This window comes from Drosophila bipectinata, chromosome 3R, assembly GCF_030179905.1.
Source record: "Drosophila bipectinata strain 14024-0381.07 chromosome 3R, DbipHiC1v2, whole genome shotgun sequence".
NCBI lineage: Eukaryota > Metazoa > Arthropoda > Insecta > Diptera > Drosophilidae > Drosophila > Drosophila bipectinata.
The window spans coordinates 26,134,969-26,266,787 of record NC_091739.1 but is presented as its reverse complement, the minus strand read 5'-3'; the positions used below and the strand labels follow the sequence as shown (position 1 = coordinate 26,266,787).

Genomic DNA, 131,819 nt, shown 5'->3' with positions numbered 1-131,819 from the left:
TCGTTGTCTGTCTGCCACGCAAGAGAGAGGCAAGTGCCAGGGCGGGGGATATCAGAACCACCGGAAAATATAATCCTGTTGCCCCATACTACTGCTACCTTTTGTGGCTTACCGATTTTCTCTTACTCTTTTTTTTTTTGCTAGAATTTAATTAATTTTTGTTAAGGATTTACCTTAATTATTTCAAAACTATTCTCTGAATATTTGTATTTTTCCAAAAACCACCTCTACTTATTCCTACTCTCACAGTAGTGGTCTTTTGTGGCATGTAGTGCGCCAAAGTAGTAACTTTAGTGTCAGTTGCATTTAAATTGAAACTCGAGTGCCTCGACAGGGGGAATCTCCTTCTGTGGCATGCCCCTCCAGTCAGAATTCCCGTATTCTGTTCCATCGGTGGCATCGGTTCTGTCGACAGTTTGAGTTAATTTCACAATGTTCCCGCCTTTGCCTTACACTCTTTGTGGCAAAGACAGTGTGGGTCATAAGGATAGCGTTGTTTTATATTAAATATTGAAAATATTAAGTTCTAAGCAGCTGGGTATAATAATAACTGACTAAGTGGTTAGTTTAATCCCCCAGTTAGTTTCAACTTTCCTAAAGTTGCGCAACGCACCTTTGTATCTTTGTATCTGGTATCTGACATGCATCCCAGGGTTGTTCCTTTCCGATCCCTTTTTATGGTTCTCCTCCAACTACCATACTTTACGAAAAATTTAAAGTTGAGCAACGTGGAGTAAAAGTTGGACCCTTGACTCGGTTGCTCCCATTGTCGGAGTTGGAGATGGAGTCGGAGTCGGAATTGCTGTATGACTTTAACGCGCTCCACTGAAAGATACAAATTGTTATGCAAAATGGTGAAAAGTTTCATTCGTTGCCTTCCATTCCCGTTGCTTTTTATGCAAAAAAATAAGAAAAAAAGTAAAGTTAAATAAAAAGCACGATACGTTTTTTGATTTATTTTCATTTTATGTTGATCTGCTTTTTGCAGCCGTCGTCGATGTCTGCGCTTTTATTTAATTTCGCTTCCTTCACAGTTCCCCCCCTATGTTCAACTTCATGGTGGTGCCTCAGCCGGCATGTCATCCTCCTGGATCCTCTCTCCTTTATGAACCGACAACAAAACAATGCACAATGCGATCTTTATCAGGCCTGGCCAGCAAAACTGTTGAGACTCATTGTACAATATGTTATTTATGTTGTTTAATATTCCCCTACATGTCGCGATATCTCATCTCAGCAGTAGACCTTTATTAATCGGTTGTATAACTTGAACTCTTCTCGTTCCAGGTATGTTTATTCTCCGATGACATTTATGTTGACAATTGACTTTACTCTCCCCCGGTGTAAGTAAATGGGTTTCAGATCTATGAGTGATGGTTCATAAAATAAAAGGCCAAACGATGACGGAGCTGGTTTCAAAATCTTAAAATAATGAAACCTTAAAAAGATTGCCAAAGGAAGGGAGCAACAAATTACTCTCTGAATACCAAATAACCCTTAATCGAAAGTTAACTAAAAGGCTCTTATCCCTAATTTGAATTTAAGCCCACACTTGGCCATTCTGTTCCCTTTCTTCAAATTTAATGACCATCAGAGGCAATCTTTTTCTTTTTTTTTTTTTTACAAAAAACCTAAAAAAAATGGCTCGGCTAAGCCTCGGGGCATTGAAATATAAACGCCCTAAACCTTGAGAAGTCTGACTCGATGGCACGTTTAATGCCCCCCCGATACAAGTCAGACACCTATATGTATATATAAGACTTCTAACGTCTATAATTACTAAGCAAATACACGCACCGATACAGAGATACGCCGCTAATACAGATACAGATACAAACGGTCACGAACATGGGGCTCTAACTCTGCTTCGGTCAATAGTCAGAGAGCTTGTTAATTATGCCGTCTAACCAACGAAATTATGACAAATTCATGTGGCCAAGTAGACGTTTTGGACAAAGAATGGAGTAAAGAAAAAAGAGTCAAATAAGTTCAAATAGTCCGCCCATTTAAATAAACAAAAAAAAAAAGTACAAAAAATGAGAGAAGAAGAGCCACAGCCCCGAAAAAAACACATTCTATGGCAAACATTGCCCCAAACTGAGCACAGAAGGGGGAAAAAATAATGAAATGAAATAAAAGCGTGAGCCATTTGAGACTTATGATGGGTTCATGGTCAAAACAACCTGAGTTCGTTAAAACAATAAAAAAAGGCGAAAAAATTGGCAGGGAGAGATACAAAAAGAACAGAAACAAATGTACAATATTTGGGTAACTCATGGTATTAAATAGTTTGGGTAGAATAGAGAGGTACAACATTAGAGAATTACGATGGCTATGATGGGAAATATTTTTAAACTATATATGTTAAATTCAAATAAATGAAAAAATAGGTTTATAGTATAGGTAGATAGTAGAGGGGATAATACGAAAATACGTATACTTGATTCTTACTCCTGCTAAAAGTACTCCTATGTATCTTTAAAAAAGTTAAGCGTGTATCTGAACAGCTGAAGCTGAATCTGAAACTGAAACTCTCTCCTTTTTACTTCTGGCGGATGTCGACAAAATTCAGCTCGTGTCTGCCCATAAATTATGCTACGAATGGGCTGATTCTGTTGCCCGGGTGTTGTTCTCCCTTGCTAGTATTATTATTTTTATTTTTATTATTATTTTTTCATTTGAACAACTTCTAGGTTGTTGTCGCGAGGAGGCCTTCACCTCTTCCGTTTGAAGCGTGTGTGCACACCTTGAAAATAGCTCCCAAGGTTGCTAGTAGCTAGTGGCTTGTAGAATGATTGCTTTGTCCCTGTCGCTCTTTCAGGCGTTTTTTCCTGCCCCATGCTTCATGCCTCGTGCCTCATGCCCCACCATGGTTGTGACTTCCTTCGATTGGAGATGTGCGAGTATTATTTCCCATCGCCTTCCTGCCTTGTGTAGAAGAAGTTTAAGTACTTGCCTTGCTCAACTTGTTCTTTTGAGCCCGTTCTAGTCCGATTTGGTGACAAGAGCCGGTTGTTGGCCTGTGACGTCAGAAATGCCGGTACCGGATTCCGGTCTTTCCAAGCAAATTAAAATGCAAATTCATAGGCCCTTCCTGCGAGTGATTTAAATAATCGAAACTATTGTGTAAAAGTACTAATATCTTGAGAGGGTAGACCATAAAAAATAATAGGTTTTTGAGGAGCTTGAGGGAGCCTTTAAACTTGCTTCCAAAAAAAAAGCCTTTAAATGCCGGTGATGATCCACTTTTGGCAGCTGGTCTCGTAGTTTATGAACCTCGTAATTCGCAGCTCCTTGGACTGGACTGGAGTGGAGTGTGAGTGGAGTGTGGAGCATTCATTCCTCATCAGCCTTCAGAGCACGCAAAAGAAGAAGTACCGAAAATTATGCCAGACATTAATGAACGTTAAATTACCGCCACTGAAGCCGCCGATGCCGATGCCGATGCCGCTCTCTTTATTATGTGACGACGACCGACCGACCGACCGATCTGTGGTTTTGGAGCCCAAAACGAAGCCTCTCAGGCCTCTGTGTCTCTGTGTGTATCTGTATCTTTGACCCACTTCGGGGCAGTTGTAAAAATTCAATAACAGAAACGGAAAATTAACTGAAAACAGCACTCGAAAGCTACAAGAAGAAATACAAAAAATAAAACATTGATAAGACACCCAAAAGAAGTACAATATACACGGGGTGGGGTGTTGGGGTTCGAGGTTCGAGTAATTTTTTTTTTTCTCGGTAGAGGGAAGTAGAAACCAAGGCTGCTCGGCACGATTTCTACAGCTGCGAACGAAACTTATTTCGCTGCTGTGCTGTTTTATTTTTTTTTCCACCACTTGGGTTGCCCTTCGACTGCACCGGCAGACAGAAATCCAAGGAGGAGTCCAAAGCCAGCCCTCGGAGAAACACGCACACACACCTTGCACCCATTTCCATGCCATTTCCATTTACGTGGCCAGCTAAATGGAACGTGAGCGGAGTGGAGCGTTGACAGTAACAGCAGCAGCATAGCTTGGAATTGGGATTGGGATTGGATCGGATGGGGTGTCCAATTTACACAAGAAAATTATACGGATCATTATCGGGGAAGATATTCCATGAAAGTAATGTTTCAGAAACAAAAAATAGAAAGAAAACAAAAGACTAGGTATTTTTAAAGTAAAAAATTAAAATAGAATTTTAATTAAAATTAATTTATTAAATTAAAATATAAATTAATATAAATAAATTTTAATAATATTAGTTAGTACTTTTATTGCAAAACCTTTCAAGTCTAAAGCTCGTTATTTTCTCCAGTGGATTTATGTTTTGGGTTAAGGTCTAGAGAGGTTTGAATGGTCGGAGGAAGAGCTCGGCTCTGAGCTCCGGAGTGCGTGCGTACGTGATGCAATCAAAATGTTATTAATAACGCAATAAAGTAACCATAATTTGGATCATTAAAATGCACACATTTGGCACTACGTGAGACAAACGACTCTCCAAAAAAAAGGTCTAAAATCCACTAACAGAAACTACTTTACAGAAAAAAGGGGTGAAGATAAAAGTACTTAAAAATTTAAACTTCTTGGAGATTATCTAAAAGAAACTATTACTGATATTACTATTACCGACTGATAAGATACTCTGATAAGATATTTATTAAAAGATATTTTTACCATCTGTGTATGTATTTTTAATAAAGGATATTTTATCTTAAGATTTTTCATCCAAAAGTTAAGATACTTCAAGGTAGATTTAGCTACTAACTAGGATAGTCCTTTTAGCTTTACCTTTTGATGTTCCTTTTAGGACTATTAAGATACTCTGGTATGATACTTATTTCAAGACATTTTCAATATCTAAATATTTTACCATCTTATAAATAATATTTCATCTAAAGATTCTATATCTTAAAATTGAAATACCTTTTGGAAAGAGTATCAACAGCCTTTTGGCAGTCATGTTCAAGTTTACGACTCTGAGTTGGCGCCATGGCTCTACAGTAGTAGACTGCCTGCGTGAACTAAACCCACTGGCCACGCCCACCACACGCCTACTTATATGAAAGTTTGTCTACCTCAACAGCTTATAGTATTCCCACTCGAACTAATCCGTGAGTGTGTCTACGAAGTGTTGCAAAGTTATAAAGTTTTAGGAAGATTATAGTTAAGTTTATCTCGAAGGCATTAGATAAAAATTGACTGATTGATTGTTTTTTTTTGGCATTTAAGATACTAGATACTTAAAACTAATTATCTAAGATGTATTAAATCTCTTCAAAGACAGATAGTACATTCCATTGCAGAATGCAAATCGCAAATGTGGGAAAATTCAGCCATGTTCTTCTTCCATTTAACGACCAGTTTTCCAGCCTCCTCCTCAGGCCTCTGCTGCTGCTCATCAATTACGATCACATTCTGTGTCTTGGCCACTTTTGGCCAATTCAAATGCAACTTTCCCATAAGCCAGCCAGCCCCCATCCCAGTTGGATGGATGCTCCACAAAAATTTCACCTCACAGATACACACACTTGGAAATGGCCACACTTGGAGGAAAAATGTGGCAAAAATAAAAGTAACATCTTCCCATAAAAAGGCGAGCAAAACTATGGTGGTTGGGGGGCAAGGAGAGGGGCATTGGTTGGCAAACCAAATCAATATTGATTCTGGCCCTAAAGTCTTTTGGCCATTTGGCTTTGGATATTGGCTGGGAGCGAACGATAAGCTGACACAATAACAAACTTTGTTGCTGCCAAGAAAGGCAGGAAAACGATTTCAGCTTCTGGCCATGGTTGTGCAAGGCAGTGGTGTGGCTTAAAGGGGGGCTCTAACTAGAAAATCGAAAAAAAACTATTAAAATAAGATATAGAAATACTTACTAGATAATAATAATAGTTTTTAGATTTTAACTTTTTTTAAATAATATTTTTTTTAACCCCCCTAGTAGTTAGTAGCTACCTCCCTTTATACAGAATCTTATGTCGGAAAAGCTCTTGCCATTAGGCACCTTTGCAAATCCCCTTGTGGAAAACACACACATGAGGATGCTTGGTGTATCTATGAGATACTTATTTTCCGTCTCTCTTTCTCCCTCTCTCTCAGTCGTTTTTTGGGTACAAAGAAAGCGTCGTCAGGCTGGCGGCCAGCCGATAGGCAGCCAGCGGCGTATTGTTTCAGCTCATAAACTATTACATAAAAAATTGAAAGCAAAGAGCGGGACGGGGCGAAGGTGGCAGTAAGGTAACAAGAAATTTGTTCAAAGGAGAAATCATTAAAGACAAAGTAGACAGAGATGGCAGCATGGCGGGGGGAGGCGGGAAAACTCGCGGTAGTGAGTGAAAATTGGAGAAAAGGAGACAAAAGCTAAGTGAATGGTTCGACTGCAGTTCGATGCACTTGGAAAAATATTAGTCATAATTATGTTAAGGAAAATTTTTTTTTAAAAGATATCTAATTTCTTAAAAAGTGGCTTTATTTCAACCTAAATATTTAACATTATTACTCTTAAAAATATTATTTCAAGTGTTTTTTTTTTTTTTTTTTTACAAAAAAAGAAGGGGCTATGGGGGAAATCGTTATGCGGTGATATGCTCAGGCGATATCACCAAACCAAGACACCAACAAAGCTCAATTGAGCCCGAGTTATGTTTATGACAGTTGTCAGTTGTTGTTGTAGCTGCTGCTTTCCATTTTTTTTAATATATATAGAGATATATAGCTATATAGCCATACTAGAGTGTGTGTTTGTGAAGCAAAATGCAAATTTGTGCAGCGATGCGTTTTGCGAGCGTTTAAACTCGCGCGTGAAAGTCGCCCGAGACAGAGCCAAACTCCGACTTAATAATAGATAGTCATAGTCATAGCCCCTCTCCTGTCACTCCAAGACTACATGGATAATGATGATGATGATGGTGATGGGGATTAGGTTGGCGTTGATCGCTTTTAAAACAGTTCAGAGTTGGAAACCAGGAAGCTGAAAAACTTAATCATAAAATAGAGATTAAAGATTAGAAGGGGATTGAGATCAACATTCATGGGATACGAGACTAAACTAAGGATGTTAACTACAAGAACTAATAGGTCTAATAGGTATATTTATACCTATATACCTATATATATATACCTATAAATATGATACCTATATATCATATTTAGACCTATTAGTTCTTATAGCTAACATCCTAAAAAGGTGACAAGACCATATGTAGTTAACATCCTAAGTTTCCATATTTCCACTTGAAATTAGTCGCCGTGTAAAGGTTAACTTCACATTTGTTAGTCATCACTGTTTCACTCACAATCTGTTATTTTGTTAAAGGACTTCGAAGAGTTGCCGAAGAGACTATCTTATAGCTATTGCATCATAAGTCTAAGAATTCAAATACCAAATAATATATATCTTAAATCCATAAACTATTTCCTTAGCTTATCTTTTAATTTCAACATGTGCCTCTATTCAAGTACCAACCAACAGTCTTGATTCAAGACCATCCTCCCTGTAGAGCCTATAATATAGACCATAAATATCCATTTTCCATTTGGTTCCATCCATATAGTTTTCAATTTTCTCTCGACCAACTACCAACTCTCAATGGCCTGGCTAATGCTGTGGCTGGCTTTTGCAATTGTTGCCAAGCAGAAATAATTTCCAAAAGGCCATTCAACGGTTCGGCGCCACTAAGTGTGTACGTGTTGTTGTAATAGCTAGTAGCTACTCTATTGTTTTTGTTGGCCATTGGCGTGAAATTTGTGTGAATAACTCAAATAGAGGCAGCGGGCCATCTCTGCCTAGGCAGCTAGCTAGCTAGCCAGCTTTTCACTATGCCTATGAACGGGGTCTGGGTCCGGTCTCTGGCCGTGAAACTGCCTCAAACGTCACTTTAGTTGGCCAGTTATTCGGTTTGTCAGTTTGTCGGAGGCAGATGGCATTTTTTTGCCTTCAACTGGGCCCGAACTAGCGACGTCCTCCATTTGGAGATTAGGCGTGAGTATTATATTGTTTCAAGAGTTGGAATACTCTTTGGGGTTAGATTTTAATAATAATAAGTAGACTGACTACCAACTCCAAGTAACTCCAAGTATGTAAAGTCAACTTTCAAGTCTCAGATCTCAGGTCTCTAGTCTCCAGTCTCTGGGTCTCATCATGCGATCGACTAGATACCTTAAGTGGGCACCATCGCTGCCCTAAAAGTCGCTCATGACAAAGGCCCGAGACAACGAAGATAGACGACAAATGGACAGCTATGGGCCAACGCCTAGGCCCAAATGACAAACAACCTGGTATCCCCCCCATCCACATCGGTGTCTTTCTCAACGGCATGGGGACCCTGTCAGCTTTGACGGCTGTTGGACGGTTGCCATTGATTTATGAAGGGATTAATATCACAGCTCGAGTGTTTATATCTCAAACCCCCCTTTTTTAACCTTTTTTTTTGTATTTCTTACTTTTTACACGCATCTGGGTTCATGTAGATTTCTAAATGGATTTCAACTTTGGGCTAATTTCACTTTGGCATGTCGTCGTCGCGGTCGTCATCATCACAAAATGATTTCATATATTTTACGATATTATTTCTTAAAAGATTTTATACGTTTTCGGATCGGTTCGGGTTTTATTGATGGATATATGTTTAAGCTGAGATTCTGAGAATTTGATTTGTGCCATGAATCATTTAGGGTCTTAAGAAATTTATTATCTCGGCTTAAGTTTATGAGGTTCTTAAATATATTCTCTCTCATGTATAGATCATAAACATTCTTAAATAATAATCCACTGAATTCCCTTTCTCATTACAGGTATGTACCAACTCCCCTATAAAAAGCTATAAAATACCCTACTCTGGTTAGTTTTTATTCGAGTCAAGGATATATACTCGTATACCAGACGCGTGAGTAATTATAATTTATTTAAATCGATTACCGAGGCATTGCGCGACAAAAGGGAAACTCGATCGATTCGAATCGATCCGATCCGAACCGATCTGAGCCTGAGCCCCGGAATCGATCTCGTCTCGGGTGACCCATTTTGGAAACCCCAGGCAGGCGCAATTATTCATTTATAACGACTCTAAAAAACAACTGCCCCGAAAGTCGATAAGCAAACCAGTTGCGTCGCATAACCATGCGTGCCCCAAATAACTAGAGGTGTTTCCATCAAAGGGTCACGGGGCGGGGCGGCAGTGCCTCAGATTTAAATGATAACTAAAACAACTACTATTTTAGGAGGCCTTGCTAAAAAAAAAATAAATATTTATAGTTAGGTAATCCCATTTTGGTTGAAATCTACCTCAAATTGGGTCGAAATTTTCACTCAAAAGGGGGGACTCTTGCCTCTAATTTGCCAGATGACTGACCGCATTTTGGAGCTTCCTTGGAGCGGAGCTTCTACTACCTCTACTTTGGTAACTCTCGCGTTTACAATTTTAATTGCGGATGCGCACACTTTCGTTTTCATTTTGAGTTTTTTTGGGTTGTGTTGTTGGGGCTGGCCTGGCCTGGCCTGCCCGACTGTCCCCACGCACTAAAAACCGAGGCAGAGGCCTATGGATAGCCGGCTGCGACTTCATTTTTACTTTACCTTTTTGCGGCTTTCCAAAATACAAAAAAAAAAAAAAAAAAAAAACAGAAAATGTATAACCACAGCTTACAGTTTCACTTGAGGGAAATCGCACCTCAACCTCCTTACCTCACCTCTCAGGTATGACATAACCCTGCCGCTGCTGCTGCTGCTACGACTGCTGCTCTGTGGAAAGTTAAACAAATTTTTTTTTTGTATTTGTCGTTCGGTTTTGAAAATTTTGCAACTTGGAAAGTTTGTTTTTTTGTTCCGCCTGTTGTTTCTGGGGCAGCAAATTGAATTTCACATTAGTTGCAATTGCAATTACCCCGCCGAAATCGATTCCAGAGATGAACAAATTGTGCAACGCATTTAGAAAGTAACTGCCACCCGAGGGGGATACTACCACTAGTACTAATATCCCCTGCAGTGTCAACTTTCATTTAAATGAGCTGCTAACTGAAAGCACACACAATCTATTGAGACACATTTTCGAAAATGTATATCTTCTTATCTGGCTCTGGCTCTGGCTAATAATAATAATCACTTAATTTGAACGCTAATTTGTGACTCCAATGCGGCGGCATCTTCTCCTCCACCATTCACTTAATGACTTTCTTTCTTCCAAAAAGAGTTTGGAGATGTCTTGCTGGCCAGTGAACTGATTTTTTTTTATAGCTATAGCCATAGTCTGGCTGACTTTTCCTCCCAGGGAAATTATGCAAAAAACAATGTCCGACGAAAAGTCGAATGCAAATCGTTGCTGTTTCATTTTGAGTTTTTGAAAGTTCAGCTCAGGGAAATTTATGTGCCGGCCACAGTCAAAGTTGAACAAAAAAACGAAACCCGAGGGTCTTGTAACAATGCGGGCAGTTGAATTTTTTCTTTTTTTTTTTTTATAAATATATCTAGGGTGGAGGCGTGAGTTAACCTAAAGTGGGTGCCAAGTGTGGGAGAGTAAGAGGGTCCATGACATTTCGACACGAACCTTCGTGTCTCTGAACTATTGTTCACCATTTGATTGGTTATAGAGAGATTTAAATGCATATTTAAAATAAGAGAGAAAAATAAAAATCATTTTAATAAAGTTTTCACCTCTCGAATGGGGTTTTGTAACTGGTACGATTACTTTCGATCGGTGTCGTCAGTGTCATTCGATAAGTCAGCTCTCGATAGGAAAATGTTGTATAACACGTTCATTTGCGGTTTTTGATTTCTAAACAATAGATTGCAATGGTTATGGCAAGTGGATAATGCATTAAATATAGTATATTATAGTAAACAGTATATAGAATAGTAAACACTGCAAAGGTTTCATCGGCTTCGGTGCCAATATGTTAATAGATTTAATTTGAATCTCAACAAGATCTATAGACTATTCCACAAAAATGTTTTTAGGATCTGAGTAATACTTTCTCGAGTGTAATTGAAAGAGCTACTACTACTCCGAATCCTAAACAAGTTTTTCTATTTGATTGTTGAAAGGGATCTAGATTTAAAGAACAATTTCTGACAGGTTCAAATAAATTAAGAACTTATCCATTGCAATGTCATTTTTGGCGCTCTCAAGGGATAAAAGGGCGTTCTGGTTTACAGAATTTCTCCAATTTTTTAAAAATCAGTTGAAAAGGGTAGCTTGAGAACCACTCCAACAATCTTGATATAATTTTAGACAGACACTACTCGTTCTCAAATCTGGGATTTAAAATCTATTTTAAACCTTTAAACCAAATATTAGTTTATTTTTTTTTTTTTAGTTTTATACCCTTGGAGAGCATAGTCACTATTCATTGAATTGAAACAATATAATTTATTTTAAATGCCTGAAGCCTTACAGTTGATTTAACATTTAAATGATTATAGAAATTACGAAATTGGAAATTTGGAAAATTTGTGGCAGCAAAGAGGTTTCTCCGTAAATCCGATTTTGCGCTCAGGGCTCTTCGGGGTGGTTCTGGGCCCAGGTTCTCCCTAGACCCCCTCCATTGAGAGTCTTTGAAAAGTAGGTAGACTGTGAGTGCGGGTCGAGAGGTAAGTTTATCGATAATTTTGGAAATCTTCAGAAGATAGATTCTTGACTTCAGGAACTCCACGAAAAAAACAAAAAAAAATAACGTCAGGACTAAGGCTGGCCCTCTTTGGAGATCCGGTCCCGGTCAAGATACTCGGCGAGGACCTGACGGTAGTCGCTCTCTAGAAAAGGTATTGTTGCCACCAGCTCACCCTGGGTGTTGCAGACAATCAGCTCGTGTAGCTTATCTTCGCCGGGAGGCACAGGATCCCGAAAATTCAAGGGTATTCTCGGCTCCTGAACTGTGGCCGTTATCTCAACGCAATCAGGATCGCTATTATCGAATTCTAGACCAAAAGTTCCAATGACATGTTGTTTGGCGATTTGTTCTGCGGTAAGTAGGGCCCTCTTTTGAGGCGACGGTGTTCTTTTTGGAGGCGACGGTGTTCTTTTTGGAGGCGACGGTGTTCTTTTTGGAGGTGACTCCGGTTTTAGAGGTGACTCCGGTTTTGGAGGTTGTGGGCTGGTCGATGTCGGTTTAAGGATCCCTTTATATCGCCCCTTCACATCAATAACAATGACATATTTTTTGGCGATTAGTTCTGGGGTAAGTATGGGACTCTCTTGAGGCCACGGTGTTCTTTTTGGAGGTTGTGGGATGGTCGATGTCGGTTTAAGAATCCTGATCCCTTTACATCGCCCCTTAGTAACGACCTCAAAGGTATCCATTTTACTATTTATATTTTGATGAAATTTAAATTTGTTGTATATTTATCAGCTAGGACTGGCCTGTATCAGTTGCTTTTGTAGACTGATGTGTCTGGGCTCAGAACTTGAAGTACTCTTATGTCTAGGCCTACTATAAACTTTGCTTTTTCAAACTTGTTACTTGGCCAACTAAGTTATAGCTGAAATATAGCAGAACGATCGGAAATGGTTATTGGTATTTGGTAAAAATACCAACTTTTCTATTTTTGAAGATAGAAGCTTGGGACTTTGTTTTAGCTTTATTGTATATATAACTAGTTTATTGGTTAATTTATTTATACTCTAAGGATCGACAAACTATATCCGACGTTTCCAATTTTAACTGCAAGGGTATTTTAACTGGTTCTTGTTCTTAAAAACTTGTGCCAAAATTTAATAGAAATTAGTGTTTTTTTTCTTTGGTTTTTTCTTAAATAAATCTTAAAATTAAAGTATTATTATTTTTTTCTTACTTTTAATCCAGCAAGGAGGATTGAGATCTCCTACTAGGACATTTTCTGTAAACCGGAGCGCACCTTTTTTCTTCTGAGCTTCCTAAAATTCTTTTATAATGCTAGGGGCTTCAAATCTTTTATAATGCTAAGGGCTTCAAAAGAACCTTTTGAACCCATCCTTCAAATATATATCCTTACAAAAATGTAAAGTTAAAGCCAAATCTTACTGAAAAATTTAAGAACTATAACGAAACCTTTAAGAACTATACAAATTCAATAACATCCTTGGAATTACCATAATTATGAATACATTATAAAACGCCACTTCCGTGTAGCAAGTGGCTCACCTTAATTATGCAATTTATGCAAATGGCCCATCATTCACACCCTCTTGGCAGTTTTCACCGCTTATGTATAACAATTGGCCAACAAGGGAGATATATCAGCAGCTTCAGCTTCAGGTCTAACTTGGCTTTAGCTTAACCGTTAGCCATGAACACCACCCGCTGATGACCGGCTCTCACTGGCATGGTTTGGGATGGTGGGGGCATTACAAATTGAATTTCCATTCGCTTTGCCAATCAATTTCTCGATGCCCCGAAAGTTGTGACCCCACTCGGAGTTCGTATATGCCGGAACTATTTGGTTGGTGGCCTAAAAAACAAATTCATGCACTTTTTCCCCCGCATATCTGCGCTGCGATTTCACTCGAATTCGTAACACCCAAGAAACAAAAAAAAATAAAATAAAAATAAAGAGAAAGAAAGACCCTTAACACAAACATTTTTGGATGTTTGTATAGTCGGATGTATACATATATATATATATATATTTAAACCCATCGAAACCACCCGCGATTTGTGTGTTGTATACACCAGAGATCTCTCACCCGACCGACCACCAGGCAGGCAGGCCGGCTGGCTGGCAGTAACTCTTTCATTTTATTTAACATTTCTGTTGGATCTTTTCTCTGGGCGATTATCTACACCTTTCACCTTTCACAGCCAACGATGCTCAACCTTTGTTGTCTCTGACTCTCTTTTTGTTTCTCAAATACCGCAAAAAATTAAATTCGCTCGCCTTTGAAGTCATAGTCATAGCTATAGCCTTTCTAATTTCAATTGTCTCTTAGTTGGGGGGCTTGGGTTGTGCAATCGAATTAATTATTGAACTCTGGATACACACATCTGGGTATCTGGTATCTGGGGAGTGACATTTTCCAACCAGCGCCCACTAAAGAAAATATTTTTCAAATAAAAAAGAAAACATATACTCACACATTACATAATAGCTTCGAGGGATTTCCACACCAAAAAATACAAACACAAAAATTAGTTTCACCTCTTTTTCATGGCTTGAGTTGTAAAAAGCGCAGCAAATTATAAAAAAAATGAAGACAAAAAATAATGCACAACTTTATCTTTCAATTTGAGAGTTCGAGTCGCCCACAGTTAGTTAAAGCTACCGCTGGAAGTTGCAGTTGCAAGCAGAGTTGCCGTTTGACGTTGCAGCTGCAGTTGCAATCGCTTTTTTTGGCCAAAACTATGTTTTCCGAATTTTTTAGAGAAAAAAATATTGCAAGAAAAACCGAAAAAATAGACGATAAAGTAACAGAAAGAAATAATAAGTTTTGATTTTAGTACGCTTTCAGAAAGAAATATCTTTAAATGATATAAATATTTTAAAATTAAGAGATTTTTTTTTTTTAATTTTTATTTTTAAATATTGAAATATTCCCATTTTTTGTTGGCCAATTGAAGCCTAAAATTTGGGGGGAAAAAAATAAACGGCATCATGACAAAATGTAGCGACGCCATGGCCCGTTCCGTCCGTCGCCTCGTTCGCTGGCGCTGGCGCTGGGGCTGCTATTACATAACAAGCTTGACGCTTTTTTTTTTGTTTTTGTTGTTGTTTTGTGCAAGCCGGGTCGCAGTCGCTGCTCTGCTCTGCTGCAGTCAGCGTCGTCGTCATATGGCCCCAAAAAAGGGGGCACGACAGCGGCCGAGCGGCAGCCAGCAAAGCAGACAACAAACGTAATAAGCGGCAAACACGAATGAGCCAAAAAAAAAAAAACACAAAACTTGGCTTAGTTTGAGCGGGCGAAACCGATCATCAAGAGCCGAAGTGGAAGCCGAAGACTACAGACTGGAAGACTGTGAAAACCGAAGCTTGAAGACGAAGACTCCACCATAAAGAGTAGAGTCTTTTTCCCTCGGCTTTCTTTTTTACAAAAAATTGTAACTTGCATCTCTTTCGTTTATATTTTTTTTGTTGTATTTTTTTCAAGGGGGGGACTGTCCTAATTTCGCTTAATTACACATGCAACAACAACAAAAACTTCGCATATTGTGCGTAACGATATTTTTGTTGCAGTTGTTGTTGGGATTTTTGGGTTTACTCTCCATCTGCCAGACTTTATTTTAATGGCCATCTATTTTGGCGTTTGGGGCGGCTGCAGAAAACCTTTTATTTTTTTTTTTATATCTTACTCACTTACTCACTTCTTTCTTATTTTTTATGTAACCCCACCGCCAAATGTTTGTCCGCAAAGTTTTCACTCTGTCGTTTCGAAAATTTACGTTTATTTACAATTTGTCTTCATTTAGGGCGCCAGACCCAGACGCAGACACCCAAAATTGTATTTAATTTTTTTGTTTGCCGTCCATTGTAATGTTAACTCTCTTAACTGGGCCTTGGCGATGGCCTTTTTTCAGATGGGTTTCTTTTTCACAGCTTGAGTGGACTAATTTCATTAACAGCTGATTTGAAAGTTTGTAATCTTTGAAGATTTTAATCAGAAAGTTGCCTTTTCTGTCATTTCATTGTTAAAGGTCTAATCAGTTTTTGCCAAAATCGTCTTTTGATTACCTCAATGTGAGTTCTAATCAGTCGTTTTATTGGGAACACAGCCTTGAGGCGATAAGAATTTGTCAGGCGTTTAATTAATGGGGGATTCTTGAGGGATTCTTGACATATGGAATATATGTATAAAATCAAGCAAGTTGGCTTTGGGTTGCGGCGAAGTTAATATGCCCTTGTAATTTGTCTATAGTTTATGTTGTCGGATACATACTGCAAATATCAGATATAGGTGGGCATCAAAGTTTCTTCTAAAAATTAAAAAAAAAAAAAAAAGAAAAAAAAATAATCACCAAAAAATTACAACAAAATTACAAGAACCAAAAATTGTTATAAAAAAATTACAACAAAAATTTTTGTTACAAAAATTAAAACAAAAAAATTGTTGTAAAAAAATTACAACAAAAAATTGTTGTTGTAAAAAAACTACAACAAAAAATTGTTGTTGTAAAAAAATTACAACAAAAAATTGTTGTAAAAAAACTACAACACAAATTGTTGTTGTAAAAAAACTACAACAAAAATTGTTGTTGTAAAAAATACAACAAAAAATTGTTGTTGTAATATAATCTACAAAAAAAATTGTTGTTGTAAAAAAAACTACAACACCAACACACCACAACAACGCGAAACAACTACAATAACAATAAAAGCACTCTTAAAAAAACACCTTCACAAAAAAATAAATCACTATTTTTCAGATTTTTCGGGCCTGCTTAAGTGCAACCTATGAGAATCGAGGAGGAGGGCGCTATTTTTTAATTATTTTTTTTTTTAATATTTTATTGAATATTGACTAAACTATAGAACATTCAGAAATGTTATCATAGGCAAAAAAACGGAAAAATTTTCCAATTTATTACTATTTAGCTGCTTGGAGCCCTTAAAAGTAGGCAATGGAAATATGAGGGTTAATATTTTTCGATTTATAATTTATAATTAAACATGTTTTCTTTTAGAAATTATAAAAGAAATAGGTTGTTTCATAAGCTTCGTAGGCTAATGCAACCTGGGAACTTAATAACCGCTTATATAATACAGTTAGTTGGGAGATATAGCTAAATTAAAATACTCTCTAAAAATTAAAATTAAATACTCTCTCTACCCTAAAACTTCGGGCTATAGTTCAACTTGATAGCTTTAAAGCTGATAGACAGACATGCCTATATCGAATCTGGAGGTAACCAAAACTAGATTACCCTCTGGAAGGGTATAAAGAAAAGTATATAAATAATCTCTCTGACAAAAGTTTAACGATCGACCCTCAACCGAAGTAGAAACTATTTAATACCAAGGCTACTTTCTCAGGAAAATAAACAAAACACTTTTCTAATTACCAAGAAGTCCCCAACTATTCGATAATATCTCAAAAAACACTTAACCAAGAATTCCGAGCCACCCAAGAAGGGCTAACCGACAACAACCTGTGGCTAATTTTACAAACTAATTACAGGCCCATCATAAGAATGATATTAAAAACAGAAGAAGAAAAATTAATTACCCGCCGCCTTAATCGTCATGACCAGTGTCAAAGGTCAGGCCTTCTTAGGGGAGAGGGAAGGAAACCCAAAGCCATGGTCTGGATCTGTTTATTTTACGAGAATAAGTGAGGGGATTACTAAGGCCGAAGGGAAAACCATTAAGTCCAAATAGCAACAGAAATAAAAAGCCATAAAAAGGCAAACAGGAGACCGACCGACCGGGCAGGAGACCAGGAGACCCGGAGGAGAGGTCATTGCGACAAACAAAACGATTCTACTTGTTGATTTTGCCTTTGCTCCCAAGCCGTCAGATCTGTTATATTTGGCTTTTTTATAGCCAGTTCTACTAAATAACTAACTAATAACATGAATTATATACCCAAAAGATAGCCTTAAATCTCAGAAATATTAACTTTATTTCAATATTTTTTTAAATTATTTAATAATTTGGCTATTATTCCCTCAGTTGCCACCAGACCCTCAGTTTTGGCCAGACTTCTACTCTGGATATCTCTCCAAAAACCTTCCAAGCGCAACGTCTGTGGTTCCAGGGCCCCCGAGTCACCGAGTCCCCGAGTCCCGGGTCTCGAGAGCCCACCAACGCTGTTTGATATTCGTATTCGTGTGTGGCGAGTCGCGTCAGCCGTCGAACGGCAAACGGCGTCCGGCGTTCCTTGAGAGTCGAAAACTGCCTCACATGGTTGGTGGCTTTGTTTGTCGTCTCCCTCGGAGCTGTATCTGCGTCGCCGAATCCCCGTATCTGTATCTGTGTGCTTAGGCTCTGCCCATCACTTATAAGCCATGTTTGCCAAGCCATAACCCGAAACCACTCTGGTGGCATTTTTTATTTAAATTATTAAAAACAATGAAGAGGAGTGGGGAGGGGGGATCGGGAGTCAGGACTTTGTTCTCCAATGTCGGCTTTTTAATTTGCGTTTTTTGGCTTGAAACAGTGAAGATACTTAATGGCAAAATATCTTTAAAATATTAAAAAATTCCAATAGAAGAATATCCCTCCTTAAGTCTATTTTTAGGATTTATATTTCTTTATTTTTAGTTTTCTCACATAATTGATTTTCTCTTGCATGGGTATTCACTGTACTTACTGGGATCAGTGGCCGTAGGCCGCAGGCCACACACGACGAACTCGCCAACGATGCACGCACTTCAAATTAGCCTAGGCGGCAGATACACAGATACGGATTGAGATTCTGGCTCAGATACAGATAAAGATACAGATACACACGCAAGCGATATACAATCCTCACCTGGATCCTCATGAGATCAGATTCTGGCCGAGGTGTGCGTGTGTGGGTTCTTCACATTCTTCAGGGCGACCCTCCTCTTTGGGAGAGCTATCCATCACACATCCATCAGGGTATCCGAGCATCAGACAAAAGAGCAAAAGCAGCAAAGATTGAATTATATGCCATTGAGGCGTAATTGTTAGAGAATTGTTTGCAGCCAAGAAAGGCGAAGAGCTAAAGAGGGTTACGAGTTGTGGCAGAAGAAAGGGGTTCTCTTCGCTTCTTGGCCAGGCCACCAAAGAAGACCATAACAGAACAGAACTGAAAAGACCACACACGAAGGCCTCTACCTCTGGCCATCTTGTACAGGTGCTAAGGTTTCCCTGCAGTTTGCCTATTTGGGTGGCGGTGGCACCTTTTTACGTTTAATGAGCATAAACAAACGCCATGGGATGTGCACACACATCCCATAGATACATAGATACATATTCCTATACCCTGAAGTCTTTTAAACCTTATCCTCTCCGGCCACTTGTAGGACTTCTGGATGTTGGAATTTTTGCGGTTAGCAGCGGGAGACATCCGTCAGTGAACTAAGCAGAGATATTGTTTAAAATAACAATTTTTAAAGACAATTACTCTTTAACCTTCTCGGTTCTGAATGACAATTTCATAATTTCAACAAAGACCACAGGCACAGACCTGGCAGGATGTTTGGGACGTGTAGTATTGTGTGTTTTGACATTTTTGTTTTGAGGCCCGAGATAAGATCTGACAGAATCTCATCCTGGGTGTTCTTCTCCTCAAGATCCTCACATCCTCAATGCGGCAAGACAAATTGTCTTTCTTGAGGATTTTTGCACATTTTATGATCCGACTTGTGTGTGCAATTTGTCTTTGGCTTTCAGATTCCCAAGAATCTGGATACTCGATCGACATTTGCATATTGCTACCTGGGGATAGAGGTATATATTGTATAATCAAAACCGCAAAGTAATAAAAACTAAAAACAGAAATCAACACAAGGCCAAGAGTGAAACTAACTGCTGCCTGGCAACAATTTTCTTTGCCCCATAAAAGCCAGGCCCAAACCAAAACGCAAATACCCGAATTGTAAATCATTATATGATTTATCACTGAACTAGTTTCCATAGGCGCGTGACAGGGAATAGGCACCGACACTGATCTCTATTACCAAACATCCAAAAAAGCAATCAGGCCGAGAGCGATCCAATCACATTGATTTGGCTCTGTTTCCGTCAATTTTCGGTGGATTATCCCCAGAAAAATGAGTATAAATTGTGCAACGATTAATGGAAATAATATATACTTACAGATACTAAAAGTTAGGCCCATAAGCGAGTGTTTAAAATAGGTAATGTTTAAAAAACAATTATCTCCCAGAGCTGCAGACAAAAAGAAAGCAACAAATCCAAGACGGGCCAAGACGATGTCAATGATGACGACAAAGCGCAGATTTCTATGATCGCCAACTTGGCTAGCAGCGAGTGTGTGAAATGCGGAAAGCTGCTCCAATCACTCATTTTGTTACATGAACAACTTAAAAATAAAAAAAAAAAATAGAGAAAAAAAAAAAGATTGTGAAAATGTGAAATGTAAATTTCTCGTTTGGTTCGAACTCGAACCGACAAAACCAAAAACCAAACCAAAACGCCAATTGCTGCAAAGTGATTACGAAAAGTCGCTCCGCTCTTTCTCTCTGCCAGGTCTGCTTCCTTTCTCTGTTTCTCTGTTTCATTGGAGACTTTCTCTCGCTCTCTCGACAACAAAAAAGTTTCACCCGCGGCACGAGTGCGGAAGTGTTATCCCACGGCAGCGTATCTCAATATCTTTTGGCGCTTACTTTACAACTCCATTTCGTATCTAACGGATGCAACTCAGCCTCGTAACTTGCTAATCGCTAGCAACAATCTTTTAAGCTTTTTTCTTTGGAGTTTTTGGTTGGATTCCCTCGAAATATCCACTCTACTTCACGAAGGCAATCAAATCAATTAACACTTTCGTCAGCAACTGCCCACGCCATCGCCTGCCTCCGATTTTGATTGCTTCGATTTCAATTTTGTCATCTGGGGATGATTACAATGTTGCACTGTGTGGCCATAAACCAAAAATGGTCCATAAATATTAAGCTAAAACGGCCAATACAAAGTGATTTTTATACCAAATCATAAACAAATATATAGAGTTTGTATTACAGACTGATATTTGGATTTCTCTGACTCTGAAGACGGATTTTATTTCAAATATGGAAGAAAGGTTTCATTTTTTGTAAGGTTTCTAAAAAAATCTATATTTTTTGTAGAAAATTTTTTATAAAAAAGAATATAAACCACCATCCCGTTTCGAACTCTATTATTTAGGCATTTAAAACCCAAACCGATACCACTGTTTCAGAGCAATGACGGCGCCTGCCTTGATTGAAAATTGGGTTATTGTCAGCGACCCATTCAAGCGGCAGCCAGGCCGTGTTATTAAACTTTTGTTTTATTTATGGAAATTAGTGTCAAGTAAATCATGTGCATGAGCATTTTGCAATATCACCATGAACGCTACGAGTACCGAGCACCGAGCCAAACAAACTCAAACACATTGGAAAGTATTTTAATGAAATTTTCATCTTTCCAAAAAAATGAATAATATTAGTATATAGGCTGGGTTATGTGAAAGTTCCAATGAAATTGAAACTCATTGAAGATTCAATGACTAAGTGAAAAGGTGAACCAGTTGCCTGGCTGGCCACTCGAGTGTTTCCGCAAGTTTTCGAAAGGAAGTTGAACCGAACCGAGATGCCCAAAGGTCGCTGAACGTCCGTCTCCGGTCTACGGTCTCCGGTCTCTGGCCTTTGATTTCAGAGATGAGCAAATCGCCAGTTCCCCCCTCTATATGGACGATGTGGTATAATTAGTCGAGTGGGCGGCGATAACTTTGAAACTGATCGTGATGATCGCGTACTCACACATGTTTCATGTTTGTGTGCCAGACTGCCTTGGAATTTTGGCTGTTTTATTGAAAAGACCATGAACCTTTTAGAAACCTTAAGGAATTAGATTCTCAGCTAGCAACAAGAGCTTTGAAACTTTAATGATAAATCACACAAAATACAATCTTATCTTTTCTTTAATTACCTGTATTTTTCAAACAAGCTGGAAAGATCTACGTTGACATTTTTAGGTAACTTGTCATTCGATTTCAAGGCAAACTAATATAACTCAATTACCCAACCGAAGCCTGAGACCCCCCCTACCAGCTTTCAATTGTAGTTGCGACTTTCAACACCTCTGGCAGCGTCGCAACTTCAAAGGGTGGTCGGTATAACGAGGAAGGGTCGCATTACTGTCCAATTTTCACACATTCTGGACCGGACCTGGACCGGACCTGGACCGGACCTGGACCGGACCTGGACCGGACCTGGACCTCGACCATCCATCTAACTAATGAGCCGGCAAACACTCACTTACCAAGCCACACACATGATTTGTGGAACGGACAGAAGCTGAAAACCGATGTGATATGGGATAAGGCAAGTGCCCTGGGAGATCTATCTATGTATATCTGAGTGTGTGTGTGGCCTTTGTCCAAAAGGACACACACGAAGCCTTTCGGCCTTATGCTAATTTGCACGCCATAAATGAGACGAATGTGACGAGTGATGGCCTGTGAAGTGTAGTTGCTGTTACAGCTGTTAGCAGGGTCAGAGGGCACTGAGAGAAAATTTGTACAAGTTTTGCAAATAATTATAATTATCCATATATATTAAAAAATATATTTCCATCATAAAACTTGATATTCCAAGGCCTTTATATTTTTTAACATTATTTTTGTAAGTGTTTGTGGCTGTGTCTGTTGCAGTTGCAAGTGGAAAACGGCTGCGGCTTGCCAGGGATTGAGTGGATGGAAAGAAAGCAGGGGAGTGAGTAGTGGAAAGGAGGAGGGTTTTTGGACACGGTTCTGGAGTAAAGTACTAGTGGAGTGTGGAGTGAAAAGCCGGCAATGGCAACTGCAGCTGGGTGGCCCGTGATGATGGGCCCTGCCAACGACATGTGTTGCTGCCTTTGTATCTATGTATGTATGTATGGTTATTGCTAATACCACCGACTACGCCCCATTTGGGATACACACACACACAGACACACTCTGGAATCGTTACAAAGGACGACAGCTTATGGTCTCCGGCGTTGGTTGTCCAAGGGCTGTTCCAATGTCAACGGTTCCTGCAGGAATAAAAGGCAGGATGCACTGGGAAAAATAGAAAAACTAATGAAAAAATTAGCAAATAATGAAAGCTTTATGAAAATTTGGAAGGACACCCCTTGGAAGCACCAATCCCCTTAAGAAATTCAAGGAAACCTTGAGATATAAGACCTTGAAAGCACCCATCCTCTCCAGAAATTCAAGAAAAACCTTTTATGCAAATTTTGCTCATTTCTTCAAGTGTATATTTCGACAAACCCCAACTCCCTAGCATTGTATATATGGCGGCACTGTATATTTGTAACCACAGATTGGAGAAAAAGGAAGCCCTTGAAGGTTGCGGCGGCGCTTCCATTGATGAGGCTCGAGGAGAGAGGAGGAAGAGCAGCACTGGATCGAACCGCCTGTGTGTGACCAAGTGATTACCGTTTATCGCTACGCCAAGGACCGCCGGCAAGCGGCCTCCATCCTGCGACCACACACATACACCAATAAACTATGTATATATTTTTGTATATACATATGTACTATGAGCAATAATTTATCAGCTGGCCCTCAACTTAGTCCATTCTCTGGCGGGTGTTCTCTTTGGACTTGCGCTCTCAGTGGCCTCTTTCCTTGTTTTTAATACCCTATGATTCCCTAAACTAAGCCCCTTTCTGGTTCGAAATGGTTCACTTTTTTGAGATATTTTTTAGTATCATAATTAGGACCCATATCTTATAGATACTTTTCGAAATATATCTCATAGATACTTGTAATAGGGTACAATCTCCTCAGGTTCTTATTTGCCTTCCATATGTGCTCATCGACCACTCACCACACCAACAGCCAGACGCACCGAAACGAAAGTGTAGGTGTGTTACAAGAGAGCCAGCATTACAAGAGAGAGATACAGAGAGAGAGAGAGAGCTCCAACCGCTGCTAGCTGCGCTGCCAACGCTGAGCGTCGCAGCGACCGAACTGACATGTTGCCCAGAGCCGCCACAGAGCAACACTCGGCAACATTCAGTTCAGCACACTCAAGCGGAGCGGTTCGTTCGTTTTTCTGCCTCTGCTCTCAGCTCGGCTCGTTTCGTTTTTCGTTTTTCGATTCGAATCGCTTTTGTGTGTCGCCCCACCAATCCAAAAAAAAACCAAAAAAAAATAAATAAAATACTAAAACTCGACACACACTCGAAAAATTATACAAATCGTAAAGCTGAACGCGGGGCATGTGGAGCATTGTGTGGCAACAAAGAGATTTGTTGATTTTTTAAAGTAGTTCAAATGAAAAATTTATAACCACGAAAAGTTGAGCAATTTTTATACATCAGAAATACCATATATACATATATATATTTTTGGAAAACCAAAATCTAAGGTGTGTGAGAGTGTGTGAAAAGTTAAGAGAAATAAGAGTGTCGTCTTGTCGCATATTTTGAGAAATAATTAAAGATTTCAAGATAAAGAGTAAAATGTTTGAGCCCTATGTGAAAATAAAGAAAAAGCGAAATGTGCATGAAATCTATGAAAATGAGAATTTAGAGCAGCAGCAACAACAACAACAATCTGCCACAAGCGATAATTGTTGCTGCCAAAACGGAGAGCCGCAGAATGTGGCCAACAATACGTTGAGCAGCATTTTGGCCACGCCGCCTGAATCGCCACCAGCAGCAGTAGCTGCAACATCTGCTGCAAGTGGAGGAGCCGCAGCAACAGCAACAGGAGCAACGGCCAGTAGCAGCAGTAGCGGCAATTGTAGTCGCCTTCAGCAATTGATATCGACGCCACCAGTATTATTGCGCAGATCATCGCTGCAGCAACAACAACACCAACAACAACAACAGCAACATCAAGCAGCAACACCTCCCACACATCAACAAGCTGCGCCTTCAGTTTTGCAACAGCATTTGGGTCACCTGAATTACGAAAGTGGAGCAGCAACTGCAGCAGCGACAGCGACGGCAGCAACAGCAGCAACGCCAGCAACCAGTAGAAGTGGCTCGGCAACACTGGCACAGCATTTGGCAACACCCAGCAACATATTGCAGGCTGCATTCGGCAGCAGTAACTTGCAACACATACTGACACGCTCGCAAAGTTCCTCACCCTCGTCCTCCAACAACTGCAGCAGTGCCTGTGCCGGGAATACCCATTACAACGGTGGCAGCAACAGCATCATTGCCAGCCGATTGTTTGGAGCTGCTTCCTCTTCATCCTCGTCCTCGATAGCTGCCTCTGCCACATCATCATCATCCTCGTCGTCGTCGTCGTCGCATCATCTGCATAGCCACCACTCGGCACTGACCAACTCGATAACGAATCGCATCAATCAGTCGATAAGGAGGCATCTGAACCAGCAGCAGCACCAGCATCCCCTCAGTGCCTCCTCTTCAACATCCTGCTTGTCCTCCTCATCGTCATCCTCGTCCTCCTCATCTTCGCCAGCAGTGGCCCACTATCAACACTATAATTGCGCTCATCCTGCCCAGCAGCAGCAGCAACCTCATCATCATCACCACAACAGTAGCAGCAGCAGTAGCAGCAGCAACAACAACATCATCAGCAACAACAACAACAACAATCAACAGCAACCACAACAATCTCCTCTGTGCCTAGTATTATTAGTTAAATGCCCCAATTCTAAGGAATTTTGTAACGCCGCCGCAAATTTCTGTGATAAAAGGTAAATATTTTCAACCAAATTCCAATTGGAATGGCCCTGTCTCTCTCTCTCTCTCTCTATATATATATCTACCTCTCTCTCTCTCTCTCTGTAATTAAAAGAAAACTAAGGGCAAGAGGGGTCTTAAGTAGGGCATCTAAATCTTAAGGCCTTTAGACATATAAATATTATTGAAATTCTCTGATTCTTAAATGCCAACTGATGACATTTGTGGCATGTGAGGTGGTGGCTTAAAAGATATCTAGATATCGGCAGTCATGTGAACTTTAAACCAATATCTGATTAAAAGAAGCCCTTTATAAAGCCATCTAACTTAGCAACAAGTAAGATATACCTTCTAGTACAACATGTACTGGTCTGACCCACTTTGGTTCTGCCAGGACCTTACCACTCATATCCCTGAACTACTTGCCACAGGCCGCCTTGTGAGTAACCTTTGAATTACGGCCACAACAAACAAAAGTTTGTTTTGTAAAAGTTTCTTGGGTAGTTTTGATTGTTTGAACTGCATATATATATAAGCTATATAAGCTACATAACCTCTATAAAGTATACCTACATATATATTTAATTTTGATGACTTGTAGTTTCGGCTCGTTTCGATTTTAGTTAGCAACCTCGACGTAACCTAGATGGTTTTTTGTCGATGACCTTACTTGCGTAAGTAATTGGTTTCTTTGGAGGGTGAGTGGGTGACAGTCTGACATTGTGTGTGTGTTTGTGTTTGTGGTGGTAACCTGATGATTTGCTTACTAATACTATTGATCAGCCACCACCCTCTATGACCCTCTCAGAGGCAAATAAACAAAACTTAAGTAATTAAGTTGTGGGGAGGGTGCTATCTCACACTCTCATAAAGACCATCCACCACCCACAACCCACCACCCTCCAGCTACCCTTAAACTTTCTCTTTGCTGCTTTCACGCAGTGACCCCAAACAGGCGTTCGGCTAACCTCAAAAAGATGAACCAAAAATATAACAAAACACCCAACTTGGACAGTGAGTGGCTCTCAATTTTTGGTTAATTATTGGGGCGTGGGCGGTTGCATGCCAACCTTTGTCATTTGGGGTCACAGCTGCAGTTGCAGTTAATAGCAACTGCTTCTTTGTCATTGAAGAAGAGAGCTGTTGGAGAATCAAGAATCGAGACCATGGCTCTTAATGCTTCTGACCATGTGCCAGTAATTGTTATTATTTTCTTTCTGCTTTTCATGCACTTGTTGCTCTGTTGCTCATTTTCTTTGGCCTTCCTGCAAATTGCCCGATAATCTGCTATATATTTTATAAAAAAATTTTACTTTGTTGGAACCGCAGGACTGAGTCACAAGCCGAGTGATGGCTGCACTTTATCAGCAAACAACTGACGTCTGTTTTTTGATTCAAAAATATGCTTTTTAATTGTATCTACAAGATACATATACAATTTTTATAGAGGTACATATATAGGGCCTTTCCTTTTTGTCTCGTTCTGCGGTTTTGCTCGACTGGGAAGAGACGGGAAGTCTGCTTGAGTGACTTTTGGCTGTGAAAGGGCCTGAAAGCTAGCAACATGTTGCCGCAACATTATGCAATGCTGCCATGCCAGGGACTTCCGGTTCATCATCATCTCATACTAAATTAATATTTGAACTCCTTTTGGTACTATTTTGGGAAACTTTCTGTATTTTCACTTTGGTTGTTTAACACATTTCACCCAATAATCGTAAAACCGAAAATCTCTCTCTCCTCTTTCACTCTCAACCCACATTTTATTTAGAACAGAGATCTCTTGAAGAAATCAGCCAAGAATTTCTAAGCCAATAAAACAGAAAAAAAAACGAAGATCTTTTAAGCCAACAAGATCACGACGCATGCGCCTAAAGAAAAAGTAGTAGAAATCCCCAACAACAACAACAACAACAAAAAGGGAAATAAAAGAAAAAGAGAGAGAAAAAAAAAAGAAAGCACGACAAAAACAAAATGTGAAAACGCATGAAAGCCAATTTCTTTCGTTCCTTCTCTCTCGCATCTGGCCAGCCGCACAATTTGTTTAGAAAGTGCAGAGAAAGAGGTAAAAGCGGCAAAATGCAAACAAGCCATCCAGTTTGGGCCCAAAAGCGATTCAATGAAAAATTGGGCACACAACATGTGGTTTATTATTAATTTATTGATTTCAAACTAGTTTGCTTGTGAAAATGTATTATACAACAACAGCCAGCAGTACCAGCAGCAGCAGCAGCAGCTGGAAGCACAAAACCATTTCAAGCCACGCGCTAAAACGGCAACGTGCTTCCAAAGCTAAGAGAGCCACCAAAGAGAAACACCCCGCGAGAGAGAGAGGCTCAAAACCTACGTCATCAAACAAGTTTTACGATTACATAAACTTGCTCTCGTTTTGAGCTTCGGCCGATCGGGTGAAACTCTCTGTCGCAGCTGGCTGCTCTGCCGCGACGACGTTGGCGCACCACGCCTACGCGCCTGCGCAAAGCGCTCGCTCTCTCACGTTGTTTGTCGTACAAACTAGTTGCACAAATTAGTTACAAATTAGAGTGAACTTTATAAAGGTTTATTTTTGCTATGAATTATTATTTTTATATATAAATTTTTAATGTTTTCTAGGTTTATGTAACAAAAATATATTTTTTATAATGTATCAAACATGTTTTGGTAGCGGCACGGCCTAGTTTTTGGCCACAAACTGTGACACAGCTGTGATTAGCATTTCAAATAGCGGCAGTTATGTAAAAATTAACAGCATTAACCTTATTGGTTGGTTGAGATTGTGTCATGGCTTAGATATTTGGTTTTATTTTAAAACTCTTTCACTTGCATCTCAAATACGATAAAGGTTATTGCCTCAAAAGTCAAATCATTTAAGGGTGTAAATTTGGAAACATAATTTTCCCAACTTTCGATTGTTTTCATTAGTGGGGGGAATAAAAAAAAAGCAATTGCATAGGCCAAACAAGGCAAACAAAAAACAAAAACAAAAGATCAGGCAAATTTCACTCTACTTACATGATTTTGTACGCTTTATATAACAACAACAACTACGCGAATCGACTTTCACGAAAAACTGCAAGCTAAATTGCAGATCTATAGCTTGTGTGAAAGAGAGAGGGTGCTGCAGGGGGTCACTAGCAACGAAAGAGACACCACGAGACGCTAAGCTGCGCCTGAAGCTTTCTCTCCCTCTGATCAGGAGGGGAGGAAAGGGGGCAAAGGCAAAGGCAAACGCAACGAATTGACGACCCACCGTGTCTTGTTGAGTGAAAGAGCCAAAAACGAAACTTGGCCAAAACGAAAACAAACGGCATGGCGGGCTGGCGGTCTAAAAAAATGTTGAGCGTGGGAGTTTTTAAAATTAATATGCGTCAAGCTGTTGACACAACTCTCCACCAGGGGGGGAAAGTGGGGAAATGAGTTTCGAAATGAATTTTTGTCGTGAAAAGTTTAAGACACTTGGATTAAAGGGTTAACTAGCTAGATAGGTTTTGTAAGATTAAACATAAAACAAATACTTAAGGAATTGATATTTCCTAAAAAGGATATATTTTATCCTTTTTTCTTTAAATAAAATTAGTCAAAAATGTTGAATGGTTGTTTAAAAAGGCTTGTTTTATCTATTATTTATTACTATTAAAATACTATTTTTTTTTGGTTTTAAAATTATACAAGTCTTCTTAATTTTTAGCAAAGTTATACTATAGTATTAAAAATAGTTAAAAATAGTTATAATTTTATTGAATTTTAAACCCAGAAAAGATTAAACGTTTTTTTAAAAGGTCCCTTTTTTTTAATCTTATTTATGTATGCAAAATTTAAAAACAATATAAACGTTCGTAACCTTTTTTTTAGAGAAAGAAATGAAGAAGAATTGAGAAAACTTGAACTTTATCCCTATTCTTATTTAAAAACGTAATAACATAAGTTATTTCTCAGTTTTAAATGAATTTAAAAAGTTTATACTTAAAAACCAACTTAAAGATTTTAAACTATCAACTTTATGAAATATAAGTCTGGCACCCTTGCTTCCTGCTGCTCCCCCCATAACTTCCATATCTTAAACTTTCTTCAACTTGGGCATTTTTCTGTCGCTGCATAAAGATAAACTATCTTTTTCATGAGTGAGTGGGTGGGTGGTGGTGTGTCATCATCATCATGACGTTGTTCGAAGGTGCCTCTGCCTTTGCTGCTTCTGTGGCCTGCCACTGTTACTGTTTTGTTGCATTTGTAGCGGAAGTGAAGTTGTCGAGTTTGTTATTGTTGTTGTTGTTGTTTGGGAGTTGTGTGGCTGGGGACTGAGTTGCGTTGAGTTTCTCTTTTGAAATCATTTTCATTGGCATGAAAGTTCACATTATTTAAATTAAATTGCCAAGCGGCAACGTCGGCGGCTACCGCTGCCTGCTTCGACTCTTCCTCAGCTGCTGCTCTGCCAACTTGAATGTATCTTTGTATCTGTATCTGTGCATCTTTATGTTTGTTTGTATCTTGTGTTTTTTTTTTCGATGTCGGCGCCGTATTTATGTAAAAAAAAAAAAAGAAACAAAAAGAAAAAGCAAAGAAAAGCGTTTCCTTTTGGCTCGAAAACAACGGCGACAACTGAAAAGCGTTTTTCACTCAACTCGACTCATTTGTTGTTGTTGTTTAGGCGGCGAGTGAAAGGAGCATTCATAGTTGTTGTTGTTATTGTTGGTGAAAACGCCTGCAAGTGAAAAGCCATGCGATAATTTGAAAAATTTTCACCATTTTTAGTTTTTTGATTTTTTTTGTATTTATTATTGCCTTTGTCTCTCACTCTCTGGCGCGTTTTATCAAATTTCATTTAAATGCTAATGAAAAGTTGCCGGAAGTGTGGAAAGCGGCGTTGCGAGTCGCCCGCTGCTGCTTACCCGCCAAATTATATAACTTTTCCTTTTTTGGCGGAAAGAGTCGAGAGTTCGAGATGACGACTTGAAACTTTTCACCAAATCTCCCCGAGCCGCAGCCGCAGCAGCTGTCCATTAATTTCTCCCTCCTTAGCTCCATCATCACAAAATCAGAAAAAAAAACGAATCCATAAAGTAAACGTGTTTTTCTTCATTTTTTCTTTAAAAACCGATTTATGAGATTTCTTTAACGCGTGCTCCGATGACTATCCCTTCCATTTGTCATAGAAGGATGGCATTCTCTGTCTGTCAGATCAGAAGCCCACACAATGGGAGGACCAAAGGATCCCCCATGGCGAAGTTGTGTATACTTTGTATCTCCTCCCCCTCCCTCATCTAAGTCCATGACGAACTGCATTCGTTGCATCCCAGCTGGCAGATGGACGGATGTGATGTTTGTTCAGGCCTTTTTCAGACCTTGATCCCTGATCCTTGACCATGTTAGTGTGTCCCGTGTGTGGGTTTGTTCTGCAGTGGAACTAATGACATTTTGGGGTTTGGGCTTGTCTGTAGGGGTTTACTTCGTAGTGTTGGCCAAACAATTTGCATTTATTTACATTGGAATTTTATACGAAAATGGGCAATGGCTTTAAGGGTATTTCTTCCTATCAGTTCTAGGTGGTTGTTACCTGTTTTCCCTATAGCCCTTGTAATTTTTATCATTTGCCTTGTGGCGCCACACAAATGTTTTTCAATGTCATCACAAAACCAACAAATTTTCTTGGCTTTTTTGGTTTTTGGGCCCTTGGCTTGGAGAGCCCCCCAACCAACCAATCATGAGAGCAGAAGCTTAAGGTGGAGTGGTAGGTAGTGTGCGTGAGGTCTCAATGCCAAATCAATGTCATTAACATTAAGGCACACTCACTAAAATTGAATAAAACCGAGAGTCAGTCGACTTGGGCCCCGTGAGTGCTAAAAGCAATGCTGCCGGCGCCGACTGAGCTGTTGGCTGCGCAGTCGGCAGCACGGTTTTGCGTTTACGGCTTACGGTTTACGGTTTGTTCACCTTGACGAGCTGCGCGTCAACCTTTTGATGGCTCACACATACACAGCAATACGCAGACATATACACATATACGAACGAGGCCCATTGAAGGTCCTTCAGCTGGATTTGATGATGGCCATCAAATCGCCAGCAGCCGCAGAAAACGGGCAGCACCTTGAAAATCTCAACCTTGCTGCTGAACCGAGAACTGAACTGAGCTCTGAGCTCTGAGGCTGAGCGCTGTAAGCGGCTGGCTCGTGTGCTGCAGCCTTGCACAGATTTTTCCGACCTTTTTTCACTACAGAGAGAGAAATAATTTTAGAAACAATATGAAAAACAAAAGAGTTTTGTTGAAAAGTAAAGAAAAAAAAATTTGGTTCTCTCAGAAAGACAATAAAATTGAGAAGTAATAGCTGGGAATAAAAGATTTTGTTAGAAAATTAAGAAACAAATATTTATTCTTCTAATTTTTATAGTTTATAAAATATTCTGGCAGTGTAATAATACTCAGGGTAAATATTAGCTAAAAATAGACACTTCTTCTTGAATATATATTGATAAGATATATTTTACCTTAATTTTTTTTTATTTTATATGTTTTTAATATATTTTTTTTTTTATAAAAACTCCTAGTTTCTCTCAGTGCTCTCTTTGCCATTTGGCTTCTTCCATCTGCATCTGCGCACACACACTCCCATACACACACACATGACAAGGGGGAATTGTTATTTTTGTTATTATGTGTCAGAGATCCCTCCCGCTCTCCCGCTCATCATCTGCTCTCTCACCTTCTTCTAAGGTGAACCTTCGCTCGTCGCCCTCAACCTCTGCGCCGACTGACTGACCCATTGTTTGTCAATTTTCCACTCCTGGCTACAATTTCCTTGGTCCATTGTTTGTTGTCATCTGCCTGCCGAGATTTTCCAGACCAGGTCCTTTGCCAAGACCAGGACCTGGCAATTTTCATCAGTTTCCATTTGCTGCTCCTGCGCAACGGTTGTGTGTTTTTCCTCACTCTTTGGTTTTGAAAGAATGTTTCTATGTTGAGAAGCTTTCAAAGCTTAGAATCTATAAGACGCTCTTCTCAGTTACTTGTGTGCCTCTCTCTTTGCGGAATAACGGTTGTGTCTCCTAATCGCAGTGCCCTTTCTGCTCCATTTTTGGGCTCCAACTATGGACGCTGCACTTTTTGGCGCACTTCGTATCGTGTCGTCCCAGCGTTTGTGTTCCGTCTTTTAAAAAGTCGATTTTATTGCGATTTTAATTACATGTTTTGAGAACATTTCTTAAAAATCGTACAAGTGCTCGTTTACGTTTCTATTTTGTGTTTATTTTTTTTATTAAATTATTTAAAAAAAAACGAGCGGCAAGCTGGAGAACTCTCTGCTGTTGAAGCTGCTCAATCTTTTGGCCAGGAACTCGAATTCCGATAGCAATTTCGTTAAAGTTGAATTCGAGCGCAGCATTATGGATCTAATACAAGAGCCAAGGTGACAACCAGAACTCCTATAGAATATAGGAGAAAAATTTAAGAAAAATTTAAGAAATGATAACTTAACCTCAATGTAGGCTCCATTTTAGAATTATAACTAATATATATATATGTCTATTATCCTTGCAGATTGCCGGTGAACGAATGTCAGGCAAGCCAAACAGCTAGAGTCACCTCGAACCTGCACGCATCCAGTAGCACCATGGCGGTCAGCCGTGTTCCCTCGCCGCCCTTGCCGGAAGTTAATACGCCAGTCGCCGAGAACTGGTGTTATACGCAGGTAAATATTCCCAATCCATCACCCAATCCATCTTGAATTTCAACCCAAAAGACAAGGCACATCCTCTCCTCTTGGGTTGTTTGGTTTTGCATTCCTATGGATTTGCGTTGAGCCGGGCGATCGGATTACAAAAAAACCTGAATTTTTGTTTGTAAACTGAATCCCCCTTTTGTTGTAAAATGCATTTCCGTTGTCAGCAATCCTCAGGTGTATTAACAATATCCCTACAATTTTCCATTCGCAGGTCAAAGTGGTTAAGTTTAGTTATATGTGGACCATAAATAACTTTAGTTTTTGTCGGGAGGAGATGGGTGAAGTACTCAAATCGTCCACATTCTCAGCCGGTGCTAATGATAAACTGAAATGGTAAGAAAATATTATTCATAAATTAATTAAAGAGTTTATTTAATTATTATATTTAATTATAGGTGTTTACGGGTTAATCCCAAGGGCCTCGATGAGGAGAGCAAGGATTACTTATCTTTATACTTACTGTTAGTTTCTTGTAATAAATCAGAAGTCAGAGCCAAGTTCAAATTTTCCATTCTGAATGCGAAGCGTGAGGAAACAAAAGCCATGGAATCCCAAAGGTAAATTAATATTAAATTAAATGTTAAAAATTAGTATTAAACTTTATTTTTATTGCAGAGCTTACCGTTTTGTTCAGGGCAAAGATTGGGGCTTCAAGAAGTTCATTCGCCGCGACTTCCTGCTGGACGAGGCCAACGGCCTGCTGCCGGAGGATAAGCTGACCATCTTCTGTGAGGTCAGCGTTGTGGCGGACAGTGTCAACATCTCCGGACAATCCAATATCGTGCAATTCAAAGTGCCCGAGTGCAAGCTATCCGAGGATCTCGGCAATCTCTTCGACAATGAGAAGTTTAGCGACGTAACGCTCTCGGTGGGCGGACGTGAATTCCAAGCGCACAAGGCCATACTGGCAGGTAAGGATATCTTAAACTATGCTTCTTAAACTTATGTTTTTATTAATATTATTTTTTTAAATTTAATTTAGCGCGCAGCGATGTCTTTGCGGCCATGTTCGAGCATGAGATGGAGGAGCGAAAGTTGAATCGTGTCGCCATAACCGATGTGGATCATGAGGTTCTTAAAGAAATGCTGCGATTCATATACACGGGCAAGGCGCCCAATTTAGAAAAAATGGCTGATGATCTCCTAGCGGCTGCTGATAAGGTAAGTCTATTATAAAAACCCCCTAATAACAGTTAATAATAATTATATTTTTTGTAAAATATAGTATGCACTTGAAAAGCTGAAAGTGATGTGCGAGGAGGCGCTGTGCGTCAATCTCTCTGTTGAAACGGCAGCCGAAACCCTAATATTAGCTGATCTCCATAGTGCGGATCAATTGAAAGCACAAACGATAGATTTCATAAATACGTAAGTTTTTAATTAATTGACTAATTGAGATAAAATTATTAATTATATTGTATTTTTTATAGTCATGCCACCGATGTAATGGAAACCTCTGGCTGGCAAAATATGATCACAACACATTCACATTTGATAGCGGAGGCATTTCGTGCGCTCGCAACCCAACAAATCCCACCAATTGGACCACCTAGGAAACGCGTGAAAATGAGCTGAAACAACAATGCAATTACAACAAAAACAACAACAACAACAACAACCACAACAATAAGAACAACAAACCATACACCAATAAAACAAAAGAAGAAAAGCCACAACACCAACAACAATCGATTCAAAAATTGCAATATAAATAAAAAGAATTTGAAAAGATGGAAACATGTTAAATATTTATTAAATCGATTGGCAGCTGACCTCCAGAAGGTATGCGGCAAAACTACAAAAGCAACAACAACAACAACCACAATAAATTATATCAATAATTACAACAACCACAACAGCAGGAAGAAAAAGCAGAGAAAGCAGTACCGTTTATTGTTTCGATTTCGAGTAATTTAAATAATTTCTTTTTTAAAACAAAAAAAAAAACTTGATTTTAATTGTATTTTTATTTTAATTTTGTTGATTTATGATTATGTATGATTAATATGTTTACGAGTAATAATAATTAAATAATTCTAATATTAAGTCCAAACTTCAAACAAAAAACAGCAATGAAAAACACACAACTTATAAGGATAAAAAAAAAAACAAACAAAACAGAGCATAAAAAGCAAAAAAATAATATAAATTAAATTTAAAATTAAAATAAAAAAAACTGAAAACCGAAGGCATAAAATATAAAAAACAAAACAAAAAATAAAAAAAATTCACTGAGAAAAAGCAACTATTATTATTATTATTATTATAATTATGATTACCGATTACCAATTAACGATTACCGCGTATAATTACAAAGCGTACATTTTGATTGTGATGTATATTCGATGAGTATGACTATATGAGTAAATGAGTAATGCATAATGATACGGATATGATAATGAAGTTGATTTATATATTGTGTATATGTAAACTCGGAACAATTTTCAATGCATTCAAGGTTTAATTCAAGGCCCTCGTCGTCACCCACCAAGAAACCCCCTACCTTTCCAAACTTCCTTCCTAATTTCTTTTTTTTTTATCGAGAGTGCTAACCCGCTTAAATATTAAAAAATTAAATTAAATTGAAAACCAAGTTCTCAATTGTACCACCGCCGTAATCCTTCCACAACTCTTTCCCAAAACTTTAAATAACTATTTCTTAATTTTAATTTCTTTTAATTTCATTTCTTCTTTTTTTAAGTATTTTGAAACCTGCTATTTTTTTCTCTTTGTTTAAGCGCAAATGTAATTAATTTGTTGTACAAAACTTAAAAAAAAAAACAAAAGAAAAGAAACATTGTCGAAATAAAAGCAAAAAGTAGCAATTTGTGTATAGTAAGCAGATAAAAATTGAAACAAACAAAAAAAACCACAAAAAACATAAATGCATCAATTCATTTTTTATAGAGATGTGGGACACAATTCTCTGGGGTGGTGTGCGGTGTGGTGGTTTCTCTCTTCAGACCGATTCTGAGCTTTTCGAAAGAAAGTTAAAAGACGAGTAAAAAGTAAACGTGATACCAATATATCTAATAACTATTAAATAAAACGAAAAGCGCCATCGCAAAGACGAAATTTTTATACGCAGGATAGGAGTGTAAACCGAACTTAAACTTGGTGTGGTGTACAATTCAGGTATTCAGAGCAAGGGGGATTTTGAAATAAAATAGATACGATAGTAGCATTTCCATTCTATGATATATGTGTACTTCCGATCGGCTTCGCATGTGTAAATAAATTAGCCTTAGTCGCTGCGATCTAATTTCGTTTCGAGTGCACAATTAACTAGTTACAAGTCCAATGCTTTAAATATCTACTGTACTGTGTGAATAGTATTTAGGAAAGGACAGTTTAGAACAGCGTTGGCAATAAGAATCGGGATAATGAGGATGACCATATCATTTATAATTTTTGGCATGCTTAGTCCACCTTTGTTTTGCTTCGAACTATCCTTTTCTAATCAAACCACGGTCATCCTGAGAGTTGCTCCTCTGAATAAAGACAAGAAACTAGCGATCTAAAATGTGTATCTAGTCGACCGACAACTTTTATGCATGCCAATCTAAATGTGTAGAATTTGACAAGAAAATAACAAGTGCAGAATCTGTGCACATTAGTGGGCAATCCAGCGACAACACACATTTTTAAAAAGCGAAATTGTAATTGTATTTAACAATATTAGATAATAAATGAATATGTTCTAAAAAAAACACCTGCCCAGTCGGCCTATCTTATTTCTTATCCTGCTCGTCGAGGAACTGCTGCAGCAGTCCGTTATCGATCGGAATTGTAAGCTGCTCAGAGCCATCCACACTGCGCTTGGATTTGACCAGTTTGTGATCCAGGAACTCGGTGAGCTGGGCGCGCAGGGCCAGATCCGAGCTCACCAAGAAGGCTTCGCGACAGCTGGAATAGAGGTCCTTGAACGGCATGCCCTGGTATGTGGCGTTGCCCTTGTTCTTCAGCTGATATTTTACAATCAGCATGTAGATGCCTCGGGAATTGGTGGTCAGGGAGGAGAAGACGCTGCGCATAGAAGACAGAGCCAGTTCACCAGAATTCTGGACCAGCAGCGAGTTTTCGAAAGCGGTTTCATCCGTGTACGGCAGCATGGTGGTGCAATCCCACCAGGAGAAGTTGAAGCTGCTTAGCTTTCCTTGGTCCCAAACTATTTAAATACATCACTTAATAAACATTTAAATAATAACCTTTGGTACTCACGTAATGGGGTATTGATATGATCAATGGAAGCCAACAGATGGATATTCGGAACCCTTGCCAGCCTGGACAATATAGCCTGAGCTTTCACATTCCTCAGCATAGACCCATCTAGGTTGTGGACTATTAGAAACAAATGAGTCTCTGGTATGAGTGCAAACTCCTCCTCAATCATGTCCACAGCTTCGTGCGGATTAGCAGGACTAACGCCTGCGTCCAGTATCTCCCCTATAATGCTATCCAGCACATCCTTCAGTGTGAGACTGGGAAAGAACCCATTGACTACCAGAACCGTCTGTTGAGATAGGACTTCCTGGTGGAAAGACTGTAGTAGCTGACGCTTGGAACCCAGTCCATAAAGCAATATATTGAATCCCTCATTCAGGATGCACATCCACTTGGGAAAGTAGGAGCGATACTCCTCCATTATGGCATTTATGGAGGTCTCGTGCTCGGAGGACAGTTTCATTTCTGCCAGCAAGCTAAACAGGCGATCGGCAGCCAAGCGAGGATTTTTGAGACGATCTAGAGTGTGATCTGAGGTGAGGATTTTGCTGCTGGCGTGGGAATGGAAGTAGCCGTCGCTTTCTGGGACATATTCATTGGACTTCTTGGTCCGCGCTGATTGGCGGAGACGAGCAGCAGAAGGGGTTTTTGGCAAAACAGGCACCACAATGGCACGTCGGGCTTTGCAAGGGGTTTTGGGTTCATCATCGGCAGCATCGTTGTCGGAGGTCTCGTCCTCCCCACCATCACTACTGCTACTGCTTGGGGAATCCTCATCACTTGGCTGGAAGTCGCTCTCGTCTGCGGAGAAGTCCTCGTCTGACTCAACCACCTTGGACATCTCTGAAAGTTGGGATTTGAATTAAGATATTTTTTGATTTCAGATTTACTTACGTTTCCTAATACGGGTGCGCACATGGGCCGGGGTTTTTGGCAAATCCAGAGACTTGGTGCGCTTCGACTCGGGCGTTTTCACACCCAACCGAGGCGTCTTGGGCGTCTTTGGAGTCCGTGGAGTGGCATTTAGAGCTGCCAGAGCCATGCCATCCCGTTTTTTGGGCGTGTTGAAGCCAAACATACTGGTTCCCGCCACATTATACTCAGATTGGATGAGATTAATATCTTTGCTTGAAGGTCTGGCGGCATTCTCCGCATCCACCAGCGAATCCTCCTGCTCTTCCTCTTCGTCAACATTGTCAGGCTCGTCGTCCGTGACCTCCACATAATTCACAACAATATGCTCCTCCTGGGGTGTTTCCTGATTTTCCATTTGGTAGGCCTGATACTTTTTGGTAGGACTAGGACGTCGTGTGGACCGACGAGCCCTAGGTTTAGCATTGTTTTCATCCATTTCACCGATTCGGGCCGTATCCAAGTCCGCCGCCGATTCATCCGAATTGGTGAGGTTCTCGATGGATTTCAAGTTTCGTTTCCGCGGGGTCTTGTACTCGCTTTTGTTGGAGGAGCTCATGTTGACTTGACACTCAGTAGAAGCTTGTGATATTATTAATTTAAATAAACAAACAAATTGGAAGCCATCCGAACCAGGGTTGGATTTTTAAAGCAGTAAGAGGCGGGATTTATCGTGATCGATAACTTGCCCTATTCAGTGCTGCCCATAAGAAAACTTTTTAGGCGGGGTTTTTAAATTTAATTAGGATCATATTTTTTCGAGATTTTCTGTAGTTTGCTAAAACTATTAAATAAACTTTTACTCATAATTTATTTGATAAAATTAAATTTGCCATTAAATTACGATGCTTCAAAATGCAAGTAAAATCGATGTAAAAAAAAGTCCGATTCTTCCGAGTGGACAGTCCCAACCAAACGATATCATTTGGATACAAAAAATATCGATATATCTTTATTGTAATAGATCCCCACGCTTTCTTGATCTCCTCTCTATCTTTTCGTTGAACGTGCTGGAGCGCGAGTGCTTAAAGTTCAAACCTATTTTCAGTGTAAAGTGCTTTCGACTTATAACGTTTATAATTTTGTATACGGTAAGACGCACTTAAATATTGTGCTACTTCATTGACTAATTTAGCAAGTATTCCACTATATTCACTAATATATGTAAATATATCACTTAATACTGATCTATTAAAGTTAATTTCAATTTCACTTAATTCGAATCAAAACATCTTTACATTCATTAAAACTTGATTCAAAACTTATTGTGGTAATTCGCTGACAAAATTTTCATTCTCCGAGCATCGAAAAGTTTTCGTTTGCAGAACACTAGAAACTTCCGTTAGACGGCCATTTTGTTTTTTTGCACTCGCTTTGTCTTCCATGTTTGTATGTATGTATGAATGAATTTTTCTGTTCATATTTAGCTCAAGACGCGTACTGTGTGATTTTCGCTGTTTGTTCGACATTACTTCAAAATGACTCCTTGTAAAGATCCAAACCCTTGTGTGATTTGTGGGTCTGGGGCCGAGTTGATGTGCCACCGTTGCGGGGAGCCCTATTGCAGCGCAGACTGCCAGCAGCAGGATTGGCAGCGGCACAAGTATTACTGCACCCCCATGCCGTAAGTACATAATCTTAATCTTAACTCATACCTCATAACTTAACTTTTAACTATCAGCGCTTTGGTGAAAATAAACGCAAACGTTAAGAAACCCCTTGAAGAGGTGGAGGAGGTGCAGAAGCCATTACCGCTCAAGACGCTCGAGTCGAATGTCCCGAAACCGACAGTCGAATCCATGGACATCAAAAGTCCTGACCAGAGATCCAATCTAGAGGTGCCGAATGAAAAACCGCTCCAAGAGCAGGTGCGCGAGCCTAATGCCCCGAAACCGACAGTCGATTCCACGGACATCAATAGTGTCATCGAGAATGTCGAAAAGAAGCCGGTTTCTGAGCCGTTATCGAAGGCCTGGCGCGAAGCCTACTTGCCATCGGGCGAAGACTTCTTTGAAGCCAGGGTGACGTACATGGAGAAAGAGGGTCCGTTCTGGGTCGTCGAGGCCAGCCATGTGGAGCGCCTGGAGCGCCTTATGGACAATTTGATGAGACAAATGATCCTTAAAAAGCTCGAGCGGGTCGATAATGTTGAGAGTGGCTCACTGGTGGCCGTCGTTGTGGACGGCAAGGTCCATCGCGGACATGTGGTTGCCGTCAACGGGCAGGAAAAGACGGCCGAAATCCGGATGATTGACAACGGAGCTCTGGTTGCCGTCCAGTTTCAAGACATTTACAAGGGAATTCCCAAAATGTTCGACATAAAGGCTTTCGCTTTTCGCGTCAAGCAACCAACAACCACGGGCGTTCAGCTCAATAAAAATCTAAGCCTTCGATTCGTTAGTAACAAAATGGCGGAAGGGTTTTTCAATGTACAAATGAAGCCCAAAATGACCATACCGCTCAACCTACCCACCGAGCTGCTCAAAGTAACTCCCGAGCTGACCGTCGTTAAAGTCTTTGAAAAAGACATTTCTAATTTGAAGTCGGAGACGATCTTGGTTCAGCTGAAGGCTCTGGACAACATCAACCATGAATTGAACGAAATTTTGACCAAAAAACCTGTTCAAAATTTGAACGGACCATTTCCGGATGAAAAGTGTACATTCTTTTTGGCGGCTCGCACCAAGGATGGCTACCGCCGTGCATTTCTGCTAGACCATATCGAGTTCCCGACACCCACATTCCTCGTCTACGAGATGGACGAGGGGAAAGTCACCTTATGTAGCGATGTTTGTCGGATTCCCAGCCAACTGCTGGGTCTGCCCATGCGAGTGTTTAGCATCGCGCCCCAAGAACCCATCTATAGCAGCCTGAAGGAAGAGGGCAGCGGTGATGAACTTTCGGTCAAGTTCAAACAAGAGCTTCCTTACGGCAAGGACAGGCTGAGGACTCTGAACGCCAACTTGTTGTCCAAGAACGGGAAATCCTATGGCCTCGTGCGTCTGAATATTTTCCTTGGTACAGTGGCTGACTTAGGACACAAGTTCTGGCGGCATCCCATCAATAATACGGACTTGGTTTATATCACCCACGTGGTTAGCTACCGTGAGCTTTACATCAGCTCCAAAGACACCCAGCGGTATGCCAGTATTTTCAAAAGTCTGGAATCTAAATGCAGCCCGTTTAAGGAAAACACTGAAATCCCTGTTGGAGGCATCGTGCTGGTCGTCTGCCCCAAGCTGGGAACCTTCCGTGGAGAGGTTAGTTTTGTTGTTACCCATTTTTTTTTTATGAGATTATTGATATTTATTTTTCGTTTTTTAAGATAAAAAATATAAGTAAGAATGGCGAGTACGATGTGGAGAACGTGGATACAGGTGCCCGTCACACCGTGGACTTCAAAGTGCTGCGTGTGTCATGCCGCTTCCTGGAGAACTTGCCGGTGAGCCTGATGCGTGTCAAGTTGAAGACACTTCGCGATATTCCGGAGGCAGCCGTACCGCCAAACAGCGGGGCCCCATCCTTGCTAAATGCGATCTGCGCTCAGCAGGAGATCTTTGTTCTGGACATGCCCAGCTCCAATCTATTGGTTGATCTATTGCCCAGGTCCGGTGATCAGGAGTCTTTGGTGGGCCGAATCCTGCCCGTTATGTTTACGCCGGCCAAGAGTGAGGAAACTTCACCTCCAGCCAAGCCTACTCCTTCACCAAGCACGGAACAAGTTTCTCCTCCGGCCGTTTTATTGGAGCCAGTTTCGTCGGTCAAATTGCCACCCTCTCCACCAAGCTCTCCTGATCAAACTTTTTCGGTGGATGCTCGGCAACTTCTGGAGCTTTCCACAGCCAGTGTTAAGCAGATTATGCCTTTTGAACGCTTCTACTACGCCGATTTGACCAAGCACCTGGTGCCATTGGGGGAGAATGTCGAAATTATTTGTCTCAATGCCGTCAACTTGCAGAAAACTGGATTTATTACAGCCTGCTTCTTCCTTAACGAAAAAGTGGCCGAAAACTTCCAGAACTTGCTTGCGTTGGTGGCTCACCACGGCACTTGTGTCCATAACTCGGTCACCACCTACACTCCAGGGTTAGTTCTATAAAATTAAAACCATTTTCATTGAAAAATAACAAACGTCCTTGATTGTAGAATTGGAGAACTTTGCCTGGCGATCTATAGCGGAGATGATGGCTGGTATCGTGGTGTCTGCCTCGAGAACGACAACAAGATGATCAAGATTCTGTACTGCGACTTTGGTAATATTGAGACTGTGCCTTTGGAGAAAATCAAGCCCCTTCCCAACGATGCACTGCATCCTGTGTATGCCACCAAGTGCTTCATTGATGGTAAGGCTCTCTTAGAATACCCACAAAAAAACGTTATAATAATACCGCTTTAAACCTGCTATAGATTTCGATAAGACCGAGGACTTTACCCCTCTGGAGGAATATCTCACCCGTCACGCCCAGATTAAGTGCCATGTTCGCAATGGACCGGAGACCGACACACGTATCATAACCATCCCGAACCTGGACAATATCCTGACTAAAGTCGAGACCTAATTTAAGAATTTTCAAAAACATTGACAAGATTGATTCCTTTTCGCTACTTTTTGATACTTATTAGGTTTAAGTGTACACAGGATGTGTACTTACCAAAGGCTTTGAAAGCCTTGCCTATTTTTTTTTTTATCCATATTTCATCTATTATTTACTTAAAATTTAAAACCTTAAACTAAAAAATACTTTGTAACATTGCACAACAATTACTTTTTTTTATTTGACGCGTCAGAGAGAAATAAATTGTTTTGCCCTAAATTCTGGAAGAACATCTTTTGTACTCTTAACATGTCTATCCAGGCGCTCTTATTCTCTCCAACATTAATAGATATATAAAATTAATTACAACAGCTATGAGACTAGACAGCAACATTTATTGCTCCGCCAGCTTGGCGATGAGTTCCTCCACGACGCTTACATCGCGAACAGCGATGATGCCACCTGCATTTCGTTTCCAATCTGTGTTGGATTCGGCCTCCTCCGATAAATATGTCAACGAGGTGGCCTTCTGCTCCGCAACACTGGCCTTAAAATCAAGGATGTCACCGCCAAGAGCCCGTAGAATCGCCTGAGGAGCGCATGTGTCCCACATAAATGTGGATCCCTTGCTTAGCAGATAAACATCCACCTCGTGAGTAATCACTTTTAAAGCCTTATGACCAGCTCCAGCCGAGAACGCGAACTCATATCCCAGTTCGAGAAATCTTTGGAGGATGTCGGAGTTCTCCGAACTGGAAAATATTCCCAACCGGCGACCTTCGTCACGCGCCTCGAACTCACAGTTGTGGGCCTGCAATGTGGAAAGACAGACGCCCCAAAACATGGAAGAGTTGTACATGTTCTCCTCCACCTTCTCGCCAAACGGTTGGGCCACAACTCCAATGACAGGAATTCCGGTATCCCGTTCGTAGACACCAATCAGCACGGTGACGCAGTCCAATCCTGTGGACGTGATGCCCGGAAAATCGGTAAACATGGTGTCTCCAGAAATGTACTCAGCGGTGGCATCTGAAAAATAATATTTTTAAAAATATTTATGGTTTATTTTTTAAACATAACCAACCGATGGGATCGATCCAGATGCCTAGGTTGGCGTAATCCAGTTCCTCCGGCAGTTCGGGAACTTCTCCCAGCTTTTTGTTCTCAAAGCTAACCACGCGGTGGACTTCACCAGCCAACGCCCCGGCCGCTCCATCGTGTCCGCTGAGTACACTGCCCAGGCAGTGGGCGGTTTCCTCCTCAGTTTCTCCAACGGCAATAGTAACGCTTTCGCCAAGTTTGTTGGTGAAACTGGGCGACTCCTCGCCCAGGATGTTGTCCTTCATGTCGGGAAACAAAGCACCCACTTCATGCTTGATTGTCTCTTGGATTAGGACATCTGCCAAGGTCTTGAAGTCGTGCTCGAATCGCTCATTGGCCTCCGCCCCGCTTTTTTCTTGGACCAGAAGACCCAGGAGCTCCTCGTTGGAGCGACATGTCCTGGCAATGTTGGCCGCCTTCTCCGCACAATTAATGAGTACTCGCAGCAGGTTCGGCTTGTCCTCTCCGCTCATCCTGAACCAGTTTTCAATACCTAATCCACTTACATAGGTTCCATACTTTTATGGGTTTTCCTCCAGCTGCAAACTTCTTGGGCTTCCCTTGGACAGTGTTACCAGATTCGGCCGCTAAATTGGGGGCCCTCTAGGTACATTTTCAAGGTTGGGGCGGGAAGTTTGAATTTGTAAAGAAAATTTGTTCGTTTTCTTACAAATTGTACAGATTTCTGCATAGTAAATTTATTTGAATTGTTAAAAGTATAATTTCTTATGACTACATTAATATATTGCCCGATCATTTTTATCTATAACACAATTATACATTAAAGGCAGCATCCTTTAATTATGCTCCGCGTTCATGTCCAGAAGTAGTTTCTTGGTCTGCAGATCGATGAGTCGTCTCTTGGCCCTGGCAAGTTCCGCCATTTCATTGTAGTATATCGTCTCCGCCTTGAGCTTCTCGTCCAGTTGGGTGGTCGACTCGGAGATGGAAACGTTATCCGGTGGAAGAATACTTTGGACGTCCGTTTGGTCATGATCATCGCTTCTTTCAAGTACCACATCCGAGTTGTCCACAACGTACTCGTAAAAAGGTTCCTGTAGCGAAATCGAAGTAACCTTAAAATAAATATCAAAACTGCTATATTGAAATGCCGAAACACGACTTAGAATTGTTGAAATGCCAACCCAAATGATATATATTTGGTCAAAACTGACATATTCAACAAATCTAACTGAAACCATGGACAAACCTCATCATCTAGGTGGTCGGCCACCTTCTCGATTATACTGTCCACATCGTCGAAGTTGACTTTCTCGAGAGGATCCGCCGCCGACAGCTGCCGGCGTTCTATGCTGACAACATCCTTTTTGGGGGACATCAGATGATGATGCGAATGATTCAAGGTCTTCGCCAGGTTGTTATGACGTCGGACGATGTGGCGCATTAGATTGGAGGACGAGTGCTTTGAGGAGAGCGTCTTGCCACAGTGCATGCACTTGGCCATAAACTCGGAGATGCGAATAAAATGGGCCCACAACTTGTTGTTCTTGCCAATCACCTTGTTTCGCATTTCCGACTCCTGGCTGTGCCGCTCCAGATCCTGCTTAACTCCGATTATTGTGCGAACTGCTGTTTTAGCCTCGGCTTCGCCTTCGTTCATGGTCATGTTCAGATCCTCGGACGCCGATGCCTCAAGCTCGTCCTTCAGCTCGGCGAGCATTTTTCCCTCCTCGCCGGCGAATACGGTCCGGGCCAGCAGCTTGTGGTTCCGGATGAGATGGCGCGTCAGATTGGACGAGGTATGCTTGGAGGAGAGTGTTTTGTCGCAGTGTTTGCACTGTACAATGTATTCGGATAGGCGGTGGAAGTGGGCGAGAGCCTTGACGTTTTTCCCAACCATAGTTGCATGAACGGATCAGAGCTTGTAGAACCGATGGATTCGGCAAGCTCGGTGAGGGAGTTATCAATTTTTTAAAGATTTATTTGCGGAATTTGAGTTATTTTTTTGCTTATGTACAGTGTACTCGATGAGACCGTTGCTTGAAAGCCTAAAAATACTTTTTGTTTTGGGGAAAAATACCAGGATTTAGTTAGCTAAAAGTGAGCCGCAGCCGGTCACACTAAGACTTCATTATACCGCAAATGTAATTGTTTTATTATTGAATCAAATAAAAGATTGATTTTTAATCGATATAGAATTATTTAGTAAAGGCCATATCTAATAGTTTTTATAATTTGATATCCCCGAGTAGTGTTGGACAAATAAAATATAGCTCGAAAATAGCTAGATCCAAGAGTAAGTTGGCAGCGCTTCTGTCAAATTAACCTCACTTTTTTGACACGAGGTGCTTCGTGGGCCTTTTCCTTTCTTTCTCGCTTTTTACTCGAACATGGGTAAGTCGGCTCGCGCGAAAAGCGTGAAAATATCAAGAAAAACACCTTAAAATGGGATGAAATGACCACAAAACTGCACACCAAGTACGTCCGCATATGCATCATTGAATAAATAAACCGGGATATGTGAATTTTTATGGAATTTTTGTGAAAAGAGTGCACGCATTTGCAATGCGGTGGTTGTGTTCCCATACAGTGTGCCATGTTCTTGATATTTGATTATATGCTATGTGAACTTAATTTACTAAGTTGATTTTGTTTTCTAATCCAGGTATTAGCCGTGATAGTTCACACAAGCGTCGCGCCACTGGTGGCAAGCGCAAGTCGCTCCGCAAGAAGCGCAAGTTCGAGTTGGGCCGTCCCGCCGCCAACACCAAGGTGAGAATATATTCCTGGCTGCCTTCTTCTAAAGTCCTTTTCTCATAATCCATTTAAGGTAACACTTTGGGGTACCTGGGCCTAATCTTTACGACTTTGCAAGCTGAAGAGCTAAAAATGTGACTGATTCAAGACAACGTGCTTCGTTTACACAAAACATTGTAGCATTTCAGTGGCCTACCTATCACAGGTGGCTCCTGTATTGTTTTTTATCATTTGGATAAAAAATACTAACTAGGCTTTAAAATGATTTGTTTTTAAAGCCTTTAAATCTATTTAAATCCTTTTGTCTGAAGCCTTAAAAAGATTATTTTGTATTTAAAAAGTAGTTACCTTAATTGTATTATGAGAGGACTCTAAACGAATGATGTTATCGCGTGTCAACTGTACGACTCTTTTTGAGACGTTCATGATGATGGAAAAGCATTATGTTCGGACTACTGACTACTACTATTCCTACAGAACTCTTACTCTTATATGTAACAAGTGTTAATGATGTATTTTCTTTAACCTTCCAGCTTGGCTCCAGCCGCGTGCACAAGGTGCGCACTCGTGGTGGAAACACCAAACTGCGCGCTCTGCGTCTGGAGAACGGCAACTTTGCCTGGGCCTCTGAGGGTGTTGCGCGCAAGACCCGTATCGCCGATGTGGTCTACAACGCCTCCAACAACGAGCTGGTCCGCACCAAGACCCTGGTGAAGAACAGCATCGTTGTGATCGATGCCACTCCCTTCCGTCAGTGGTACGAGTCGCACTACGTGCTGCCCCTGGGACGCAAGCGTAACCCCAAGCACGCCCAGAAGGAGGACGAGAACGACGTGCTGACCAAGAAGCGCAGCGAAAAGGTCATGAAGAAGTACCTGGAGCGCCAAAAGTACGGCAAGGTTGAGCAGGCCTTGGAGGATCAGTTCACCTCCGGACGTATCCTGGGTATGTATCCAAATACCACTCATGAATCGAGCAACTCAAAGTGATGTAAAAACCCTAGCGATCCTACAACTTTATTGCAAAGTTCTTGTTCTAAGAACGATGCAAGCCTGTTGGGCGTGATTTAGCTTGTCATAGTTACTCTGATTCCAAATCTCAAAGATAATTCTTATAATTTTAAATAAGACTTTGACTAATTACTGAATTTTTCATCTTGCAGCTTGCATTTCCTCCCGCCCCGGACAGTGCGGTCGCTCTGATGGCTACATTCTGGAAGGCAAGGAGTTGGAATTCTACCTTAAGAAGATCAAGTCTAAGAAATAAACACGGCAGTAGATAAGCTTGCAAGGTCCCCGGACTTGCAAAGATGAAAAAACAAAATAAAACAACCACTTGTTTTTTATAGGAAGAGACTATTGGAATATTATTTGTAATCAATGCTTTAGTTGAATGGCGGGACATAGCATCCAGATTTAAAAGAAAAACAAAGTAGTTTCATGGATATCGGAGAGTCGAGGACTTTCCCTTAACTTTCTATTGAATTTTCGTTTCATAAGTATGTTACAGTAATACGTAATTATTAACAATAGTTTAAATATCATTCATATTGGCTATAATTACATAACGCAGACAGGATCAAGAATCCCATAAAGTACAACAAATTCATGTGTAATTTTAAAACTGCCAGCCACAATCTTAGCCCACCAGAACTATGGTTCTAGTGCCTAAGACTGCGACTGGATGAATTTTTTCGCTTAGAATGCTGTCGTCTTTAGTTCCTAGTGTTCGAATAGCATGGTCATCACGGCCATTAACGCGATGCCGAATACGAGGGCTAGTAGCTGCTTAATGGACTCCTTTCGCTCCTCCTCCTTTAAGAGATCAGGTAATACTGTGACCAGGGCAATATGCAGAAAGCCGCCGGCGGTGAACGGCATGATCCACGAAGTACGTGCCTCTGAAAGAGTATTGATAAGGTTACCCACCGACTCGTCACCTTTGTAATGACACCTTAAGCTTACCCATGGCCGATGTAACTCCGGAACCCCCGATAGCCACCAGGGCACCCAGAAGTCCAGCTCCCGCTGTCAGAAGTTGGGCGCGTGCTGCGTCCCAGCGGCTGAAGCCGGAGCGAAGGAGGATAGCGAAGTCACCCACCTCGTGAGGAATTTCGTGCACTGAAAGGTGGTTATGGTTTCAAGTTCACGGCTGGTCATTGGTGTTTATCTTTGAAATACTCACACAAGATAGCAAAAGTGGCCAGAACTCCGTGCCGGAAGGAAACAAGGAATGAACCGGCCACTGCCAGGCCGTGTGTGAAGTTATCGATCGAGTTTGCCAGCAGGTTCAGATATCCAGCAACCTTCTTAGGTTGTTCCTTCTTTTCCTTTGACTTCTGCTCTCGCTCGCGCAGGAAGCAAACCTTGTCCACGTCCTCGATGTCGCATGCCCCACCGCAGCTATCAGGGGTCTCGCCTTCCGGCAGCTTTCCACCATGACGGCGAAGCAGGCAGTTGGCGATTTCCACACATTTCGGTTGGGGATTCTCCTCATCTGCGCTCGCGTAGCCAGAGAAGATCTTCTCCACGATGGTGAAGATGAGTATGCCGGAGAGTACCCAAAGTCCCGAGCGCAGGGACGGGTGACTAGATGGATCTACAGTAGGTATATTACATGAAAAAAGGTCCCATTTAAGGATGATAAGTTAACCACCTTGACTATCGCCTTCCCAGGCCTCGGGCAACAGATGGAGGAACACATCGCCCAGCAGTCCACCGACTGCGAAGCTTAGAAGAACTCTTAGGAGTTTTGATTCGGCAGCTAAAATAGGATTTGGAATTAATTAGGGTTCTAGGGACTCCCTTATAAGGACTACTTACGATCCTTGTAGCCCTGTTTGGCCATTTTCTCATCCGTGGGAATGATGAGAAGCGGGAATATACCGCTGAGGCCAATGACCACCGATCCCAGGAGGGAGAATACCCATGGCGTATACTGGAAACTCTTGAAGTATTCTGGCATGTACTGCTCCATCAGGCTGTTGTATATGATGGCTATATGTTCTTCAAAGAAGCTACTGTTGCTGATGGTGGTCATTGTTGACGGCCTTACTGTGGCTACTTGTGCGCTTTGGGGGTCTGGGCTTGTGCTGGAACTGTCGATTTGTTGGTCACTCCCTGGTCATGTCCTGTGACCTTTGAATGAATACTTCAGTCTCTTATATGCACTAGGAGTGGGAACAGCTGATAACCAAAGTGGAAATTATGTATTTTTTATATCAAAAGTAAGAAACTATAACTAGAATTTTGACACAATAGTAGCGTTAGTAGTCACTTTATGGAATCCGTCACCTAGCAACAAACTCATCGAATACCTAGATGCGCTCCTTCATATCGGACATTGGGTGATGGGAAAATCTCTATTGATATGGTCAATAGACGCCGGTGTCAGCGGCCAAATCTACAAGGGGGCTGGCCAGCAACCACCACTCTCCTAACCACTCGCACTCTTCTCTTCTGGCTGTTGTCATGTTCGATAAGCGTTTTGCCTTTGTAAAATTTAAGTCTGCCAGCTTAGGGGTGACTAGATAGCTCCTAGGAGAAGCAGCAGTCAATCAAAGTCAAGCCAGGCCAAGACCATTGCCCGATACTTTACTCAGTCAGGATGAGTAGGCATGGGATGCACGAGCAGTGACTAAAATAAAAGTGATCTTTAATCTAAAAGAACCACAATCAGGGGGATTAACAAGTGCATCCGTTGGTTAAGATCGGGGAGGCACACGCATTTGTAGAAGTCTGTTTCTTAGTTAGATCATCCCTTTAAGTTCTTATTCATAAAGGGGGAAGTACCAAATGATTATGTCCCCAAGTTACAGATATTGGGATGTACTTCTAAAGAATGTGTCACTTTTGTCCTTTTTTCTTATCAATTATTACAGTTTACGATATTTTCATTTGCGGATGGAAGGAGTTTTAGGTAATTTCGACATTAAACCCTCTTTTCATCATACTACTTCTCACAAGATCATATTATCGACAAATTTTTAATGATAGTTAGAAACTAGTATTCAATGGCACATTATTTTAGAGATAAAGGGTCTATTATATATCACTTTATACACTTTCAGTTTGAAAAACCAACACAGACCATAAATTAACCACAAAAGTAGCTCCAGTTGGGAAGAGCAATTCGGCAATACGATAACCGCCGCCCTTAGTGTCCACAAACCGACTAACTAAACTCTAAACAGACGCTGGTCTGGAACGCCCACGTCAAGATACTTTGTTTCCATTTGATTTCCAATTTGATGTGCACGATGCAGCTTAAACTGTTCGCTGTTCCTTCTGATAAGATTACGGACGATGTCAATGTCGATGTCGGTATCGTTGGAGTGCTACGGTTTTGGAAGCTTTTGTTAAACGCCACTACATACAGTTTATTGGGGAAATTGAAGGAATAGATTTTAGACAAACTTGCAGACAATATGCAAATACTAGTACTAGTTAGAGGTCAGACATCAGAAGAGCTAACAGTTTAGCTTGGGCCGAATCTTATCTTTCACAGTCATTGCCATTGAACTATCACAAAGTAAATTATTTAGATTAGATTTAAACTTCATTATATTTGAATTACTATTTGTGGACAAAGGGAGGAAGTAGAGAAACTAGAGGCTGTAAAGATCTGTTATACTTTTAAGAGTTTTAGTTCCTTCGTTAAAAACTGTATTAAATGAATTATAACCATAGGAAAAATAATTAAATTCTCAAGCAAATCTTATTTATGGTTGAGCTTAAAAACGGATTATGTTGGTTAATTTATAGCAGTCGAAATTCGTTACGAGGAAGCCGTTCAAGTTGTTTGCATATATCATTCGATCACTTGAACAAACACTCCAATTTCCACACAATAAACGCGAATATGTATTTAGCTGTTGGACTTAATTATTGTACTTTCGAACGAGCCTTCGAAAAAAAGGCCTAGAATCTAGATTTCACAGAGAAATGCTTTTCACTGCATTGTTCTTTTTTTTGTGATTAACCATTCAAGTTCAATAAACACATTCGAGAAATGAATTTTTGCACAAAGCATGTGGGTTTTGTGTAATTTCAAACACCATTGACATCTAATAAGGGAAATTAAATTATTTGCACAAGTATTCATACAATTTGGGGACAATAGATTCCTTCTGATCTTTATAGTTGATTTGTGGCTTCCGAGTACTTAAGAATACGACGCTACTAATGCGGAAATTTATGCTTGGAGCTCGAAAATGTGTTTCGTGTGTTATCGCGCCGATAGCTGAGCTTGCTGTGAGAGCAACAACGTTGTCTGCTGGCGTTCTTATAGGTAAATCGAATTGAAATAATAGTTCGGGGCTTCCAGATATATTCTCAATTAAATATAGTAAATGATCTAGTTGCTAGCTGGCTGTTTACATGACGCATTGTCGCCGATACATGGCGTAACTTTTCCAGTGGACATCATCAAAATGGCACAGATTATTTTGCACGCTGCACTAAAAATGAGACATGGGTGGTGAGCAGGCGCTGATTATCAATGAGAAACGTGTCTACGATTCGATTTAGCTTGGAAAATGTCTCCCTCGTAGATAAGCGAACAACATACATACATATTTGTATAAAATTTAACAAGCTGGGGAAACCTTTATGATAGAAAAGCGAAAAATAAACTACATATGTATTTTCTTTGCAAAAATAATTGATAACTCCAAGCAGCGATATCCGTTGAGGGGCGTTCATTAAACCAGGAAAGTAAACAATGTATGTACTTTCCCCAGCTGAAGTTTAAATGGGAGGCACTTCTTCATTCAAGGAATATTACATATTTTTTTGGGGTTTTAATTACCACGCAATTCAGGTTTATTCAGATTATTAAGAGAGCAGAGCAGCAAGACCCTTCAGTTCTCAATAAAAATTAATAAACACGATCGAAGCCGACAAACTGGTTTGCAAAACAAGTTGTCATTTTATTGTTGTCTAACAAAGTCTAGAAATATATTCATAATACATGTACCTGCAATACATATGGCGCCGATTATCAGCAGTATAGTCACATAAAATAGTGCTTAGCGCACAGATTTGAGATTAGATTCGAGTGCTGCTTGTGAATTTATCAAATATGGCCGCTATAAGTGACGTGTGGATGATTATGCTAGGTTAGTTATTTTTACTTTTTAAAATAATTAATTATTTTGTGAAATTGCAAGCGTTTAACACACTTGTTGCTTTTCATACAAAGGAATGGTGAAACAATTGCTTATCACCCTTTATCCGTCATGGGTAAATGGGTATATATGTAAACGATATTATATACACTGTGTACAAACAACAGATTAGAATTACTACTTGAAGGAATTTAATATAACATATGGGAGCTATTTATTGTTTCAAAGAAACGGCTTTGAAATTCCAGCTATTTCTTTTGTTTCCGCGACTTCCGTGCAGATTTTGTTTCTTTTTTTTTACCGTAATTTAGATTGCTGGAGTAACCGGGTCAACGCGCTGTTCAGTTATCAGCTTTGTGATAAATACAATTTTATAAGCACAAACTTTCAGTTTTATTTTGGATTGTTTTTTAGTCTTTGACGTACTGGCAGGAAGATTGTTTTGTGAAATATATTGCTAATGCGTAGTTGCGATCATTTTCTTGGCACCCGTTTTACTTCGCAGTAATTGCACGATTCACTTTTATTTTTTAGCTCTTTTTAGGAGCTAAAACGTGCACTTGACCCCTCGGAAAACTTGGGTCTAATGATACCGTTGCCCCGCCAGTCGGATCCAAAATTACAAGCTCGCCATTATCACATGCATATATATTTTTTTTGTTTACTATATTCGTGCCGTGTGGAAAATTGAAAAACAATAACAACAAACAGCAGTGCATTAGAGATGTGCAACGGAATTTGAAATGTAATTGTATCGAAAAGTTTCAATAATCGATATATGATAGAATTTGAGTATTTTTATTTAAAAATTTAAAATTTAAATATAGACGTTGGTTTTGATATGTTGAAGGAAGCTCTTCAAAGTAAAAACTAACAAATTAACGAAAAAATTAATTTATTTTGAATATTCAGTGTTCAATATAACTAAGATACTGCATATATCAACCTTAACTTCAAACAATACATTCTTAATATTTATCTAAAATGTAAAACTATTAAAAATTTATTCTGAAAAATAACTTACAAATTAGAGGTAAGATAACTCATTTTGAATTTACAATAATTCGATAGCTAAGCTAGAGTCTTGGTGGAAACAGTACATTATCATCAGCTGATCAACGATTTACCGATAACCTATGAATCATACTAGATGTTATCGAAAGAGCTATTGCATCTTTGACACCTCTAGATTTACGCTCCGCAGAAAGTCAATTAACATTAGATTTCAACTTAAATTAATAGTGCGATTATGTTTCCCACCCCTACGACTAACGAAAAATGTTGAATTTAGTGACTTTTGGGCTAGCGCGGGAGCGAGTGACGTCACAGAACTAGAAATCAAGGCTTCGCAGAAAAGAAAGCAAAAGCAACAACTCGCCGCGCCAACAAAAGGGAATCAATAACAAAAAAACGAGAGAAAACACGTAATTTGGTTGTCAATTTGCATACAGCTCAGCTCAGCCGTTAGGTAATAGCGATACCCATCGCACACGCACAAATTTGAAAATATGAGTAAGCTTGAAACGGACTCGGATAGCTCTGAAGAATTTTTCGATGCCGAAGACACAACGCCCAATCGTCATGCGACTCTCAGGTACGTATCTTATAAAAACACCGATGAGGCAATAGATAAACAAATATAGCTTTTTGCTTTCAGTCGTAAACTGCCGCATGTTGTCGAGCAGGAATTTATATTCCCCGAACCCGCGGTGAGGGTTAATGCAGCTGCTTCTTCCGACAGCGATGCCACTCCCATTGGCGCAGGAACGCCCGCCACCAGGAGTCCAACGAATAGTTTGGGGGCTCGGCTAAAGCAACAGGATGCGGGAGTCTTCGCTGAACCCAAACCCTTGTCTGGACCTGTAAGTAAACAATCGGATTGTCTTTAGTCTCAGTTTTCTTGTAAAAAGATTTTAGTCATGGTGACTTTAGCGAGAAGGTTTAACTGTAAGAGTTTTTTTTATTTTTAATCGATTTAATCGAGATTAGTAATGAGTCATTACTAGTGGCATTAGATTATATTTATAATCTATGTCTTAGTTACCATATATCTAAAAAACTATAAACTTGGGTGCATACCTTTCACCTTATCGAAGCAACAATCGTTCCCATCAGTTTCTCTTTAGTTGGAGTGCCTTATCCATTTTGTGGTTTGCCATCCATAGACTACGTTTTATAATGACTATTGGTGTTGGAAGCCATAAACTGTTTAATTATAGCCATTAAATGTGTTTCATCACCACCATAAGCATTTGTTCAAAGGCGATCGTTTTTTGACTTTAAAATACATTTCCGATTTCAAATATTATTGACACTCCAATGGAAAACGAAAATTAGTGTTCATCCTTTAGTTAACTATCTGATTAAAAAGTAAGCCATTCTTTTTGGATCCTCTATTGAGCTTTAAGAATTTTGATTTACTCTTATATTGAGTCGTAAAAAAGTATTTTTATTCGAGAAGCACTGACCAATGAATCATCCATTTAATTTTGTCTCCATATTTGTGTTCTTTACTTTCATATTTTCTCCGCTTCATTTCCTAAAATTCAACGAAAAAATCAAAACCGAATCTTAAATAAAATGGAAACTCAACTTAAATATGCATATGCATATTAATATGATTAAATAAATGAAATATCGTAGTATGGTAGACAGCGCTTTCACGAACTACGTCAGTGCATGCAAAACGATGAAGATGATAATCCAGGAAATACACTCACACCTGATTCTCAGGTATACATATGTCTTATCCAGTTTTTTCTATCATATTCTTTCGCATATGTTTGGATGATTTTAAAACGTTTTATTGACATTGCAGAATAGTTCCACAGACGGAATCTTCACCAACCGATCGACTCATCCGTTTAAAGTCATCGAGACCGATGCGATGAGTATACAGAGCATGACGTCCCTTGGGCGTGTCGGCAGAATATTGGCAGGCAGCATCGATCCATCCGGTATTTTTTCAAGTTATATATTAAATAAAAGCAGTCCCTGACATTTAATCTACACTTTTTAAAGCTATCAGCGTAGACCGTGAGTCTCTTGCCTCGATGAATGCGCAGCTGCAATCCCAGCAAAAGCAGCAGGCACAGCAGGCGCTTCCTCTCTCGACTGTCAGCTCTGCAACGCTTCCGACAACTGGTAACTCCTCCTCTGCGTCTAATACGCCCCGGGTATCCCCCAAGCATATCCAGAGTGGTCAGGAGGTGGCAGTCGAAAGTGCTGGTGTGGCAAGTGCGTCTGCAACGCTTCAGACCTTGGCCTCTACAGGTATTATGCTCCAAGAACCAGATGTGATAGCGAGCACCAAACTGGCCCAGTCTAAAACAACAGATTCTATCACCTCGTCAGGACCCGTGGCACCGCCACGAAGAAAAAAGAAGTCACGGAACTTTTCCACTAGTTCGTCGGAGCATTATGGTCTCGTACCGGCTGATACGGAAGACACCGATAGCGATACCCGTTCCGTGAAGAGTGTGCAAAAGATGTGCGATGACATTTTGGAGTTTGAAGGCAACGATGTAAATACTTCGGCGTCTACCAATACCCTGACCTGCTCCTCAACGAATACGATTGTTTCGGCTTCAGCTTCGATTACGGCGGTATCTACATCTCTGCCACCGCCCAATACAATTCAAATGCGAACGATGGCCACGTCAGTGACGATATCCGGCTCAAAACCGTCGCATTCCTTGGGCAGCAGTGCCACATCGGTTCACTCCAAGCCGAGCCCATCAAACTCTGGAAAGAGTAACTCAGCACCAGGTCGTGTTAGGTGAGAAAAGCAATTTGAATAATTGTGTGTATATTTCATTAAACAATCCGTCGTTGCAGTTCCATTGACCCTAACCAGGGTCTCAATCTCTTCAAGGCAATTCAGGGAGGTTATATTGTTAAACCACGGGATGAGGCAGGCAACAAGGCACAGGGACCGCCACAGGATGAGATCGAGCGAATTGAAAAGATGCTTATGGAGAATGCCAACCGCCCGAAACTGGCAGGCACGGGTTCTAACAGCTTGGGCAGTGCTACGCGGTAAGTTTCTCTAACTCTGATAGAGATTATTTTTTATATATTTTTCCCACGCAGCTATCCGGCTTTGTTACGCGGAGTCAACGACAAGGAACGGCGCAAGTCCGCTGGAGACGAGGATGAGCTCAAGCAGTTGAACATTTATGTGCGTACTAGGACGAGCTCTGGCAAGCAGCTTACCGATTTTGAAATACTCGAACAAGTTCCTGTGAAGAATTTAGACACCGGCGAGAACATGCCCCTCTCCGAAATGCGATCACCACCCGTGCCCGAAGGCTGGAATCCGCTTTCGCTGCACATCCTTAAATTAACCTCGCACTTGGAGGTTATTCAAAAAGAATCCGACGAGGAGAGTGTAGTTGGCATACCGCCGAGTATCGAGGGCCAGCAGCCCGACGAGGAAGAACTCGAAACAGAAGATGGCAGTCGACTGAAAAAGAAAACGGCTCGAATCAAACGCTTCTTTGGCACTACAATGCGTAAAACTGTGGACAAGGCCAAGTCCATTGCATCGGAGGTATCGCATGCGCGACACAAGGAGGATGTGGCGGACATTGTAGATGCCATGAACCCCGAACAGAATATTAAGATTAAGGCTTCATCCTCGAATAAGGGTCCGTATGAGTTCACCAAACTGCAACATGTCCAGGATTTGAGCGGAGAAGATACTAGTGCTGTGTGGTGCATGAAGTTTAGTTCCTGTGGACGGTTACTGGCTACTGCTGGTCAGGACAAGGTTCTCCGAATCTGGGTTCTTAAAGATGCCTATCCATTTTTTCAGGTAAGCCTCATTCGTGATTTGAGAAGGATATGTTTTTTAATGCCCTTTCTTTTTAGGACATGCGCAATAAATACAATGCCGATCAGAAGTCCTCGCCCACTCCTTCACAGGAATCGCTCGTTTCCCAGCATTCGGCGGAAGAGGCCATTGCCATGGCTACGGCTGCGGAGAAGTGCCCTGGTCCGTTCATGCCCAAGCCCTTCTGCACCTACAACGGCCACACCTCAGATTTACTGGACGTCAGCTGGTCAAAGAATTACTTCATACTGTCAAGTAGTATGGACAAAACTGTGCGCCTTTGGCACATTTCCAGAAAGGAGTGCCTCTGCTGTTTTCAGCATATCGATTTTGTCACCGCTATTGCGTTTCATCCACGTGACGATCGCTACTTCTTGAGTGGCAGTCTCGATGGCAAGCTGAGGTTGTGGAATATACCTGACAAGAAAGTGGCACTGTGGAATGAGGTGGATGGCCAGACTAAGCTTATAACGGCTGCCAACTTCTGCCAAAATGGACAGTTTGCCGTAGTCGGGAGCTATGATGGACGATGCATATTTTATAATACGGATCAGCTAAAATACCACACCCAGATTCACGTTCGTTCTACGCGTGGCAAGAATCGGATTGGTAGAAAAATCAGTGGAATAGAACCCATGCCTGGAGAGGACAAGATCCTAGTCACTTCGAATGACAGCCGAGTCCGCCTCTATGACTTGAGGGACTTAAACTTGTCCTGCAAATACAAGGGTTATCTGAATGTTTCTTCGCAAATCAAGGGTTCCTTTAGCCATGATGGAAAGTATATTATTGCCGGATCCGAGAATCAATGCATCTACATATGGAAAACCAATCACGATTACTCCAAATTAAGTTCGGTGAGTTTCATCGAGTGTGATTACCAAAAACAAGTTCTTAGTGCCTTGTTTACAGGTTCGTCGGGATCGCAGCGACTTCTGGGAGGGCATTAAAGCACACAATGCTACCGTCACTTGTGCCATATTTGCGCCACACCCAGAGGCAATCATTAAGCCAGAACCGGATGAAATCTCCAACGAAAAGGTATAAACATATTGATATTTGTATCATGTTTATTTCTGAAACACTTGTTTATTGTTGCAGTTGGCTCACAATCAGCCCGATCCACTTGTAGAGCAGCACAAAAAGGGATGCGGATATGTGCTTGTTAGCGCCGATTTCAATGGCGCTATAAAGGTGTTCATTAACAAGACGAAGCCGAAACACAGCAGTCTACCATACACGGCCATTGCGGATTAGTTTTAGGTAGAAGATGTAAAGCTAATAACAAAAACGTAAATCATGTATTTTATTATTTTATTTTTATACTTATGTGTGACATTTTGTAACATTAGTAACTAGCGCCATTGCTTATTTATTATGCATTATTCGTTTCTACACTTTCTATGTTTACTGCACCTTTTTTCCTCCCTTTGTAAAAGTTGTTAACCATTGCTGCTGGCGCGAACTGTTTAATCTTACGCAAAATATGTTATGTATTTTTAATGGCGATTGTGTGAATATGTGTACAGATATTTGTTTAACAAGTTGATTATTTTCAAAGTCAATTGTATATTGTTATGCCCTTGTAAGGTAAAATTTTGACTATACAGAAGTTTTGATTTTGATATTCCTGTTTATATTTAAATCAGTCCTACTGGCCTTGACTTTAATATCTAATCTAGTTAAAAATTAACTAATGGCCAACCTTCAAGGGTAGGAGGGGCTCGGACAGCCGAGTCGCGAATAAGTTATTTTAAAAGTCGACATAAAGTAACACATTAATTATAATTAACTTTAAAACAATATATATTTTGTGTAAAGTAAAATGTACATCAAGGATATATCGTGTATGTCTTCTCTGTGAGCTGACTTTGAAGTGCTTCGGGATTAGGAAGTGCTTAAAAATTGCCTCCAGGCTGGTTTGCAATTTAGCAAAAGCTTAACCTTCATATTTGAGGCTTCCTAGGGTGCGTGTCTACGAATGGATGGATGTAATTGGATATTGACAGTAAGAGCTCTGCGTGCATTTGTTAATCTTATTTTTCATAATTGCAAAGAGGGTCCAAGTAGTCGAAGTACATCGAAGACCAGACACTAACATGCAATGCTATGTACAAATGATTTGGCCCCAGTTGACTGGTCATTTCATTTCTTGATTTTCTCGTTTTTGGAAGTTTGGGGGTTGACTGCCGGCCAACTCAGAAGTACATGCCACTTATTCTAATGGAGACACCCCAAAATTACTGCATTCAGCAGTCCAGACATTATATCCAGACATTAGGTAACTTTGCAAGGACATTGGTAGAGTTTCGTCGGAAAGAAAAACAACGATTAGAGTTGTAACTTTAACTGGTGCGGCCACGTTGCTCTGTTAGGGTGGATCAATATTGAGTTTTGTTCTGTTTTTAAATATTAAGTATACGCCGGGTTGAGCAAACTTTTTTGTTCTGTTTATATTTTTGATAATCTTTTAAAAATTTAAGTGAACTCTGTTGTTGGACGCTACTCTTATCCATAGAATTTTTTATAAACTTATATTTTCAAGTAATATGTAGTTTTACTAGGCGTATGAGTTATTAATTTTGGAGATTTTTTTTTTTAATTTCAACAAATACACCCTAAGGCTATAAAGATTTTTGCATTAAATTATGTACAAGTCCACCTCATGCCACATGCACATGCAATCAATAAAGATTTGATTTTCTAGGGGGATGGGGGCCGTCGGGTGAATTGTCGCGATGCGGCAACAACAGCTGTTGTTGCAACGGCAGACGAACCGACCGACCCCCTCCAAAAAATGAAACAAGAAGAAAAAAAACACAAAACCAACAGCAGCCAGACGCCGGTCGGCGGCTCTCATCGTACAACATACCATACACCCGTTTCAAAAAGGCAATCAATGCACTTCTGGCCATGTTCCAAGTTTCTCTTTTAAACATTTTTGGAGAGCCCCCGAAGAGCGGGCCTCCCGAAGTGTATAAGAGAGTTTGTAACTTACTACGTTTCCGATTCGGTTCAACAATTTAAGCTAGTACATGTTGAAATTAACAACTTTAAAAGTTTTAAACAAATGTTGGTTAGAAGTTGTAATTAGCATTTTAATTATTGGGATTTATTTTTACAATCTTTTACAATGTTTCAGGTTCGGAAACATTACATTATTTAGCTGGATGTAGTAAAAATATACAGGTATATTTTTTATTCTTCTGGAATTTCTTTAGAAAACTTTGTTGGTTCCATCCTCATCAAATCATCTCTAAAATAAAAACATATTTTGAAAGTTTAAAAAAATTCAAAGCAGGGGGCTTATTGAAAGTTCTCCCAAGTTTTTAAGATTCATAAATAATTTCAATAGCTGCTTAAATTAAGTTTCTTTTAACAAAAGAGCTTAAATTAGTTTGTATGGAAGTAAATTTTAAAAATTGTCGATTGAAAAATATATATTTTTTTAAATTTTTTCAATATTTTTAATGGAATCAAAAATTTGAGGAACCTCTCCTTAAAACTCGAATAACTTTATAAAGTCTTCATCGTTCGAGTTTCGTCGCGTCACTCATTTATCCGTGGCACCCACACTGCGGCACGGGCACGCACACACTCCAAGAAACTTAAAAACACACAGATTCAAAAACTCAACACTATTGCAGACACGCGGTCGTGTAGCAACAACAATATTGAGCAAGGTGCGCTTAGCTGGCGCTCTTTCGATTCGTGTATCTCAGATACAGTTTATTTCTGACTCTCGTGCCAAGCGCAACGTCTGGCGGACCACGTATCTTTTAGTATCGTATCGGTCAGATACTTTGTCCCTGCGTGTGTGTGTGGTGTGTGTGCAGTGAGTGCTTGGGTGTGTTGGTTTCTAGCAAAAATGCAATATTTACCATTTGACAACATCAGATGAATCAGCAGCTATAGCGTGCCAGTGACAGAAAGTCGCCAGTTCAGATCGGCATTTCAGAATTTCCCCAAGTACTGGACTGGACAGTTTGTGATTCTCGGCTTAGCACATTTGAAAAGTGAATAATTGGAAATGCATTTTTAATCGGAATACTTGGCCTGAAAGAACAGGCTTTAAAAATTCAAAGCAAACCTTTCGTATAATGTATCAAGTACTTAGTTCATTATAAAAATAACAAAATTGCAGCTGCAATGTTTTGTTTACCACATTTTCTCGTTTAAGCCATTGTTTCGGTTTGACTTTGAGATTGTTTATTGGAAATTTTCAAGTCAGGTGCTTGATGCGGTTGAAGCAATAAGGTCTTAATTACTAAAAATTAATCATTAAAACCTTCCAACTTACCTTAGGCATATTGAGAAAAAACAAATCAATCAAATCGTCAGCCCCTTCACTTTAGAGTCCAAACAGACACAAGATAAAATAGATTTTTCATAAGGTCATTTCTATATGACTAGCCCAAAAGGGATATTTAAATAATTTAATATAATTCTTGCTTTGTACTTTAGTTTTGTGTTGCTTCAGGCCTTGTATAGCCAAAGACCAAAGAGTTCGCATTGAGAAAAACGGAACCCTTTCACTTTAAAGTCCACAGAACCTCAAGATCGTCAGTGCAAAAATAAAAAATAAAAAACCACGAAAACAAGTTTCGCAAAGAGTCGAACGTCGCAGAGCCGCGGAAAGCAGTCTGCCATATTCCATATCGAATAACCAAAACCAAAACCAATATAAGTGTTTTTCTCGGTACATCGTATCCAACTAGCACCGTTGCAGCTAGTTCGTCGTGGCCTATATTCAAAATAGATCAGCGATCGGGGGATCGGTGCATGTAACTGCAACTTCAACTGCGACTCCAAATCCGAATCCTACTCCAACGGAAAACTGCAACAAAAGATGAAGAGAGCGACTGGAGCCATGTGAGAACTTAGTCAGCGGCGAAGAGCTAAACTTAAAAACTAGTTTCCCATTTGCGCGCTTATGCTAAGTAATAATAATAAATAAGCGAAGTCGTTGTTCGCCGTTCGTTCGAGAAGTGACCTAAAAATACTGGTTTGGTGTGCGGTTTGCGTGAGAACATGGCCACAACAGCCGCCGGAGCAACGGCCGTGGTGAAGCGGCCCGGACCACCAGTGCCGCCCAGACCGAAGGCAGTCGCAGCCTCCTCGGCCGCCTCGGTTGCCAATGCCGTCCCGCCGATCATCCAAAAGAAGCCCACCTTTGTCAGCCAGCTGAGTGCAGTGGGTCGCACCCTGGTCTACAAGTCGCCATCGGTGCATTTGCCCAAGAAGCAGGCCCAGACCCAGACACCAACCACAGCGGTGCCGTCTCCGACTCCAGGTCAGACTCCGACTCCGTCGCCAGCCCAGACGCCAAATCCTACGCCTCCCGTCAAGCCCTTAAAGCTGCGAAAAGCTCCAGATGTGCCAACAGCCAAGCCCAGGGAGGCCCTGGCTACCACTTCGGTGGTTACGGTCAATAGACACAACTCCATCAGCGTCCTGGAGGGCACTCCACACACGACTCCCCGTAAGGACACCCGCTTGAGTCTTGGCAAGGTGGACTTTGAGAGAGCTGGACTCCAGCCGGCAAGCCAGCCACTTCCCAGACCCAGGAAGATAGTCCAGTTGCCAGTGGCGACACTGGATGTGGAGGATATACCAAAGCCGACACCCGCCCCATCCACAGGCCTATTCCGGCGCTCCAAGACCACTTTGGATAGCTACCAGAGGGAGTCGTTGGGAGCCGCCAACAACGGGGGATTCCTGGGTGGAAGGACAGTGGAGATAAAAAACAATCTTAAGAATGCAGCGGAGCGTCTCTTTTCGGAAATCATCATCAATCAGGGACAGAAGGGCCAAAATGCTAACGATACGACCATAATAACCAAGCACGAGGCATTGAAGCAGGAGTCGGAGGTCCTCATTCAGACTACAGGCAACTGCATGAGGATTAATGTGAATGGAGGTGCTCCAGTGAGCCTAAGTACCATTAAAAGTTCGATCAGTGTGGGAAATACCCCGGAAAAGAAGCCGGCCTTCCACGAAATGCTCATCTCCGAGTTGGCTGCCATGCGTAATAAGTCCTGCTCCATGGAGCAGTTGCCCACCAAATCCCTATCGACCCTGACTGCTTCCACACCCAAGAAACTGACTCCGCGTCGCCGTTTCAACTCCATTGAAGATCCCGATACAGAGGATGTGGATGCGGACAATGTGGAGGATGCAGATGGAGATGTGGACGAGGAAGATACACTAACCTTCACGGCAAGCAAGAACCTAAAGGATTCTAATGGAAAGGAAATCTCATCTACAAGGAAACGTTGCCCTTCCGGCTGCTCGACAGATTCCTCGCCGTATGGAACTGAGAGATCGCAGCGCATTCGCACCTCGGACTGGATCGAGGTGGGTGACAATGGCACTCAAGTGACTTTGACCAGTTGCCACATCAGTCTGGAGGACTCTGGCATGGAGGATGAGGAGCGGTTGGACGATATGTCGTCGGGAGTGGGAGATAGCTGGGATAGCGTCAAGGAAGCCGAAAGCGAGAAGCGTTCACGCAATCCAAAACGGTGAGTTATTCAAAAATGTCTTAATTTTATAAATGGGGGAAGTATACTGTGTAAGAGTATTATAAAAAAATTTGCCAATAAATCTTAATATGTCCTTGTAATAATTATTTAAAATTATTCAGTTTATGGGGCACTTGTTTCTGTTTGTAACTTTTGTTTGGTTTAAGGGTTTCCATCGTAAGGTATTCCACTAAAGATGTGTACATATAAATATATATTTTTAGGGGCTACCGCAATTATTTCACCGAGTTTCGCTCAATTGACACGCTTTTTGTTTTATTTTTGTATTTTAATGGTTTTTGTTTTTATTATTTTGATCGGCGGTGCGCATCCCACGGATACTTTTCGAACTGTAGCACCTCTTCACGTGCATCTCACGGCCCATTGTGTTGGGGCCCTCTCTCACCGGAGTGCGATCTCACATGGGTTTGGTTTACATTAATTATTTGCCGAGCTGCCGAGCTGACATCATTTGGAATGTGGTTTGCTGTGCATCGCATGTGCGAGCATTGGGCTTGATTGCTAGCCGCTTGTGTTTGTGCCGCAATGCCGCTTGCGATATTAACAATTTAGGTTTTAGTTTTCTCGCAGGTATTTTAACAGCAGAATCGAAGTAACCGAAAACCCGTTTCGAGGCACTCTTTACGACTCTTGAGTTTCGCATTTTAGCGAGTACAACACACAATGTGTTTGTATTTTTATTAACATATAAATACTTTATATATATATAAGTATTCCGTTTGCGGTACGTGTTTGTCGCGACGAAAAGTGATTATCGTGACTCAGAGAGCTTGGCATTTGTGCCATCGCAAACTCCACGGCGATATTCAAAATATCGTGCACATATACTACATGTATGGGTAAATAATATATATATTTTCCATTTTATTTGCTTATTGACACGAAGCTAGCTTTCATTGGCAGGCCATCAGAATTGCCGAAAGAAGTCGTAGATACTCGTACACTCAGAATAAATTAAGCTGGATGAAAGCGGTTTCAAAGGGGTGTCTTCAATTATACAATAGATCTTCGTTCATATTTTAACATGATTAGTAAACAGGCAGCTATCTTCCAGACCTTTTAGCCAAACATTTCTCATTCTGTTAACAAAAAGATTTCCTACTAAAGTGGTTTTGTTAGAAAGTTGGTTGTGATTTATAGGTTTTTATTATATACATTTTGTGGGCGGTTTTGGAATTGGCTTATCTTTATTAGCTATATCTTGGTTGATTTCTTTTGAATACATTCTGAAAGTTGCATTATCCAGCCATCATTTTCTGGAATGATGTGATTAGGCCTTACAACAGACATGGATGTTATAAATCAGACTCCCATTTCCCATTGCCCAAGGCGCATTATATGGCGATAATAATGTATTTTACTATACTTTATGAATCGCTCACACGCTCATATAATCAATACGTATTCGAACGAATACGAATGTTGTCGAGGAGCCATTTCCTACTGCGAGATTCAAATAGTAAATTGCATCTTTCAAATGCCTGAACGTGCGGATCGGGTCTTATGCATATGAAGTCATTCAGAGAGATAAGTGAACTCACATATATACCTATATACATTTTTTTATGGCATCCACTGTGGCTAACTGTTGCAACTTGGGTGCAAGCATTATAAAATAAATTCAATCACAACTCGACGCGAAAGCAACTGTGCCACCACCACCAGTCCCACATACCATATAGCTGCTCGATCGTGTGGCCTCTGATATTGCTACTTCGATTTCAATTTGCATAATGGTTGCCGTTATCAAGAATGGTTTACCGTTTCCTCATTCTTTTATTTGTATTCAGAGATCATACTTCTATGGTAGGTACCGCCAAATGTGGGTAGTACAAGGAAATGAAAAAAGTGTTCCTGAAGAACTTATCTAACACATTTTATTTGGAAACTTGTCTAGCTAAATGCAAGCTATTATTAAAAGTGAAATGTAATGAGTATTTGCAATGGCTTGAATAACGATGACAACAACTTGATTACTACTTGGATTACTAGTTGGAGGCAATAATTTTCCATAATTTTCTGGGAATTGCAATGCCAATCATATGAAGTCACTGAGATTTACATAAATTTGTTGAAAATTTGATGGAAATGAATACAACATTTCAGTGACTTTCGATTCAATATCCCAAAGATGTCTTAGAGGATTTTTATATGGTTTATTAAAGTCTTTTTTTACAGTCAAAATTGATTTTTCTTTCAATTTCAAAGACCTTCAAATCGTCAAGCCCAAGAAACTAAAACTTTACAATTTGGTACAAAAACACCTTCAACTACGATTAAAACCATGGCCGGTTCAAAACCAGAGATTCAGACTCAGATTCAGATCCAGGGGCTTGATGGCTGTCAGCCACTTGGCCGCTTCAGGTGGCAAGAGTTGTAATTTTGTGTTTGCCAAAGATATACAAGTCAGGTTTTTTCTGACTCTCTGTCCGACTGTCTTATTGTCTGTTACGAGTGTGTGAGAACCGTTAAAGTACGACAGGTGACTTGGCAAAGTTGGCCTGACTTTCAGCCAGATACGGGCGTAAATATGCCTTCATATGTACCCGCGTAATATGTTTCTGTTTCAGTTGGCTAGCAGCCTAATACCCCGAGATGATGCGACAGATATTTCGAGTTCAACTACCTCGGGTTCTTCGTAACCCTTCGTGGCAACTACACAGAAAGTTCTTCTCGGCTAGATCAAAGTTTAAAAATCAATGATTGCTTTTGTCTTACTGCCTCAGTGATTCGAATTACGAACCAGAAATTAGTGTCATTCAATTACAAGGTGAAAATAGTGCCCGAAAAAACGACTCCCCAATCAATATGTGCCAGTTGAATTGAAAAACAAACTTTGCCAAAAACACACCAGAAACTTGATTTTAACGGAAAACAAAACATGCGGAAAAGCAGTCTGGGACCTGGAAGCCAAAGTGGATGAAGTTTTTGGACTCCACTACTCCACTTTGAACATGTAGACTCGAGTGTAGGTTGTTGGTTGGCCGACTGGCTGACTTGGCTTACATAAACCGAAAAACTCGACCAAACATTTATTTGTATACACTTTTAGAGTGCCGGCATAAATCAAATTTACACTACCCTCTAATGGCTATCTCTATAAGAAATTTTCAAAATATTCACATCGTATCATTATGAATAATTTTATCAAGCGAATGATTGCCCTTTCTGGCGAATTCCCACCTGCCCACGGCCGAACCTAATTTCCATTTAATTTGTCCCTCACTTAACACTTGTTTCACCTATTTTTGCCTCCAATTTTATATTTTTTTTAATGCCACAGACATTTCCACACAGATGTCTGGCCAAAAATAGTGGCCCAAGCCAGGCTGGCGCAGATTTTTATCTCAGTTGCCTGAGTATTGCTCAAGTTTCCTGTTCCGTTCAATGGTCAAGTGGACGGATTTATTCGTTGGTAATTCGCTGCCAAGCTGCACACTGAAAACTTTACTTTCACTCAAGGAAATTTGAATGGCACCCACATATGCTAATGTTTTATTTATTAGTGTGCCTTATGTTTATTTATTTTAGATAGAATACTTAAACACAATAGTATATTTTTCATTTCGTGCAAGACAACGTTTATTTTTTTATGAGGTTTCATGCTCTGTTTAAGTCTTTTGTTTTTATACAAGGAAGCCGTACATTTTTTTTGTTTAAAAGTTTGTTATTTTTAGCAAATACTTAGGCCCTGACTATTTAATTATTTTTTATACAATAAAAGTACTTTTGACCATGGTATCGCAAGGTTCACAGCTTCCAGAATGCAGTTAAGCTTTTATAATCCATTAATCATCAAAACAAACAATATATGCACGATCTTTGTTTCTTAAAAAAAGACTTAAATAGTGTGTCATATTTGTGTTTAGTATTCTTGAATTAAATCGAAAATGTCCCGCTCATATTGCGGGGCTTTCGCTTTTGAGAGTCGCAAACAAAGTCTCAGCAGTAAGCCAAAGCCACGTTAACTGAACAATCCGCATAAATTAAGCCATTCGAAGAGGTATTTGTATATAGTATAGTAAGGTGGCGGCTTGGCTCTGGCTCTTCGTTCTACTAATCAGGAAACCAAAATCAAATTTCGCTTTTTGTTGGATTCGAAAGAGAAACCCGCGACTAATCGCATGCCGTCAGTCGCACAACAAAATTTATTTGGGTAACTAAACCGAACTGAGCCAGCCAGGGCTCATTTACATACGATTGGTTCGGTTATTTGTTTAGAAACTCTTCAGCCGAGCTAGGAGAAATAAAATAAAAGCTAGAAAATAGAAATTTATGGACTCGGCGGTGAGTTGTGAGCTGGGCATTCGAATGAAAGCGAAAACGGTTCGATATGAGCAATTTTTGTTACAGCTTTTAGCTTTTTACATATAGGGTTTTTTTTGGGAGTGTCCAGAAAAGGGCGTTTGCACGTAGGGGGCGACAAAAAACCGAAAGAAAGATACGTGAGTAAATAGCCGATGATAAGACTCGTAACTCCGCAACTCAACAACTCTGCAACTTCTCACTTAATTTTGTACGGAACACTCTACTCCGCCCGTAAAAGACAATGGAAACGATGCCTTATTAGAATGCGTGAGAAAGTTACTGTGAGAAACTGGAACTCGATTGTATGCGTGAAGTGGCTTCAACTTCAACTTCACCATCAGATTCACAGTCAGAGTCAGATTCAGTCGATTCCCACTTTGAGCCGGTGTTATTAGTCTTTAGCTTGCCCTCATTAAATGGCCGAGAGAAAGACACAAAGAACTGACCCACAGATTTCTACGCGGCTATTTAAATCCCCCTTTATCACCTTCAACTCCGACATTGTTTTGCCAGCCATTTATTTGAGCGAGGCTCATAAATACAGTAGCGGTCAATAGCACTGAAAAAAATATAGAATATATTTCAATCTTCAAAAATATTAGTTGGTATTTTTACCAAAATACCATTATTATGCACCATTCTGCATCAAAATAATGAGACAAAATATTTTTTAGATTTTTTGTCCATTTTTCATGATGGGATCCCTTGAAAATGGGTTTTCCCGTATAGGGCCTATTGCGATGGCTGCATCATCCCCAATCCTGATCCGAATTTCAAGCGGAGTACCTTAATCGATTTGTGGATCGATTCTCCACCATTCTGCATCAAAATCCTGAGACAAAATATTTTTTAGATTTTTTGTCCATTTTTCATGATGGGATCCCTTGAAAATGGGTTTTCCCGTAAAGGGCCTATTGCGATGGCTGTATCATCCCCAATCCTGATCCGAATTTCAAGCGGAGTACCTTAATCGATTTGTGGATCGATTCTCCACCATTCTGCATCAAAATCCTGAGACAAAATATTTTTTAGATTTTTTGTCCATTTTTCATGATGGGATCCCTTGAAAATGGGTTTTCCCGTATAGGGCCTATTGCGATGGCTGTATCATCCCCAATCCTGATCCGATTCTCAAGCGGAGTACCTTAATCGATTTGTGGATCGATTCTCCACCATTCTGCATCAAAATCCTGAGACAAAATATTTTTTAGATTTTTTGTCCATTTTTCATGATGGGATCCCTTGAAAATGGGTTTTCCCCTATAGGGCCTACAGCGATGGCTGTATCTTCCCCAATCCTGATCCGATTCTCAAGCGGAATACCTTAATCGATTTGTGGATCGATTCTCCACCATTCTGCATCAAAATCCTGAGACAAAATATTTTTTAGATTTTTTGTCCATTTTTCATGATGGGATCCCTTGAAAATGGGTTTTCCTGTATAGGGCCTACAGCGATGGCTGTATCTTCCCCAATCCTGATCCGATTCTCAAGCGGAGTACCTTAATCGATTTGTGGATCGATTCTCCACCATTCTGCATCAAAATCCTGAGACAAAATATTTTTTAGATTTTTTGTCCATTTTTCATGATCTCTTGAAAATGGGTTTTTCCCTTTAGGGCCCACTGTGATGAGTATATCTTCCCCCATCCTGATCCGATTCTCAAGCGGAGTACCTTAAACGATTTGTGGATCGATTCTCCACCATTCTGCATCAAAATCCTGAGAATTCATATATTTTAGATGTAATCTCTAAGACAGAACATTAAATTTCTAATAGATACTATAACTGAAGTAATAAAGAATCTAAAAGATCACTATAAAGACTACTAAAAAGATTAAAGACTAATAAACATTCAAAAGATCACTTCCTTAGTGCTATTATTTTTCCCGCAACTGTTTCGTTTATGACTGGGGCTTGGCGAAAATTTTGTGGGTCAACTAAATTATTATTATGGTTACGTAGGTAGCCGTAGTCTGTCTCCACTCGAGAAATCGGCCCACTGTCCGATGGCGCCGATATATCGCATGATATATACATCTTTATATATGGTATATATATTTTTTAAGGCATCCTGTAACGTGCGTGCTCCGATTTCCCACCTGCACAATTGTCTGTAGAATTTTCCAATTGGTCTCAGCGGATGTCGCGCCGGCAATGCGTGAAGCGACTTTTTACGAGTATTCTTTTTTTTCCTGGTTTATATGGTTATATATTTAGCATAGGCCGCATTCCGTGCTCCCAATTTCGCTTCGGTCTCACACCGAGACCGAGAGCAAGGCTAAAACAAATACGCACAGTTGGGGGCTCGAAATTAGACAAATTTGACGGCTGCATCACTCGACATCGTCTTTTGGGTATTTTTGAATGGGAATGGGAACAATACTATTGCGCTAGAAATACGGAATTCTCTGTTATTGCCGGCGATGTCGTACAGCTGCCCTTAAAGAGCTGCTTGATTATTTGGTACATGATGTACTACACGTCGGCGTGAGCGTGTTATTTTGTTTTGTCTAAAAATAACTGAAGATTTGCTGGTGACAGGGGCGCTACAGGGTGGCTATTGGACATGGGATTATCCATGAGGATTTCCTTGAATTTTAAATAGGCCCCCATAAGTACGATTTTAAACAGAGGCTCAAAGAGGCTTGTTTATTGAATCTATTCATTGATATCTATTTATTTTTCTCTTTAAAACTTCAACTCAACTCGACAGTAATGATCTTTATATATATGCTTCTTTGCTTTGGCGTTAAAATGTTGTACAATTATAAAGTATTCAAGATACTATCAAAATATCTCAGGTATCTGCAAGTCGTTGAACTTCTATTTCCGTGTTGACGTGTCTATTTTGGTGTCGTGCCTACACCCTGTTTTGTCGTTTGATGTTTTTTTCATTTTATTAAATCAATTTACTCATTTCTTATATATTTTTATTTTTGTCTTGATTTCTAATACTCTTTGCCACTCAGAGTACTGCATTTGTGTGCTCAGCTCGCTTGGATTGGGTCGGTTTGGGGTATCTCTGTTTTGGATGTTCCTTGGAGGCTCTGCTCTCTCTCGGGCATCTGAAAGATGTGGCCGAAACGTGGCCGAAAGTAGAAGCGTTTAATTTTTTAGTTGCACGCGAATTTCAGAGCGTTATCGAGCAAAAAGCTCGCAGCGAAATAAAAACAATATATCCAAGCAAAACGGAACTAGGAAATCCAGATTATATGTTCATTATTCCCATACTAATTGTAAAAATAGTGATTTGTGAGTAAGCGCCGAAACGTTACCCGAAAAATAAACAATATCTACGCAGCTGTGTGAATTCTTCAGATAAAAATGACAGATTAGCAAACGAAAATAGTCATGCTGCGTAGAGTAATAATAACAATCAGATCTGTGCTGCTGCCAAGCTTCGCTAAGAAAATATGAAATATACGTGTTGATTTGTGTATCGACTAAGATAAATAAAATAATGTTGCCGCAGTGTTATTTCAATGTGTTTTTACTTCACAACATCAGCTATTTAAAGAGTAATATCTTGCGGATACGTAATATACATGTGTTTTCTCTAACAGACATGTGAGGCATTTTAATCATAGCATAACTTGTGTTTCCCATAAAGACATTTTTTCATGACCTCTGGCCTTGCCCTGAAAAGAATTATTGTTTTGTGAAAAATCCCCATATGACGTAACTCGAATTATTTATTTTAATCATCCCTACCTGCTTTCTCAACTAATTCCTATTCCCAAAGTCTGATTTTCTGAATATTACTTTGATTTGAGATTCATTAGGGTTGGAATTCAGGTGGTCAAGATATCTCTGGCCATTTATAGACATTATTGACTTAATTAATTCCGAATTTTCAAAAAAGGCAACATGTGTGGGTAGAAAATAGTTGAAAGGTGTTGCCTATGATGTCTGTGACGGCATTTAAAACTATTAAAATAATATAAATAGAAAATGTTTAAATTACTGAATGAGTTTTATTGAAGGACGGTCATTTGCTTTGCTTGATTTTATTTATAATCTATTAAGAAAATGGAAACAATTGAATTATAATTAATTGATTAAAGTTCAATAATTATTGATTAAAGTACTTTTTATGAAGACATTACCAGTTTACAACTGGATCGTAAATAGATTTATTTTACTGAGATATTGGCCTTTGATGCAACGGGCTGAAACATTTTTGAACCCGTTTGTTAGCCATTTGCATTCTAAAAGCCATGACTGGATGGCCTTCGTTTCTCGTTACTTGTCAGAATGAAGTTTTTGCCTGCATTTATGTACAATAACCTTAACTTTTTGCATACTGGCCAACATATGTTTATCATGTCATGTGTTGCATTTTGAATATATGTTTCTGTCAACTCCAGTCTTCCAGATTGTCACTCAAACAGAAATAAATCTCAGATTAAAATAAGTTTACAGCATAATAGGTTTTATATTCATATTCGATTTGATATAAAATGTCACCAGGCTTTGCAATATTTGTCTTGAGAATTGTGATCTTTTTAATAGCCATTTTTATAAGCAATCTAACAAAATCACCATCAACTTAAATGCCAAACCATTTGAAAATGCCCCACCTGTTCCGCTGACCTGTTTTCTGTTTTCTGTGTTTGAAAGCTTATTGTTCGCTTGAGTTTGAATTATTGGCGACTATCTGGCAGTCACATCAAGCCCAGTTTCGGGTATAAAATGCTGCAGCTATCCGCTCCAAAATCCAAAAAGAGGTTTAAGATCCCCATTTCTCTTCTCCACAATGGACACTTTGCAGCTAATGTCATAGGTCGTTTGAGGCGCAAGATAGCAAAGCCACCGAAAATGTCCGAAGACCTGGACGAGCTCTTTCTGTCGCCCATTCCGGCCCCCTCGCCGGTAGAGCTGCAGCAGTGCATCCTCTTCGGCTTTCGTCGACGCCTCTATCCCGCCCAGATCCTCGAGGAATGCCGCAGTGCCTTCGGCCCCTTCGCGCCCAGTGCCCAGTACGTAGCCAAGTGGTATCAGCGCTTTCAGGACGGATTCTTCAACATTGACGAGAAGGACGAGGAGTATCAGAAGCATGGCGAGACGCCGACCACCTGCAGTGACTATGAGGAAGAAAGCGAGTGCGGTGAGGGGGCGGCGGTGTTGCCCTTGGTCCTCCACGACATCTATCGTAGTGAGGTTGAGGAGGATGATGATGAGGAGACGACTGATTTCGATGAGGAAGATGATGGTCATGTGATTGGTTACTGGCAAGGTTATGGCTATTTGGGTGGCAAGCAAAGGTATAGTTGGGTTGCACATAAATTGTATGTATTACAAGTGTCTCTAATGTATTTCTTTTAAACTCATGTGTTTTTTTAACTTCTTGTCCTTTCAGTGGAACATCATCGTGCGAGCTACCACCCCTGCCCAAGTCCCTGATTGGCTTCAATAAGCTACTCTGCTCCGATTCGGGATTACTTAGCGATGTCGAGGGTAACAACAATAACAACAGCAACAACACATGCAGCGAGATCAACCAAAAACCAAACGATAACCTGGACAGCAATGAGAATGCCAGCGACAAGTCAACGCCCGCCTCCCCAAACGGAAACCAGGCAGTTCCTGCACTGGAAACGGAGGCGAAGACCACCTGTTCACCGGCCAAAGGAAGCCCCCAGGTCGTCGAGGCGGGCAGCACTCTGGATGCACAAATTGCGACGCTAAGGAAGGAAATGGTAAGACTTAATGCAATTGTGTTACATTTCGAATTGTCTTTTAAAAACGACATAAATATTAAGCTTAGAGAAAGGAAAAGTGTAAGATAAATTATAAACTTAAAAAAATCAGATAATTATAGCTTATACCAATAAAGTTTTTTTCATGTTTGTAGTAAAAAATTGGTACCAATAAGGAATAAAGTACCCTGTTTTTTTATAATATATGTATAAAATATTATAAACAAATAGGTTGTCTAACTTAAACAAATCTCCACCCAAAAGAACAAGTTAATAAATAATAACTCTTTATATGGCACACTGAGATATAAATCACACAAAATCACAGTATCAAATGACATTTTGAAATTGAAATATTTCAAGTATCCGCCTGGTAACAAAACACCATTTTAACCCGGTTTGGGGCAAATCAAAATCTAACCAGTTCGGTGACGAATAAAGTTATTTTGGCATAAATGCTGTCATTCGTTTGTAAGCGATAAAAATGTGCCTGTATATGCCTCCAGAGTTTCTGGCTTCTTTGGGGGATAAGCTGCATTTGAAGCTGAACTTTATTGACCTGGCTTAGTATTTCGGCCGCCTAATGCCAAGACTAGAAGGGGCAATATCTGAGGCCCGGATAAACCTTTCACATTTAATTTCGTTGGTTGGCGCACGGCGTTTTGTACAATCCGAATATACATATTTGTACATATAGACTCGGTGGTATTACGGCCATAAGAACCTGTTTAATACTCGTGCCGGCCCGGGCCCGGGCGTAGGTGTAAATACCCGAATAAGCCTTGAGTTAGGAGCGGCCAATCGCTGGAATAAAATCAAAAACCAAAACTAAAACGGAGTTTCTGTTGTTTCTGTATAAAACTGCCGCCTTTTTCGTGCTGCTCCAATTTGATGATTTGGCGATGGTGGTGAACAATTGGAAATAAACACTAAATTGTTCAGCATTTAAAGCATTTTGTGCAATTTGCATGTCTTGGCCATTGTGCAATGTGGCCGGCGATTTGAACTGAAAGTGTAATATTTGTGGGACACATTTCCCACCTCTTATTGTTATTACGATTACGATATTATTACGATTGCCCGGGGAGGTGTTCTATCTGAGGCATGTACCAATGTATTTATTTTCTGTCGCCTTCCCCGATGTTAACAACTATTTTACAACCGAAGGTGGTGGAGGAGCGATCGCCGACGCAGGCCCAATGACACTTTAATTGGTCATTGTATTTGCCCAACCATTTATTACTGTGTGTTATTTCTGCCGAGGCATTTAAATTTATTCGTTGCCACAATAGCGCCATGCCAGGCTAGGCCGGGCTTCGATAATCTAACTCTGCCGGGTCTCAGTCATTTTTCAAACGCAATTTAAATTAAAGCTCTTGTTGAAATGTGTTGAAGATAAACAAAATAATTGTTTGTCTTATAGATTAGAATCAAAGCGGAAGATATTTTGCTGACTTCTTGTGCTTGTTCAAATATGTGGCTTTGAGTGTCTCCGGTTTTTGTTTATTAAACACAAACATATCGTTAGGGTATCCATTTGCTGACCTGGCCTCCCAATTATTTTTCTCGCTTTTCGCAAATGTTTCGGTCGGTTGATTAACGATTCAAGCTCTGATCACTCGGTGGGTGTGTAAGCCCCTAAGTATGGGGCCCGGTGTGTGAATGTGTTTTGCAATTATGTTAGTTGGCCGCTCTTGTCTTAGCTTTTGCTTTCGAATGCCGCCGCACTGAGCTCTGCTGAACTGAACTGAACTGAACGGAACCGAACCGAACCGAATCGAATCGGAGCGAGCCAAGATATTGTGGTTAGCCTTCTTGGTGAACCCAACAGATATTGATATGCATTGTTCGCTCACATCTATTCATGTGCACTCCATTTGATATAAAGCCGCTTTTACCCAGCTAATTTTTTTGTGTTGAAGAAAAATTGAAAGTAAATATTTGCTGAAGGTCAGCGGTGGGGCCTGATTGGGTTATTAGATCAGCGTGTTGGCTTTGGCGGAGAAATAGTTAAAAATAATAAAACTTTTTATGACGGATACATTTAAACACATTCCGTTCCCGGTTAAAAATTTCAGATTTAAGATCATCTAGTCAAAAAAAATCAAGTTAGTCATTTTAGTTATTCAATATCTACTCCAATAACTTTCACACACCAGTAGTTAACAGGTCGTATACGTAATGCTAATAATGGGTCTTCATATTAAGTATACGACATGTTGAAGAACTGTTCAACTTTATTGAGAAGAAAAAGAACATTCTCAATAAGCGTTCTTTTAAAAATTTCCTAGGAAAAATTAAGTATACGACCGGTTTAACAATTTAGAATCTAAATTTTAGATAGATATGTGAAAAAAGTTTTCTTTATTTGGCAAGCCCTTTCACTTCCTGAAAAAAAAAGAAATTGGTTACAATGGAGTACGTTTGCTGTAGAACTCAAGCAACCTCATTAAAGTACCTCATGTGCCATATTAATAGATGATTGTCAAGTCAAATTACGCTCAATTGTTAAAGCCGTTCCCATCGCCATAGCCGTCGCCCATAACACATCACTCGCACCATCTCTAATGCGCACAACGATGAAAATGAAGTAATAAACTTGGTTAATGCAACACAACGCATCGGGGAGAAATAAAAGGCCACAATGGGAGAAAACAGGAGTAAGACTAATCAGCGCATGCGCGGAGCCATTAAGCGCAGTAAGCAGGCAAGCCAGCCAGCCAGCCAGCTAGCAAGCATGCTGGCCTGGCAAGCTCAAGCTGCCAAGAAAGCAACAAAACAACAAAGCATAGCAACAAAGCGAGTCCGCTTCAGCTAATTTATGTTTCTTGACTTTGCCGGAGTGTTGTTGTGGTTATTGTTGCAGTTACTGTTGTTTTTGTTGTGTTGCCAGATACCTCGGTTATGGCAGCAAATTAAATTTATGAACAAAAACAAAAACACTGAAAAAGGCAGCCAAAGCAACAGATCCAGCAAAGTGGCCAAGAAAAAGCATAAACAGCGGACAGTTTGTGAGAAGAAATGCATCAATGCATGAAATGGATTTTTATGGCTTATATAAAATGGCCTTGAACGACCGCATTCTTTTGCCGGCCAGCGATTAAGCTCATCTTGGCCAACTAAGAGCTCATTTGCAGGCTAATCGCTTCTCACCTGATTACTTTATTTGGCACAAACGAATCGATAAGCCCGGTTAATTGGACTGTAAGCCACTCGAAGACACTACCAGAAGTTGTGGGTTGCTTGCTTAATTAACTTATTGTATTTTTTTGTTTTAATGTAAAAAAAACTCTTTCCGGTTAAAATGGGAATAACAACAAATTTTAAATACTTTCTTAAAACTATTGCGTGCTGAGAGAAAATATTCAATTAACAGTTAAGCAAAAGAAACAAATTTAATAATTGGGTTGCTATGTTTTCTTGTTTCGTGACTCGGTTAAATGTATACTTTTTGTTGCTATACCTTTTACTACAATGTTTTAACGAAAGATGGAATGCAGAAAACAAATAAACGAAAGTATGAAGAAACACTATTAAATAGAGACAGTATGCCTCGGGTATGCAGCTAGAAAGAAAACACAGTTTTACTTTGCCGATTTTCTTCAGCCAATTAAAAAATGCAAATTCTGAGGTGAACAGACATCTCGGACAGCTCTCCCCTTATCCGAAAATAATTGCCAACATTCTTGGCTGGAAGCGTACTATTTCCCTTTTTTCCCTGATCTTCCGCATTTTTTGCCAAAGGTGCCGCCTTTCAGCTGCAGAGTTCACGCATCAGCGCTGAAATGTTTAATGCAAGCTGAATGGCTTCCTGTCTAAAGATAGAACACCCCATCATTTAAAAACTAAAAAAGCAACGAAAAGCTGAAAAAAGGGAAGAAAATCTGTGAGGTACATAGAACATTATATATGTATATTTTTGTACTTATAGATCGGGAGATGGGGCAGCCTTGTCTGGCATTTGCAGCGTTCATTGCCATTTGGCGCTGTTGCATTTTGAGAAATACTTTTAGGGCTTCTGGTTGTGTCAAAGCCTCCTATTACATGGGCCGTATGCCGCATGCCCCATGCCTCTTGTCTCTTGCCACATGCCACATCGTAATATAAGCACTTGAAACATCCCTAAGAAATTTCACCGCAAAGAGCTTATTGCTAATTAAATTTTCAACAATATTGATTTGATTGAATGGAGGAAATTAGCATTAGAAAAGAATTTCTCATTGCATAATAATAATAGGGTAATGAATGCATATTTTTTGAAATTAATTACTATGGCTTAAGCATTAATTAAATATTTATAAGTTGACCTACATTTGCTCTCCGCCAGATCTGTAATTTCTGGTCAAGCCGACTAATGTCATTAGCACAATTCTGCTCGGATCTACTTCCCACAGTTAACCCTGCAAGTATGTTAATTTGCGTCTAATTCGGAATCAACCCAAGGCAACACCTACGCCAAATGCAGCGAAAAAGGTTTTGTTTAAGCCATTTGAGTCATTTCAGCCATTTATTTAGCCGTATGTGGCACACATTCTACTATAAGACTACTAGTTGGCCCACAGAGAGACCCAGAAACACGGGAATGAAAAACCGCAGATAGGCAGATTTACTTTAGAAATTGCGTATTTCCTCATTGTTTAGAAAGCTAATAAAAGAACTGCGGAAAAAGGAGTGTCTCTCTCGTACGGCAACGCAAAAACTAAATTTTCTTTTATGGCAGCAAATAAATACAAAATAAAAGTTAATTTAGACAATACTTTTAATAGCACAGACAATTTATGTGAAGGCCTTTCAAATTCTATATTCCATAAAATAAAAGCCATAAAATGCAAATAACTTTTACTTCGTTAGTTAGAGTCATATACATACATACATTTATTTAAAAGCGGTCACTAACTCTGAATACATTAGCAGCCAGGTGGGAGTTGGTTAGAGCGAAAGATGCCGACTTGATCGGATTTGGTTAATACCATGCCACGATGCCACAGTCGCAGCCACAGTGTGGCAGAAAGTCTTGCTGCTTTTCTTTTTCGCGCGATATTATGCCGCGATATTAATTGACAAATGAGATTTTTCCTTCCTACTCGACAGCGACAGGGGAACTTTCATTTTGACCACAAGCGTCATGTTGGCAACATAAAACACAAACTAAAAGAGCCAACAAAAATACAGGCCAAGGCTATAAGAGGAACCACTGCTTGGGATTATTCATTGCAAGCTAGACGATCTTTTTTCGATAAGATAATCTTGTATGTTGTTATTAAATGTTAAAGATAAAAGATCAATAATACAATATGTGGGAGTGAAAGGGTCATTTATAGTTTTATAAAATAACTTTTTCAAAAGGACATGTTTTAATGGCTTTCCTATTTTCAGAACGGATTGCGTCAACTAGATCTCTCTTTGCTGTCACAACTGTGGGTGCTTAACGAATCGATCCAGGAGTTTCGGGCTCTCATCGAGGAGCAGGAGAACGAGGACGAGGACGACGAAGATGACAACCTGAACGAAGTGGACGAGGACGGCAACCCAGCATCGGTGGAGTCCAAGGCAAAGCATCTGGGAACCATACCAAAGGTGATAACCACACAGCCAAAGGTGATTCGGGATGCGTTGGCCAAGCAGGCGCAGTTGCAGGGGCAGGATCAGAAGCCTGTACCCAGAATGCGAAGTGCCCCACCTCCACCACCACCGGTCACCGTTTCCGGAGTCCAGAAACCACCGGCCCCCTCACGGCCCACATGATGTTACCTCTCGGACTTCCTCGCCGGAGTCAAGATGGTCATGTGCAAGGCGATTGTGAGTGATGTGTCTGCTTCCTCCACCACGACCTCGACTTCGACCTCGATCTTGTCGACCCCGTCGGCGTCATCCCTTTTACGGAATGGAATCAGATCCTAACCCGAAAGTGTCGGGACCAGAAGTGGCTACGGAATCGAAGTGCTACCATGCATAGTTATAGTTAAGTAGGATCGACTCATGAGCGAACTGATCATAAATTTTGAGTTTAGCACGCTAGAGCTGAGCTTCCATTCAGATAAGGGGAATCGTTTCGAAAGTAAGGATATCTACAAAAATAAATCCTACAAAGCTATGCTTACCTCAATTTAGGAAGACCCAACATATAATAATGTAATCGATAGAATTCGTAAGACCAAACCTCTAGGCTCTAGAACGGTTAGGAGTCCTTTGTGATCTTCAGTTTTAAGCTTAAATGTACATTTTTTCTTGTGGTTTTCGGGCTTGATGATGAAATGGGTTTACCAATTATAACTTTTTGTTTTCGTTTTAAGACTAGCTGTCGAGATATGTCTGATCTTCTGCCAGTTACATGTGTAAATAGCAATTTTCCCGGCTAGCTGCTGAACATTTTTTAAATCTAACGAAAAGCGTAAACAATAAATAAATAAAAAATGTAAAAAAAATTAAACGAAGCACTGGTGTATTTTTTATTTTTTATAAGTCTTGGGGTGCAACTCTAGGATGACACTAGACTGACGCCGTCTAAGCCCACCTGGACACATGGAAAGTTATAGCCAACGACCTGATTAGTGTTGTAGGAAGTATAGAATACCGGACAGGCCTGTACTCCCGACAGTCCGGCCATCTTTAAGTTAAGCTTAAGACAAACGTCGAGGCTAACCATCGATACAATGGGAAGACAAGCCGTTGGCGGATTTTTGGTGCTGACTGTAAACTGGCCCACCGAAGTTCCATCCAGGGTGACGCCCAAATCCACAGAGCCGCTAAGGACGCTTAATTTCACAGTCAAACAAACTAAAAAATGTGAATTAAAACATTTGAATTAAAACCATTTCGAGTATTATATAACAATATTACGAGTCTTGTTGTCGTTCAAGGCATTAATGGTAACACTTTGGCAGCAGTTGCAGGACATCGACAAGGAACAGGAACACGAGGCCGCAGATGGAATGGATATTATTCCAAAATTCATGCCAGTGGAGGAGCTGCGACCAAAGGCAGCCTCACTGATCGACACACAGCCTAGTCCAAGGAATAGGGCGAAAAGTCCTATCGATATATCCTTCGAAGTCCCCATTTTGTGATTTGGTGAAATAACTTGCACGACTGCGAATCTGCGAATAGAGCAGTCACTTTTTGTGGGAGAAATCTAGTCATTTTGGTACATAAATATTAATGCCGGATATTTAAATTATTCGCAATTTAATTAGTTTTTTGAAAGGGCTCATTTAGCTCTCAATGTTTGGACATGGGCGGTTATAATTGAAAAAAAGTTATCCCGTGACTTTGTATATATTAATTTTAATAATTTTGTAATAATAACAATTAAATCTAATGTGTTAGAATTTAAATATTAATAAATATAAATCTATGCAGATATTCCCTGTGAATGTTTAAATTTAAAATGTATCTACACAATTTTTCGATACGAAGCGCCATCTACTGTATTTTACATTACCTACTGCCTGATGGTTTTATAGCATTCAGCTTTTTGTCATTGAAAGCGTCAAGATCTCACCACCAAATTTAAAATTTAAAATTGTATATTAAATTACCAAGTTTGTAAGACTTTTAATTATAGATTAGGTAACAACAACCTTAAATTTAAGATTTGTATTAAAAAGTTGTATAAAAAAGATTATATTATGTTGGGCTTCATTCTTTAAATGAAAACAACTATATTTTTCTTGTTAGATAAAGCATGACGTACAAAAAAAACCAGTTAAGGAATCAAACGTCAGAACTGATGACGCCATAAGCCACATTCTAAAGATTGTATTACCATTTTCCCTTAAATCATTTAAAGTTATTCAAGGTTATCTGTCCAAATCTATATTTTTGACCATTTTGTTTGTTAGAATGATTTATTGCTGTTTTCTTAAAAAAACCTCAAACAGCCTTATTAAACTTTAAATAAACAAAAAACATGAGAAGGGTTCATTAAACATGCGCTATGTTTAAAGCTTCTTTATTATTTATTAATTACAATAATTACTCATCACCCGATGAGCACTTCTGTCAAAGAATTTAATGATTCACACAGAAAAACCAATTGAATCGAAGAATTATTGGGAAGCACCATCGCCCTCATCCTATAAAAAGTGAAAACTTGTCGGAAACTAGTTTTAACTAGTTAAGCAAAATTTGAATGAAACGTAAAAATTGCCGGAATTCCCCAGAATGTCTTAGATCTTAAGGGAATAAATATTCTATAGTTCATCTCATTGATTTTTTTCATGAAACCATAAATTATAGCTAACATAATTAGTGCGATATGAGTTGGCATTTTTAGTTAATCAATGCAATCGGTTTTAATCAATTTTTAGTGGCAGATATAAAAGTATAATATAGCTGATATAAAAAAATAATACAGCAATGCAAATGTATTGAATTTTTCTTTATCTGGTCTACAGCTGGACAAAATAAAATGTCAATTAGAAACAATTTTAAACTTTTTTTGCGGTTTTCAAAGAACGTATTTTGTTGAATAAAAAAAGAATATTTAAATAATTATGAGTTTAATAACTGCTAGTTCATTATTAAGTGATTTGTGATCTTTTAAAGTTAGGTGAAGAAATGATTAATGACTGCGCAAATTAGCAACCATTAATACAGTTGCCTAAAGTGTACCGCTTTATGTTTAAAATGAAATTAATAATTATCCTTATCATAATAAAACCCATTTAACACCATCCGCGCTTTCATTAAAAAAATCATTATTCCCAGAAAAAAAAGAACTTTTGAAACGCATCCTAAAAAAAACTGGATATGGCTAAAACTATACTTGTTTTTGGCCAAAAAAATGCGATTATGTATCGACATCTTGAAAATATGCAAATAATTCTGCATAAATCAGCCAATAAATCCAAGGATAACCACATTATGATGTGAGTGTGAGAAATGGAATGCAAGAGAATTTTGGAGCACCTGTTGGAGAACATTTTATGATCCGGCCCGATCAATGGATTCTTGTCCTTTTTGTTTTGCCGAAATCGTCAATCAGCAAAACAAACATATAATAGGTTACTAAGAGGCGTTGGCGTTAGTGTTTCTTTCAGCTTTTCAAGTGAGGAATCAACTCGACCGGTTTTACTCAATAGTGGCAGCTACTAAGTAAAAAATATGACCCATCCGATGTATGTGTGCTTCACGCGAGAGCCCAGACCTCTATGCAGATCTTAACTTTTATATATTAGGGGGCACGCTTCGAATACTTTAGTATAGCTCGGAAACTTCAGCGCGCATCAACATGGTTTCTGCCAAATTGGTAAGTAACTCCTCAGGGCGGAACCCGGATAGCAAAAGGTGATACAAACTATACAGTGTCCGCGACCTTATGGACTCGGTAATAGTTGGCAATTACATTGGCATCCAAAGTGTGTGAATAATCTAAATAAAAGCAATCTGCTGGACATGCAGCTGTGTCAATAGATGATGCAAGGGTTTATTGGTTCGCATATTAACAAAGTATTGTTACACCCGTGCGGATGATGATTAAAAAAGGCATTGATCTTTTATAGACAATATTAATGACATTATTAAAAATTGCCTGGAACTTTAATTTTAAATAGCCTTGATCTTGAAGACTAGAACTTCCCAAAACGGAATGTGTCTGTGTCATTCATTTCTAAAATTTATTGGTAAAAGTATATGTACATTCGGGATATTAATGGAGATAATAAATTTAAACAGATTTTGGAATTTTAAATTCCAACAAATTAATATTGTCAGAGTATATGAGAGAAGCACAGGAAAGTGCTTCTTTAAGGAAACTTGGCGGTCAATTAAAATTACAAACCAATAGTTGTTTCACTATAATTTTAAATTGAAGGAAAAACTTAAGTGTTTAGAATTAAAAACCAAATATAAATTATCGATTTTGTTTCTTATCGTTTTAATTTCTTTCATAGCTACTCTTCACTGCCTTGTTGGCCGTCATGGCCGCCAACAGCTCTGCTGGCCTGCTGGATTATGTCTTTCCTACTCTTATGACGGAGTTCTACAACCAGGCTCCCACCAAAGAGGGTTACCGTTTCTCGTAAGTGTCATCTCCTTACTTTCAACAAAGATATTGAAACTCACAAAGTTTCTTCAAAAAATTTCAGGCAAGAGGAGCCTAATGGCAGCAAACGCGAGGAAATGGGTGTGATCATGAATCCTGGAACCCCGGATGAGCAGTTGGTGGTCATGGGTACCTACTCCTCCTACGATGAGAAGACTGACACTGAAACTGTGACGATGTACACCGCCGACAAGGATGGCTACAAGTCCCGCTACCAAATCAAGAACCGCAAGCTGAGCCCTGGAGCTCTCAAGTCCGCCGCCGGTTAAAGTTTAAATAGTTTCAAGGTTTAAATAAAAAAGATAATAAAAACAAAATAGTAATCCATTTTCTTTTTCTAAAACTGGTTAATTGGCGTCCCGAAATAACAATTTTAGTTAGCATCTGGCCAAGATCAAGTTTAGTTGATAGCGTATCATTGAACTAAACTCTGGATAGACGAGTTTTCTATTGCGTAATAGCTTTGACCTTTAGAAAATCTTTGTGCTAGACAAATTAGCGTGGTTTTATGGTGTCCATCAACATATGACACCCAAAACACGTTTCTTTTTTAGAACCTATGAAGCATTGACAACAAAGTAACGCTTTTTTGCTGCCAAACACAAAGATTTAAAGTCAAGACAAGTCATTTGGTAGCTCAAGAGCTAATAACCGCCTGCAGATGAAAATTATGAGTTAATACGACGAAGTTAATTCACGGCCTAGCATATAATCAAAATTAGGATTTAATGATTCGAGCTATCTAAAATCGATGCTGGCTTGAGCTGCTTATTTGGACTGGTTCCAGGAAACATTTAGTCCAACAAACTTGTTTTTTGCCAAATGATAAATGGTAAATTCATTGAACAAGCTAATATTTATGATTTTTTCGGGGATTTTTTGTAAGCCTACACTCAAAACCTTGTCCTATTGTTAGCCGTGTTTGGCTACATCAACCAGGTACTTGGGCGTACCAAAAAAGCTGGGAAGTGCCGCTCAACACCTAACAAATTATTATAAATTAATCAATTATTATTAATTATTACGTTACCACTCAAACCAGACAAATAAAATACATGGCCAACAATGTTTGATGTAACAACATGAAGGTCGTTTATGGTTTTTTGAATTCGTTCTTAAGGCGTAGCAGTCAGCTTTTAGACTTGAATTAAAAGCTTTTAACCAAGACAGGCACTACTATTATATATTAGTCTAGTAACGAAAGCTATACTAAGTAAGACACTTAGAAAAATCTATGTAAAACACTTTGTTGAACTACAAATACAGAATTTGTGTCAAGAAGCTCTTATTTAAAAATCTTTTAAAACTGAGAACTCATATAATTATGTATAATAATTTATTGCGTTTGGGGTGGTGCATTACAGCTCGACTTTTCTGGTATTCGCCTTTATACATATATGCCTCTGATATCAGGCATAAAACGGCCCCCACAGCGATTGGCGGGGGAATGGGTCAAAATCAAAAATTAGCGAAGCAAACATATTAATAGGTTATTATGACGCGTTAACGTTATGGTTTCTTTCGGCATTTTAATTTAGGGATTAATCCGACCGGTTTTACTCACTAGTGGCAGCTACTTAATAATTCCCAGACCTTTATGCAGATTATAACGTTTATATACATATTAGGACGCACGCTTCACATATTTTAGTATAGCTCGGAAACTTCAACGCGCCTCAACATGGTTTTTAGCAAAATTGTAAGAAATTCCCCAGGAGACTGGATTGAAAAATTTTAAAGAAACTTATATTAGATACTTGAATAACTACTATAAAAACTATACTTGTTGGTAATTACATTGGCATCGCAAGTGTACCCAAATACAAAAAAAATAAATATTGTCACCAGTAAATAACAAGTAGATGAGATATAATCCGATATATAGTCCGACAAGGAAAATATTGAAATTTGTGATCTCTGATTTGTGCTCTCACTTTCGTTTATAGCTACTTATCATTGCCATGTTGGCGATCCTGACAGCCAGTAGCTCAGGTGGCGTGCTGGATAAACCCATTTCTTCTATTAAGACCAAGTTTTTGAACCAGACACCCCTCAAAGAGGGTCACCGCTTCCTGTAAGTGCAATTTTGTTACCTTAACTAGAATAGGTAAAACATAAAAATTAAACTCACAATTATATTTGTTACATTTTAGTTTGGAGAAGGCAAATAGCAGCCAACGCGAGGAAATGGGAGTTCTCAAGAATCCTGGCACTTTGAATGAGCAGTTGGTGGCCATGGTTAACTCCTCGTACGATGTCAAAACTGATTCTGCGACCATGTATAATGTCGACACATCCCGCTACGAAATCAAAAACCGCACATTGAGCAGTGCAACTCTCAAGTCCTTTTCTGGTTAAAGAAAGTTTTAAGTTACAACCTAAACACAGCATAACGTGTTTGGTACCTCAACAATTAATATGCGAAGTTTTTTATAAGCTTAGAATATGATTTAGAATAAGTTGGTATGATTATATTTATATTTTTTTTGTTATTTATATATAAAAATAATATATAACAGAAATATTTTACAAGTTTCAAAAGCTGTCTAATTAAGAAATTTGTTGGTAAAAAATCATGAATTTTTTCAGTTATACCTTGCAGTTATTCTTATTCTAGTCTAAGCGGCACTACCATTAAGTAATTATACAAATTTAGTACAGTAACGAAAGCTGTACTAAAAAGCTTAATGAGAGGCTCTGTTTAACCACAAAGTCAGATTTGGCAACATTTTCCGGTAGCTTTTCATTGTTTACGGAAAAGCGGGGTTTGCGTTGGCGCCTTTTTCTGGTACAGTGTGTATTGTTTAAAAACCGAGTCCAAAAAGGTTCAAATGTAATCTAAATAAAAAAATGTATAAATTTAAAAGCTTACTTATGGAAATATAATTATTTGTTAAAATGATGGAGCCTTCTTTCATAAAAAATTACTTTTGAAAAATTATGTATAGTATTTACATGAACTGCATTTGGGTGGTGTATTGCACATTGAGCTGCACTGTATTTGCCTGTTGCCTCTGATATTGCCGTTGCCACAGGTAACTGACCAGGCATAAAGCGGCCCAAACAGAGAGCGTTATAACAATGTCACCCATGCGAACCACCACCAAGAGGGCCGAGAATGTTTGGATTACAATGGAGCGTTTAGTTCCCGGACAACGTTCGACAACGACAGCAGTGAGGCGACTCTGAATCAGAAACCTATATAATATACCCCGCAGACTAGAATAATTTTCCCTTAAAAAGAGACTAGACTAGTTCCTACAACGGGGGAAATGTGGCTAGAAGTGAAGAGACTTGAAAGTGCCATAATCCTACATGAATAATCCAGTGAAAATGAAAGCCAAAAGTGCGATTGTGTTGATATTATTTTTGGGAATTTTAAACAATTCCAGAGCCACGCAAAAGTCGCAGCAGCTTGGTCAGCCGCTTATACAATTAAGTCACGGTGAGTTGAGCATTTGAGTGAAATTTTATTCGACTTTTTTTTTGGCTTTTGGTTCAAATATTATTCAGAGGTTTTTAGGGCTCTAGTGCGGCTGTTGGGTGGCAAACATGTTGACCTTTAACGCTTCCTTTGCTTTGCACGGTTTGTGGCATTTCTGGCTGAAAGCATTTCCACAAAACATCAAAAATTCATCATTGCTCGAAGCCAAAAATTTGGGACAATCAATACAGGTTAATTGCAAAAAAGAAAAGTAAATGAGGGAACTGACCCGAGCCAAATCAAGGCAGGTGGTCAGTGCGTTAAACCTAATTGCACACCCAACACGCAAGCCAATTGTCAAGTTCCTTCCTATTTTCCCATTTTTTTGGGGTTCTCGGAAGTGAATGTGCTAATCGATAAATTTATTATTGTCTGTATAGTTGGGAAGAGAAGGGGGGTAAACTGCGGAAGAGTTTAAGTTAGTTCCCCAGCGAGCATAATTCTCGCAGAAGCACTGCACTCGATGACGGAAATATGTTGCCATTAGAGCAATTGATCAAACAAACTCGAAAAAATGAATCCAAACAAGCAGTAACCAAATCAAAAGTCAATGAGGTAAATACACGAGGTGGTTGAGTAGCTAATATTGTCATATTTTAGTTGAAATAAATTTTATTTGGGTTATGAGACAATGTAACAACTATGATTCTAAATGTTTAGGCTATAAAAAAGTTAATAATTAAAAAAAAAAACAAATTGAACATAAACACAAAGTTTTCTTTTAGTGTTTTGGAGTCCATTTATATTTATTTCATATCATATTGTTTATTTTCTATGGAAACGGGTTGAAAGTTCAAGAAACTAAAAGAATAGCTGCACAAATGATATGATTCCATTTCCAGATAACACTGAAGACGATTATCCCGATAGCAAGGATGAGGTGCATTTGGAAGACTTCTTTTGGACTGGTTCTGGTGATGGGCCCCCGGACTTCCTCAAAAAGGTTCACACAGGAATAACTAAGGGAAAGGATGTGATTGTCAAGACGGAAACGGTGGTGGCCACCGTCTATGTGGATGGTAATAATGTAAGTCCATGTTTTTGAGGAGGCGGAAACAGAAATACAAATTTTCCTTGTGATGGATATCTAGGAAATTGACATTCCCATTTGCATTGACTGCAAGCCGGATGATGGCGGAGGCACCTGGGAAATGGGGCCTGGAATGCCGCCCCTTAATTATTCGGCAACCGATCGACGATATTGGTTGCTTACAGTTATGTCAGGATTTTATACAGCCAAGGATAACCCCTTACTGGAGGAGAAGCTGGCGCGACTATATCGGCTGGCTTTTACGAGGTAAAATATAGACAATAATCCTTATTTTTTCCATTATTTTTTCTTATTTCTCCCAAGACAACAAACCCGGCATTTGGGCATAAACGGAGCTCAGCAAATCGAGGGCGTAAATGTGCCAGCCAATCGAGAACGTCGAAAATCAATTACTGATAATCCGCCAACTACGACAGGATCCCCTTCGGATGACGTGGAGTTGCTGGACATGCCGGAGGATAACGAGCCCTACATAAAGACCGTGAGGAGGCTGGGTGAGGATACTGAATGGTCTAGTAATTCCGAGGAACAGGAACCGGACGTATCCGATGAAAGTTTACCCATTGGGGTCACGCAATCGACCAGCACGGAGAACATCGATTATGGGGCATTCGTTACCCTGATCCCCTGGGAGCTCATACAGCAGAATGGGAAATCGGAAAAATTGAGGGAAGTGCACGAACCTTTGTTGACGAAACAACCGCATCTAGAACAACAAAAACAACAACAACAGCAACAATCATTTTATAGGGACGAGCGTGTTAGAGTTGTCATACACAACCTGACGCAAATTAGCGAGGCGGATGTGCAAAAGTGGAGCACCGCCAGCACTGAGGAAAGCAACTACGTCAACCTCAAATTGTAAGTGTTAAAAAATAAAGTTTTGTTATGACTTGGATGTCATGAACTCGATTAATGGATTATGAAGCTAACAGTCATAAGAGTGCTTACAAAAGCTTACTAAATTTTAGATGGCCGGAATACTACTCCATATTGAATACTTCTTATCGAGAACATACATATATTCTTTTAATACTTTAAGAAAACTATATCCCTAATACTATAATTTAATAATAAATATAAACATTATAGCAGCAACGAGCGACCTGTGGCCAATCAAACCGAGTTGATTTACACTGTTTTGGTAAATGGTCGTCCTATTTTGGCCACAACTGCTGCCAAGGATATGGAACTGGTCAGCGAAGATGAGGCGGTAAAGGCATTTGGACAGGCTGTCTATATGAAATCGGAACGTGAGTTATTTTGATAATTAGATATTAGTAGTATCCTAACTTAACCATTATGAATTAGCTTATATTAGAGAGCCCACGGCTACAGCTTTGGCGCCAGTTCCTCGAAGTGGGCAGGCTGGTTTCTTCAATTCGGTTAAAAATAATGTGGCTCTGGTGGTTATTAGTTCCTTGGCCATCCTCTTGTTAATGCTACTACTGGTGGCTGTTTTGCTTTTGGGAAGAACACGGGCCCAGCAAAGAGAACTCAGCGCAGTCAACAGGTAATAAAATTAGGAATTTATTTATTTTCTTAAGGGCTTAAAGAATTATAAACTAACCTACATTTGAGTTCCCATTTCAGAACCACTTCCCGCAATGAACTACTCTCTGAAGGCACTTCCATGCGTCCAACTACAGGCGATAGAAGCGAGGAGGCTCCAACTCCGGGACACTCTAGATCCTCGGGCGGTGTTCGGAATTTCTCCTACGAAAGGGAACCAAGGATAACCTTCCCTGCACCACCGGCGGAAACTAGATCTCGAAGGGATTCATTGTCCTCCTCCACGGACAACACTTCTGATTCTTCCGTGTACTGTCCCATCAATCCGCCGAGTGCTGACGTGCAGAGGATCCTGGACGATAAGGCAGCCCGCCTGTTTGATGGCCACAAGAGACGACATCAGTACGACAGAGCTGAGGGTCATGAGGAGACGGTCTACACATCTGTGGTGTCCGAGAAAAAGGGCGATAAGTCAAGACACAAGTCGAGGAGGCGCTATTTGAATGAGAACCGTGTGGGGTCATTGGAAACGAGTCCTGTTCAAGGATCCCTGGCCGGCCGTTCTTCGTCGATAGAAAATTCACCGGAGACCCTGCGCCGGAGTTACGAGAACTTTCAAAGGAACGAGGCCTACAATCCGCACAACAACTATCACCGAAACAAGTTGCTTGTCCAAAAATCAGGCAGTGGCATTTCCCCGGAGGCCATAAACAAGGAAATAATCAGGACACTGCAGCCATCCGACAAGTCCTCCGATACTGCCAGTGTTGGCTCCTTCCTATCGATGGCTTCCGTGCGAGCTTTTCCCAAGGGTAATCTGCCGGAGCCGCTGAATCGCGTCCTGGATCCTGTTTTCGTAACCTACTACGATAATGTTAACGCCGTGGCCGGAGCATCGCACCACTCGACGCGATCCCTGAGATCTCACAAGTCTCTTGGCAACAAGGACCCCAACAGCACTATCGCCACCATAGCCAGCTTCCCGAGTCCGAAGGCTCCACCATCCAGCGTACGGAATGTTCGTTCCGCCTCCCACAGCGATAATCCGGATCCGGGCGTGGTCGGTCCTGTGGTCTGGGAGAGGCACAAGAAGAAGCACAGCCAGGGTGAGGCGGGTGGAAAAAAATCGAATCCTAATAACCACAATAACCACGATAACAAGAACAAGGACGAGGGCCAGGACGACGACGAGGAGGACGACGACAACGGGGACGTGCGATTTGGGGAGAAGTCGAGTCCCCGTTACTAGGGCAACTGTAGTCGTTGATTTTATTATTGTTATTATTGTTGTTGCACCAAAAAACCAAACTAGACTTGATTAACCAAAGTAGAACTAGTCCCAGTCCCGTACCAACCGACCACAATGCCAGGTCAGCATGTTTTCATTGAGTTCTCATCATCCCATCAATCTTTCCCAGAGGCCCTGACCTACGCGGACTATAATGCCAGTCCGGTGCACAATCCTTCGGCCATAAGAACCCACTACGAGGGCCTACTGGAGGGCGCCCTGCAGATGTACTCCAGCCAGGACGACATTCCCATGCCCCTGCCCACCCAGAACTTTACCAACAATCGCCGAGCCACGAAAAGGGAGCACCGTGGGTCCTCGGCGGGACTGCCCAGGTAAGTTCCTAAAAAATTATTATTTTTCTTATATTCATCTCATTGCCTCTGCAGTTTCCAACCGGCGGCTAGCATCCGGGCAGCTGCCGATCGTCCGGCCACCGCTCAGCCGGAAAAGACGAGCAAGTCGGCGCAGTCCACTCAACCACCGTCGCCGTCGTACAGCGCCTGGGGTGGTGGGAGCATATATAGCTCCCACTCGACCTTAAACCGACCGCTGATCGCAGGACCCATTCACAGAGTGGACCACCAGATGGACCTATCCAGAGGAGGAGGCGAAGAGGCCACAAATGCCAGTGCGGGAACTGGGACAGCGCCACTTATCGAGGCCATTCAAAGCGAGTTGCGAAGATTTAGGCAACAGCAGGAGTAAATCCGAACAGCTTTAGATCCTTAATTTGTCATCATCATCACGAACAAGAAAATAATGTACCACAAGTGTTTGCAATTCATTTAGAATAAACTTTTCGTAATACTCCAGAATTCCAGTCAAAAGTTTGAAATGAGCTTCGAATGCAGGTTATGTTATTGTGTTTATTGTATTTACATAATTTAAGATTGCAGGAATGAAAACACACAAAGACTTTAATAGTAGCTCTCACCAGCCCTGATTTAACCAAAAAACATATTCGTTATATACCCGTTACAATATTCAATTAGAAGCTTCGATTCATTGATGTACAAAAAGTGATGTGCTTTATCATCCAGAGAGTGTTCGATCCGAGTGCGGTTTCTACATTTAATTGAATTCCTTTTGACCCTTGGTGCCTTCGGCGAAGGACTTGGGGTCGACACTTCGCTTGCCCAGCCGGGGACCAAACCAAAGGCCCGACGAGGCACTGGGTCCTGTGCGCTTGTCCAGGACCTGTTGCAGGGCCAACAGGTGAGCAAACTTCCGCAGCTCAGCATCCCCGCGTCCCACTCGAGGAAAAGCTACTAGGCCACTGGCCCGCTTTTGGAATTCCGACTCTGAAAACGTTTAAACAAATAAAATATGAGGTCCCGCTAGGATAGTTACGCCATCATTAATCCTGGCCAGGTGGTTGGCAGGCTAGGGACTTACCATTATAATCCTCCTGGGAGGCATCTGCGTAAATGCCATCGAGGGCCGCGGCATCTAATCCGTCGCGCAGACTGTTCCCAAAGCTGGGATCTCCGCGACCAACACGCGGGAACGCATACAGCCCCAAGTTAGCGCCTCGTCTGTTCTTATCATGCTCCAGCTCTGGATGGAGAGTGTTTTTTTGAGACATTCGATTAATTTTCAAGTCACCACGGAATTAAATTAGTTCGACCAAGAGCCCACGCAAAAATATTTTTTGAAAATAATTAATCTTGTGCAGAAGTTACCACTCAAAATTAGTATTTCTTTTCTGCATGTCATGGACTGCATTTCGGATCATTAATTGGGTGCTTTTAGAGGAAAAGTTAATTTACCGAAGACTTATAATATTTTCAAAAGTAAATTAACAAATTTGTAATCTAAAAATGTATCAAGATTCAGTATCGTTTTAAAGTTAATTGGTCTGGAAATCAAATAAAAAAATAATGATACGGTTCTAAAATGGTTTAATTCGGATTAACATGCTTTAAAAAATGTGCCTTTAAAATCAAATTTAGCTGAAATTTTATTGAGTAAAGACTTAAAGATTAAAATTTTGAGAGGAACTACTTTGAAATGTAAATAAATAAAGTATGAAAGGTTATGGATGCAGTATACCTTTAGTATTAACAGATGCTGCAAAATATGAATGAAAATTATAAACATTTTTGATTTCAACACTTTTTTAACTTCTGTCTTTCACTTCTTCTCCAAGTAAAGTCTTAACCTTTTTTATAATGTATTGATTAAAATTAAACCTTAAAACTCACCAGCTGCACTGAACTCTGCCAGTAAAACAAACACCAATATAGCGCTGACCAAGTTCGACATACTTAGAATGAATTTCATTTTAAAGGAAATTTTTAAATCCAAAATGTTCAATTTAACAAAAATTTCTTATTTTCTGTGGTGTTCTCCCGGTAACTGGCACTGGTTTTCTGATGCTCCTGTGACCGGTACATGGCCTTTTATAGTCCAAAAACAGGACCGGGCAAAACCGATGGCAGGCAAATGAATGGCCAACGGGGCGGCTGATGAATGTTTCAACACTATGGGGATGCTAAAATGCCAAAAGCTGAGCAAAAAAAAATGTGTAAGTGTTGCTAGCAACAGGCGGCCTTCGGCAACATGTTGCCAGGATATAGTTGTTGTTTTGAGATTCGTTTATTGTTCACACATACATTGACCTTAATGCTACCGTAACTGAAACTGAAAATACGGATGACCTGTTTTCCTTTAAAGCCAGCCGGAGATCATGCGACCTGTTACCGTGGACTTGCCTCTTTCTCCACCAGCTGCCGCACTGCTCTGACCCACTTTGATCGCCGGCTTGAGCGGCGCCGGAGCTGCACCTGGCTTCTTGTCCTTATCGTCCTGGCCCGGCTTCTTGTCCTTGTCGTCTCCAGGTTTCTTGTCCTTGTCGTCGCCTGGTTTTTTATCCTTTTCATCCCCTGGCTTCTTGTCTTTTCCATCGCCAGGTTTCTTGTTCTTATCATCTCCCGGTTTCTTATCTTTTTCATCGCCAGGATTATCCTTGCCATCACCTGCCTTCTTGCTCTCATCTGGCTTTGTATCTCCTGGCTTAGAGTCTCCCGGCTTCGAATCGCCAGGCTTCTTGGTCTGATCCTGTCCGTTCTTCTTCGGGTCATCCTTCTTGTTTGCCTCATTGGCTGCCGTGTTGCCTGCGGGTGCTCCAGCTGCACCGGATTTTGTGTTCTGATCTGGCTTGGCATCCGCCGGAGCCGAAGGAGCAGCACTCTTGGCAGCTCCAGCTGGACCCGTTGGTGGCTTGGCTCCATCAGCTTTTGAGGACTCATCTTTTTTGGCTGCCGCTTCGGGTTTCGCAGGTTCTCCAGATTTGGGAGCCGAAGGCTTGGTATCCGCTGGCTTAGATGGAGGCGCCGGAGCATTAGGCTTCTGCTGATCATTAGGCTTAGCTCCATTGGTTCCATTTTGGGGTTTGGGAGCTCCTGCTGCAGGAGCAGGCTTCTGATCGCCTGGTTTAGGGCCGGGAGCTCCTGGCGGTGGTTTGGAGTCTTTGGGGGCCTGTTGTTTGCTTTTATCGTCCCCTGGTTTCTTGTCGTCTCCAGGTTTCTTAGAGTCATCTGTTGGCTGTTTGGTAGTGGCTGATTTGTTATCCTTATCTCCAGCTTTTTCATCCACATTCTTGACAGAAGCTCTCATCGCTGCCGCAGCCAACATGGAAGCTCCACCACCTCCTCCTGCACTAGAAACTGACTTTTTGGACTGTAAAGTACATATGATGTAGGATTTAAATTTTTATATTTCTATTAAAATAAAATAAACCTTACCCCAGAGGAATCCAGCTTCTTCTCCTCTTCGCCATTGGGCTTGCCCTCGTCATCTCCCAGAGACACTTCATCGGCAGCCATCTTCTTACGCATGAACTTAACATAGGCCACTCTGGTGGCTCGAGTAACGTCACCCAAGTTGGGATTGAACTCTGTTTAAGTAAAAGAAGACGTCATAAAAATATTTCATAATAATTAATTTGGATATTCTTACCAATCAATTGAGTCTGGTTCATTTGTAGGCCCTCGTTGGCCTGCTCGATAATCTTCCTCCTCAGACTGCGTTGGCTGTGACGCTGCATAGACGAACGCTTGCTGCCAATAGGATCTGCCGTAAAGGTGTTCTTTCTCGCAATGGCATTCCAGTCCTTATCGCTAAAAAAAGGAAAAGATTATAACAAAATTATGTTTAGAAATAGACTTTAATTACCCCTTTTGAGTCTTTTTACGGCCAATAACTTTGGCCAAGGATGAGAAGATATCACGACCACTTTCGCTTTCGTTCATTTCCTGTTTCAGATTCTCCACGAAACCAATCTGGAAGTCTTTAAGAATACGACGCTCCATCACCTTACCCTTGGTGGTTCGAGCCACACCTGGAAGTCAAATAATAAATGTAAGAATATGTTTTAACATAATTTCTAAAACAGGTCCTTTAAAAATTCACCCACCCTGGGTCTTCTTTTCAATATCTGGAACATCCCAGCTATTGTTTGTGAAAATCTCCAGTAGCTCGAATCGCAAGGAGCTGATATCCTGCCGCACCTCAATGATATCATCCTCGGTGATGCCGTATTCGTCCCGCCGCCTCTGCTCCGCCGTAATGTACCTCCTTACCAGCAGCTTCATCACTTTGTCATGCAAGACCTGAGCCCGTTCCATGGACTTTCGCTGCAAAAAATAGAAAGAAGGGTGGAAACTAAAGTATTTACATCGACATTGACGCACAGCCGGCTCTGCATGGGCTTGATTGAAAATGATTTTCCCACTGATTTGTCTTTATTACCATGACGTCGATGATGAAGTTGCGGTTTTAAGGTGTTTTCTTTCAACCTATCTTCTGGGGAATCTGGTCTAGCTCCTGATTTAACTTTTACTTACCATAAAGCTCTTGGTTCTTGAAGGTCTCTTGCGGCCTAAGGTTTTGCGCAACATCTTCATATTGGGGCAGAGGTTAAAGGGCGGCGGAATGGTGCCACCATCCTCGAAGTAACTCATCCACAACTGGGAGCGGGCAAATTTCCATTCAGTGTCGGCTCGCTCGGAGATGATTTGATACGAATTGGACATCATGGCAATCAACATGTTGAGTAGCACAATAATATTGATCACCGAATAAGAACCGAACATCAGAAGAGCCCAAAACCGGGTGAAGCTCTTTATTCCCGCTAGATCGAAGGACACCAGATCGACCAGACCAAAGGATGCCCAAAAAAGGGACTGTGATGTCTCAAAAAGACTAAAAAAGATTGGAGATAAATAAGTCTTCAGATATACTATTTTTATAACCTACTTGGAGAATCGCCGCCATATGGTACATGCCTTTTCCTGGTCGTCGAAATCCGCTACATCAGGATGCAGATGATAGCACTTGTTCTTCTCAAGCTCGGCATAGTACCACAAAAGTTGGTTAAGACCGCATCCAAAGGCAAACAGCACCAAGGTGTAAATGAAGAAGAACTTTATGATATCGATAATCATGCGTCCCAAAGAAACTTGTAAAGGACCCAAATGTGGATTAATTGAGAATATATGAACCAGTTTTAGATACGAGAACACCATTCCGGCAGCAAAGGCTCCTTCGGACAAGAGCATGGGATCGAAAGGATGCCAGTGCTCGCGTGGAAAGTAAGGATCTATGCCTCGGAACCAGAGATCCCGCTAAGGACGTTAAAAAATAAATATTAAACATCTTTATGAGCACTTCCAACATACATGCACTATAACCCAGGCAGTAGCTCTACAAAGAATCCACGTCACATAGAACATATTCGAGATATAGTCGACAATATTCCATAGATCCATTATATACTCGAACAACCCGTCCGAATATAGAGTCTTCAGTTCCTCAAATATCAGAGCCATAATGTAGGTAATGATCGCTAGTTCAATGGGTCCTGGCAAGGATCCTCTTTCGTGCTTGCGCCAATCTTCCAGCATGGTCAGCATCCAGGGAAAAGCCAAGAGTTCAAAGGTAATTTGTACCACTCTCAGAGAGGCGGCACCCAAAAGCACTGATAAGGATTTAAAGTTACGTCTGTGATTAAATCTTTTAATTTTGTATACGCACTTAGGAAAAACATGTAGGAGCAGGAGTGAGTAATGAACTTTACAAAGGGCTTGCGCATGAACTTAGCTCCATCGGAATCCGGGGCAAGGATATACTTTAAACTGTAGATGGGAAAACTGCATCCTAGCTTGATGACGTCCATTAGTTGCTGGGAAGCCTGTTTGCGCCGAAAGCCTGGAAGACCTTCATACCATATGGCAGCCAATAATTGTTGTACATTCGGATGGGCCACAAACTGTGAGGGAAAGTGTTAAAAAACCCTTTGAAACGAACGACATATGTTTTCCAAAATACATTCGACACTCAAAAAGACGGAGCTTACGTTTCGAAAAATATTTTAAATATTATCCTTTAATTAAAAACCCACCGTCTTCTGTTTATAGCGAATGGCCAGCTTCAATCGTTCTAGAGTTTGACGTTGGCCTGGACACCAGATGTCGTGGGATGGCTCGTGGTTAAAGTTGAGCATCACCTCGAGTTCCATGGATGTGCGTGCGTGGTCCAGAAGAGACGTTCCAAAGTCCTGCACCATTTGACGCATCTCCTGTTGGCCAAACACAAACAGGATGGTTCGGGTTGCTTACATTGCTAAACAGTGTACCATATACATATGTATATATCATACCGTGTATTCGGCACGAAACTCCGATTCCATGGCCTGCAGGCGCTTCAGTTCCCAGGACAATTGGAAGGCGGTCAGAACAGGGTCCCGAGAGCTGAGCGCTATTAGGGAACTGGCCGACAGGGCCCGGTAGGCATTGATCCTGGACTGGGAGTGTCGCAAGGAGTCGGTGGTCTGCGACGTTACGCACTCATCGCAACCGCACCTAAAGGATATTATTTCTTTATTTTATTAGTAGTTCTTTTGAAATCCTTTTTAAGGATTTTTAAGGACATTCATGAAATATTTAAGCTAAGGATAATAAACTCCCTAAACCGCGCACTCTGGTAATAAAAGTAAAATCCTGACTGAGGCATAATCCTTTTTAATTTCGTAAACATTTTTTTTCTTTCATCTTTACACTCTTTACACCCTGTTTGGAACTTTTTTTTCTGATTCCCCCAGGTCCTGATTCCCCTTTTAGGTAAAATTAGAACTACGCGCTTGACGTTGCAACGCAGATTCTGCAAACAATGGAACGTGCCTCTGAAGGAATAATGAAGGCTCTGGCTCACTCACTTGACGTCGTGCGGCATTGGCAGCGTGGCACCGCGATCCAGAAGGATTTTGAGTATCTCGTAGTTGTTGCGATGGGCCGCCAGGATAAGGGGCGTGATGTCTACGGTGAAGGTCGATTTCGAACGGTCCACCGCCTCCCAGCTCTGCCGAAAAGGATCTCATTATACGGGGCTGCTCAAGCAACAGCGACAGGATATGTGTAACCTACATAGGGCTGGCCCTCCTTGTGGTTGGTCTCCTCCCACTGCAGCAGTTCCTCGACAGCCTCCACATACTCCTCGGAAATGGCATGGAGCAGGGCGTCGCCCACCTCTATGTTGTTCTCCAACAGGAGCACCATCAGGTCGAAATTCTCATTCTCGATCGCCGAAATCAGAGCCGAACGGTTCATGGGATCCGTGCAGTTAATGTTGAACTTATCAGTGCCGATATATTCCTCGAGTATCCTTCAAGGACATTAAGGATTACTCACAAAAAAAGATAAACTGGATGAGCACTGGCCTTACTTTTTAACACCCGGAATATCACCACGCTCGCAGGCCAAAATAAAATTCTTCTCCACTTCACTGAGGATATATTCCTCGGCCATCATTAAATCGTAATCCAGGCGAGAGCCCAACGCCTTCTCGGCGTCCGATTCCGTGGTGCTGCCCATTATCCTTGATTGGATTTATTCAATTTAGGCAAAAGCGAACTATAAAGCTTCGATTTGGTTACGAATTCGTTTCACATTTATTCACATCTCACACTATTCTTTATTGATTTCCTGCAGGGAACAGGGATGTTCCCCCACACGAGCCTTGAGGCTAATCCTTTCGCGCACTGTATCCTTTAGGGTTCCATTTTGCTAGACGATGTTGAGTCTCCAATTATCCGCGTAGCACTGATGGCAAGATTCAGACACTGGCCACTATATTCCGCTAATTACATTAGCGATTGGCCAAAACTCGGTCAATGTGTTGGCAAAACGCAAGTCAATGGGCCCAGTTGACCACGGTTGGTAGTTGTGGGGCTGCATTTCTTATTTGTTCGTATGTCTATATGTCCGACAACCGATTTGAGCATAGGAATCTATTGGCATTTTTCTATATTCCCATCCGCCGTCTGCCTGCACGTGATTATCTGACAGAGCATTATGTTCGATTTTCGAAACCCTAGATGTACATTTTTTTTTAGATTCGCGAAAATCCATAGAATGCAATTCGGTCAGTGATTGAGGGATTACGCAAATGGATTGTGTAAACAAATATTTACTATTTAAAAACTATTTATTTACTATTTCAGAGAGTGGCTTAAACCAAACAACGTTTACAGAAAATAGGCAGTAACTATATTTAGATACTATAAAAGGACAATGTCCTTTAGTCCCTTTTTATAGTATCCTATACTATATAAGGATACTATAAAAGCAACACCTGGTTCTTTTTTGAATGCGACTCGCCGTTTTAACATAGCTCCGTATGTACATATGTATATTTTATGAAGTTACTATTTAAATGTTTGTATAGAATACAATTTCCTTTTTACAGAAGGATTGTTTTTTCTTTAAAAAAGGGAAACAAGCTTTCCTAATTCTATCATAACAATATTATTTATTTCCTTAGCCCCTTGCTGTATCCCGGACTATCTAATTTTGATTTTTAGTTTTTGTTGGATTTCCTGAAAAGCTATCAACGCCTACAAACTACTAGCACCTACATACACCCTCAACAAAAATAGTCAATTGACAAGCTTTTAAGCTTTTGGCTAAATTCACCACGATTTTTTAGCCACAAAACCCATTCTGGCCAAAAATAAAAACCTCCAGGGCAACAGCATTTGCCAGTGGGTCACTGATGCTGCTATCCCAATTGATTAATATTGATTGAAAACGAGAGGGTGGGAGCTCCCAAATCGTCCTTAAATCTCAACTCGTCCTTGAATGTTGAACGTTGCCTACTTCGGGGCGCTTGCTGCTCTTATTTGTATGTCAATGCACTTGGAATTAAATGCCAGCGAGGGAACAAACAGGCTTTCAAGGAGCACCCTTTGAGCTCTGTGTGCTGGTTGTGGGATGAGATGGATGGCATGGGGGAGTGAGGCTTCCATTGGGGGAGTCCAACTCCAAACGGAATGGCATCGTACGTGTTCAAGTTGTTCAGTGTTTTTAGCGGGGGCATTGCACTTTGCTCCGCACAGCTTAGCTCACATTTCTCTGGTGGGAAAGGAATTTTTAAATTAAAGCCGCAGCTGGGGACCCATTAAGAGCAAATTAATTAGAGGTTATATTTCAAACGTGAGCCAGGGAAAAAGCAATAATAGAGAATCATAAGAAATACATAGTATGTATGGACTAAGACAATTAAATTCCATTAAACACTTTAAAAAAGTTATTTACTAAATATACATATTTCTTAATAAAATGAAACAATAAAATGTATTTTTCTCCGTGTATTGTACTGCACTTAATGATACATTGGCCTCGAACAGGACTCCTGCCTTATTTAGCTTCATGAGAGCATCAGGCTCTTGTGAGTTATGTGCACAATTTTCAACGTAAGGACCCAACAAAAAGGGAAAGAGCACATTTCCCTTGGTTTGTGTTGCAGGTTGCACTTTCACTGTTTGCACAACGTAACCTGCAACATTAAGCTATTGAAAACATTTAAAATATGCTGCATTAGCAAAAATTTCGAACTTACCTTATAGGATTTCTATAAGGTAAATATTTTCAATATATGCAATATTTTCAAGTAAATACGATTGATATGGCTATTTATACCGATTTTAAATGTCATCTTGAGTAAATCAATTATACTCTTTAAGATAATGATTTTATGACTTAATCCTTATCATAAACTCTTTTAAATTAAATTTATAACACTATTCACTGATTTTTTAAATTATCAAAAAACATGTGAAGTATAAATATTAAGTTAATATCAAATTTTCATCATAAGTGCCTCATAAAATGACTTAATAAATATATTTATATTTTTCTTATCACCGAGAAAGTTTGTTTACAAATATATCATGATGTCATTAGTATGTTATAGAAATGTTGTAAACAATATTTGTGCATTTTAGGATTCTATCATACTAAAAAATATTTTAAGCAACTTAAACCTTCAAAGATTCCTCCCAAATAGATACAAAACTTGTTTAATGCACAAATCGTTTATTGAAACTGCTTAATAACTGATTCCAGTGTTGTCGCGGATCCAATCCAAGTAACCGGTAACACGGGTGAACACAGCAGGGTATCCGGCCTGGCAGCCGGCAGCAGCACCGAAGGAGGTCACGCCAACTAGCCGGTTTCCGTCATGTGTCACCAGAGGGCCGCCGGAGTCACCGCCGCAGGTGGACTTTCCGCCGTCGGTGTTGATGCAGATCATGTGGTCGTGGAGGGACCAGGTGCGGCTGCAGTCGTCTTGGGACATGATCTGGACATCCACGCTCTGGAGCCAGTCAGGCAGAGGGCTGCCGTCGTAGGTACCGCCCCATCCGGAGGCCACAGCCCACCAGCCGGCGTAGCTCTGGTACTGATCGTTGTAGCTGGGCAGCTCAACACGGTCCACCAGGCTCCAGAAATCAACATGGGGGGTGCGGATCAGGGAGATGTCGTTGTGAAGGTTGCCGCTGTTGTAGTGGTGGTGCTGGATGATGTCGCCACTGCCGACCCAGTGGGTGTACTGGGGCTGGTTGCGGATACTAGCACCGTAGTTGATGGTCACGCCATCAGCGTTGTTGGTGCAGTGAGCAGCGGTCAGGACCCAGGAGTTGCCGATGATCGAGCCACCGCACCACCAGTTACCACCGTTGCCGCTGAAGAGCAGGCCGACGATGTAGGGCACCTTGCCCTCGTAGGCGGGGTAGCCGTTGGTGATGCGACCCTGGATGTCCTTGACGGGCACCGGGGTCTGCTTCTGGAATGGAGTGGGCACAGCCGAGGCAGCCGCCACGGCCAGGGCCAGGAATACGAACAGTTTCATTTTGATCAAGTCTTGCAACTGATTGACTTTTCCAAAGAGAAAGTCCTCTTTTATAGCAAAGAATTCCCTGAATCTTATCACTAATCTAAGAGGATCCATTAACCCCCGTCATTGTATTGGAGAGTTGTGGTAAATTTTGATCAAGTTGCCATTGTCATAATAAGTCGCGACCTGATAAGAGATAAGTTTGCGAATAAGTGGCATTCCTACAGAAATTATGATCGTCCTCTTTCCGAATGGGTTTTGTGTCATTCTATTTAAAAAAAAAAAAAGATTATTTTTATTGTTTTTAGATAAATAATACTTAAAGAAATATACACAACATGATTATTATAGATTAGATTTTGGAAACTTCTACTATTATCAAACGAGTACGAAAATACCAAATTAAAATACTGAAACGTGAATATTACTCATACGCCGCGTAAATAACAAAGCTGGTTAGCCAAGAGAGAAGTGGTTCAGACATTGAATGGTAAATGGAAGCTTTCAATACACTTTTTCGTCAATATTTTTGTTATTTTGAATAGAATTTTAAAAGGGAATACCAATATCGAATCGGTGATCCATTTTCCTTCAATTAGCATTAAAATTACATAAAAATCTATAAATAAAATTTGGGATCGATTTTTGGCCAAAATCGTGAGTTGGTCAGGATGATTGATTGAGGATGATAGTACTCGAAAATACAAGATCGGCGGAGTTTAACATTTGCCGATCTGATAAGTATTGCCCAAGCTACGACAATTTTCCTATTCATAACCCACATAAACGCTCTGATTCATGAATATTATACTTTTTTACTTTTCCACTGTAAATCGCCTCTAAAATTGTTAAAAAAAGTGACGACAGTTTATCTTTCGGTTAACAACATATGGTCTTTTATTTTAAGACGGATTAAGAAAGTGTCCCTCCTTTTAATTCATAATAGCACCAAAACAATAAAAATCAGGGAAACTATTATTTCAGTTTATTTTATAAAGCTGTAAGTTTATTACTATGAAGTTGTCGAACTTAAATAGAACTCATCAAAAAAGCATTTAGTAGTAAATGCCTGTCTCCTCCTTAATCCATTCCAGGTATTTGGTCACACGAGTGTATCCGGCAGGACCTCCCACCTGGCAACCGTAATCGGAACTAAAAGAGGTAACTCCAATCAGCTTGTTTCCATCCAAAGTGACCAGGGGGCCACCGGAATCACCCCGGCAAGTGGACTTTCCGTCGGGAGTCTCCACACAGATGGTGTTCTCAGAGGCGGTTTCGGTTCCAAAGTAAGCTTGGCACTCGGCCACAGAAATGACTCTCAATTCCACAACCCGGAGATCTTCAACCACATTGCTGCCATCGTAGATGGCGCCCCAGCCAGCGGCCTGGGCCCAGGAGTTTTCATAGGAGTTGTACCGGTCGTCCAGGCTGGGAAGCTCGATCTTATTGATCAGGCTGTAGAAATCGACATGGGGCGTGCGGATCAGAGAGATATCCTGATCGAGACCACGGTAATCGGGATACATGATGAAGTTCTCCCGGCCGACGGTGTGCCTCAGAGAAGGCTGGTTGTAGTTGGTGGCTCCGTAGTACAGGATAGCCTCGTTTGCCCTGAAAGGTGTTTATATTGTTGCATAAAATTGGTTTGTATTTGATGATTATCCCTTCTTACTCTGCAGTACAATGGGCAGCAGTAAGGATCCAGGTGTGACCAATAATAGAGCCACCACACCACCACCAGTTTCCATTGGCATTCAAGCTTACGCCCACAATATAGGGCACCTGTCCCTCAGAAGCAAGATTTCCATTGGTAATACGACCCTGGATGCTCAGGTGCTGAATTGGAAGATCCTTAGGATGGACAACCGTGCGCGGAATGGACGATGCGCAGCAGACGGCCACTAGGGCTAGAACCAGAAGTGAACGTCCCAACATTTTCGAAGACTGAAAGCGGTGCCCTGGTGGTCGTTAGGTTTTATACCTAATTTATACCGATTTATTATCGATGCGAATCTTAAAAACGAAATCTTATCAACCATGTGCGGAAAAACTCTTCTGATTAAAATAAGTCATTTATATTAGGTGCTAGAGGGTGAGATGTACACCCTTTTAAATAAAAAGTAAAGTTCTTTCAAAAGCTGGTTTTTCTTGCTTATTAACTAATAAAACACTCCATCTAAGCAATCAAAAAATTTAATTAATAAATCAATTCGTTATCGTTATGATTGTAAATTTAATCTCTAATATAATAAATATTTGCATATTAGGGCATAAATATATTTAAAACTGCATAAAATTATGACAAACAAAAATGGTTTTCTATTTATACAAAAAAATCGTGATCCCCCTTTGAAAATTTTCGAAAATCGGGTCAAATTTAATTTAGCCAGGTTTTGATTGTGAATGACAGTACTCGAAGATACAACATCGGGAAGACCCATCATTCGTCGATCGAATAAGTATTAGCCAAGCTATGAAAATTTTTCTGGATTAAACCACATAGAGGGTCTGATTCGTTATTAGTATTTTACTTTTCCATCGTAAATAAATCGGCTCCTGAAAAAAAGGGTGGAAAGTTTTTCTTTGGGCAACACCACAACATGGCTTTCAATTTAAAGATGACTGAATTACAAGACCAATTGTTGAAATCCATAATAGTGCCAACAAAAATTAAAGGGAAAGGTAATCAGGGGAACTTTTAATGCAAAGTTTTTAATAAAGCTGCCCAACATTAACAGCATTCAATAAAAAAAAACATTTAATAGTAAATGCCTGTCTCCTCCTTAATCCATTCCAGGTATTTGGTCACACGAGTGAATCCGGCAGGTCCTCCCACCTGGCAACCGTAATCGGAAACAAAGGAGGTGACTCCAATCAGCTTGTTTCCATCCAAACTGACCAGGGGGCCACCCGAATCACCCTGGCAAGTGGCCTTTCCGTCGGGAGTCTCCACACAGATGGTGTTCTCAGAGGCGGTTTCGGTACCGTAGTAAGCTTGGCACTCGGCCACAGAAATAACTCGCAAGTCCACAACTCGGAGATCCTCAACCACATTGCTACCGTCGTAAATGGCGCCCCAGCCAGCGGCCTGGGCCCAGGAGTTATCATAGGAGTTGTACCGGTCGTCCAGGCTGGGAAGCTCGATCTTATTGATCAGGCTGTAGAAATCGACATGGGGCGTGCGGATCAGAGAGATATCCTGATCAAGACCACGGTAATCGGGATACATGATGAAGTTCTCCCGGCCGACGGTGTGTCTCAGAGAAGGCTGGTTGTAGTTGGTGGCTCCGTAGTACAGGATAGCCTCGTTTGCCCTGAAAGGTGTTTAAATTGTTGCATAATATTGGTTTGGATTTGATGATTATTTAAATTTGATGATCTTACTCTGCAGTACAATGGGCAGCAGTAAGGATCCAGGTGTGACCAATAATAGAGCCACCACACCACCACCAGTTTCCATTGGCATTCAAGCTAACGCCCACTATATAGGGCACTTGTCCCTCAGACGCCTGATTTCCATTAGTGATACGACCCTGGATGCCCAGGTGCTGAATAGGAAGATCCTTAGGATGGACTACCGTGCGGGGAATGGAGGATGCGCAGCAGACTGCCACTAGGGCTAGAACCAGAAGTGTACGTACGAACATTTTCGAAGACTGAAAGCGATCCCCTGGTGGTCGTTGTGTTTTATACCTCAAACCGATTTACTATCGATGTAAATCTTAAAAACGAAATCTTATCAAACATGTGCGGAAAAACTCTTCTGATTAAAATAAGTGTTATTTATATTAGTTGCTTGTGGTCGAGATACTATACACCTTTTGAAATAATACGTTAGGTTCATCAAGCTGGGTTTTCTTGCTTGTTAACAAATAAAATGCTTTGAGTAAAACTCCAACTGAAGAACCAAAACATTTATTTAATAAATCAAATACTTATCGTTATGATTGTAAATTTAATCGCAAATGTAAGTGGTACGTACTTGAACCAGAAAACAACTCAATAAACATAGTATTTAATGACCTGCAAAAGTTTAATTTATTTATCTCTTATATAAATATATAAATAATCATGTAAATCCTTTCATCGTTATGCTTTTTATTTAATTTTTGGTTAACCATTTTTTAAATATTTTAATAAGAAATATCGGTTTCTTGCTTAATCCACTCCAAGTAGTTAGTGACACGGGTGAAACCGGCTGGAGCTCCAACTTGGCAGCCATAGATGGATCCAAATGAAGTCACTCCAATAAGCTTGTTGCCATCTTGGGAGACCAGAGGACCACCAGAATCGCCTTGGCAAGTAGACTTGCCATCAGGAGCGGCCACGCAGATGACATTGTCCGTGGCGGTTATGGTTCCATAGTAAGCCTGGCACTCGGAAACAGAAATCACCCTCAGATCCACAACACGCAGATCCTCAACCACATTGCTTCCATCGTAAATGGCGCCCCAACCTGCGGCTTGGGCCCAGGAGTCCTGAAAAGAGTTGTACCGGTCCTCCAGACTAGGCAGCTCGATCTTGTTAATCAGACTGTAGAAGTCCACATGAGGCGTTCTGATGAGGGAGATGTCATGATCGCCTCCACGGTATTCGGGATACGTGATGAAGTTCTCTTTGCCGACAGTATGCCTCAAGGAAGGCTGGTTGTAGTTGGTGGCTCCGTAGTACAGAATTGCTTCATTGGCTCTGCAAAGATTTTAACTTATAGTTATAAGTACACTCAAAAGTAATATCCAGTTCTTACTCGACAGTACAATGGGCAGCAGTCAAGATCCAAGTGTGGCCAATAATTGACCCACCACACCACCACCAGTTGCCATTGGCGTTTAAGCTGACTCCAACAATGTAGGGCACCTGTCCCTCAGTCGCCTCATTACCATTGGTAATACGTCCCTGAATGCTCCGATGCTGGATTGGTAGATCCTTGGGATGAACGGTTTTATGGGGAATGGAGGATGCGCTGCACACTGCCACCAGGGCTAGAACCAGAAGCTTACGTCCCAACATTTTCAAAGACTGAAAATTCGCTCAGGTCGGTCGCTTTATTTTATATGTTCCTTTATCATTATCGATTCAAATCTAATTTAAATCTAATCAACCACTTGTAAATTATTTTTATTTATTTTAGCAATTTCTTCGATGGAGTATCTTCCAGATTAGAAGCAAACGAAAAATTCCTTTTTTCCAGTTTTTATTATTTCTTAATAGGTATTTAATAGTAAATACCCGTCTCTTCCTTGATCCACTCCAAGTAATTAGTCACCCGAGTCAAACCAGCAGGACCTCCTGCTTGGCAACCAAGACTGGAAACGAAAGAGGTTAAACCGATGACACCACCACCAGTTTCCATTGGCGTTAAGGCTGACTCCCACAATGGATGCGTCCACAATGGACGACCTTGGATGCTTCCATCCTGAATGTGGAGATCCTTTGAATGGACAATGGTCTGGGCAGCGACGATGCACAGCATATGCCCACTAGGGAGAGAAGGAATAGTAGTCGTCCCGACATTTTCGTAGACTAGAAATGCCCCCATGTAGCTCTTAGCATTTTATATGCCTTCATCATTAATCAATGCAAATCTTATCAAGATTGTCCCAATAAATTAGTACGATTTATGTTCTTTCTGATAAGCTGAGTACACACATTTATTGATGAATGAATTGTGTTGTTTATAATTAACTTTCTTTCATAAGATTTGAGTTTATCAAAGAAATAGTGAAAAATGAGAATTATAACACCAAAGGGTGAAAATTCTTCTTTAAACCCAGTTAAATTTGTCAACACACATAATCGAGGGTCATGTGATATCCTTGAAGAAGTCGAGGAGCACTGAGTGAGACAAAAAAGAAAATACGATTATGGCAATCAAAAGAGGAGCCCACTTTGGTGACAATGCAAGTTACATGTATGTACAAATAGTGCAATGCAGTTCTTCTTAAAGTGTGGAAAATGCCTGAAATCGGATATTGCTTCTAAGAGAAAGCCACAAACGAAGTGAGTGGGCAACCCGGCTCATTAGGAATCAACTGGGGATGTGTTATTTTTCCATTGCTGTGCTTCCACTTGACCGTAGCACTGTAGCTTCCCTTTCAAATATACTTCCCATTCAATATAGCTTTTACACTGAGGAAAACAAGAGCTATTCAATCTGGATACCTTAAATTTTATAAGTACTAGACCATTACAGAAATAAAGAATAACCAAGTTTTCTCGCGGTTTAGAGGGAAACTCACCACAGCTAGGAGAGCTATTAAAGCCGAAACACAATGAGGCGTGAGTCAGTGCGCGACACGGCGTCCTGGCGTTCAGATCTATAGCTCCAAGGATAACGCACGTGAACTCAATAAAAAAAACCGAGCGGGCCACAATACAATTAAAAGTTTTGCGCGCGTCATTTTCATAGTCCATCCCACACATATATATAAAACAGGATTCCTACAGGAAGTTCAAAACCACCAAGTGAACCCATTAATTGATTTAATTAATTTCTGGAAGTACAAAGGAGTGAGTGAAATTTTACGGTTTTAAAGGAGCAGCGCTTGTGTTTGCTCTTCTAGAAGAAGGACACCAACCAAAACAAACTAATGCCACGGTTCGCGATTAGTTGGCTAATAAGGTGGGGCTATTAAGTCACGGTTTAACACACAAATCTTGTTGCATATGTTTTTATGAGGGATGTGTCATCCATCACAGTGGAAAAAATATTTTAAAATTTTAAGGAAATGCAATTAAATGCAAAGTTTTAAAAACTTTCTTTCTGCATAAACTATTCTGTTTTCGTCAAAGTCTTTGTCTTGTTTGATTTTCACTAATGGTGCTACCTTGGTTACCTAGTATACATTGCACAAGCCCATAATTTATTTAAAGCTTTCAGAATATACAAAAATGTAATTATTTCAGTTACACCACAAAAACCGCAGTACAATTCCGGAAACAAAATGTTCCGCCCCAGCCACGCTATAAACATCCGTTTGCCTAAAACTAATTAGGCCAACTATTCAAGTTACGTTTTGTAGCTGCTCCCCCAAAAAGGACCAACAGGATGCATCAGGTACTTAGCTACGAGACGGCAGTGCGGGCCAATAGCTCCCGCGAATTCCGCGAATATGTCTCCAAGCGCACTTGTACCTCTCTGGTGCTAACGATTGCCTTTTTCATGCTAATAACAGGTGTGTCAAACGCAAAGGATACCCCCAAACATATTTACTAATGAGTTGCACTTGTTTTTTCGTACAAAAATTGCAGGATACCTGTTGGGAAATTTCGTGGCAGAACGGAAATATCACATACGTCAAATGTCAAAGGGAATAGTTAAAATACCGGATAACGAAAGATCCGTTCAGATAAATAGCGAGGAATATATCAGCTTGCAGGAACTTCAAACATACCGAAATGCCAAAAGCAAGTTGCTGGTGGCGGCCAAGTTCCTCGATAAGTTGCAGCAGCAGGACGAGAGCGAGAGGTACCTGGCCACCTCACTGAACACGGAGATTTTCAACAAGTACATATCCTGCACTCAGGATATACCGCCCAACACGAATATAGCTGCTAGTCAGTTTATCGAACAACTTATTGATAACACGGTGGCCAGACAGCGGCACTGCATGGAGATTATCCAGGTGGTGATTAATAATCACCTGGCCAATAGTCAGCTCTAAGCTGGAGTGAAGCTGGGCTAAATCTTTTGGAGCTGGATCAGTGGGCCAATGGGGCAGGATATGCCAGTATCTTGACATTATTTACATATTAATATGCTTATAGGTGTGCTCAACGTGAGTGTGTGTGTGTTCCCAGCTAATTTAAAACCAAAGTTTTGTATATCATTTTGAAAGTATTTACCATAACAACAATTTTTATATGTGTATACATTTAAAGTAAATTAAACTTGTAACATGATGTTGATTAAATTGTTTTCAATTTATTTTTTGAAATTAAAAATATGATTTTGGATATATTTGTTTGAAGATATTCTTAGTTTGAATACTCTTTAGTTTAATAACTTACAGTCTTATCAAGGTGTATCATTATTCATTGACTTAAAATTGTATTCGCGATACAAATCATTCATTCCCTTTATGGGTAAAAAGTGTCCCCTACTGTTGAAGACCCATTGATGCAAAGGAATTACATGATCGCCGGAGAACAGCAGATATAAATACTTGAGAGTGGCCCCCAAAAAGAAACTCCTTTGGACATCATCTGTTTCCGAAGAGGAGTCGAAGACATTCATAATGCCATTGTAACCTCCAGGTGTTCGACAATATTTCTCCAAAGCTCTAACTATCTCAAGTCCCCAGGTCCGATATTTGTCATCACGGGTTAGTCGGTAAAGTAACAAATAACTCTCTGCCACTTCCGGTCTAAGATTGTAGAAACCCAGCTGGTGAGCTACTATATCCTTCTGAGCTTCTTCTGAAAACCCCATTACTTCCGGTCCAAAGTGAGTAGGTGTTGCCGAAAAACTATGATAACAGGAATCTACAATGCCTATACCAATCAGCATGTATTTCTCCCAGTGCTTCATTAGGGTTTCTATAGCTCCTTGGACAAAAAGACCTCCAGAGAAGCAAGCCATCTGAGTCATTCGATGGGTATGGTTTCCGCTTTTTAGCTCAGACACGTAGGTTACTTCATCTGGAGTTATTATCACCATATTTTGCACTACAGCCAGCATGGCATCTTGAAACATTGTCAAGGTTTTAGGATCGGCTCTGGCCGATTGAATCCAAGATTTTAGCAGATAATCGTAATATCTATGCATTGAAAAGTCGGATCGTCCCCATTGGCCAGTTTTTATATTGACTGAATTCGGGTACAGGCCATTAGTTTTTGTCAAATTCGACAGAACGCTCCGAATCCCTTCCACTCGGTCCTTGTAAATGGATGAACCTGTGATTTCGCTGAGGTAAAAGAACTCCAGGTGCAGTGCTCCATACTCGCCAAGTAGGGCCCAATCGTCCAGGTATTTGTTTAGTGTACTACCTTCTTTGGGAACCACTCGGCGCCAGGGGATTCCTGTGGGAGTATCGAAGGCTGGCAGTATTTTGTTTGCAATATAAATTGCCTTGTTCTTGTAGAGATCGTCTCCAGTAAGGGAATAAAGGGTTAGCATGGGTGCTAGCAATCTGGAGGTTAATTCATAAATCGACAGAGAGTCATCTACTCGATCCAAAGTAAACTTGTGTTTGATCCAATCACGTGAACGATTTAATTCTTTGTGAAACCCCATTATGTGCAACGTGTCCATACTTTCTATGATTGTTGCTCCGAGACGATGGACGCCGAAATCGCCTCCAAGATAGGGGCGTGCTGACATTGGACGAAGTTCATTGGCGCCCCAAGTAAGGCGGGCATAATTGTCCCACGCATGCAACATCATACTCTTGATCCTCTTTCGCGTCACAGCAGGATTTTCATCTCCTATATCGTCTTGATTTGATGGATCGATGCTATCCTTTGTGAGGCTTTCTCTGCACAATAGAGAAACGTGTGCTATTATATAAATCGTCAAACAAACACTTGCAATAAATCGGATTTTAGTGGCCATATTGGACGTATGCCACTTATATTGAACCCGTCGGAAATATAAACGAAAAAAATGCATTCCGCAGTTAGCTTTCGCTTAGAGATGAAGCCGGCGAATGGTGCAAGATCTCAATAAAAGTTGACCAAACTACTTCGCTGGTGGACACTTGAATAAACATCTAAGTTACTTTTCCTATACCCTACCGTGGGTATGCATCTTTTACTGCATGGCGCATGTACATTTTTGTATAAAATAAACTCATTTAATTTATATATTTTAATAAAATAAAGAATATATATAATAAATATTTATTATCTACTGAGTAGATATTATATTGCGCATTTGACGAATAGCCGTAACAAGACGAGGCTCACATCCGCTGCTAAGGGTCAGGTATTGATCTGGAGCAGCCTTCAGGAGCGTGAGGATTTGGCTTAGTTGTAGGTTGATGGATAACCCAAGTTCTTCCAGTACATTGGATAGATATTCAATGTCTACACTCAGTTGAGTAGCCGCCGAAGGTAGCAGGGATTTAATTTGGAGAATCTGCGTCTGGTATAAAACACAGCACTGCTCGACTACTAATGACAGAAGAACATCAGCACAGGGAATGGCTTGAGTATACTTAATGTTGCAGACTTCCAAGGCCTGTTTTAGTAAGGCCGACGGCGACAACAGCAACGGTTCTAAATGCTGCGGCAACGTTAGCAAATATTGACCAATTTGTGTGATGCTTTCCTGCGGGGCAAAACTGAACGATGGCATTTCAATGCCCGACGCTGAATTGTCATCTAATGGTGGTCGAATATGAGCCAAGTGCGTCTCAATTGGCTGCAGCAATATATTTAAAGTTATATCATGGGTATCAGTAAAATGTCCCTTAAGTGTGGCATAAATCTGTGGAAAGATACCAAGGCTATCTGTAGTTTCAGACTTCTTTTGCTGATAGTCAGCGATGCTGTTTATGAGCTGAGTGCGAGCTGCGTGATCGCAGGTCTGGAATATGGTTATAGGACCGCGGTTCGAGGGTTTCGACAGATTGCTCGACAAATTGGCCATGCGGGTATGCAGATCCTGCTCGAATTGGTGTAGCTGAACCTGAAAGTCAGCTAGACATTGCAACTGGGACATGGTGTACTGCAGCAAGGACCAGTTTTCGCTCTGTGCCGCATAGCTGGAGGATCCCAAACTCAGACCAATTTGTCGCTGAATACGGCCGAAGCTCTCCAGTTGTCTTTTGAATATGCCATTCAGAAGGGTTATCAGTTTGCAAAGAGCCAAATCACTGGTAATCGAGGAGCAGCGATCGCAGGCCTCTTTTAGCCACTCGTAAAGTTTCCTTGTGCTTTCCTCCAGATGACGCACTCCATCGCTGGGCGTTGCTTGATTGGAAGATAGCCGATCCACTTGTGTTGACAGCTGGGTCTCTTCCAAGCGCGGATACTGCTGAATAAATTTATGGAAATACTCGAAAACAGCCTCTCCTAGCAAGCGATGTAGTTCTTCAGACAATTTGATGTGCGACTGCTCAAGTAGAGAGTTCAAATGCAGGACAAAGCTGTGATTAACCTGGGAAAACTGCGTAAGCATCTCTAGCCTCTCATTTGACGTCTTCAAAAGTTGCAAAATGTGTGCATCTCGCGTAGGCTGCAAGGCAGGCAACAGTTCGGCAATCACCATAAAAGGCTGTGTGCAATCCTCGCCGAATATATTCGAGCACCACTTTACTTGGCGTTGGCAGTGCTCCAACAACTGATCGTAGTACAAAGTAAGGAATTGCTGCTGCTGAGGCTGGGTTTCGGTGCCCTGAAGTTCGAGAGTTTGCTTCCATTGCTGCTGCCAAAAATTTTTCTGTACTGCTCGGTAGTATTGCTGCAGTTGGGGCAGGCGCTGAATGCTGGTGAAAATTTGAACATAATGCTGAGCCTGCTCCAGGTTACCCTCGGCAAAACATTGGACCACGCTTGGCGATGCTAGAGCCTCTAAGCGATTCTTGAAGTCCTCTACCTGGGTGACGCGCTCAGCATGTCCGGCTAGTTGTTCTTGGGCAAACAATGACTTTTGCAAAGCTATCAACTTCTCGCATACGCCCTGAAAGTAAAAAAATTACATACGAAAACCGGGAAAAATTCTCAGTTTATATTACCTTCAAATCGTTGCGTTCGAAACCATCTTCTAGTTCCGCCAGCAGGTTTCCCCAGCCATCAGACTCCTGCAACGACTCCTTGGCAACCTGCAGCCGCTGACTTTTGTTATTTAGACGTTCTAACGTGGCCATGCATTCGCCAGTTTCATTCTGCACTGCAGCCACCTCCAGGCGCATGGCACTCATCTTATCCTGAAGACGCTGGACATCAGCGTGCAGTGCAGCCGATTCCTTTGCAATGCGTGGCATGCTAGCCACCACTTGTCGGCTGGACTCTTCCACGGCATTGTTTACCTGAAAATTTATGAATGTAAATAGAGTCAAAGAATGACTACATTAACTTACGTTGAATATATACAGTTGCAACTTGGCCACGTAGCTGCGAATAAACGACGCAGCAGCGTCACTGTCATCGCGTCCGTTCTCCTCCACAAACTTTTTGTAGTTGGCATTTATCCACTCCGCAGGACTGAAGTTTTGTCCTGAAAGAGCCGACACGTCCATGGTTTTGTTATTTTCGTTTAATTATTATTGGGTGTTGCCACCTAGGCAAGGGTGCTGCCAGAATTTGGCACATTTGACAACACTGTTTGTAGCACTGTTTTACTATTAACGTAGCAGAGAATATTTGTAAATATTTAGATTTATTTGTATCTGGTTTGTAAAACATGTCACTTGGTAATGCCGATCCCTGGCAAGTAAAGAATTCAGGTATCGAGCAAGAGAGTGCAGAACCCGCCGATAACGGTGACAGATTTGAGGATAACTTTGCCTCAAACGGCCCGGAGACCAACGCCAACGGAAAGAAGGAAGGACATGAACCATTGCCGGACTCGAGTGAATATTTAAAGCTGTTGGGTGGGATTCCATTGATCTATAATATACCCAAATGCACAACTAATTGCTATTATTTCAGAACGAAAATTGACCAGAGTCCAAAAGGGTAACAAATTGCTCGATAGCCTGCGCGACAAGCGGCAGGATTGCATGCGCGGTCTCCTCGCATCAGAGGGTGTACCAGTTTCCATATTCGAGCAGTTCCTTGAACTTGAAACACCAATTGAAAGTGGCCGGCTGCATCGGCACCTGCTGCCAGTCCAAGCCGTAAACGTGGGCGAAACGGTTCACATTGTAGACCACGACGAGTTGCAGCAAAAAGAGGAGGATAATTTAGAAGAGGAAAAAACGACTCAAGAACTCTAAAAAAATCACAATGGACTCCACATTCGGCAATGTCTTCTTGTTTCTGACCGACCTCGCCTGGAAGAGCCGTCTCACCATCCCCGTCTTGGTCACCACAGCATTTCTCGTTATGGATATACGCCTACAAATAGAGATCAACATTCAGTCTGGACAATTTGTTGGTGCATTTTGGTTGAATAATCAATCTTGTGTGTAACATTTTCTATATTTTTAGAATGCCAGCGATCTAGACGATGCAGATGAAGACCCTGATGACCATTTAGGTCACGACCATGGATTCGACGATGATAGCGGCAGTGAAAGCTATATTGATGATCTCGATGAGTACAACAGCGAATACACCAATGACGAAGGAAATGTGAGTGAGGCTTCCCACTACAGCCTAGACGTTTACGATCCGTGGGGCTCCGACTGGGACGATAACGATGAAGTCGATGTCTATTCTCTCGAGATGCGGTACTAGGGCCATAAAGCACCATACAAATTTTAGGCGTAGATTTATTTTCTGTACATGTATATACTCAGTACTACCATATACCAATTTATCCATTTCATGAAGTTGTAATTAAACAGAAACACAGTGTATGAGCTGCGTTTATTTCCCATTTACATGTACAGCTTGATCAATTCGTCGCTTACGGCAGAGGGTGTCAGAATTCCAAGATCGGTGAAGAGAAGAGTAATGTAGACGGGTGGCGTGTAGTCTACGAGTGGGTGCACTTTGGACACGTCGTGCAGGTGTTTGCGGGAGTACTAAAATTACGAGGATTTATTTATAAACATACTGGTACCTGGAATAAAACATACGGTAGCTCACCTTATACTCATTGGGTAGGTCCCTCTGGTTAAGGGGATATAGTCTAGAAAACTTGAAGCTCTCTGCTAGTACGTAGAAAGGTTTCTTCATTTCACGAGCGCATAAGCCCATGGTGTAGGATCCAATTCGGTTTATAATACCGCCACTCTCCACCACTGCTTCAGCTCCAACCAACACAAAGTCCACAGATTCCATCACATAGCCAGTAGCTGAATCCAGAATCAGAGTGCAATCAATGCCAGCTGCGTTAAGTTCTCGAACCATTTCCTCGCTGATAAATTAAAAAGGATAATTTTTTTGTGTAAAAACTTCGAAAAAAGTTGTGAATCTTACCCTGGGTTGCCAGTGCCTCCCTGTGTAACGAAGACGTGAAAAGACTTTTTGTTTTGCGAGGCAGTGATAAGTGCTTTAAGGACGACTCTGGAGCGGGAGTGGGTCAGTATACGGCAGCCGTCGCTGATGAACCTTTGAGCTTGTTGGGCAATTACCTGCCGGGAGTTTAGGAGCTTCGTGAGAAATATTTTCCCCCGGTTCAGCATAATCTGCCGACACTCCTCCATGTGCTTGTCATCTAAACTGAGGGTAATAAACCGGCAGAACAGCTCTCCAGCGGACACGATGGCAGCAATTGACAGATCCGTGTTTCGCATGGCGGCTACCGCATCCCTCATCGTTGTGTGTAAAATGTGAATAGTTCCAACTATAAGATATATGCCATAGGTTAAATCAAAATCAACAGCAATTTGGTATCTTGCCACATACACTGTTTCTTCTCCAAAATCATGAGCAGTGTCCTTATAGCTGCTATACCTGATGACAGATCCTTGTCCTCATCGAGGAGCTGTAAGAAATACTTTACCACATCTAAAAATAAAAGCCACAATTAATAGAGGAAATGACTTAAAATGATTATTTATTTACCAAAATCGTGGCTAGTTTCTTTTATTTGCGGCATTCTGTTGAAATTGTGAAAATAACTTCCTGCACGTTAGACGTCAACAATCTGAACAGCTGATTTGTGGTTATCTAAGAGCCTAGCTGCACGTAGCGATTTCCCTTTATTTTGACCATTGATAAGATTTTAAAACATATTTGATTAAAAGCCAATTTTAATTTTAAGCATACCAGTAAGTTATTATAAATATATAAATTATAAATTGACTTAAATTACCTCAACATATGATATAAACACGCTCTCGGCCCAGTGCGGCTAATTTAAAGCCATTGTTTGTAACGGTTCGCGGTCACACTGGTGCCGGGGCTAAAACGTAAACAATCGAAAATTTACTGGCTATGTTTGTTTTGTTTTCTTTTTCGGCATAAAATCGAAACAAAATCCACAGCATGTAAATTGAGGAAACTCGCCGGCATAGCAGCGAAGTAAATGCAGAGTTCACATTGAGTTTGCCCGGAAGCCACCTGAAAATCAGTCCGCAGGAGCCACCAAGATGTTCAAGTTAGAGTCCTATATAACCCCCATTCTGCTCAGCTACGTGGCCAAGTACGTTAAGAACTTTCGCGACGAAGATGCCCAGGTGTCGTTGTGGGAGGGTGAGGTGACCTTTCAGAACCTGGACCTCCGACTGGAGGTCCTCGAGGAAGAGCTGAATCTGCCTGTGGAGCTGGTTTCCGGGCACATCCACGAGCTAAGCATCCAAGTGCCGTGGACCAAGCTCATGTCAGAACCCGTCAAGATCGTAATTAACACCATCGAGTTTGTAGCCAAGCTGCCGGACGGCGAGAGCAAGCAACGCAGAGCCTCTTTGCAGAGGGAGCGAGAGAAGAGGGCCTCCCTCGAGCAACCGGAACAACCTAAGGGATCCCCAGCGGCCAGCAGTTCGAGTATGGTGAATAAGATCATCAACAACATAGCGCTGCAGTGTCACAACATCATTCTAAAGTACGTTGAGGACGACATTGTGGTCTCAATGAATGTCCAATGCCTGAACTTTATGTCGGCTGGAGAGGATTGGAAGGCTGCCATGGTGGATGTGCACCCGGTGTCCGTGCTGATGAGAAAAGTGCTTCAAGTCTCGGATCTGACTATCTGCCTGGACAAACGGAATACGGCTGGTAGGATCGAGGTTTGCCAGGAGCCAGTTTTATACCGATGCACTTTGGAGTGCCGTGTTCTTCGCAAATACAATGCCAACACAAAGGACACCTCCAGCACAACCAGAATAGGCGTATTCACAAAGTCTCTCGATATCAACGTTTCATCTCTGCAGTTTCCTATGGTTATGAGGTTGCTGAAAATGCTTCTCGACCTGAAGCCGGCTGAAAAGGAAGAAGTACCCGAGAACTCCCAGGATCAGGAAGAGGCAACCGAGGGAGGTGAGGCTCAGCAAAGACAGGAACCAACTGGGCAAGGCGTCTTTGGGTGGGCATGGAATCTATTGCCAAGCTTTGATGCCCAGTCGCCCTCCCCATCGTGTGATAATCCGCCTGGACACGCTTTCGACATTGGTTTGTATGCAGAGGAGCTCAACTTTCATTTAAAGAACTCGGAGTACTTTACCGACCAAAGCATGGGTGGAATAAAGAGAATAAAGTATTCCCCAATCTTGAGGATAAGCTTGGGAGGACTCTATTTCGAGAGATCCCAGCTAAAGGAGAACGATTGGGCCAATATCAAAGCCGGACTATCCAGAATTTACATGGAACCACTAGGTGCTTATCGCAGTGAAGAACTCGTTGATCGTAACTTGATAAGTACCCAAGAGGTGTGTTAATATTAGGACTTTAAAACACTGAAGTAATCTATTCTTACTCCTTTAGGTTTCAGAAGAGCGGTCATTTATTGACAAAAGCCTTTTTGACGAGCACTACACGCTCTACGATCGCACGTGGTGCACCTTCAACTACGAAGACTACTTGGCCAGGAACACAGAGGAGTATATGCTGTTCCGGACTCCTGTTTTGGCATTCGACATCATCGAGTACCGGGTGCCCAAGACCAACAGCCATCCCTTAGCAGAGAGCCAGCTGAGGGATCTGGGAGTGCGCATCCAATACCGCCTGCTGTCCGCTGGAATCACCTTCCACTTTTCACAGTCATTTCAACAGGTTAAAAATCTAATTACCGATTTAATTCGCCCTTACGACTACCCAGGATATCATGCAGAACCGAAAAACGCTGCGACAACGCCTGAGGAGCACAATGCCTCGGGGCTAGAATTAATGACCGCGACGGATCTGGAGTACTTGGTGGGACTGGTGCCCATCTGCAATTACAAAATCGAGCTACGCAACATGGTAATCAACTTCTATCCACGTCAGCAGCAAATTGAAACTTCGGCGATCAACCAGCATCAACTTTCGACCGCCGTTAAGCAATCCCTGTTGCCCCACCTCCAGCTGAAGGTTTCTTTGGTCGAAGGAATCGTGTGTGGCCCAGTTAACCCTCAGCGTCTGGTTCAGTTCGTCGTCCCCTTGCAGGATAAGCCTCGTGAGGTGGTCAATGCTTGCTACACTTCATACACCTTTAATATGAAAAACATAACCCTGATGATAATGAATACAGCTCCAGAATGTTGTCGAGCCAAATTCCTGAATATTCCACGCATGAAGGTTAAACTGAATCGCCTCCTGCTCCCGCACATGTGGAAAAAAAATGAGACGCCTCTGGAGACGTTAGAAATCAAGTCTGAAATCATTGCTATAGAGTTTTCAAAGCGTGAATTAATTATAGCGAACAGGTTGCTACCTCTAATCACTAGTTTCAATGCCAAGGACCTCAGTGATCTTTCTCATCTTGTGACCCAAGTCAACGTCCACTCGGATGTGATAAAAATGCAAACCTTGGTCACCAAACTGAGCGCGGACTACCACAAATATCACTCCCATATGTCAGCTATGGCATCGATTCAGAAACTCAATGCAGATGCCGTTCACACGAAAATGAACGCAAGGAATGTGGTGTTGTCTACGTCCACGACGAACAGTAGCAAGTGGTTAGAGCTGCAGATGCAGCTTCCCTTGGAGGACGAGACACAGGAGAAAACAGAGAAGATACCCGGCACGGTGGTGGCTCTGTGGCTGGAACCTTTTCGAGTCACCATGGATTTATATCTTCTTCAGTTCCTGAACTTTTCTGATCACACTGGAAAACGGCACTCACATGAAACTGGTCAGTATTCAATGTATTTTAAATTATTTAAATTTCTAATGATGGTTTCTTCTAGAAGTAGAGAACGATTCAGAAATTGTCAGCCTATCAGAGCAACCTATCACGCAATCAGTTTCAAACTACTCCACGATATCAATGCCATTGAACGATTACCAACCGCGGCGGATCAGTCGAAATTTGACCCGCAAAATCTCCGTGCCCGAGGAGACAGTACATCTAAGCTCGGAAAGGGATGAACGGCACACCCAAATGGAGCCAGTGAATCCGGTGGTGAGCAGTAAGCCTGTTCCAAAAGCCTACGATTCTTCTGCATTTGTAAAGCGGCTTAACAACTTGGTGATTCTGCTTGAGATTTCTCAGTCAAAAATCGACGTGTGTGAGCATATGCAGCGAAAATCGCCAACAGAAAAGGATACGCAGTACACTTCTATACGGCTGCCTTTTGTGAAAGTAAAATCTGGCAACGGAGATCCAATATCACGAGGCAACATCAAGTCTGTAGTTTTTGTGCCATCCAAACCAGAATCCTTCAACTGGGTAATTGAGCTAAGCGAATTCCATGTATGCTATCGCCAAGCTCAGGTCACCGAAATGATTGTGGATCCAGTAAGAACATCTATAACTCTAGCTCTCTCTCATAAAGCGGACGAAAAACTTGAAAAGAAGAGGGATCAGGGAATATACTCGATCAATGTCCACGTAGATATGTCTGACATAAATATTTTTGCACAGCGGGTAAGCTTTTATCTTGAAATTTATGTATATATTTATCTAACTCGAATTTCTTCCAGGTGAAATTGCTACATGAGCATTACCAGATTATTTCCAAGGTTTTAAGTTCACTTCATCCGAATGAGCCCACTTGCAACTCATCGGAACGCAAGCCCAAGTTGGAGGTTTATACGGGCAGTTCTCAGTATTATCCCGCTATCAAAGAATTCCTGGAGCTGGATCCCAACTTTCAGGCGCCTCCAAAAGCAAAAGGTGAAAAGATATTAAATGTTCAATTACGAAATAGAGCTATAAGTATATTTTACAGCTCCCAAAAGTTCTCTTGTGGTCTTCTGCCAATGGACGATACCACGAATAAGTTTTGAAATGGAGAACGCCATGGGCTCCAAGCACAGTAAAATATCAATTATCATAGAGGATCTTCTTCTCAATATTGACAAAAACCGCGAGTTCAATAAAATCACCACCAAAATCGAAAACGTGGGAGTTAACTACTACGAAGCAAAGCAGCAAGACTGGGAAAAGGTGGAAAACATCCATGTGAAAATGCTCGGAGATAGCTCTAACCTGCCTCTCATAAGTGTGGTGGTCACAACCGTCAGTCTGGAAGATCTGTATGCCAAGATTGGAGCCAAAAACCCACACAACAAACAACGCACAATTTCGGAGGTCCTGATCGAAGTGCAGCCCATTGAGATGGTACTAGACTTGGACCAAATAACCGAGTTTGTAGTCCCTCTTTGTGAGGTGATTGAAATTGTAACAGGTTCAGGAACAGACAACAACGCAAGCTCTTCTAGTTCAACAGCTGCTAGTACGATAACGACGGTCCAGGACCTACCCATAGTGCATTTAAATAGCAAAGGTATTTTTGTTTACCTTCCACTGGCCACTGGCAAGAAGAGTTGCAGTGTTTTGTTTCTAAGGGTAGGTGTTTCAAAGAAATACATTTTATTTTTCGTATCTGATTATATTATTATTCTGTGCCGCAGCTTGAAAGTATTCAACTTACTCCAAGTCTGGAGAACCCACTTGTGCGGCAGCTCGTAAGGCAGGATATCTATCAAAAAGCTGCAGAGCTTAATATGCTCAGCACTCCAGGTGCTTTGGTGGAGGACCGCCAATATGAGTTCAGCGTTAGAAAGGTATCTTTATCAACGGGGAACTGGGAGCAAACCCAAAAATACCGAAAGGAGAAGAGCCTGGCCAGCGAGCACAACAACCCAGCCTTCGAGTGGAATAACCAGACACGTTCCCCTGAACTTGATCACATGGAGATATTCAAGGACTTTGATTTTATCATGATCTATGCTCCCGCCATCAGCTACGATCGATTTTTGGTTTCTGGTCAAAGTATAGAGTACAACTGTGTGACCGATTTCGTCGCTGCTTTAAACACCCATCAAATCACTCTTGTCAGTTGCATTATCCGGCGCTTGCAGGGATTGCAGTGCATCCTCAATAATTTCTGTAGTATTGATGGCTTGAAAGCCAAGCGAACATCGCACAGGACCATTGGAGTGGCATCAGTTCACGAAATCATTGATAACTCGTTTTATTTTTCAAGAGATTGCCAACCATGTACGAAAACCTTTTACAAAAAGAAGCTATCAGCCAAACACGAGAATTCTGACAAGTTCTTCGACGTCCGAGGTAGTAGCGACGTCTTCTACGGATCCTGCCTAAGTGATTCTGGCGTATACTTGGGTACTCGCTCAAAAGGAATCTATAGAACGCAGTCTTTTCACGGAGAAGACTTTCAGCGAAGTGGACGCGCGCCGTCTGCATTGAATTATCCTCGAAGCGTTTCTTTTGTGGCTGGTACATTTATTTTAAAGATTTATGATTTGATAGAGCTTAACGATTTGGACGGGACTGTGACGAAACCGCTGGTCCAAGTGATGATTTCTCAACCAAGTTTCATGTCCACGCAAAACCTAAAGGGATCCGTTACCCAAGCATCGATATTCAACTTTAATATAAGCGTTTTTTCTTCAAAAAAGAATCCAAACAGCGATTCATCCTTGAAGGAGTTTAATGAACCGATATTTGACACCTTGCCTGGCCAGCTCAGCAGTTCGGGGATACCACCACCGTTGCTTACCATAAAAACGCAATACGACCGGATACAGCAAATGGAATTAGATGTTGAGTTGCGGAAGCCCATTATTCTTTGGTTGGGCGAGTCGAACATAAAGCAACTGGCCAGTGACTTGATTCGAATCAACACTGTTCTTTACGAGGCTCCATGCTTTTCAGTTCGAAGTCAACGACCCGTTGAGGAGGGGTCTCAACTGCGGCAGTTGAAGGTGAATTGCTACAATGCGGATAGGCTGCACTTTTCCTGTGACCAAATCACCATAAAGTTTTACGACGACGCCCGAACCTACAAATGTAGTCTTGTTTGCCTAGACCTCAGCACTCGCATTAAGTTCAGCAATCGCCCCCAAAAGGCCGTTATTAGGTCCACCCTCGGCTCCATTTATCTTCAGGCCGGGGGTAAGATGCTGCTGCATCCTCTGACGATGCGCTTGTCGGCGGACTTGATCAGCGAACCATGGTGTGATGAGCTTCTTATTAATTCTACGCTCAAGATGAACTTCCTCCATGTTGATGCTGGAGTTCAAAGTATTTTACAATTGCAAAAAGCCAGGGACGGAGTCAATCGTATCCAGGAATTTTTCAACCAGGAGTGGCAGCAGTTTCTGTACCATCGTCCAGTTTTAGGTACTCCAGATGAAGCATCTTTAAATACTCTAATAAAATGCACTCCATCAAAGGAGTCAATTGAAAGAAGCAAAAAACCACCGAAATCCAATGCGGAATTCTACCAAGATGACCTCCGGTAAGTCTCCTCTATTTGTACTTATACATTTTTACACCCTTGCAGAGAATATTATAGTTTTAATAACATAATAATATATATATTAATAATATAATAATGAAATAATTATAATAATTGGTCAAAAGTTTGTAATGCAGTGAAGGAGACATCTCTATAAACATCCCTATAAAATATATACATATGTATATTCTTGATCAGGATCACCTCCATAAATTTGATATGCTGTACAGTTAGAGAGTTCAGATTTAGTATGGATTGTTTTTGCAAAATTTGGATTTTGTTTTTGGCAAAATAGTACGACATACGACTTTCATAAAGATCCTATAACGGAAAACACCATTTTCAATTGATTCCTAATTTGCATTATGAAAAATATAAAAAAAAAGTTGTCTCAGGATTTTGATACAGAATGGTGGCGAATCGATCCAGAAATAGTATGAGGTACTCCGCTTGAAAATCGGATCAGGATTGGGGAAGATATAGCCATCGCTGTGGGCCCTATAGAGGAAAACGCCATTTTAAAGGAATTTTCATCACGAAAAATGGACAAAAAATCTAAAAAATATTTTGTCTTGGGATTTTGATGTAGAATGGTGGCAAATCGATCCAGAAATCGTTTAAGGTACTCCGCTTGAGAATCGGATCTGGATTGGGGAAGATATAGCCATCGCTGTGGGCCCTATAGTGGAAAACCCCATTTTCAAGGGATCCCATCACGAAAAATGGACAAAAAATCCAACAAATATTTTGTCTCAGGATTTTGATGCAGAATGGTGACGAATCGATCCAGAAATCGTTTAAGGTACTCCGCTTGAGAATCGGATCAGGATTGTGGAAGATATAGCCATCGCTGTGGGCCCTATAGTGGAAAACCCCATTTTCAAGGGATCCCATCACGAAAAATGGACAAAAAATCTAAAAAATATTTTGTCTCGGGATTTTGATGCAGAATGGTGGCAAATCGATCCTATCGCATCGTATCGATCCAGAAGTCGTATCGACCTCAAAATAATTAGTTTTATACGAAACTGCTTATAAGGATAGGTTACTACCTATATGCGATATTTGGAATAAACATCCAATTTTAACCGCAAGGGTGTATCACTTCGGCTCCGCCCGAAGTTAGCTTTCCTTTCTTGTTTAAAATATTTTTTTAAACCGCAGAGCTGGCGCCTTTCAGTTTGTTTATTTAAACTCTGAGTCTGTGCTTCCGATGCCCTACCAAGTTCAGATTATCAAGAAAAACTATGGTATTATTTGCTGGCGATATCCCCAGCCGCGTCAAATGACAAGCATTCATATATATCCAGTTCCTATGCCAGTAAGTAGTATTTAATAGAACCCGATCGGTTAAAAATAAACAGGATTTTCCATTGATTTTTAAAGGTCAGCAGTCCCATACATATCAAGTGCCGCATGGAGTATTTCAGTGAGCCACATGAAGCATTTCTACATTACTGTGATTTTATGCTTTCGGAGACAGTCACCAAAGAACTGAAGCCACCGGACCGTCCTATCTGTGCCACTATTTGGAGGGTTGTTATATTGCAATCCCTTATATCTGTAGACGAAACATGCTTTGACGGAGATGAAGACGAGGACCTAATATCGGTAAGGAAATTGTAAGAATTTCGTTTATAGCATAAATTATTGAAGTTAATTTTTCAAAGATCGACGGCACTCAATTGCATCCGGAATTTAAAGCGGATGAAAATAAGGATTTTATTTTGCACCCAAAAGTTCTGGTTGGTTGCATGCGCATCGATACCGTGTTTATGGCCGAAAAAGTGCCCAAACTTCAGTTGCTGCTCCATTGCCAGGATATTGAAGTCAATTTGTTGAACCAGAACGATTCCATTGGTGAATTGCCATCCACTTTGAAGGAATACAATATTAAGGAAACGCCTGAAGTTCACCAAACGTTTTTAACCATTAACGTGGAAGATTTGCAGGTGCATTCTGCAATATTTTCCAAAAACGATTTCAGCTTGCAGACTGATCTGCGAACTCGTATAAAATGCTTGGATTATGGCTTCCTCAACATGCTGGATATTGTCGAGCCCATGAAGTTTAGCAGCTATGTTAGATTATGCAACAGTCCGCGTTCCTTGGTGGATGCGAATTTTATGGTGGATAAGCTCAGGATTAATTGTGGTCCGTACGCGATACATACGCTTCTGAGTTCCAAGCGCCACTGGCAGGAAGTTATGCAACAAAAAGAAAAGCGGTGCGTCCTGGTGCCCAAGTGCGTTGTAATTAATCGAATGCAAGTGCCCCTAATGTTCGGACAAACAGGGACAGTGGAACAAATAACTTTGGCACCTCGAGAAGCGCACTTCTATAGCTTTAGAAGCTGTTCTCATGGACAAGAACTAACACTGCTCATTTATAATCCGGAGACTAAGGAATTGGAGGCCAGCGAATCGATTTCCATATCTCTCAAGTTCGAAGAAGACCAGAAAGTAAAGCATTTACGCATTGGACAAAGCTGTATTACTCTTAAAACGGGTAAACTATCGGCTACACAGATATACGTGTTGATCAAGGGCCAAATTGAGGTGATAAGCATGGTTCCCCACGAACTCATCACCGAATTTCGTCTTGGGAGATATCCATACGACGAACAAGGATCACAGGAATATGTACTTCCCTATAAGAAATCAGCTTCGTTTTATCAAAGTATAGAGCGGGATGAACCCATTAATATGCGGTAAGCACTTATTTTGTCTTATCTAGTGGTTTGATTTATACATATTTCTTTAGGCTGAAGTTAGCAGCTGGCATCGGCAAAGGTCGTACAGGAGACATTCCGCTAAGGAACAACAATGATCTGCCCTGGCTGGTCAAGGTGCCCATCCAGTCTGAAATCGAATTTATTAGTATATGGGTGCGTGTCTTGCGCGAAGATATTCCTATAGAAGATGGGGATGCAAGCTTCCAACCCCAAAAAGTACTTGTTTGCATTTGGCCGATCTTTGAGATCTGCAACATGCTGAACTGCAGCATTGGGGTCACTGAAAGTACCTCCAATGAGAACACCCAAATTCCGGGCAAGGGCGGAAGGTGGGCACTAAGCACTCCCACCACCCATAACAGCGTCCACTTTATTACCTTCAAGTATCCGTAAGTTTTAAAAGTAGTTTCTCATTTTAACATAACTTGTTATACTGAATACTTGTATTTTTTTAGTGGGGTTCTACGAGGTACTTCCGAAAGTATGTACACGCTGATGCTAAGCAACATGGACTGGCAGAAGTTCTTCCATTACGATCCCAAGGTTTGGACCATAGAAAAGGCCCTAGATAACCTGGGAAAATCTAATAAGCCCAAGTGGCCCTTAAACGATTACGAAGAGATGCGAGTTCGCCGCAGAATGCCCACACCAGAATCGTATGATGTGAAATACCTAACGGGGCCAACCAGAGAGTTCTCGTGCACCTTTGGGTTGGAAGTTACTGCTTGGGCCATGTTCATCAATGCCATCGATCAGGATGTGTCCGTATACTTGCTTCCAGAGCAAGCGCACTATAGAATTGCAGCAAACTCCCTGGACATGCTTCCCAAAATCAGGACTGCATTTACTCTTAATGTACGCTGTGGTGCTGAATGGATTAGGTCGTCGCTTATCTGTTTCGAGGAGCTATTACAGCCTAAGAATCAAAATGCTGCTCGAACGTTGTCACTACGATGCAATTCCTTTGTGGATGTGGTTATAGTGCGGAACGAAGAGGTGCTGCGATTGGTTCTAGAATACAGGTTGGAGGCGGACGGAAGAAGGCTGTTAAAGTTGCGCTCAAAGTTTGTGGTCACTAATTTCACGGACGTTGATTTAATCGCCTTGCCCTTGGCCATGGATCACAAAGAAACGAGTACGCGAGAGGAAGTCGAGGCCTTCTCTCTAGCCAAAAAGCCTTGCAATATTCAATCGACGGATCTATCCAAGAACTGGTACGTATTTCTATCACTTTTCAAAGTAAGAACTACATTTATTTCCTTTATTTAGTACTGGTGTCACCATGGACTGTTTTTATGACCTCCATGCCCACAAAGCTAAACACAACTGTGATACTGCATTCGTGTATTTTGTTTGCTTTAATGTGGGTGGCCATCGGGACGTTTCCATACCCATTCCTTTGAGCATTCCCTTTACGAGACGTTGCTTCAGCCTGCAGGCAGGACCGGAGTCCATTCCCCTCATGATTACTTTAATAGAAAAGGACGGTATCCACTATCTGAATGTTTTCCACGACAAAGCTCCGGCGATAATAATTAGCAACAGCACCAATGTTAAGTTTATAGTTGCCCAAACCAGTGCATCTGGCAATAGCAATGTTACTTGCACGAATTCAGAATTTTTGGGCAGGAACTTTGAGTGGAATCAGTTGGTCTTACCCCAAAGCAGATGCTATTACACCCCACCGCAGATGTATGCCAATTTTCCAGATGTGGACTTCACCATGTGCAATTTATCGCTGGCCGTTTATAGCAGTGGTGAGTGTTTTTATAATCATGGATATCCTTTCCGTCTCTAATGATAATTTTTATGTTTCTACAAAGGCTGTGCCAAGAACAAGATCGGTTGGTCGAAGCCTTTGAGAACTGACAAATCGTGGAAAAAGTTCCTGCATATACCCAAGTTTGGAGACGTCAAGGTTGTTGTCTGTGATAAGCATCGTGCCATACGGGTGAACATCTACTATATAGCCCAGCAGCTAGAGTTTTCGGTCAAGGACTTGCGCTCGCGACTAAAACAGCCGGAGAACGGCGAGCTTCCAGCAGAAGAGGAAAAGGAAAGTCAAACCGACATTGCTGCGATAGATCTGCTTCCAGAAATGGAGACCTGTGTTCATTTTAGTGAAGAGTGCGAAACCAAAACCATTACCAAGGTCAAAGTGTTCATTAAGAGCTTTGTATTTAGCCTACAGACGGATGGTCGGGAGAAGGACTTCCTGAAAACGGAGGTGTGCAATGTATATGTCGATGATTCAATGATAGTTTACAACGACGATGACGACCAACGCGAGTTACTGGTGCAGCTGCCGAACTTGCAGGTTGACAATCAATTGTACTCCAGCGGGAAGTACGATTTCCCAGTCTTGCTGTGTGCCCAGCAACTTTATAAAAGACATTGTGGTCTGCCGTCCATCTACGGCTTGGATTGTGTTTACCAGAACCAAAGCCTGCGAAGCCATGTCTCGCTCTTTACTTTCAGTTTTTACCAAGATGAAATGCAACTGCAAAGTGTGAGGTGCCAGATTCCCCCGTTTAGGGTATACATCGAAGACGCCTACCTTAACCAGCTGCTGGAAACCTTGGTAGAGTGCGAACCGTCCAATTGCGTGTACAGCCATCCCGAGGATGAGGACCGAATCAAGCTATCCCTGGGTCAAACCCTGCTGCCTGAGCAAGTTGTGGCTCAATCTCTATACATATCGGAGCCCTTGCGACTAAACAGTTTCACGGTAGAGCCACTTAGTCTTCTACTTTCCGTCCATACCTCTTCCAGGCTATACATAGCCTTGGATCATTCGCCTCTCTCCTTCTCTCGTTACGAACGACAGCAGATTCTGACGGTGCCGCTGCGCTTTGGACAATCCCTGGGACTGCATTATCTTAGTGGAGCCATTTTTGGTGCCGGCTGGGTGGTGGGATCCCTGGAAATTCTGGGCAGTCCCAGCGGACTGGCTCGTTCGTTTAGCACTGGACTGAAGGACTTTGTGTCCATGCCCGTGCAAGGACTCTTTCGAGGTCCGTGGGGTTTCTTAGTGGGAGTCACCCAAGGATCCGCCTCCCTTTTGCGAAATGTTACTGCGGGTACTGTGAATTCCGTGACCAAGCTGGCCGGTTCAGTGGCTCGGAATCTGGATAGGCTAACACTGGATGCAGAACATATTGAACTGACGGAAGCCAGGCGACGTGCCAGACCCCAAGGATTTGCAGATGGACTTACTCAAGGTCTAACTGGTTTGGGAATCAGTCTTTTGGGCGCTGTTGGAGGACTTGCGCATCATACGTTGGAGGCTCGAAGTTCTGTGGGCGTCATTGCTGGACTTACCAAGGGTATTGTTGGTGCACTAACCAAGCCCATTAGTGGAGCCGCTGAAATGCTGGCCCTTACCGGCCAAGGAGTGCTGCACACTGTAGGCTTTAATGCCATGCCGCAGCAGGTGGAGCCCAGCGTGACCAGGAACTTGGCGTTGCATGGCAGTTCCAACCGCATTTGGAACTATCTTCCGGATGAATTGAGCCAAGATCAGGTGCTTTTCTTCTGTGAAATTACGCTGCTGGTTGGCTCCCAGCTACGTCCGGCCCTTCTGTTTCTTACCTCTTCTATTTTGGCGATTATGCAATCGGATAGTGAAGATCTATCGTTTGCTTCTCCAGTTTCCAAAGTGGATATAGTAGCGGATCGCGAAGACCCCAGTAAACTCTATGTAAGCCTAAAATCGGAGCAGAGGGATGATCTGGAGGGGGTAAGTAAAACGTAAAATTAAAATTTCTGCCTTTTCAGTAATATCTTTTCATTAACTAGCAAAACTACACTAACGAGCGGATTATGAAATTCCTTAACGCCTCTCGACTCCAGGGCATTGCCCACGATTCTTTAAGCGATCTGCTCCAAGTCCCTGAACAGGATGCTCTGGATCGAATGCAACGGCAATCAAAATGTATATTCTTCATAAAGCCCAATATAGGTGAACATCTGATCCACTATCTGAAGGTGATAAATCGGATACAGGATTGATACAAAATTTTTGTCTTAGCGTGTGTGGATTAGAATAAAGTATTCCTAGAATCATGTGTATTTTATGCCAAAAAAACCAATAGACATTTTTTGTTACATTTTTGCAATAAAATTAAAAAAAATTATTTATAGGTCGAACTTAAAAATATTAGATTTCCAGGAAAGTATGCATGAAGGTTTCAGAGTTTGCAAAGAAGGCGGGATGATTTTGTTTATCCGGAGGGTTCCGATAATTTCCTGGAAGAACTGTGGCATCTTATTTCACAAAAAGCAATTTCGCAAAACCACCCTCTGACCGCCAATGGAACTTAAAACTAAGTGCCACCTAACAGAACTAAAGTCCGCCGAGAAATTACAGCTCGGACGTGGATGCATTTTAATCAATGGCAGATAAATCCCGGATCCGGCTCCAAAGAAAATCCAAGCGATTGGAGGGAACTTGTAAAAATTAACTTGTCGCCCGCAAAAGCCGCCGAACGAAAGTGCCTGGCATTTTTTCGAGTTAAATATAATTTGCTTGGATGCCAGCTTTCTGCTCGGATGGCGGGATTTGGCCTTGCTTGGATGCCAGTGCCGGTGCCGGTGCCAACGCCGTGCTGCTTCGTTGCCTCGACGTGTGGGGAGAAGCGGAGAGTGCACGACCCAAAGATTCAATTATGGGTGGTTGGTGGTCGGCTCACCGCATCCGCAGGTTTGCCGTTCCAGTCGCTTATTGAGGCCCCAGGTTGGCCTTCTTTATGTGTTTGACATGACTCTGGGGGTGCAGGGGGACGGAGAAGGGCCATACCTTACCACACCTTACCGTGCCACTGAGGATAGCATTCCGTGGGCAAAAATGTACGTCTATTGTTTTATGTTTGCAAAAGGTGGGCATTTAACGACTCTACTGTGTTTCGCCCTAAAGTTGAGCCTATTGTGTCCGCTTCCGCCTTTTGTCTCAGGCTCTGGCTCAGGCCCATGCCCAGGATCGGGCCGGCCCAAGTCGGATATATGTTTGTACACATAGCTTATATCCAGCAGACACACATTAGCATTATGGGGGCGGTCGTTGCTTGCGATTTGCTCTCAAAAGTAGGCTAAGATTTTCCTGCAATTGTTGCTGCCATTAAAGTCCTGTCCTTGGCCCACAGCTCACCATCTTCAATAATGAGTCCTGACCAGTGTGTAACCCATCGGGATTTGATTGAAGCCCTCCA

General features: G+C 41.1%; 27 protein-coding genes, 2 long non-coding RNA genes and 1 other non-coding gene across 52 annotated transcripts in view; 13 read left to right on the top strand and 17 right to left on the bottom strand.

Moving 5' to 3' along the window:
- The window catches only part of rdx (BTB/POZ and MATH domain-containing protein rdx), a 62,025-nt gene extending 26,722 nt beyond the window's left edge, over positions 1-35,303 (top strand). For 3 of the 6 annotated variants that reach the window (XM_017236220.3, XM_017236219.3, XM_017236218.3), the window contains 7 exons: positions 32,729-32,879; positions 33,124-33,245; positions 33,308-33,469; positions 33,528-33,823; positions 33,895-34,073; positions 34,138-34,280; positions 34,343-35,303. In XM_017236220.3, the coding sequence (XP_017091709.1) occupies positions 32,802-32,879; positions 33,124-33,245; positions 33,308-33,469; positions 33,528-33,823; positions 33,895-34,073; positions 34,138-34,280; positions 34,343-34,487 (1,125 nt within the window). In that variant the 5' untranslated portion in view covers positions 32,729-32,801 and the 3' untranslated portion in view covers positions 34,488-35,303. Of the gene's footprint in view, positions 1-23,548; positions 25,215-32,304; positions 32,598-32,728; positions 32,880-33,123; positions 33,246-33,307; positions 33,470-33,527; positions 33,824-33,894; positions 34,074-34,137; positions 34,281-34,342 lie in introns of those variants that run through there. The other 3 variants (XM_017236215.3, XM_017236217.3, XM_017236216.3) reach the window with 3 other exon arrangements.
- On the bottom strand, positions 11,325-12,372 carry LOC108121914 (uncharacterized). Its single transcript, XM_017236225.3, has one exon. The coding sequence runs from the start codon at positions 12,272-12,274 to the stop codon at positions 11,657-11,659; it is 618 nt and encodes a 205-aa protein (XP_017091714.2). The 5' UTR covers positions 12,275-12,372; the 3' UTR covers positions 11,325-11,656.
- LOC138926654 (uncharacterized) lies at positions 20,942-21,459 on the bottom strand. Its single transcript, XR_011443251.1, has 2 exons — positions 21,312-21,459; positions 20,942-21,234 (listed from the first exon to the last, which is right to left on the bottom strand). It is a non-coding gene; the product is annotated as an uncharacterized lncRNA (long non-coding RNA).
- Positions 35,304-36,553: 1,250 nt separating the features above from the next.
- Positions 36,554-38,712, bottom strand: Orc2 (origin recognition complex subunit 2). The gene is made up of 3 exons (XM_017236739.3): positions 38,031-38,712; positions 37,134-37,979; positions 36,554-37,080 (listed from the first exon to the last, which is right to left on the bottom strand). The coding sequence occupies exons 1-3, from the start codon at positions 38,605-38,607 to the stop codon at positions 36,644-36,646; spliced, it is 1,860 nt and encodes a 619-aa protein (XP_017092228.2). The 5' UTR covers positions 38,608-38,712; the 3' UTR covers positions 36,554-36,643.
- Positions 38,713-39,032: 320 nt separating this feature from the next.
- On the top strand, positions 39,033-42,712 carry Kots (Kotsubu). The gene is made up of 6 exons (XM_017236436.3): positions 39,033-39,139; positions 39,476-39,672; positions 39,730-41,308; positions 41,374-42,134; positions 42,195-42,391; positions 42,456-42,712. Exons 2-6 carry the CDS (start codon positions 39,527-39,529, stop codon positions 42,605-42,607), a joined length of 2,835 nt encoding a protein of 944 aa, XP_017091925.2. The 5' UTR covers positions 39,033-39,139; positions 39,476-39,526; the 3' UTR covers positions 42,608-42,712.
- A 265-nt stretch (positions 42,713-42,977) lies between these two features.
- On the bottom strand, positions 42,978-44,298 carry Ipp (inositol polyphosphate 1-phosphatase). The gene is made up of 2 exons (XM_017236437.3): positions 43,668-44,298; positions 42,978-43,612 (listed from the first exon to the last, which is right to left on the bottom strand). The coding sequence occupies exons 1-2, from the start codon at positions 44,155-44,157 to the stop codon at positions 42,978-42,980; spliced, it is 1,125 nt and encodes a 374-aa protein (XP_017091926.2). The 5' UTR covers positions 44,158-44,298.
- Positions 44,299-44,345: 47 nt separating this feature from the next.
- Positions 44,346-45,691, bottom strand: LOC108122017 (zinc finger BED domain-containing protein 4). 2 transcript variants are annotated; one of them, XM_017236444.3, is made up of 2 exons: positions 44,895-45,691; positions 44,346-44,739 (listed from the first exon to the last, which is right to left on the bottom strand). In XM_017236444.3, exons 1-2 carry the CDS (start codon positions 45,543-45,545, stop codon positions 44,482-44,484), a joined length of 909 nt encoding a protein of 302 aa, XP_017091933.2. In that variant the 5' UTR covers positions 45,546-45,691; the 3' UTR covers positions 44,346-44,481. The 2 variants fall into 2 exon arrangements, with proteins under 2 accessions (XP_017091933.2, XP_017091931.2); XM_017236442.3 differs by having other exon boundaries at positions 44,346-44,760; positions 44,895-45,690.
- A 204-nt stretch (positions 45,692-45,895) lies between these two features.
- On the top strand, positions 45,896-47,755 carry RpS8 (ribosomal protein S8). The gene is made up of 4 exons (XM_017236445.3): positions 45,896-46,039; positions 46,311-46,417; positions 46,936-47,347; positions 47,565-47,755. The coding sequence occupies exons 1-4, from the start codon at positions 46,036-46,038 to the stop codon at positions 47,666-47,668; spliced, it is 627 nt and encodes a 208-aa protein (XP_017091934.1). The 5' UTR covers positions 45,896-46,035; the 3' UTR covers positions 47,669-47,755.
- On the top strand, positions 47,448-47,493 carry LOC122321681 (small nucleolar RNA R442). Its single transcript, XR_006246211.1, has one exon. It is a non-coding gene; the product is annotated as a small nucleolar RNA R442 (small nucleolar RNA).
- An 82-nt stretch (positions 47,756-47,837) lies between the features above and the next one.
- Positions 47,838-53,165, bottom strand: Zip99C (Zinc transporter Zip99C). 4 transcript variants are annotated; one of them, XM_070282045.1, is made up of 7 exons: positions 52,831-53,165; positions 52,379-52,490; positions 49,225-49,587; positions 49,058-49,165; positions 48,587-49,000; positions 48,367-48,522; positions 47,838-48,302 (listed from the first exon to the last, which is right to left on the bottom strand). In XM_070282045.1, the coding sequence occupies exons 3-7, from the start codon at positions 49,439-49,441 to the stop codon at positions 48,124-48,126; spliced, it is 1,074 nt and encodes a 357-aa protein (XP_070138146.1). In that variant the 5' UTR covers positions 49,442-49,587; positions 52,379-52,490; positions 52,831-53,165; the 3' UTR covers positions 47,838-48,123. The 4 variants fall into 4 exon arrangements, with proteins under 4 accessions (XP_070138146.1, XP_017091927.2, XP_070138147.1 ...); XM_017236438.3 differs by lacking the exon at positions 52,379-52,490; XM_070282046.1 differs by lacking the exons at positions 52,379-52,490; positions 52,831-53,165 and adding an exon at positions 51,508-51,633.
- Positions 53,166-53,696: 531 nt separating this feature from the next.
- Positions 53,697-59,204, top strand: LOC108122177 (WD repeat-containing protein 44). The gene is made up of 10 exons (XM_017236722.3): positions 53,697-54,123; positions 54,187-54,391; positions 55,173-55,262; positions 55,348-55,486; positions 55,551-56,307; positions 56,367-56,567; positions 56,622-57,345; positions 57,402-58,220; positions 58,276-58,404; positions 58,465-59,204. Exons 1-10 carry the CDS (start codon positions 54,038-54,040, stop codon positions 58,618-58,620), a joined length of 3,306 nt encoding a protein of 1,101 aa, XP_017092211.2. The 5' UTR covers positions 53,697-54,037; the 3' UTR covers positions 58,621-59,204.
- A 1,895-nt stretch (positions 59,205-61,099) lies between these two features.
- LOC108122113 (uncharacterized) lies at positions 61,100-80,353 on the top strand. Of its 6 annotated transcripts, none has more exons than XM_017236614.3 (4): positions 61,100-61,210; positions 61,828-63,887; positions 73,580-73,919; positions 79,296-80,353. In XM_017236614.3, the coding sequence occupies exons 2-4, from the start codon at positions 62,395-62,397 to the stop codon at positions 79,662-79,664; spliced, it is 2,202 nt and encodes a 733-aa protein (XP_017092103.2). In that variant the 5' UTR covers positions 61,100-61,210; positions 61,828-62,394; the 3' UTR covers positions 79,665-80,353. The 6 variants fall into 6 exon arrangements, with proteins under 6 accessions (XP_017092103.2, XP_017092109.2, XP_017092108.2 ...); XM_017236620.3 differs by lacking the exons at positions 61,100-61,210; positions 61,828-63,887 and adding exons at positions 71,351-71,472; positions 72,992-73,484; XM_017236619.3 differs by lacking the exons at positions 61,100-61,210; positions 61,828-63,887 and adding exons at positions 71,352-71,472; positions 72,992-73,508.
- LOC138926755 (uncharacterized) lies at positions 75,993-77,441 on the bottom strand. The gene is made up of 3 exons (XR_011443382.1): positions 77,073-77,441; positions 76,378-76,483; positions 75,993-76,307 (listed from the first exon to the last, which is right to left on the bottom strand). It is a non-coding gene; the product is annotated as an uncharacterized lncRNA (long non-coding RNA).
- Positions 80,345-81,040, bottom strand: LOC108122115 (uncharacterized). The gene is made up of 2 exons (XM_017236621.3): positions 80,760-81,040; positions 80,345-80,696 (listed from the first exon to the last, which is right to left on the bottom strand). Exons 1-2 carry the CDS (start codon positions 80,977-80,979, stop codon positions 80,398-80,400), a joined length of 519 nt encoding a protein of 172 aa, XP_017092110.1. The 5' UTR covers positions 80,980-81,040; the 3' UTR covers positions 80,345-80,397.
- Positions 81,041-83,111: 2,071 nt separating this feature from the next.
- Positions 83,112-84,233, top strand: LOC108121876 (larval cuticle protein 65Ab1-like). The gene is made up of 3 exons (XM_017236177.2): positions 83,112-83,169; positions 83,813-83,940; positions 84,008-84,233. The coding sequence occupies exons 1-3, from the start codon at positions 83,152-83,154 to the stop codon at positions 84,231-84,233; spliced, it is 372 nt and encodes a 123-aa protein (XP_017091666.2). The 5' UTR covers positions 83,112-83,151.
- Positions 84,234-85,916: 1,683 nt separating this feature from the next.
- Positions 85,917-86,322, top strand: LOC108121765 (uncharacterized). The gene is made up of 2 exons (XM_017236054.3): positions 85,917-86,038; positions 86,118-86,322. Exons 1-2 carry the CDS (start codon positions 85,926-85,928, stop codon positions 86,320-86,322), a joined length of 318 nt encoding a protein of 105 aa, XP_017091543.2. The 5' UTR covers positions 85,917-85,925.
- Positions 86,323-87,232: 910 nt separating this feature from the next.
- On the top strand, positions 87,233-92,112 carry LOC108122211 (uncharacterized). 5 transcript variants are annotated; one of them, XM_070281869.1, is made up of 9 exons: positions 87,233-87,409; positions 88,291-88,475; positions 88,540-88,745; positions 88,803-89,360; positions 89,595-89,752; positions 89,811-90,012; positions 90,081-91,117; positions 91,430-91,634; positions 91,689-92,112. In XM_070281869.1, the coding sequence occupies exons 1-9, from the start codon at positions 87,280-87,282 to the stop codon at positions 92,005-92,007; spliced, it is 3,000 nt and encodes a 999-aa protein (XP_070137970.1). In that variant the 5' UTR covers positions 87,233-87,279; the 3' UTR covers positions 92,008-92,112. The 5 variants fall into 5 exon arrangements, with proteins under 5 accessions (XP_070137970.1, XP_017092260.2, XP_017092259.2 ...); XM_017236771.3 differs by having other exon boundaries at positions 90,093-91,117; positions 91,689-92,111; XM_017236770.3 differs by having other exon boundaries at positions 89,592-89,752; positions 90,093-91,117; positions 91,689-92,111.
- A 36-nt stretch (positions 92,113-92,148) lies between these two features.
- Capa (cardio acceleratory peptide capability) lies at positions 92,149-93,660 on the bottom strand. Its single transcript, XM_017236772.3, has 3 exons — positions 93,507-93,660; positions 92,698-92,859; positions 92,149-92,603 (listed from the first exon to the last, which is right to left on the bottom strand). Exons 1-3 carry the CDS (start codon positions 93,583-93,585, stop codon positions 92,374-92,376), a joined length of 471 nt encoding a protein of 156 aa, XP_017092261.2. The 5' UTR covers positions 93,586-93,660; the 3' UTR covers positions 92,149-92,373.
- A 221-nt stretch (positions 93,661-93,881) lies between these two features.
- trp (transient receptor potential) lies at positions 93,882-99,390 on the bottom strand. Its single transcript, XM_043211976.1, has 14 exons — positions 99,025-99,390; positions 98,727-98,964; positions 98,519-98,661; positions 97,964-98,165; positions 97,706-97,882; positions 97,339-97,573; positions 96,984-97,282; positions 96,562-96,929; positions 96,150-96,507; positions 95,720-95,939; positions 95,479-95,644; positions 95,263-95,423; positions 95,049-95,200; positions 93,882-94,983 (listed from the first exon to the last, which is right to left on the bottom strand). Exons 1-14 carry the CDS (start codon positions 99,171-99,173, stop codon positions 93,973-93,975), a joined length of 3,879 nt encoding a protein of 1,292 aa, XP_043067911.1. The 5' UTR covers positions 99,174-99,390; the 3' UTR covers positions 93,882-93,972.
- Positions 99,391-101,655: 2,265 nt separating this feature from the next.
- Positions 101,656-102,498, bottom strand: LOC138926647 (serine protease 1). The gene has a single exon (XM_070281480.1). The coding sequence runs from the start codon at positions 102,487-102,489 to the stop codon at positions 101,689-101,691; it is 801 nt and encodes a 266-aa protein (XP_070137581.1). The 5' UTR covers positions 102,490-102,498; the 3' UTR covers positions 101,656-101,688.
- Positions 102,499-103,482: 984 nt separating this feature from the next.
- LOC108121861 (serine protease 3-like) lies at positions 103,483-104,409 on the bottom strand. The gene is made up of 2 exons (XM_017236162.2): positions 104,147-104,409; positions 103,483-104,085 (listed from the first exon to the last, which is right to left on the bottom strand). The coding sequence occupies exons 1-2, from the start codon at positions 104,407-104,409 to the stop codon at positions 103,530-103,532; spliced, it is 819 nt and encodes a 272-aa protein (XP_017091651.2). The 3' UTR covers positions 103,483-103,529.
- Positions 104,410-105,167: 758 nt separating this feature from the next.
- LOC108121835 (serine protease 3) lies at positions 105,168-106,130 on the bottom strand. The gene is made up of 2 exons (XM_043211706.2): positions 105,859-106,130; positions 105,168-105,788 (listed from the first exon to the last, which is right to left on the bottom strand). Exons 1-2 carry the CDS (start codon positions 106,119-106,121, stop codon positions 105,233-105,235), a joined length of 819 nt encoding a protein of 272 aa, XP_043067641.2. The 5' UTR covers positions 106,122-106,130; the 3' UTR covers positions 105,168-105,232.
- A 452-nt stretch (positions 106,131-106,582) lies between these two features.
- Positions 106,583-107,484, bottom strand: LOC108121764 (serine protease 3-like). The gene is made up of 2 exons (XM_017236053.3): positions 107,222-107,484; positions 106,583-107,163 (listed from the first exon to the last, which is right to left on the bottom strand). The coding sequence occupies exons 1-2, from the start codon at positions 107,482-107,484 to the stop codon at positions 106,608-106,610; spliced, it is 819 nt and encodes a 272-aa protein (XP_017091542.2). The 3' UTR covers positions 106,583-106,607.
- A 1,293-nt stretch (positions 107,485-108,777) lies between these two features.
- On the top strand, positions 108,778-110,313 carry LOC108121877 (uncharacterized). Of its 2 annotated transcripts, none has more exons than XM_017236179.3 (3): positions 108,778-108,984; positions 109,381-109,649; positions 109,726-110,313. In XM_017236179.3, the coding sequence occupies exons 2-3, from the start codon at positions 109,523-109,525 to the stop codon at positions 110,136-110,138; spliced, it is 540 nt and encodes a 179-aa protein (XP_017091668.1). In that variant the 5' UTR covers positions 108,778-108,984; positions 109,381-109,522; the 3' UTR covers positions 110,139-110,313. The 2 variants fall into 2 exon arrangements, with proteins under 2 accessions (XP_017091668.1, XP_017091667.1); XM_017236178.3 differs by having other exon boundaries at positions 108,778-109,096.
- A 71-nt stretch (positions 110,314-110,384) lies between these two features.
- alpha-Man-Ic (alpha-Mannosidase class I c) lies at positions 110,385-112,108 on the bottom strand. Its single transcript, XM_017236052.3, has one exon. The coding sequence runs from the start codon at positions 112,082-112,084 to the stop codon at positions 110,492-110,494; it is 1,593 nt and encodes a 530-aa protein (XP_017091541.2). The 5' UTR covers positions 112,085-112,108; the 3' UTR covers positions 110,385-110,491.
- A 134-nt stretch (positions 112,109-112,242) lies between these two features.
- On the bottom strand, positions 112,243-114,656 carry Cog7 (conserved oligomeric Golgi complex subunit 7). Its single transcript, XM_017236464.3, has 3 exons — positions 114,498-114,656; positions 114,153-114,446; positions 112,243-114,097 (listed from the first exon to the last, which is right to left on the bottom strand). Exons 1-3 carry the CDS (start codon positions 114,654-114,656, stop codon positions 112,322-112,324), a joined length of 2,229 nt encoding a protein of 742 aa, XP_017091953.2. The 3' UTR covers positions 112,243-112,321.
- A 164-nt stretch (positions 114,657-114,820) lies between these two features.
- On the top strand, positions 114,821-115,355 carry LOC108122030 (uncharacterized). Its single transcript, XM_017236466.2, has 2 exons — positions 114,821-115,010; positions 115,069-115,355. The coding sequence occupies exons 1-2, from the start codon at positions 114,821-114,823 to the stop codon at positions 115,353-115,355; spliced, it is 477 nt and encodes a 158-aa protein (XP_017091955.2).
- A 10-nt stretch (positions 115,356-115,365) lies between these two features.
- On the top strand, positions 115,366-115,964 carry LOC108122031 (uncharacterized). Its single transcript, XM_017236467.2, has 2 exons — positions 115,366-115,512; positions 115,570-115,964. Exons 1-2 carry the CDS (start codon positions 115,366-115,368, stop codon positions 115,816-115,818), a joined length of 396 nt encoding a protein of 131 aa, XP_017091956.1. The 3' UTR covers positions 115,819-115,964.
- Positions 115,837-117,483, bottom strand: eIF2Balpha (eukaryotic translation initiation factor 2B subunit alpha). Its single transcript, XM_017236465.3, has 6 exons — positions 117,344-117,483; positions 117,094-117,228; positions 116,935-117,036; positions 116,506-116,872; positions 116,173-116,443; positions 115,837-116,108 (listed from the first exon to the last, which is right to left on the bottom strand). The coding sequence occupies exons 2-6, from the start codon at positions 117,125-117,127 to the stop codon at positions 115,962-115,964; spliced, it is 921 nt and encodes a 306-aa protein (XP_017091954.1). The 5' UTR covers positions 117,128-117,228; positions 117,344-117,483; the 3' UTR covers positions 115,837-115,961.
- Positions 117,484-117,620: 137 nt separating this feature from the next.
- Vps13B (vacuolar protein sorting 13B) lies at positions 117,621-130,748 on the top strand. Of its 4 annotated transcripts, none has more exons than XM_070281198.1 (14): positions 117,621-118,895; positions 118,951-120,301; positions 120,363-121,036; positions 121,093-121,285; positions 121,341-121,960; positions 122,026-123,878; positions 125,043-125,199; positions 125,265-125,489; positions 125,549-126,588; positions 126,642-127,001; positions 127,068-127,826; positions 127,882-128,369; positions 128,436-130,351; positions 130,411-130,748. In XM_070281198.1, the coding sequence occupies exons 1-14, from the start codon at positions 117,621-117,623 to the stop codon at positions 130,621-130,623; spliced, it is 11,124 nt and encodes a 3,707-aa protein (XP_070137299.1). In that variant the 3' UTR covers positions 130,624-130,748. The 4 variants fall into 4 exon arrangements, with proteins under 4 accessions (XP_070137299.1, XP_070137298.1, XP_017091950.2 ...); XM_070281197.1 differs by having other exon boundaries at positions 120,360-121,036; XM_017236461.3 differs by having other exon boundaries at positions 120,357-121,036.
- Positions 130,749-131,819: the final 1,071 nt, after the last annotated feature.

What these genes read in the sequence shown, in the direction of transcription:
- Ipp (XM_017236437.3), bottom strand. Translation starts at nt 44,157, where the DNA reads ATGAGCGGAGAGGACAAGCCGAACCTGCTGCGAGTACTCATTAATTGT. An exon ending in CATCTGGATCGATCCCATCG is followed by an intron (nt 43,613 to 43,667) that starts GTTGGTTATGTT and finishes ATTATTTTTCAG; the next exon opens with ATGCCACCGCTGAGTACATT.
- LOC108121914 (XM_017236225.3), bottom strand. Translation starts at nt 12,274, where the DNA reads ATGGATACCTTTGAGGTCGTTACTAAGGGGCGATGTAAAGGGATCAGG.
- Cog7 (XM_017236464.3), bottom strand. Translation starts at nt 114,656, where the DNA reads ATGGACGTGTCGGCTCTTTCAGGACAAAACTTCAGTCCTGCGGAGTGG. An exon ending in TGCAACTGTATATATTCAAC is followed by an intron (nt 114,447 to 114,497) that starts GTAAGTTAATGT and finishes ATAAATTTTCAG; the next exon opens with GTAAACAATGCCGTGGAAGA. An exon ending in TCGAACGCAACGATTTGAAG is followed by an intron (nt 114,098 to 114,152) that starts GTAATATAAACT and finishes TTTTACTTTCAG; the next exon opens with GGCGTATGCGAGAAGTTGAT.
- Orc2 (XM_017236739.3), bottom strand. Translation starts at nt 38,607, where the DNA reads ATGAGCTCCTCCAACAAAAGCGAGTACAAGACCCCGCGGAAACGAAAC. An exon ending in GCGCACCCGTATTAGGAAAC is followed by an intron (nt 37,980 to 38,030) that starts GTAAGTAAATCT and finishes CCCAACTTTCAG; the next exon opens with AGATGTCCAAGGTGGTTGAG. An exon ending in TCATATCAATACCCCATTAC is followed by an intron (nt 37,081 to 37,133) that starts GTGAGTACCAAA and finishes GTATTTAAATAG; the next exon opens with TTTGGGACCAAGGAAAGCTA.
- Kots (XM_017236436.3), top strand. Translation starts at nt 39,527, where the DNA reads ATGACTCCTTGTAAAGATCCAAACCCTTGTGTGATTTGTGGGTCTGGG. An exon ending in TATTACTGCACCCCCATGCC is followed by an intron (nt 39,673 to 39,729) that starts GTAAGTACATAA and finishes TTTAACTATCAG; the next exon opens with CGCTTTGGTGAAAATAAACG. An exon ending in CACCAAGTGCTTCATTGATG is followed by an intron (nt 42,392 to 42,455) that starts GTAAGGCTCTCT and finishes AACCTGCTATAG; the next exon opens with ATTTCGATAAGACCGAGGAC.
- eIF2Balpha (XM_017236465.3), bottom strand. Translation starts at nt 117,127, where the DNA reads ATGCCGCAAATAAAAGAAACTAGCCACGATTTTG. An exon ending in AGAAACTAGCCACGATTTTG is followed by an intron (nt 117,037 to 117,093) that starts GTAAATAAATAA and finishes TTTTATTTTTAG; the next exon opens with ATGTGGTAAAGTATTTCTTA. An exon ending in GGAGGCACTGGCAACCCAGG is followed by an intron (nt 116,444 to 116,505) that starts GTAAGATTCACA and finishes TTAATTTATCAG; the next exon opens with CGAGGAAATGGTTCGAGAAC.
- LOC108121876 (XM_017236177.2), top strand. An exon ending in AAAGAGGGTTACCGTTTCTC is followed by an intron (nt 83,941 to 84,007) that starts GTAAGTGTCATC and finishes AAAAAATTTCAG; the next exon opens with GCAAGAGGAGCCTAATGGCA.
- LOC108122211 (XM_070281868.1), top strand. Translation starts at nt 87,280, where the DNA reads ATGAATAATCCAGTGAAAATGAAAGCCAAAAGTGCGATTGTGTTGATA. An exon ending in TCTATGTGGATGGTAATAAT is followed by an intron (nt 88,476 to 88,539) that starts GTAAGTCCATGT and finishes ATGGATATCTAG; the next exon opens with GAAATTGACATTCCCATTTG. An exon ending in TGTCTATATGAAATCGGAAC is followed by an intron (nt 89,753 to 89,810) that starts GTGAGTTATTTT and finishes ATTATGAATTAG; the next exon opens with CTTATATTAGAGAGCCCACG.
- LOC108122113 (XM_017236614.3), top strand. Translation starts at nt 62,395, where the DNA reads ATGGCCACAACAGCCGCCGGAGCAACGGCCGTGGTGAAGCGGCCCGGA. An exon ending in CGTTCACGCAATCCAAAACG is followed by an intron (nt 63,888 to 73,579) that starts GTGAGTTATTCA and finishes TTGTCCTTTCAG; the next exon opens with TGGAACATCATCGTGCGAGC. An exon ending in CGACGCTAAGGAAGGAAATG is followed by an intron (nt 73,920 to 79,295) that starts GTAAGACTTAAT and finishes TCCTATTTTCAG; the next exon opens with AACGGATTGCGTCAACTAGA.
- LOC108121765 (XM_017236054.3), top strand. Translation starts at nt 85,926, where the DNA reads ATGTTGGCGATCCTGACAGCCAGTAGCTCAGGTGGCGTGCTGGATAAA. An exon ending in AAAGAGGGTCACCGCTTCCT is followed by an intron (nt 86,039 to 86,117) that starts GTAAGTGCAATT and finishes GTTACATTTTAG; the next exon opens with TTTGGAGAAGGCAAATAGCA.
- LOC108121877 (XM_017236179.3), top strand. Translation starts at nt 109,523, where the DNA reads ATGCATCAGGTACTTAGCTACGAGACGGCAGTGCGGGCCAATAGCTCC. An exon ending in CTTTTTCATGCTAATAACAG is followed by an intron (nt 109,650 to 109,725) that starts GTGTGTCAAACG and finishes CAAAAATTGCAG; the next exon opens with GATACCTGTTGGGAAATTTC.
- Zip99C (XM_070282045.1), bottom strand. Translation starts at nt 49,441, where the DNA reads ATGACCACCATCAGCAACAGTAGCTTCTTTGAAGAACATATAGCCATC. An exon ending in CAAACAGGGCTACAAGGATC is followed by an intron (nt 49,166 to 49,224) that starts GTAAGTAGTCCT and finishes ATCCTATTTTAG; the next exon opens with CTGCCGAATCAAAACTCCTA. An exon ending in CTGGGAAGGCGATAGTCAAG is followed by an intron (nt 49,001 to 49,057) that starts GTGGTTAACTTA and finishes TACCTACTGTAG; the next exon opens with ATCCATCTAGTCACCCGTCC.
- LOC108121861 (XM_017236162.2), bottom strand. Translation starts at nt 104,409, where the DNA reads ATGTTGGGACGTTCACTTCTGGTTCTAGCCCTAGTGGCCGTCTGCTGC. An exon ending in GCTGCCCATTGTACTGCAGA is followed by an intron (nt 104,086 to 104,146) that starts GTAAGAAGGGAT and finishes AACACCTTTCAG; the next exon opens with GGCAAACGAGGCTATCCTGT.
- RpS8 (XM_017236445.3), top strand. An exon ending in GTCCCGCCGCCAACACCAAG is followed by an intron (nt 46,418 to 46,935) that starts GTGAGAATATAT and finishes TTAACCTTCCAG; the next exon opens with CTTGGCTCCAGCCGCGTGCA. An exon ending in CACCTCCGGACGTATCCTGG is followed by an intron (nt 47,348 to 47,564) that starts GTATGTATCCAA and finishes TTCATCTTGCAG; the next exon opens with CTTGCATTTCCTCCCGCCCC.
- LOC108122177 (XM_017236722.3), top strand. Translation starts at nt 54,038, where the DNA reads ATGAGTAAGCTTGAAACGGACTCGGATAGCTCTGAAGAATTTTTCGAT. An exon ending in CCAAACCCTTGTCTGGACCT is followed by an intron (nt 54,392 to 55,172) that starts GTAAGTAAACAA and finishes GAAATATCGTAG; the next exon opens with TATGGTAGACAGCGCTTTCA. An exon ending in ATGCCTATCCATTTTTTCAG is followed by an intron (nt 57,346 to 57,401) that starts GTAAGCCTCATT and finishes CTTTCTTTTTAG; the next exon opens with GACATGCGCAATAAATACAA.
- LOC108121764 (XM_017236053.3), bottom strand. Translation starts at nt 107,484, where the DNA reads ATGTTGGGACGTAAGCTTCTGGTTCTAGCCCTGGTGGCAGTGTGCAGC. An exon ending in GCTGCCCATTGTACTGTCGA is followed by an intron (nt 107,164 to 107,221) that starts GTAAGAACTGGA and finishes AAATCTTTGCAG; the next exon opens with AGCCAATGAAGCAATTCTGT.
- Capa (XM_017236772.3), bottom strand. Translation starts at nt 93,585, where the DNA reads ATGAAATTCATTCTAAGTATGTCGAACTTGGTCAGCGCTATATTGGTG. An exon ending in GGCAGAGTTCAGTGCAGCTG is followed by an intron (nt 92,860 to 93,506) that starts GTGAGTTTTAAG and finishes CTCTCCATCCAG; the next exon opens with AGCTGGAGCATGATAAGAAC. An exon ending in CTCCCAGGAGGATTATAATG is followed by an intron (nt 92,604 to 92,697) that starts GTAAGTCCCTAG and finishes AAACGTTTTCAG; the next exon opens with AGTCGGAATTCCAAAAGCGG.
- alpha-Man-Ic (XM_017236052.3), bottom strand. Translation starts at nt 112,084, where the DNA reads ATGCATTTTTTTCGTTTATATTTCCGACGGGTTCAATATAAGTGGCAT.
- Vps13B (XM_017236461.3), top strand. Translation starts at nt 117,621, where the DNA reads ATGTTCAAGTTAGAGTCCTATATAACCCCCATTCTGCTCAGCTACGTG. An exon ending in ACGGCACTCACATGAAACTG is followed by an intron (nt 120,302 to 120,356) that starts GTCAGTATTCAA and finishes GGTTTCTTCTAG; the next exon opens with AAGTAGAGAACGATTCAGAA. An exon ending in TATATCCAGTTCCTATGCCA is followed by an intron (nt 125,200 to 125,264) that starts GTAAGTAGTATT and finishes TGATTTTTAAAG; the next exon opens with GTCAGCAGTCCCATACATAT.
- LOC138926647 (XM_070281480.1), bottom strand. Translation starts at nt 102,489, where the DNA reads ATGAAACTGTTCGTATTCCTGGCCCTGGCCGTGGCGGCTGCCTCGGCT.
- LOC108122031 (XM_017236467.2), top strand. Translation starts at nt 115,366, where the DNA reads ATGGACTCCACATTCGGCAATGTCTTCTTGTTTCTGACCGACCTCGCC. An exon ending in ACATTCAGTCTGGACAATTT is followed by an intron (nt 115,513 to 115,569) that starts GTTGGTGCATTT and finishes CTATATTTTTAG; the next exon opens with AATGCCAGCGATCTAGACGA.
- LOC108122115 (XM_017236621.3), bottom strand. Translation starts at nt 80,979, where the DNA reads ATGGGGACTTCGAAGGATATATCGATAGGACTTTTCGCCCTATTCCTT. An exon ending in CTTGAACGACAACAAGACTC is followed by an intron (nt 80,697 to 80,759) that starts GTAATATTGTTA and finishes CACATTTTTTAG; the next exon opens with TTTGTTTGACTGTGAAATTA.
- LOC108121835 (XM_043211706.2), bottom strand. Translation starts at nt 106,121, where the DNA reads ATGTTCGTACGTACACTTCTGGTTCTAGCCCTAGTGGCAGTCTGCTGC. An exon ending in GCTGCCCATTGTACTGCAGA is followed by an intron (nt 105,789 to 105,858) that starts GTAAGATCATCA and finishes AACACCTTTCAG; the next exon opens with GGCAAACGAGGCTATCCTGT.
- LOC108122030 (XM_017236466.2), top strand. Translation starts at nt 114,821, where the DNA reads ATGTCACTTGGTAATGCCGATCCCTGGCAAGTAAAGAATTCAGGTATC. An exon ending in TGAATATTTAAAGCTGTTGG is followed by an intron (nt 115,011 to 115,068) that starts GTGGGATTCCAT and finishes CTATTATTTCAG; the next exon opens with AACGAAAATTGACCAGAGTC.
- LOC108122017 (XM_017236442.3), bottom strand. Translation starts at nt 45,545, where the DNA reads ATGGTTGGGAAAAACGTCAAGGCTCTCGCCCACTTCCACCGCCTATCC. An exon ending in CCGACCACCTAGATGATGAG is followed by an intron (nt 44,761 to 44,894) that starts GTTTGTCCATGG and finishes ATTTATTTTAAG; the next exon opens with GTTACTTCGATTTCGCTACA.
- trp (XM_043211976.1), bottom strand. Translation starts at nt 99,173, where the DNA reads ATGGGCAGCACCACGGAATCGGACGCCGAGAAGGCGTTGGGCTCTCGC. An exon ending in ACAAGGAGGGCCAGCCCTAT is followed by an intron (nt 98,662 to 98,726) that starts GTAGGTTACACA and finishes CCTTTTCGGCAG; the next exon opens with AGCTGGGAGGCGGTGGACCG. An exon ending in CGTAAAAAGACTCAAAAGGG is followed by an intron (nt 95,424 to 95,478) that starts GTAATTAAAGTC and finishes TCCTTTTTTTAG; the next exon opens with CGATAAGGACTGGAATGCCA.